Here is a 144,179-nt window from a genome sequence, read left to right as displayed (position 1 = left end):
GAGAGAAGATGGCAAGCAGAAAAGGTCTTAATCCAAACTCAGAAGTGAGACTAGGAATTCTGTGCAATTGCCCGCCACATCTCGTCTTTAGCTGGAGGATTTTGTATGGCCATAGGAAAAACCCTCTAAACGAATGAGTTCTGCAAACCTCTGTGAGTCAATAGGTGCATGGAAGTCTGAATCTTTTAAACTTTATGGACTTCGTTGCAAAATCTGGGTCAGCCTTTTGAGGAAAATTTGGTTGGTGTTGCAACAATGTTGCAATTCTTAGTCGTGTAAACTGCTGGAAAGATGATGTCCTCACTGAGTGCCAGCCTGGAAATACTATGGAAAAATCCTGATTGAAAATGACAGCTATTTGCAAAATGTTGATTAATATTAGTAGTTCTGCAAAAGTGTTGCAATTTTGCATAACGGAACAACGTGCAAGGAGATCAGCTAATCACTGAGTACCAGTACTAGAACCAAAGTTCTCGTTTGAAAAAATGTGCAAAACGAAATAATCCAATTACCTGACAAACGTACGTCGTCCAGCTGTCTGTGCAACCAGAGGCTGGCGAGTTTTAGTGTGTTCTGGTTGGTAAATAGATACATAAATATTGGTACCAGTCGACTTGAAGAACAAAGAAGTCTAGAACGTTAACATTTTTTCTCCATTAGTCTGGGAAATTCCACCAACAGCTTTTCCAGAAAATTTGGGAAAGGACAAAAATACTATCCAATGGGAATCCAAACAAGTTGACTTACTGCACGAATATGAGGGGGCAAGCCAACAGCCCAGGGAAGTACTTGCAGCCTTTCCAAAACTTCCAAAACTCAGTGAAGGCAGAACAGGAATCTTCCTGAATTAACGCTGGAGGACTATGCACAGTTATAACAAACACCGGAGAAGTTAACACACGTTGCAAGAATAATTGAGTTCGGAGATCCACGGGTAAACTACCCTAAGGAGACGTCATCATCGAATGACGAATGCCAACCTGGACATATCATTTGAAATCCTCCGCTGAAATGGTTTAAAGTTAAACAAAAGTTACGATCATGGGACAGATGTGTGAAAAATGAGAATCAGCCACGAGCGAGCGAGTTGGCGAGCTTTACTGCATGTTTGTTGGTGAAAAAGGGAGATAAGTTGAATTCCATCCGGCCAGAAGCGGTTGGAATCGGTTGGTATGAAAGGTCATGGGCTTGTGTTTCCCCTTCTACACTCTCTCCAGTGCTGGAGTTCGCACTTAAACAATTACTCTTGGGGTGCTATGATGTCTATTATGAAGTCGCTTATCCTCCAAAGACCCCTCAAACGTTGGGGTGGACGCCACGTTCCGCGAAGTAAAAGCCAAAACATCGAAAAAAGTCCGCATCGTATGAAACTGAGACGAGTGGCGTAGTCATCCTGAAACCTCGGTAAAGAAATCCAGCCATGCGTTTCCTAAAATGTTCCTGTCTGACCTGAGTAGCGATACCTCATTGACAACTTTCGTCGTGTCAGTGTGCATGTACTCTTTTTCTGAGAAGGTCGTTTGAGGGTGAGTAGACCATTACAGCTACGCGGTGGTGTATAAATAGGTCAACCATTGTGAACCTTGTCCCAAAATCTGGGTCAACCGTTTTACGTCACTAGAGAAAAAAGTTCGGTGGGTTTTGCAACATTGTCGCAAATCTCAGTTGGAAGCTAGTGGAAGAATGACGTCATCATCGAATGGCAGTCTGGAAATACCATATGAACCCCGTCACCCTCCGCCCACCCGTTCAAAAGGATTGAAATTAAATAAAAGTTACAGGCATTGGGCAAATGGCTGAAAACCATTTCATTGCAGATATGTAGCACCTTGAAAGGACATAAAGGCATGCCAAACCATAAAGCTCCAGTACTGGAGACATAATGGGGAATTCCCAGTTGGAAAACACTGGGTGGAAGGGAATAATCTAATAACATGTCAAACATACATGGTCAGACTTTCTGATCAGCCAATGGTTGGCGAGTTTTACTGAGTGTTGGTTGAAGGAAACATGGGTATGAGTCGGTTGCAACGGGCTTAGTACCGTTTAACTTTAATATCAAGGAAGACAGGGTTTCAGCCGTCGAGATTTGACAGTTATTTCACTGAAGTAACCAATGGGAATCCGGGGAAATCCACCTATTGCTATTCTAGAAATTTCCCTGGTCGGAATGGAGAAAAAACACCAACCAGTGGGATTGCAAAGAAATTTACTTGCTGGAATAATATAAAGGGGCGGACCAGCACATCATCAGCGAAGCACTTGCAGCTTTTCTGTCAACATGATCACTTATCCTGAATCCTGTTCGGAGTTTAGGTAAACGCTACCTGCATAAGAAACCAGGACCTGAGCTCACAGCGACCGATTTGGTCAGCGGTTCTATGGCTTTGCACTGCGCTTGCACGTTAATCACCTCGCCATGGATGCGCCTTCGAAGGAATAGACGTACGTGTTTTCCCTCCGTTTCAATGCTAAGTTACATGGTCCGAGTTTGAAAAGTACAAAATTGTAGACGCTAGTTTTTAGTAAGATTAATATAACAGATCAATAAAATAACATTGCGTTAATCTGATCAAATTTTTAAAAAAAATGTTTTGACATTCGATTCAAAACTGAGAGGAAAAGCACTGGATATCCATTGTGGTGTATTTGTTTTCATACGGCTCGGTTGAAAAGTGTGTGGGATTGTGGTAGAAAGGCATATGTTGCACCACCCTCTTTCACAACCACCCCAACTTTTGACCCTCCACGGGTAGCCCGCTTCCTACGCCACTGAAAAAGAACGATGTTGGGTTGCAGTATCGTACGAAGCTTTGAATAAGGTACATTTTACATAATATCAGATATGAGAGGACATTTGTATGCACCGGGCGTCAGGGCTGGGTCCGTTCGGCCAGTGTTGGCGGATGTAAATTCGGAGTCAGACAGAGTGCAAGATTTTGCCAAACGCTTTTCCCACATGCATTATAGTGCTTATACTCAAGAAATCATATTAGTGGAATTCTGATACGACTTCCACGGACGTTTGCGCATAGCTGTACATATTATAGACGGTAGACCCAAACTGATGGTTTTGTTTTTCCCTCGGGACTTTCCACTCGGCATTGAGTCACGTGACCTACCGCGCTATTTTAAGCTCGGTCATTCGATAGTTTACTTAACTTGCCAAAGGTGGGTGGTTTACCTGGGGCTCTCCAACCATGAAATGACCGCCATCGTGTGATTGAAAAAATAAATACCCAAAAAAAAAATACCAAAAACATTTGTTAAAAAAACTTTTATTAAATAACAGTGAACAAATTCTTGGAAATCACAATTGCGCCCTCTGGTTGATATTAAATAAAAAAAACTCAATATTTAAATATATAATAGTCGAAAACAGCACGGAAAATGTCAAACTTTTTGACCTGTTAGTCTTTCAAATCAAGCTTTAGATGGAGAAAATGAGCATGCGCATAACAGAATGACCTTACGTTACCCCTGACAGGAAGTGTCCCGTATTACCGGCCTGAAGGGGTTTAAGCAAGGCCGTCTATTTCACGATCATCCTTTAAACTTTCCTCGTCCCACAATCCCTGACGTTTTCGTCATGACACGTTGGGGTTTTTTTTACCCCTTGGCACGACGAAACACGTACCGACAGACACAGACGTCCTGCACTCTGACCGACGCTGAACCGATACCACTGCTGCGGAAGATTGGGCTGATTTTTATAGGGAAGTTCAGAACGCCTAACAATGCTGACTTGGCCCTGCAGGGTCTTTTCACAGTGCATCATTTCAAATACATATTCATACAAAAACATAAAACATTTACATTCTATCAGTTAATAGAAAGGGGCCCATAGGTTCGCTGATTTTATAGAGACGAAAATAAAACGTATCATCGGAAAATCTGACCACGAAAACACAGATGTATGAATTGTCTAAACAAAATGCACGGAAACATATTTAGCGTTTTGTTATTAAATGCAAAATAACAAAGATTATTTTCTTCATATTTAATCTTGTTACGTTACTGTAAAGTTTAACTTTTTAAAAATAACTATATTTATACATGTCAATTTCATCCAGGCGGCCTTGGTCGACAAAAGGATGAGAACTTATGTACACGTGAATGGAAAGTGTCTTTCATATCCATTATCAAGTTGTTTTTGCAATGCCCTGTGGTTTGTCTCTGTATTTGCTAGATTCATAGTCCTTGTGGGTTGCCCAGCCAGGGATAAGACTGGGGACAGGGATGGCACGTGTACATATTATGCCAACCATTATAATTCTGTCGCTTCTGCCTTAAGCTCCGCCTTTGAGAGCCAGCAGACCGTCTAGGATTCAGTCTTGCGGAGTCCAGATATCCGAGATCAACCTTCTCTGCTCTGAGCTCCAAAAACCCAGTGTCGTCACCTGTTAAGTTGTTGGCTGTTTGGTTACTCGCTGTCTGATTGCCCGTTGTCTGGTTCCCCGTTGTCTGATTGCCAGCTATTTGGTTTCCTAACTCAAAGTCGTCCATTTCAAAGTTGCTGGTCTGGTTACCAGCAGTCTGATTTCCGGCAGTCTGGTTTCCAGCGGTCTGATTTCCGGCGATTTGGTTCTCTAGGTATAAACTGTTAAGTACAAGACTGTCGAAAATTAAACCAGCAAGTGTCTGATTTCCGGTAGTCTGGTTTCCAGCAGTTTGGTTACCGTTGCTTGGATTGCCAACAGTTTGGTTGCCGTTGTCTGGATTGCCAACGGTTTGGTTGCTGTTGTTTGGATTGCCAACGGTTTGATTGCCAACGGTTTGATTGCCAACGGTTTGATTGCCAACGGTTTGATTGCCGTTGTTTGGGTTCCCAGCGGTTTGGTTGCCGTTGTTTTGATTTCCATCAGTTTGGTTACTGTTGTTTGGATTGCTAATAGTTTGGTTGCCGTTATTTGGATTGCCAATTGTTTGGTTACCGTTGTTGGGGTTGCCAACTGTTTGGTTACTGTTGTCTGGGCTGCCAATAGTTTGGTTGCCGTTGTTTGGGTTGCCAACGGTTTGATTCCCTGTCGTTTGGTTGACATTGGTTTGGTTTAATGTTTGACTACCGAACATTTCACTCTCGACCTTCAGCTCCGAGGCGGCACTTCTTTTCTTTCTGTTCACCAGATTAGCGCCGCCGTCATAAAGACAGAAATTAGCCTGAGATGCGTCACAGGGCGACGCATTTGGCCTGATTGAACAGAAAAAGCTGCCGAGCTGAGTGACAGGTGTGGGGTTCCTCATCCACTCGATAACCTGCCATGCCGTAACAAAGTACACGTCACCTCTCTGCGTGACGTCAGTGATGAATCTGTCAAGGGCACGGAAATGAGCTGGGTTTTGCAGAAATGGTCCGTGTAGGAATATTCCGAAGGGTGCGCGGTTGGAGGTGTAGTGCCGGTCTAGATTTTGGATGAAGTAGGTATAGACTTCGTTCTCTGTCATGCCCGGTGTACATTCGTCCTCCATAGAGCACCATTGTCCAGCGGGCGTCTGGGTGGCGACGAGAGGAATCTCCCAGACACCTGGGTAGGACTGGGTCGGGCACGGTGGAATGACACATTCGTCTGTGGGCGGATAGTCCATTGTGTACGGCCAGGTGGGGCTGATGAAGGCAGACTGACTGTGGATGCGGGACCCTACGGAAGCATCATACACAAAGTTGTCCGCTAAGAGCTCGCTGATCATCTGAAACTGAGCGTCCCCTCCTATAGCAAGATATGGTGCCCGCATCCCGCGGATCTCGGACTTCGGAATGTTTGTCCAGGATGAGATGATCTGACGCTGACCCTCGATTTCCGCCGTCCACTCGGCAGTGGAGGCCCAGGTCCACCACCCTTGAGGCAACCGGTGGCTTATTGAATGGCTGGCTATCTCGTGTCCGTCGTTATATAACGACTGAACCATTTGGTAGTTGGAGTAATCGTGGGTAACATAGAACGTCCCGCTGGCAGGGCAACCGTCGGGGTTTACCTTGTTCCTGTAGATCGCCTGATAATTGGAAAAGTGCTCCTGGGTTACGGCATCGTCAAAGGTCAACATCACTAACTGAGGTGTACTGGTCAAGGGTAGGCCTCCTGGGATGTCCCCTCCCTTACAGAAGCAGTTGGGCGGGCGGCAGTTCTGGACCGTGCATGCCTGACCGTGGACAGTGAACGGGAGGGTTATCAGGGCGGCTAAGCTGAGCATCACCACAGAGACTTGAACACGGACCGACGTGGCGTCCGTTTTCTGCGCATTGCCTGACATCGTGTATTGTTGAAATGCGATCTTTGAGCAGGTTATTGCACTGTAGGACGTGAAAACCCAATATGGCATACAGTTTGTCAACCGACAACGGAGTGCACAACAGCTCACAAATGCACAAGTACAAGGTTGTGCCTACAGATGCTCCGCAGCACGGCTCTCTCTGTATTTATCACAGCCAATGGATTACAGAGAGGGGAAAATTCTGAAGGAAATGGTCTAACCTTAAGCCAAACTGTGTGGTCAGTTTCACTGGACACTTCCCTATACGGCTGACCCCTGCGTAAAATCCAGCTAAAGCCAGGTTTTTCTCATCCCACCGAAAATACTTATTTACGACGTACCCCGACACGGATTACAAAGTAATCCTGTTACAAAATAACGCTAGTCAGCAGATTTCTCACACAGCCTATGTTGTAAATAGTATCTTGTCAGAGTTTCATGCCAATATTCCAGTTGATGTTATTATGCGTATATCACAGCACAGCTTATCTATATACCCCACGAGGAACTTCTCTTCTATTTACGTAGACGCTATTATCTATCAGTGAACAATACATTCCTGTTACCAGAGCCAATCGGCCACAGGTTTACTGCAGATTTTACTATCATTATATGTGTTGTCTAGCGTTTGTGTTTTCCGCTTGTTTTTCTCTGTTATCATAATAAACTAAGATGACTGGAAATAAAACTTGATTAAAACGTGCAAATGGTTCATTGTGCTGACGAACCTTTGCTGGCAAATGTTCACAAGTAAAATAGGCCTACGGTCTTAACGTGTTCAGATATTTTCAACTGGACGCTGTTTGGTGTTATTCAATAAAAAAATTCTCTTACGAGAGTTAATAATCTGCGACAGTTTTAGCTGGCTTGCTCATGTATATATATTCGGTATTTGTATATCTGTATACAATTTTGCTCATATCATTTTATAATGTTAATCAGATATATCTGAGCGAATACATGGGTAGCATTTCTGTGTATCCACTCAGTGTTTGATTTTACAGTTAACAGGCTTGGAGATCCTTTACTATGAATGAGCTGGGGTGATATTTATATCCAATATATTACATCGACTTGCTCGGATTACAGGCACAGCAGTCTAGTGTCCGATGAAAATAATGTTTGCCTCACTGTGTAAATGGCAGGACTGTATTGATTCCAGAGCTAGTGGTAGAATACATGACATCATTATTGTCTAATTTCAATAGGCAATTTTCCCAATTATCGACAGTCGACTTCATTAAAAGATAACACTATAAAACTGTTCTACTGGACAATGTATACATGTATTATTTACTGACGTTGCGGCGACAACCTATCGGCTTCACAAAGTAAGGTGTTAAACAAAAAGAATTCCTATTTATACTGAAGTTACATACAAACACAAAGTGAACAAACCAGTATGTACAAGTGGTGAACACAGATCACGTTCACGGTTAAAGTATACAATGGGTCTGTACAATTTTAAACAATGAGACAACTGGAGCTGGTATATAGTGACAGAATTTGTATATATTAGGCCTACAGTTTTACATGAGTAAACAAATTTTACCATGTTGAGGTACATTTACAAAAGCTAATTAACATTTCAACACTGTGTCCCAGGTGTGTGATAAGTTAAATCACTATTTAACTTTAATAAGTTAGTTAAGTTAAACAAGAGTCCTCCATTACAGTTGAGAGTGGGATTTCTAACCTTTACGAAAATGGCTTCCTTAACCCCTCTCTCAAACCAGTGGGGCCCCGTGGATAAAATATTTACGTTATCCCCATTAAAACTGTGACCCGAATTCCATATATGTTGAAACACAGCAGAATCATAGCCACTAGATACCGGTTTTTGGTGTTGTTTAACATGGTTACCTAGTGACTACTGTGTTTCACCAATATATGTGTCCCTACATGTCTTTTCCCCATATTTTATTTCATAAACCACACCAGATGTTTTGTCTTTGATGGGCTCGTCCTTAGGTCGAACAAGAGATGTTCTCAGTTTCTGATAAGGCTGTTTTTATAGAATGTTGCACCAAAATTCTTCTGATGTTTTCTGATAAACGTTTTACATAGGGTAGAGTTGTAGTACTATACTACTTGTTTGTATGTCAGTGGGCATCTTGTGGAGATTAGTTTTCAGGGCATTGTGAATGGCCCAGTTTTGATATCCACGGGCTTTCAGTGCTTTTGTTATGTGGGTGTTCTCGACCTGTAAAGCAGTGTCATTGCTTGTTATTGTTTTACCCCTTTTAAAGAGTGTTTTAACTACACTTAGTTTTTGATTAAGTGGGTGGTGTGACTGGAAGTCCAAATAAAGGTCTCTATGTGTAGGCTTTCGGTATATAGTTACCTCAAGTGTCCGCTCCTTATTAACTGAAACTAAGGTGTCTACAAAGGAAATTTGATGATTTGTCATTATCTCCACAGTAAACCGTATATTTCTATCAATACTGTTTAAATGAGTGAAAAAATCTGGTAAAGCCTCTGTTTTGATCATCGACGCTATCAACCGCTGTATCCACCTTCTAAAGAGGCACCAGTTATACTGAAAGAAGTATTTTGTTCACATTTTGTCTAGTAAATCAGGCTTTGGAATTTCTTGGTAGTGTTTCCCTTGTTCAGCTTTAGAAGTCTAGATGTTCTACTGCCCATGATTTACTCCCCTGTTTTATAACATAGCAACCAATTGGAGTTTTGACTGCAAACTTTATGAGTCATGCCTATGCACTGATGACAGCGCAAATTATATTTTGTATACCATCGTAAAATGCAACACTTGACCTGACACAGATGAATGCTCGATTATTTGCCAGTTTTATCTCTGGATGGCTAATCACAATGGTAATATTTTCATTGTTGTACCAGTGTCACGAATCAACATCAGCGCGATAGATATGGCTTGGAAAGTGGACAACAATCAAAAAGGTTTTTACAATGACACGAATTTCCCTTACCGCCTGAAAACGAACAACGCATTAATGCACGTCATTTGGATAGGACCTAGCTGTCCAGTATAAAAGCGATAATGTTATAATATTGATTTTGATGTCAATACTATGTATAATGATATGTTGAAAACTGCTAACTTCATGTTGACGATGATAGCCAATGATGAAGACGAATTATAATAATGATGATTGTAAAAATGATGGGGAAATGGATGGCGGTGACCATTGTAATCTTTGGGATGTTTGGGAGGTATCATTTTTTTTTGGGGGGGGGGGGGGGAGGGAGACGTGCCAGTCCTTCCACCATATCGTCTCTTACGCCATACAAAAATGAGAGTGTCACAGGGTAGAATTTTGTGACTGCGGTCTGTCGGCGGTTACTTAAGATACATCTAACTACTGAGACCCGTAATATACCCTTAATTAATACTCTGTACTTTGCCTCTGCCCCCGGAAGTTTTACGTCGAAGTGAAAGTCAGTGACATAACTCACTGATCCATACATAGCCGGAAGTTTGATTAGACATAATCCGAAGTCACTGACTTCTTCTGTACAGTAATGCTTAATCCCAGGTCATTGACCGTTTCTCTTTGGTATAGGGTAGTCGAATGAAGGGAGCGACTCATAAGTTAATAGAGAAGGCAACTGTGTGGTTAGATGGACCATGTACACCCGACTTTGGTAAGTACTCAACATGAATATTTTCCCAACTTTTTTAAGACTTCTAAGCACGCATTTGCTCAGAAGCGATATGAATATCAACTTGCACTAAACAGAACTGAGGACGAGCGGCCTAGTCGTTAGTGTGCTAGCGCAGTGCAATGACCCTCTCACAAATGTGACCGCTGTGAGTTCAAATCTAGCTCATGCTGGTTTCCTCTCCCGTCGTACGTGGGGAGGTCTTCCAGCAACCTGCGGATGGTTGTGAGTTTCAGCTGGGCTCCTCCCGGTTTCCTCCTGCCATAATGCTGCTTGGCCGCCGTCGTACAAGAGAAACATTCTTGAGGACGGCGTTAAACTCCAGTCAAATAAATAAATAAACTAAATAGAGCTGATCAGATAAAATACGCCGAGTGTTTAGAACCTCCGGCAGTTTGTTTCACAGTTGTCATAGTTGTGTATTTCCGGTTAGAGGCGCTTATTAGGCTACATCAGCATGATTAGTTACAATCAATACAAAAGATAGCGGCATGGGGGAGTAAAACCTACAGCAGCGACGACAGCGATAACAGCGTTATAGTTGTCAAAATGTCACACGTAACCGGTGAAATCAGGCCTGACCAATTTACGTTTGTTCTAGGCCTCAGGCAATACGATTTATAGTTGTCAGAGTTTTATTCTAATTCTATTAGCCTGGGTCTAGGAGCGGTATAAACTCCTGAGACTGAGATACATCTATTTGTATACGACCTGGAAATTACCACAGACTACGAGTTTCATATTTGAATTTGATATAACTGAGGTGTACAGCATAGGATGTCATGCCTAGAATGTTGACTGCTTTGCTTGCGTCAATGAAAACTACTCACTGGTCTCTTTCACAAGTTACCTGTTTATTTACTGTTAATATATTATTTTTTGCCTGCGCTATTCCTTCGGGAACTGGTTTGGAAATGTGTAATTATCGACTTGGAACTCGTTAAAGGGGTACAGGAATGTGTGAGCTAATGCTTAGATTGCACAGTTTTTGCGCGTGGCGTAATGTTAGACTGAAATAAAACATGGCGCGTACGGTTGCGTATTAATTATGTCTTAAAGTGCAATGTGATGCGTGTATAACTATTTGGGCATCAATTTCTTGTAACAAGAACAGATAACTCTTACGGTTCGGATGACTTTTCTCTCAAGTTCTCTCCCTTTCGTGAATTCAAAGTATCTTTCATTTTTACAGTCTTGACATGAAGTATGAATGTTGGACATTTCCAATTTTAACAAGCAGTTTATTTTAATCATACAGAATACACATGGTAACGACAAAAAAGCTTTAACACGAATATTATTTCTCCGTTATTGATTTCTTTTATTGTTCACTGATTTATAGTTGGCTGTGATAAAAGAGATGTTAAACTAAGCTCAGCATTGTTTAATATCACTTGCATGTCTTACGAAGACAGTTGAGGATCTCTGGCCATAACAGTATATACTTCCTACCTGCACTAGCAAGTCTAAAGGTCATGATGACATCACCGTTTCATCACATGTGATACTTACATGAACAGTTGAATTTCAACATTAGTGTAGGCCTACTAAATAATGCTTGGAGATTAAAATTCCGTTACGAATAGATTGCTGATATGTAGAAAATCTCTTCCAAACATCATTGACAGCTTTCGACCGTCTTTCTTCTGCATGTATAACCAGATGTATATACAGGCTATAATTCGGGAATGGAAGCTAATGCTTTTGCTGGAAAAGGTGTCAATTGTTGTGCAAGACTTGGTGTTAATTGTTGTTCTATTAATTGAGTCAGTGGTTCCACGGGCGTAAATTTCTGTGTGATGTTCATGGTTTGATTTTATCGTTCCGGAATTGCTGTTGATAGCTACTGGAGGATTAGTGACAAAGGTTGTACGGAAATAGCACAAAATTATTTTACAGGATATGATCATTCGAGGGTAATGGTGTTCATTTTTTACGGGAAATACTATTAATAGCTGCACGAGAGGTGGAGCATCAATTCAGGTGTTGGTGGTGAGGGGTGGGTGGTTGTTTGGGGCGGTGGTGATAGGAGTGGGGTGTTGTGTTAAGCTAATCCCCTTGTTTCCAGTAAGTTCATTGATGACGTCATTTCTGAAAAGTTCCTAACATTATCACAAAGTATGTATGAAATAGAGAGGTTATTAACTTAGAGACATATGAATTATGTCATAAAAAGGCGTTTGTAAGTGACTCATACATCTTGAGTATGATATCAGATACAAATAAAGGCTTTGTTGTCTTTTGCCAGGCCATTAGACAACCTTCTTAGAAAGGTCAGTGGATTTGAGTTTTCTGGTGCAAACGTCTCGGCGGCCACAGGTTGGGGATAAGGACGATCGGAGACAATTACACCAGGGGGCATATGTCTATATATACGTGGGTTTATCACGAATGGGCGGATGATTTTAACACCGTGACAATACTGCACTTTTTATGAACAGTGACTCGGAATGCACAAGTACAGGCTATGCCGACGAAGCTGTCTGTATGCTTATCTACATGTGTCTTTCTTAAAATACACTTTGAATATAATCTGAGATAATACATATATTACTGGCATTTCGTTCCCCAGAATGTAAATGTGTGTTCAACTTATACGTTAGCGGGAGTCAGTGCAACAAAAAAACCCTCATGTAGATCTATGGTGTGGTTCAACCCTTTGCATCTACTTATTTCATTTATTTGGGTGTTGTTTAACTCCGTACTGAAGAACTTGTCACTTATATACATGATGGCAACTAGTTTCATACGTGGAAGGAAACCGGAGTGCCTTACTTGCGAACTTACGTAGGTATGAGGTAAATATATATAGGCCGCATTGGTGCAGAAAAGATATTTTCATACGAACGTTAAACTGTTCAAACAGCCTCGCGAGTATCCTCACCAAGACGCTATGATCAGTTGGGGCGGGTTTTATTGCCTTGCTGTCTTGGAAGTTTACCAGAGACTTGGCCAAGGGCGGTTTAAACATGGACACGTCGTACCAACTTGAACACCTGCATGGTATATTCTTGGGTACAAGTTAAAGTCCGATCCGGGGTCCTCGCAGGGTGAGACAGTTAAAGCTGTCACTGTTAGTCCCTTGACCAATGGGGGTCACTATTACGAATCCAGCGCTCGCTGCTTCGGACGTGGCTTTAAGTCTGAAGTGCGGTGACTTAGTGTTGGCTGTCAGGCTTTCAGCGCCCGCAAGCCTGACCGGAGTCATAACAGTGGAAATCCCTTTAATACGATGTTAAACATTAATCAAAAAATAAATCAAATACAAGCTGAATAAAATAAATAATTTTTAAATATCCTCGTTACATAAATCGAAGGCGTTGTATTTGTCGCCAAATATTATATATTATTCAGTCATATTCCAAATTCACGAAACAAAATTTTAACGCTTTAACTTTTTTTGCCACATAGGCAATATTTCAGCCATGTCGTGACGGGAGCATATCTAAAACATGAGGCAGCAGAGAATGGTGTGAAGCGATGAACAGGCAAGTATTTAAATGTCTTTGAAACTGCATCGGGACCGGTAGATCCAGGATCAATCCTTGGTCGAGTCACACCTAAGACTTTAAAAGAGGAAGTTGTAACTTCCTCGCTTGGCGTTCAGCATGAAGGGGATAGTGCAACGACTGGTTGACCCGTATCAGTACAATGGCTCGGGCGGGGCGGCTTACTTGCCTTCGGTAAGTCGTCTCAGTGATGCAGCACTAAATAAAAGAGCGGTGGAAATCCGTCCTGCAACAAGGAGGCACATTACACGTGCATGCACCCTAATGATTCCTTCGTCGTCATATGACTGAAAAATTGTTGAGTACGACGTTAAACCCCAAGCACTCACTCACTCACTTGAAACTGCAAAACATAGATTCTGGATGATGCTGTCACCTCCTCGACCTATAAATGGTCAAAAGTCCAAAATCGGGTGTAAGATTCCAGTACGCTTTTTGTTTCCTTTTTCAGACATTTTGATAAGTGTATATATTTAATACGCACGGCTATCATGGTGACTATATACGATATTTCAGTAAAAAAACACCAGCGGTTGACCGCTAACCGCAAAGAAAACAAAATCAGCCGTATGTTTTCTGCATATCCTGCACTTAGCGGTAGATAGAGGCTTTTAACCATTGATGATCTGGGTGTGGACAATGTCACACTTGTGTTTACTACACATGAGACATCCGACGAAGTTTGTTTATTCTGACATGTTTACTGGTTTCCACATCCAAACATACGGCCTTCGCTATGTCAGCTCAGGTGTTAAGCCCGTTCTGCTTTCAAATCAGCACGGAACAATTGAGCTACATATACATGGCAGATTTACTTTTTGTATCGATAAAATAAAACATCATCCATATACTTAGATTTCTACACACTGGTTTTACTTTTATACACAGGCTTTCATGTACAGCAACGATAAACGTAAAGATGAATGAAAACAAATAATTAACAGCATATGATTATGCATTAGCAGGCTTCACCGTTTTCCATATGTTGATGTTCAACAAAGCTGGAACGTTGTAAATTCTGTTTACAGTGATGTTCATTATCTTTTTTACATTGAAAAACTCACAGCTATTTGAATATCTTATCGGTATATGTTTTGTGTATAAAAGCTGCACTTGTGTCAGTAATAACACTTTGAAATACTCGATCCTAGTATGAGCATACACATGGAAATTTCTGTACATAAAGTAATAATTTACACAATTCATGATATTCAAACAAATACATTTTCAAAACTTGCTGGCGGGAAAGTCATTGAATTTGTTGACCCATTGCCCCTTTGCCAATATGCTGGCGTTGATTTGTCCCCGGGCTACTGGTACCCGTCGATATTATAGAGCCAGGGGTACGTGGGTGGGCACTCAGACTTGCATGAGTGGAGACGATGCTCTGTGTAAGACTGCCGTTTACTTCGAGACTTCTTCACTTCATCTTTTACGTGATCTCTTTTATGCAAATTTTGGCGTAAAAGGTTTTTCAAGCTTACCGTAGAGTTTTGTTTGTGGTGCGCACGCTCGTATTGTCGGAGTCTTTCTCTGTACGTTTTGCTGCTGTGGTCCCTGGAAACCGATTGCTGCCGGGGGCCGGAAGTGTGTGTGCCATTGGCGGATGTGGCATCTCTGCGCCTGCGCTTTGAACCGGTCAGATATCCATTAATGTCGTACTCGCAGACGTTCATGGTATCCTGTTCGCAAGTCCAGGCGTTCTCCCGAATTGGACAGAAAAAGTTACCGATGTCAGACTGAGGGGTTGGGTACATCATCCAGTTGATGACCTGCCAGGCTGTGGCGAAATAAACGTCTCCCTTCTGCGTGATATCGTTAATGAATCGGTTTAGGGCGTTGAAATTTGACCAGTTTTCTAGCCACTGCCCGTGTAGGTATATGCCAAATGGTGCTCTATTGGAATAATAATGACGATTAAAGTTCTTCTCCAGGTACAGATATACTTCGTCTTCGGAATAGCTCCAGGTGCAGTCGTCCGCCATTGAACAGGCCTCCCCGTTCAGACCCTCATAATCTACGATAGGGACCTCCCAGACACCAGGCAGGGTCCACCATGGGCATGGCTCGATGCCACACTCATCTCCCGGGGGATAGTCCATGGTGTATGGCCAGCTGGGTGGGGGGTAGGGCCATTGGCGGTGACGGTAGGAAAGCAGAGAGGAGTCGTACAGGAAGTTGTCTTCTCGCAGATCACTGATCATCTGGAACTGGGCGTTGCCACCGACTTGGAGGTATGGGGCTCTCATACCTCGGATCTGCCATTTTGGAATGTAAGCCCATTCGGCTATCATCTGCCTCTGGCCCTCGATTTCTGCCTTCCAGTCATCATAAGTGGCCCATTCCCACCAAGCTGCCGGTTGTCTGTGACTAATGGAGTGACTAGCGATTTCGTGGCCCGCCTTGTACAGTTCTTGGACCATCTGATAATCGGTGTATTCGTGAGACACGTAAAAAGTGGACAGAACCGGACACCCCCCAGGATTATATTTGTCGTCCAGAAGTTTACGGAAGTTGTAATAGTTAGCGTCGTTAACAGCGTCATCAAACGTTAGCATAACCATCTGGGGAGTGTTAGAAGGATCGAAACCTCCGGGAATGTCATCTGATTTGCAGCGGCAGTTTGGTGGATGACAATTCTCATAGGAGCAGAATTCCCCTTGACTGAGACAGAATGCCCACATGAGACATAGGCCAATCACCAGCAACCATGTTGTCATTTTCGTTCGTCGAACTGTATGACTGAAAGTGTTAATCGTCTAATATTTTTCACAAAGCTCACCTCTTCCAAAATGATTCACCAATGAGAAAAAACTTTGATGGGATAAATATAGATATTGCAAATTAAGAATAAGTGCGGACCACAACCTTGTCAAGGCGCTGCTGTCCTCTAGGCTATTGTTCCGTCGGCCTTGGAGGGCTCGGCTCTATACAGTTGCTACTCGCCTCAAAGGTTTTGTTCTACCTTTACACCTCGAACAAATTGCCAGCATTTTATATGCAGGTGGAAATGTTTCGGCGCTGCTCGGATTCACGGTTTGGGCACGTTTGACAAACATTCTCTGATCCCAGTTGTCTTAACTTCGTAAGCACCAAACAGTTCGCTAATATTTCACAGAGCCCTAATCGGTGTAAAGAGTGTGTTGGTTAATGTGGCCGGGGATAAGTCGCCCCCTCCCAAGCGCGGCACGTCTGCACCACCATCGGCCCCCAGTGCGGGACGGGCGATACTTTCTCATACTTCATCCCGAAGCGTTACATTCTTCATGCTTGTTAATGATAGGATGGGACAATAATTCTGACTACCGCTAAGCCCGGGGACGTGACCGTGGCGGAAAACCAGAGAGTTCATGAATTACCTCGGACTAGCGCGCTTTACGGAAAGCAGACGATAGCCAAGGAAAGGGTAACTCGTGTCGTGACTTTAAACTTGTTCTGACATGGGCGTATTCGTCTTATATAATCACACCGTTAATATATAAATGAAAGATATCACAGAATTTTGGAAATTAAATTGAAATAAAATGATCGTAGGTACCTTTCCCGTCAATATCTTTCGCATATCATATCAGGCTCACCCACGAACTAGATAATAACAAAACCTATTTCAAAATATTTAAGTTCAGTGTACTTGTTAACCTCATAAGAAGTGACTTTTAGGATTAGCACATGGCATAAAATACAAGCCTATCAGAATGAAGCCGACCAATACACCCTGACACATCACGCGAAATCAAAAATGCGAGCAGATAAGTTAAGAGCCTTTACTTCGTACAAGAGGCTGGCAGACATAGTTCCAGTTACGGAGAGCCGGTGATGAGAGCCAAACCACCGGGTGAACTTGCTTGTTAGTACAAATCCTCAAAAATTAGCTCTTTATTAACCAGCGTCCGTGACAGTCATTACACACATGGATTTAATAACAAAAATTACTACACACATGTATTCATGATCTGCTCTTATCCACTTATATCTAATTGAGATTTTGGCAATTTGGGGAATCTGATTAATCGTTGTAAGTGTTTTTTTTTTTTTTTTTTGATTGTGCATTGCCGAGCTGAACCGACACTCCAATCTCTAGGCTTTGTATCCAGCAGTTCTGACTTTTATGATTCAAATACCTGTACGGTTATCTACCCATTCAATGACAACATACGGAAAGTGTTGTACCAACTTTTTCCATGAAGGGTAACAAACTAAGCTATACACAAGCGGAGTCTGTGCACATACGTCTATTCTTATATAATTATCTCAAGTTTTTCCATAACAAACATGCTTCCTGTCAAATTGTGCATTACAAACAATTTTTATAGATGCCATGACATTCTCGTCTCATATAAAATAAGTAAAAGTTCTCTAAAAAGAAAACACCTAACTTGCACATGGTGGTGACTCAAGATGCTGAGATGGACGTCCATTTTGACCTGGTCTCGTGGCTAGATACGCTTCTGTGGCTTATTTTATAATTATTTCATGATGTTCCGACCTCTCACCTTTTGTAACCTCGTGGGAAAGTTAATTATTCTTCTCTGAACTACATCAGATTTGTGCGAACATACAGCCATGCGTTTCTTCCTTGGTAACCTGTATTCAGAGCAAGGCAGTCTGGTAACCAAAGCAGAATGCATTCAGGCATTGAAATTCAGTTAGGTCATAGTGCAGTTTAGGATTTTCCAGTGACATCTAACATTTTATTTATTTATTTAGCTTATCTTCGGCTGATTTTCAGGTTTTCAGGTAGAGGCAAGCTGGGAGTAAACCACTGATCAGTCAACGAAATTGATATTTGCTAGAGGACGTGTAAGTGGCTACTACTCAAGCATTAACGTGAAGAGTTAGAATGAAACTACAAACTGATAGAAATTGGCAAGGGTTCGGGTTTCACAAGGTGTCCATTTGTCAACTGTGTCAACTGTGTCACGCTGTCACGATGTGTCACTGAGGCCTGAGTTCTGGCCCATTTGCACTACTTTCATGTGAGTGTATATTAATGTGTCAGTAATACTAGACTAATGGTGTATAATAAACGGCTGTTAACACCACTGCAACTTTTACCTAAATCCGCTTAAGCTACATAGTGCTAGGGCATGCATACCTTGCATAGATTAGCATTTAAAAAAGGCATATAGAAATCAAACCCTGTTTCACCGGCTACGTTTGCAGCGATAACATTCCCTTTGCTCTGGTGTTACTTGTAATGCTGTAGTATGTTATTTTATGCATTTATAAACTTCACAAGCCTTTCCCAAACAAATAGTTTCGCTATGAAACTCCGTATGCCATAGCATTTTGAAACTATCAAAAATAAACTCATATTTGGAGTATACCGGAGTCACGAACCAGGAGGTAACCACCGCACTCGGTAACTACATGACACGCCTCCTGACTTAAAGCCACAAACGAGAGTTTCGAGCGGCTTCGCTGGGGCAAGGGCTAATCGGCGGTGCTGAAGAGTTTCATGCCTTGTACTCCATATAACAGACATATCTTATAGCACGTACAAAGCAATTTAGACTACGTACACTACTGTGCTGTAACGTTTACAGCTTTATAAAGATGTACGGCTGCTATGAGTGAGTGAGTGAGTGCTTGGGATGTAACGTCGTACTGAACAATTTTTCAGTCATATGACGACGAAGGAATACTTAGACTGCATGTAATGTGCCTCCTTGTTGCAGGACGGATTTCCTCCGCACTTTTATCTAGTGCTGCTTCACTGAGACACCTTACCGAAGGCAAGTAAGCCGTCCCGCCCGAGCCATTATACTGATATGGATCAACCAGTCGTTGCACTATCCCCTTCATGCTGAACGCCAACGGCTATTGTGTGTTGTAGCACTAATATCTACCGAAGCCGGGCTGAACTTGTATATGTATAATGTGAAATTTATTATTCGTCACAACAGTACATCAACCGCCACATTTAGTCATGTAAACAGAAGATCAAAACTTTCATTTATTATCCCCTACAAAGTGAGTGATGAGTTTATGGGGCGTCACTTTTGGTCTACCCCCTTTTTAACAGCATCCATAATCAAGCCGTTTCGCTCTCAGAAGACGACCTGCCCATACCAAATAATATCTAGTGTTCGAACCTAGGTCCCGTTGGTTTTGATGCGGCCTCACATCATGAGGTTTGTCAGGTACCTGGAAAGGCGAGTCCGTTTCTTGCTATACTTCCACGACTGTGCCATGCACCCATAAGCCCTATTGCTATAATATGTAAATGAAAAGCAGTCAATTAAACTGAATTTCTCCGACTTTTACTCGCTACCGTGTGTTTTTCGTTCTTGTACGCGCTGTAATTTTGTATACATTGTTCTTTTTTCTCTGAAATGGAGTAAATAATTGGTTTGAAATGGATTACTGCTGTCATGGCTGCGTCTATGCAAATGTAAGAGTAGAGGCTTGATTACAGTGAACATATACTGTGCCTAATGAGATGGCAGTCACAATAGAGCATCACCCAGGCTTTGGCTTTTCTCTCACATGTATTTTTTTTGTATCGTGCAGAATTAATTATTTTCTGTTCAGCTGTGGTACAGGGATCGTAAATATCATCAACGTTTTTCTGATCAGATGTTCACACCAAAGTACGATCATATAGTTGAAACATCAGTTGGATTAAAATACTTGTAGGGCTGTGTCCCACTGATTCTCTCACTTTTCGTCACACACAATACGATAGACTTTGGTTGGTTTGGAAATGTGGTCGAGTTATAACTCCACCTTACAAAATAAATATACATATATTTACTTTTTATTATACATTTAATCTTTTTTTGGTATAATAGCTGAAAATTTTTTACAGTGAAACATATATAAAGTGACTTTTATAATTTTAAGTTTTCTCAGTTTCAGATTAGGCTTGTATACATTTAAGCGTTATCTCCCGTAAGTGTACACTTTTTGGCACTTGTAATGTTATCAGTCATCATGATAATCTTTCTTGTCTAGTGGAAATTGAAGGTAACAAAATATTGTGCTTCATTACAGAAAAAATCTTCCGCTGCTTTACTCCGGTATGTTCACGGCATAGTGCGAATGCATTATTAATCCCCGATGTCTTTGATGTCGGTGATACAGTTATGTTAGTGCATACAACGGGGACCGGTCAGCCGGACACAGGATATCATATTAGAGGATGTCACCGGGTCGACCCTGACATTTACCGGGGCCTCTGACGTGACGTCCCCGGGCAGTGGACGGAGATAAACCAGGTGAGCTGGCCAGTTGGGTCCAGTTTGTCGTACGCTGCTTTAGTTTTAATTAAACATTTACGGTTTCTGTACATTCACTTGTCCTTTTTCTCATCAACGTAAATAACGCAGGTATTCAAGTTGAACTTTAGAGTATGTAAATTGACATATACCTTTATCTTTTATATCATTTATTTGATGACTGATAAATAAAATGTTGTATTAAAAGAAAAACCTTTACGTTTGTGACATTTATACCACTGGTGCAAAGCACTGGTACATTTCACCGGTATTTACGTAAGGTATTTCTGTGTAGCTACGATCTCGCTTTTTCGGCTATGGCTTTAAGTAAAGATGTTTGTCGGGTACTTGCCGAAGGTATGTGGTTTAATTCGGGCACAGTATGAATGAAGACGGAAGAGCGAAGTCCTATTAAGCAACTGGACGACTTTGGTGCATGTATTTGATGTAAAGATATAAACAACTGGATCCGGATTTGAAGAGCTTGGATCTATGCGTCGAAACATACATTCGTATACAGCCGTCAGCCAAAATGGACGTTCCAGGTCTGTAATCGCAAAGGCCAATTCTCAAAACCACGTTAAACACAACCCCCACAGAACTAAGAAAGCATATGTAGTACGAAATTAGGACGGATTCATTTAAAGAGGAAGAGGAACAGTTTCCAATGATGATGGAAAGATGAATGAATGAATTCAGTATACACATATTACAGGACATATACCGGAATCCAGCCATCAAATACCTTCGTCAGTCTACATGTCAATAAAGACACTGTCTTGTAAAAACATCTTATTTTGTTTGAGATGGCTGTTCGAGCGCAAGTTGTTGAGAGGCACTGGTTCAACCCCAGTCTCGGGAAAGGATAACCGAGGTCCAGTGGCCTATAGGGGCTACACTGTTCTCGGGGGCTAGATGGCAACAGGCATTGAACATCGGCCACCGGAATTCGTAAGAAAAAAAATCCGTTCACCCTTGCTCAACTCCAATAAGACATACACTTTCATCTTGTTAATCTGGATAATATCTGTGGGTCACATGTGGAAAAGTTCAAAAGCTACTTGCCAAAAGCCGAACGTTTTCTCCGGGAATAGCTGTTCCCTACACCCATACAACTGTCGGTTGTTGTAATAGTGATATATCCTTGAGTACAGCGCTGAAATACCAGTCAGATAAATACAACAAAATATTGTGCTTGACACATTGATCGAGATTACGTTAAAGTAGCACCCCCTTAAATAATGAAATGGATATTATAGATTATAGGTTTGACAAGTTGTTCCACAGTCTTTTACTTTAACTGACTAACCTGAAAGCTCCGAGCGGAAGTAAGGACGATATATGTTCAGAGAGGCATTATGGGTTGGATAGTGATGAACAGAGGAATCAGTATTAAAGAAATGTCGAGATTTTTCTGGAACAATATTTTGATGGTGAACAGATTTATGAACGAAAATATGAGTCATTATGATAGCTGATTTCGGGAAGAGTCCTGCCATTTAATTTGTCAAATAATGGTCCTCTATAAACATACCTACCCGAGATTACGCGAATAGCTCACTTCTGGAGAGTTAATCACGGTTGCAGATGGCACCTGAAAATGTTACGCTATGGCAGATTGCGGTAAGTTACATACGATAATATAAGAGAATTATACAGAAGGAACAAGACTTTTTATTTAGAAAGATTTTTATAGGGTGAATTATTCCAGTGTTTCGAGAGTTTTTTGAGAGTTTATTAAGATGCGTTTGCCAGTTCAAATGGTTATTGAATTAGACCCCTAGGAATTTAAAACTGGTAACTTTTCGATTATATTTGAAGACACAGTTCCATTTTTAGAAAACAACATGACTCAAAAATGCTTGTTGTGAACTCTGCTCTCTGGTGCATTTGTCCACTTTTGCTTAAGCCCGCGTAATCCAGGTGACTAAAATTGAACTAAAAATTAATTATTCATTTTTAGTATTCTGAAATTAATGTTTACGGCTGTTACGTACACTTGTTGATCTTTTCATTCTTTAGCCTACAGACAGGCTACAGTTTAAACTCCTGCTCTTTAGGCATGACACTTCTGCACACAGTCTCACACCCAAGGTAATCCCACAACAGATACTAGCAGACAGGTTGTTAGGGTGTTGGGCTCTGCACTAACCACTCACACTGTGTTCAATCCCAGGAGTAAATGTGGCGGAATGTAATTAGACTGGCTAGTTGTCCGTTTTCATGCCGTTATGTCTTGTCCAGGACAAATACTTGGTGGGTTTCTGGAGCAAACCGGAGTGAAAAAATCTTCACGTACACTCAGATCAGGTTGACTGAGTACATGCAGGTACACAAAAACAGGTACACAAAATCAGGTACACAAAAATCAGGTTAACTGTTCAGGTGCATCAAATCCAAGTATACTTCCCCCCACTGGTCTTACAAGTCTGAGAGAAAAAATCTCGAGTACGTCATAATACCTCAATGAAAAATAATTAAAGAAACAAAGAAATAAATTCAGCTCAAATCAAGTTATATAGGCCTAAACTTGGCCCCAGTTTCACAAACCGCTCGTAATCGTTAGCTGCCCTGGCAGTTACGTGGACGAAACGTTGTATACTTTGGCCTTGTATTCATTCTTTGAGGAGCTTGTGGAGTTGAGCCATAGACCCCTGTATATAGTGTAACCGAACTTGGTAAACCTGAACACCAAGGACTTGAGAATTCTACAAGGCCAAGCATTTATTTATATATGTATTTGAGTGGTGTTTCACCTATACCACAACGGTCTGCATTATCGCGGGAGAAAACGGAACTGAGCCTGGGGCAAACCCTAAATCATCCGCAGGTTGGCATCAGGCTTTCCCACGTACGACTAGAGAGGAAACGCCGTTGAATAAGTAAGATATTCTTGCACGCAGGGTTAAACTCCAAAAGAGAGGAAACAGCACACGCCATTTGTCTCGTGGCAGCAAGTTTGAAAGGTAAGGCTGATCAATTAATCCGCAATGGACATAGCAAATCACAAGTCATGAAGATGAATTAATAATAGCAAAGCAGAATTTATTTCGAACGCAGTAAAACAAGCGCACAGATACGTTCATCTCCAAAAAAGGACAAAATTAACAGCGTCGAACCAGAAGGACTGATTCTTAAGCTCATACATGGGTATTCTCTGCCGACTTCAAATAAAACTCAAACAAACATTTTACAAACTGTGGGGTCTGCTTATCCACCCGTTTACCAGTAGTGAAGGTTGTAAGGGGGAGGAACCCTAGGAGTAGGGGGAGTTGGCCGTCTATTATTATTCTTATTGTTGTTTTTGTTGTTCTTATTCTTGTTCTTATTCTTATTCTTGTTCTTGTTCTTGTTCTTGTTCTTGTTTTTGTTTTTGTTCTTGTTTTTATTTGGGCGTCTTACAGGAGGTCGAGGTCGAGGTGAGGGACGTGCGGGAGGTTGAGGCCATGGGTCTGGGGTAATGGCTGGTTCTGGTGTCCAAGGGTCTGGGTTACTGGGTGGTGGTCGTCTCGATGGCTGGTTATTGCCTGGTGGTCGTCTCGATGGTGAGTTATTGCCTGGTGGTCGTCTCGATGGTGCTGGGGGATTGGCTGGTGGTTGGTTAGGGTCTGGCTGGTCAAATTTGTCTTGAATAAAATCCTCCAGGTTGTTGCTGGCTGCGGCATCACACTTTCCTTTGGCCAGTGATTGCATGAAGGTTATTATCCTGTACATCAAAGAACGATTTTATGGCTAAATCATAATTTTATACCTGAATCATAATGAAATACAACTGTTTCTTGTGATCAAGATGATATCCATTTTGTTGTGCCTATGCTTTTATATAGCATCCATGCCGGCTTCCTCTCGGGCCGTAAGTGGGAAGGTCTGACAGCAACCTGCGGATGGTTGAGGGTTTTCTCCGGGCTCTGCCCGGTTTCCTCCCACCATAATGCTGGCCGCCGTCGTATAAGTGAAATATTTTTGAGTACGGCGTAAAACACCAATCAAATAAATAAATAGAATTATATAGCATCTTATGAGTATTATACTCAAGCAAAGTTTAAAGAACTACACACAAACGGACTTTCCAGGACTTTGGAACCCGGTGTTCCAAAACCCTCACTCTTTTAATGCTATTGTATGTTAAATGTGATGACAACCGGCATTTTGAGTAATTAGGCCTATAGACCTGTGACGTCTTTTGCCTAATTCTACATAAGCTATGATTCCAGGGGATATTCTACTATTTAAGCATTTACATGAACTTTAAGAACAATACCCTAACTGAGAAAAATTGACAAGAGGTCGTATTTCGTCGGTTACGTGTAATGATTTGCAAGCTATCACACTGCCATTGCGTCCCTCGTTTCACTCTCTGTCCTCCACATAAACCCTGAATCCACAGCCTACAGACCATTCTTCAGGGTACTTAATTGACAGTTTAAAAGTAAGTACATGTATACTTACGCCTCAGATTCGGGAGTGGTACATTCTTCATAAATTTGCCAGTAAACTTCTAAGTCCTGATCGTTCTTAATGAGGTCACAGAGAAGACCTTGCTGGAAGAGACAGCTCAGATGAGAACCAGCCGTGCCGAACCACGAGAGCTGCGCAACAGACTCAATTTTGGAGCAAGTTCCGGCAGACGTTCCGTAGAAGGGAATCAAAGCTTTGATCTGGCAGGCTTTGACTAAGGTGGCGTACTCCTTTCCCTGCAAGTTAACATAAGTCATCGAATGATGTAAATTCATAAATGTCTCTCATAAATTTAATTTCCAACACTGGAACAACTATTTTGAGACCAACAAGAAAAACTCTAAATGCCCAGGCACACTGCTCGATTTACCAACCGAGCTACCAAGTCAGATGGAAACGGATAGATTATTAGAGTTTCACTCAAGACAGTGTTTTCACTGGTCTCTAGGTTGTTGTTTCACTTTCAGAAAGTAAATCTTTCTTGATGTATTAACATGAGTGCATTAACAGCCATAAATACGTATTCTTTCAGTCAGTCTACTTTAAGGCAAAAATATTTTACAACATCCCAACTGTCGCTGAAAATTCTATCCCTTTTTTCAGCTCGCCTGTGTACAGGTGATAATGAAATGGAACAAGTACTCACGGTACTGGAGAGGGAGTTGTAGTTAGCATCAGTGGCCACGCAGTAACGGTTCAGCAACTCCGTGACGCTGGCATCGCAGTTCTGACGATGAGCGATCCACCCAAAGAACTTACACATGTTGCAGTCGCCAGCGTCCACACATTGAGGAGTAACCAGACCTGGGTGTGAAGAAACAACGGTGTTAAAACGCTGGGTGCTTCCACGCGCTCAACATGTTGGTGAAACGAATGGTAAAACGAACATCAAACCTAACCATAGCAACACTGGATTTTGTTACAAAAGAAATTACGTTTGACAGACTACAGAAAAAGGTTTCGAAAACCAAATCTAGAAAATGTTAGCCTTTCAGGGATGGAGCCCTTAATATATCCTAGGTCTAGGTTCAACAAATGCTAAATTCCCTTTGAATCACTGCACAGCAAAGGTGTTTTTTCCAAAGAACACTTAAGATAAACATAGGAGCGATATGATCAGTGTACTGCAGTCCGTGTCATGGTATAAGAATGTAACTACCATGGCAACTTAATAGCGTCAACATTGGCTATTATCGTAGTTATGTTGGCTGTTTTGTGATCAAGACTATTGATCCTACCGGTATGCTAAATATAGCTTGGAGCAATAAATCAAAGACTCCTCTCACCATTTAACCTTTGTCTTAGGTTTCCTTCCCTATTGCAAAGCATTATACAGAAGGTACAAGGGTAGTTATGAGGACCTTGGTACAAGGGTAGTTATGAGGACCTTGGTACAATGGTAGTTATGAAGACCTTGGTACAAGGGTAGTTATGAGGACCTTAGGCTGTTTTAAGACATGGGTGCCAGTTTTGTAGCATAGATGCAAGTTCTGTTAGGACGCTTAATCATTGAGACGAGCGTCAGACTTCTCCGTCCTAACATCGTCGTAACAGGCTGTCTTACCAAAGCCCATTGGCTTGTTCTTGAGACGACTTAGCCTTAACAATGGGAACTTTCATTATTCCGGCAAAGAACTTTGACGCGAGCCAGAAAGTACTGTGCCTTAAAAATTACCGGGTTACAAACATATTTGATGATATTTTGGAATCATTAAATTATACTTAACTAAATTTCATGTCTTCCACTTTTTGGCATTTCCTCAAAACTAGGAAATAGACATGGAAAAGAGAAGTACCATGCAGTGATGAACTTTCATGATCAGCAGAGATCGGTTTAACGAAGCGTGCTTCGCTATAAGTAAGCCTTTACCTAGTATTAAGATTTGAGGCGCAATTAGCCAAGGGCTACTTAACACTGAAAACGTTTCATGAAACTGACCCAATGTTAGACTTACTTGGATCTGGTCCCCGCTCCCCAGCAGTCCATAGAGGGTCCAAGGTCGTTGCATTACAAAAGGTCACCGCCAGGAGGAGACCGGCCAATGAGGCCACCCCAGTCATATGCATCTTATCACAGGGGTGTCTTCTTTCGCTAATACTCGAACAGAATCAAGAATCAAGGGGAAAAGAGGCAGATAGTTGCTTGGGCAACCCTATTTAAATGGTTTTCGGGGAAGGCTTGTGGGTTAGGCGGTGGTAATCATTATCACGACACTTTGCCAGATCACGTCCGAATGTCCTCATTAACTCGTCTCTGTCAGCCTGATATAAATGGGCACTGACGAACTTTAGTTTACAAACAATCCACAGAAACGCAAACTTAATTAGCTTTTTTTCGCTAAAAGTCATCAACACGCATTGCTACCTTCGTGTTCTAGCCTCCATTTGGTCTAGAACCGTGACGCAATGCTCTTCGAAGGCATGTCAAGTCGACATTTATACCGGGGGTAATGAATTCATAGGGAGCCCGCGTTTGTATACACGTGAAGTCGGTCGGGTGGACATGCAGCTGTTTTTAGATTTTTTTTTTTCAATGAGACGACGAAACCTTTTTCGCAGTATTTCCGGGCACGTTCATGAAGCGGACCAATGAAACCACAACAGGCCATTCTTTAACGACTAACCATAAGGTTTCGCAAAGTCTGAGGGATATATGTTATTGATTACAATGTATTGTATCTGGGTTATAATATAAAACTATTCCAAAATAAAAATCATATTATACTTTTCGATGTTATGTGATTGTAATTACTGTAGATGTTCCCATCAAAAATCGAAACGAAATTTAGCAGGAGGGTTTTGTAACGAGTACAAAGCTGTGCGATGGAAAATCGTCGAATCAAGAGAATATTTTCAAAGTTTGTAACATCATTTCTTAATTAAATGAAAATATCTTTAATTAGAAAACAGGTTTTGGCAGTATAAACTTATGCCACCAAATGATTACGTACGCACTGGAATAGTTAGCTATAAATCATAATGGGATACTATAATGAGATAGACAACGAAGTCCAGAATGCAGTAAACCACATGGATTTCTGCTGTAAGTTACGCTGCTGTACTGTGGCGTATTAGCCCTGGGCCACAGGATCACGAAGCAATCTTAGATTTAAGTCAAAACTTCAACCATTAAATTTGGTGCGTTCCTTTCCCTTACACTTCCCTTCAATTGATACAGGGAACATGTATGTGAAATCAGTTGATACAGAGAATATGTATGTGTGATCAGTTGATAGATGGAATATGTATGTGTGATCAGTTGATAGAGGGAATATGTATGTGATCAGTTGATAGATGGAATATGTATGTGTGATCAGTTGATACAGGGAAAATGTGTGTGTTTAACTAATAGAACAAAGGTATACGTCACTAACTGACACAGGCTTCTATCCTTTTGAACAGATGATGCAACCTTACTCTTCGCCATTATCCAGGTATTAAAGATGTTCGTCGTTTGTAGCATACAGTTACCACCTTGGCTGTTATACCAAGCCTGCATGATTGGTTAAGTGTGTGGACGATACAGCTTGTACCGGGTCTAGGTACGAACGGCCAACATATACTGCCCAGTGTAATGAATACCATCAGCCCACAGCAGTGTGACATTTGCGGGATAGGTAAACACTGGGAGGCCTGCACGATCTAGGCGCTGGTGATTGGCTGTAAGATTCATTTGCATATCCGTGACGTATGACTAGCTAGATTCTGATGACAACAGGCCTGCCTTGACATCTGGGAAGTACTTCCTTGAACGTGGACGTAATATAAATACAAATGTAAACCCCAATATAGTAGTTGATATGTCAGTCACTTTATCCTAGTATCAACATTAAGAATGAACATTGGTACCAATGCTACTATGTCGGTAATAATTTTAAGATAGATATTAAACTTGGTATAAATTGAGGGAGCAAATCTGAGTACAGTAGTCCATATTTTAGTCAATTTATTGGTCCCTACATCAAGAATAAACATTGTAATCGATACTGTGTCATAATAATTTCAGTCAGATTTGAAAACTTGGTATAAAGTGAGAAGGCAAGTCTGAATATAGTTGTCTATATTATGGTCAGTGTATGAGACCCATCATCAGGAATAAACACTGGTACCAATGTTACTTATAATAATTTCAGTCAGATTTGAAAACTTGGTATAAAAGTGAGAAGGCAAGTCTGAATATAGTAGTCTATATTATGGTCAGTCTATGAAACCTAGCATCAGGAATAAGCACTGGTACCAATGTTTCTTATAATAATTTCAGTCAGATTTGAAAACTGGGTATAAAAGTGAGAAGGCAAGTCTGAATATAGTAGTCTATATTATGGTCAGTGTATGAGACTCAGCATCAGGAATAAACGCTGGTACCAATGTTACTTATAATAATTTCAGTCAGATTTGAAAACTTGGTATAAAGTGAGAAGGCAAGTCTGAATATAGTTGTCTATATTATGGTCAGTGTATGAGACCCAGCATCAGGAATAAACACTGGTACCAATGTTACTTATAATAATTTCAGTCAGATTTGAAAACTTGGTATAAAAGTGAGAAGGCAAGTCTGAATATAGTAGTCTATATTATGGTCAGTGTATGAGACCCAGCATCAGGAATAAACACTGGTACCAATGTTACTTATAATAATTTCAGTCAGATTTGAAAACTTGGTATAAAAGTGAGAAGGCAAGTCTGAATATAGTAGTCTGTATTATGGTCAGTGTATGAGATCCAGCATCAGGAATAAACACTGGTACCAATGTTACTTATAATAATTTCAGTCAGATTTGAAAACTTGGTATAAAAGTGAGAAGGCAAGTCTGAATATAGTAGTCTGTATTATGGTCAGTGTATGAGACCCAGCATCAGGAATAAACACTGGTACCAATGTTACGTATAATAATTTCAATCAGATTTGAAAACTTGGTATAAAAGTGAGAAGGCAAGTCTGAATATAGTAGTCTGTATTATGGTCAGTGTATGAGACCCAGCATCAGGAATAAACACTGGTACCAATGTTACGTATAATAATTTCAATCAGATTTGAAAACTTGGTATAAAGTGAAAGGGCATGCTTGAGATATTCATGCTGTTAGCTTGAAAAATAAAAAATCACAGCGTGAAAGTAAGTCAAGGAGATAGATATAGAGGTTGACAAAAGACTTAACACTTGCATATATATTAACTGTATAAGAGCGGAAGAATTGTTTATAGCTACTTCACTATATATTGTTAAATTAGATTTGAAATAATTTTTTTGTAAATATATTTTTTGGTTAGTTTCCAAATACTAGTGTCCTTAAATCACTTATATGACTTTGGTCCGGTTCATGTGTGGAAGATAAGGAATGTACCTCTCTATGGTAGGCCTGTACTTTCGCAAAATTTCGTGCGTTTCGTACCAAGAAAGCCAGAGATAACACAAACTTTGAAATGATATAAAAATGTAACGAGTCTTTCACGAAACACGATACACACGGACGTCACTTTTTCAGATACATTTCCTATCTTAACACGGTAAATATGTCAGTGTATGAAAGAAGCCGGAAAAGGGGTAGGTGGTTTTGAAAAGATGAGCTGCATGTAGTTGGAGGTTTTTATCTAAATGTATGTGCATTGTGAACTTATCTGTGTGAAAGTAAAGTCTTCAAATACATTCATAAGTAACAGTCCAGAGTGTCTGGTAGGCATTCGTAATGAAGCTCCCTGTTACAAGGACCCAGTTTTCACGAAGCTCTCTTAACGTTACGAGCTCGCAACTACCATGAAGACGTAATGCCTACACTACTGGTTTCAGTGGTAGTTAAGTGAACGCAACGCTAAGAGTGCTTCGTGAAAATCGATCCCTGGCCTATTTATATATATTTATGTGCAAACTTTATTTAAAACTTTGCTGGCTCTCAGTATGCCGGGATGGGTTAAATACCAGTAAGTTGTGAGAATTGGTCCTCTGCATGGTGTCTTCAACATGCCGTTCCAATGAGGCAGCCTTATGAATATGTCGGTCTTATAAGAACAGCCTCAAGCGTGCACAGGGATACACCGAAATAATATCGAAAGTGAAAGCAAACACTGAAATACTTGTAGCTAGATGGCCTTTATACCGGTATGTTAGTAATGAACTATACGAGAGTCAGATTAAATTTTGGATTGCATTCAGACACCCGAACCACTGTAATGTATATATGACGTCATAAGTTTCCTTCAGTGGACGAGTTGAGTATGTTACTCATGTATAATAAATCACGTGACTATTGCCATTTCAAACATATTGCATATATATTTCACTCAGCTGTCAAAGTGATACTAACTCCATTATCAGAGTGGCAGCTGTACATGACCAAACTTGGTATTTACATATATAGCCCGTGTAGGCGATGGGCCCAGTAGCCTAGATGTTGTAAGCTGTGATCCACCCTCTTGGTACCTGCATGGCTGTTATGTGTTTGGGCATGGATTAAACGGGACAACCTGAAGAATTTTTTAGGGCATGTATGGTGCGGATACTCGATACGGCTTATATGTCTAAGTATGCAGATTCGCTTGACTACACCACTGCAAATTTTCACGACTCCTTCAAAAGATACACAAGTCCTGGACAAGTGCTTTTCTAAATGCAGTAAGCACGAAACGCTATAGAGGACACGAAACGAGTACAGCAAACCATTCTTTGTTTTTGGTTTACTGCCATGTATGGCCTATTGTAAAGGAAAATCATTCTCATACTATGATTAAAACATACACTAATTCTCCAACCTTTTCAACAACCTCTGCAGCCAATATCTTGAAACATTCTGACAGACCCATGGGGTGTAGAGAAATAATATGCACAGTTTTATGAAGGTTGCATCTTCAGTGACCCAAACAAATCGTTTTAGCGTAATTTTCATAATAATTGTATGCATAATTTCCACTTAAAAAATGCTTTAGAGGTTGAAACTTTACAGTATTATTAATAATATAATATTAGTGGGTATTATAATAACGAGTGTACAACATTTCCGTCTTAGTTTCATACACTTTGACCTCTCTAGAACGGTATTGTGTACCATAAAATTTAAAACACTGCATGCTTCTATGACTCTCTTAAGTAGTTACATAAACCATTTTTTGTTTTACAACGTGCCAACGAATAAAACAAAGGAAACAAAAGCACACATAAATTTTTTGAAATGCCATTTAGAAGCTCGATTGATGAGCACAGGGCAATGTAGATCCCACGGATAATAGGCCGTTTAATCTGTATATGCCGGCAAATCTGATGTCCAACCGGCTTGCATGTTATCAACAGCACTTTGAATTCATCACCAAAATTACATAAATAATAAAATAAAGTCACTAGGCTTTAACAATATAACAGTATGTTGGCATAAATTTTCTTTAATATGCATCTAATTCCTTCTTTTTCCGCTTCACCCTTTAAGCCTGGACATACATAAAAATTTGAAATCAAATAATACATAAATAACAAAAATATACTTTGCATTTAATTGAAGCGTGTTTACTTCATTTGTGCATGCACTGTGTTTTGTAACAGTAAAGAAAATAAGGTTTGATGATGTATTTGATATACTTGTATTACGTTTCGATAATAATGATATTAGAACTTTCCGTCACATTTTGTTTCAGCCGTCGCATGACTTAATATATAACTAGTATACATAAATTTTCAAATAACAAATCTTGTCGAATTTTATTTAAATTTTCTACATGAGGCTACCATTCAGTTAGTTACATGTAAGAATGATGTTTTACGCCATAATCAGCAGTATTTCACTTACACAACGCCAGTCGGCTTCTTATAATGAATTACCGGAGAAAACGACTGGCCTGGCTAGATGCTTGACAAACCTCACCACAAAAGGCCACTCCTGAAAGTGACAAGCAATTAAATTAGAGGAAAGTTGGTGATGCCGATTCAGTGTGAACCTGTTAATTCCGTCGGTCAGTGAACATATTATAACTTGCTTTTCTTTTTTACTTAATGTGTGAATAATTGTTTAGATTATAACACGTCCTGCAGTTACTATTAAACGGGGATATAAAGGGGAAAAAAGACGTAAAGACCAAATGAATCAGACTTGGTTTTATTTGTAGTGGATATTTTTTAACACAAAAAATAAGCTCAGATTTGTGAAATCAGCTGATGTAAACAGTGACAAAAAAGTGAACAAATGTCGGTGTTTTTAAATAACTAGTTACTGGCCCTTAGCATAGTTTTGTCTAATTAAATGTTTGAGGGATGATACGACATTTAACTAAGATGAACAATGGCTTAAGACGGGAGTTTGTATCTTCGAGCGAACGGGGACATCTTCCCATGCAGGGCCAAAGCACCTCGGAGACACTTGTAAAGGCTATATATCAGTGGAATTCCTTTGTCTGTCTCACCTCCCTTCATGAAGTCTTGTGATAAAGTTGTGTGACTCCTGAACTATAAATGACAGACATTCTCCCAGAAAAGGCAAACGGGAGCCGGTCGCGCGTCTTCAGACATGCTCAGGCATTTCCATGGACGCGGTATCCTCGTCATTTCGTTATTCTATCTCATTTGGATTACCTGCGTTTGTGGGGAGTGGAGAAAATCCATCCACGGTGAGCAGACAGTGTGGGTCTGGGAGAATATACCCGATCATGCAAAGAACGACACTCTTCAAGATGCTTCTCAAGAAAAGCTGGCGGATGCTATTCCAGAAAGTCAGTTTTCGTCATCGCAACGGTTATCCCAAAAGGAACTGCTTAATCGCCCGAAACGTGGGTCGTGGGTCACAGCAAAACGCATGAGTACGACCCGGAGGCCTAACCGCCCGAACACAACAAGACCACCCTGGTACACTCGTCCTACCACCCAGAGAAGGCCCCCAAGCAGAAGGCCGACTCGACCATTACCCGATCCATGGCACGTAAGCACACCCAGGCCCACGAGACAAACGTGGAGAACCACCAGGAATCCCCAGAGGCCTCCGATAACACGTGAACCTTGGAATACAAACCGACCAACCACAAGAAGACCTTTCCAGACACGACCCCCTGGATGTCGCCCAGGGCAAAACGGATGTCGGTCTCCTCAAACACAAAGACCGTGGAGAACCACAAGAAATCCCCAAAGGCCACCGGCAACATCACGTGACCCGTGGTACACAAACCGACCAACCACAAGAAGACCTTTCCAGACACGACCGCCTGGATGTCGCCCAGGGCAAAATGGATGTCGGCCTCCTCAAACACAAAGACCGTGGAGAACCACAAGAAATCCCCAAAGACCACCGGCAACATCACGTGACCCTTGGTACACAAACCGACCAACCACAAGAAGACCTTTCCAGACACGACCCCCTGGATGTCGCCCAGGGCAAAATGGATGTCGGCCTCCTCAAACACAAAGACCGTGGAGAACCACAAGAAATCCCCAAAGACCACCGGCAACATCACGTGATCCTTGGAATACAAACCGACCAACCACAAGAAGACCTTTCCAGACACGACCTCCTGGATGTCGCCCAGGGCAAACTGGATGTCGGCCTCCTCAAACACAAAGACCGTGGAGAACCACAAGAAATCCCCAAAGACCACCGGCAACATCACGTGACCCGTGGTACACAAACCGACCAACCACAAGAAGACCTTTCCAGACACGACCTCCTGGATGTCGCCCAGGGCAAACTGGATGTCGGCCTCCTCAAACACAAAGACCGTGGAGAACCACAAGAAATCCCCAAAGACCACCGGCAACATCACGTGACCCTTGGAATACAAACCGACCAACCACAAGAAGACCTTTTCAGACACGACCTCCTGGATGTCGCCCAGGGCAAACTGGATGTCGGCCTCCTCAAACACAAAGACCGTGGAGAACCACAAGAAATCCCCAAAGACCACCGGCAACATCACGTGACCCTTGGTACACAAACCGACCAACCACAAGAAGGCCTTTCCAGACAAAGCCTCCTGAATGTAGACCAGGGCCCTCTTCACCGAACGGATGTCGGCCTCCACAAACACAAAGGCCACCCTTTCAAACGAGGCCACCGTATCAGACAAGACCCCCGGGGTGCCCCCCAGGTGGTGGGCAATCTGGTGGCTGTCGACCGTCAGTTACACGAAGGCCTCCATATCAGACACGACCTCCGTATAGGACGCAAAGACCATCCTTTCCGACAAGACCCCCGAGATGCCCACCAGGGGGTGGGCAATCTGGTGGCTGTCGACCATCTGCTACTCGAAAGCCTCCATATCAGACACAACCCCCGTATGGGACGCAAAGACCACCATCTCAGACGCGCCGTCCCTATAGAACACAAAGGCCACCTTTTCAAACTAGGCCACCATATCAGACAAGACCCCCGGGATGCCCACCAGGGGGTGGGCAATCTGGTGGCTGTCGACCATCTGCTACTCGAAAGCCTCCATATCAGACACAACCCCCGTATAGGACGCAAAGACCACCATCTCAGACGCGCCGTCCCTATAGAACACAAAGACCACCCTTTCAAACTAGGCCACCATATCAGACAAGACCCCCGAGATGCCCTCCAGGAGGTGGGCAATCTGGTGGCTGTCGACCGTCTGCTACTCGAAGGCCTCCATATCAGACACGACCTCCGTATAGGACGCAAAGACCACCGTTTCCGACAAGACCCCCAAGATGCCCACCAGGAAGTGGGCAATCTGGTGGCTGTCAACCGTCTGCTACTCGAAAGCCTCCATATCAGACGCGACCCCCGTATAGGACGCAAAGACCACCATCTCAGACGCGCCGTCCATATATAACACGAAGACCACCCTTTCAAACTAGGCCACCATATCAGACAAGACCCCCAAGATGTCCTCCAGGAGGTGGGCAATCTGGTGGCTGTCGACCGTCAGTTACACGAAGGCCTCCATATCAGACGCGACCCCCGCATAGGACGCAAAGACCACCATCTCAGACGCGACGTCCCTTTATAACACGAAGACCACCCTTTCAAACGAGGCCACCATATCAGACAAGACCCCCGAGATGTCCACCAGGAGGTGGGCAATCTGGTGGCTGTCGACCGTCCACGAGACCTCCTTGGAAACTTCCCTCTCGCTCCCCTCCGGGTCAACCCCAGGGATGTAGGCCAGGGTTACGGAGACCCCCAGGAGGATGTGGCCACGGTCAGCCCTGGCAGCCACCACGACAGCCCTGGGGAACCAGCAGTAAGTGTTGCATTAAGCAATGAATCATTGCCCGCCTAAAACATGTCAGTCAACTTAAGCGATGTACTATTTCTTTGCTGTAATACATCTAAGGTTCTGTGTAGTTGTGCTCCTATAAGTAAAGATATAGTTCACAAGCACTGCATAGACGGACGTGTTTTTACTCAGTTTGGGGTCAACTTGTTTGGGCAAGTAATGTTTCTCGTTGTCAGATACCGGTATGGATTTCTTGAGACAAAGACGTCCGTTAAGCTTTACTGCCCTGTTTCGGTAATAACTTTAACATAAGACCATCGAAAAAATGAAGAATACATCATCTGTATGTTTGAAACGGGCAAACTTCAACCGCATCATGACGACACAGAAGGGGATTTGTTTGTTACAGAGAAGAGCTAGAAGGAAGTTTTGATGGAGTCTTGCTAATCGGGCAAATTATATTTTTGACGGTGTATTTCGTGAGTATCTATGGGGGAAATTCGTATACCAGCCCTCAACCAAAATGGACGCTCTCAGTCAATAATGAAAAGACCAATTTCCAAAACAACATTCAGCACGAACCGCCATAGACGTACACTATAAGAAAGAATACACGATGCAAATTGTTGTGTTAAGTACTATTTTTTACGGTGTAGTATGCTTCACTATGTATAGTATTTTTGATGTGAAGAGATTTTATGCGTTTTGTTGACAGACTGTGCCAGCCAGATTCAAGCCCCCGATTGCCAGTTTTATGAATGCCTAAACAAAAACAACCCGTGTCCCGGGATGGAAGGCGCTGCTGTGGATGTAGGACGGTTTTACTGTCAGCGTGCAAATCATAGCCTTACAGCCTATTCCGACAAGGTAACGTATACAGTACAATATAGTCAGCTAAAGCGTTCTTACCGTTGCTGCCGATCTGTCGTAGTAAGTAAGGTTGCGGGATCGAATCTAGCTCTCGCTGCGGCTTTAAGTCAGATTTCTTAGATACGGGAAAGGACGTTGGTTTACTCCAGTTGCTTCCACCTATAAATCTGATCAACGCCGTGTAAGAGGAAAATTATTGAGTAAAGAACAAAGAAATTATTATTTCTAGTCGGAAAACGTAATGCAATATACACCCCTATTAACCCTCCTAAAACCCTTAGTAAAAATAACCACAATACGCATATGATAACAAGTAAATATCTTTTTAATGTATACATGGCAAAAAGATTAAATATGCATGGACGCAAATATGATTAAGATGTGTTAGTTTAGTAAGAAATGGCTGACCAAAATGATCTACAGTGTAGCACAATTTTTGAATTACAGCTTATACCAATATTTCTCAAATACTGTGTATTACAGGCCACAAAAAATAGTAATTCAATCTGTATACTAAATATTTCTTCAGATAAATGATTTGTAAACACATTTTTTTTTAGCACTAACTAAATTCTGTATTCATCCACAGGGTCGAGAATACATTCAGAAAGTCCGTGAGTGTCAGATCAGTGCTATAGCGCGCGGTTTGACAACTTGCTCGCTGACAGAGCTGCAGGGTATTAGTGCTGTGGCGGGAGGCAGGGCTAAGGACAACTGCTTTTGGCAAAATGGTCAATTCTGCCAAGTCATCGGCAACAAAACCGACTGTCAAGTTTTGTACAGCAGCGTCCAAGGAATAAATTACTCAAGTTATTGGTAAGCATTTCGTTTACTTTCACACTGCGTAAAATAATGTCCTGCTCAATTCATTGGCTTATGTTACCAGTCGGTTCCCGGTTTCCACCCACCATAATGCTGACCGCCGTCGTATAAGTGAAATATTCTTGAGTACGGCGTAAAACACCAATCAAATAAATAAATAAATAAATATGTCACCAGCTTTTACGCTTTGCTGTTATGATCGCTCTATATCGAGCTTCCGTTCTTGCAACACTCATGGTCTGTAAGTTTCATTGCCCTACCTAGGCCTGTGAAGCTTTGTCCAAACTTAACTGCTACCACTAACAGCAGTAAGCGGTAAGAACGACCGAGACCGGAAGAAGGAGATAGAACCACCCTAACCACAATGCTCAAAAGCAAGGGATAGGTTTCTCTTTGATTCTTCAGTTCATTTATCTTGACTGAGAAACAGACCAGTGTGGTTGTGTTACATTTATTGATTTACTTGATTGGTGTTTTACGCCGCACTCAAGAATATTTCACTTATACGACGGCGGCCAGCATTATGGTGGATGGAAACCTGGCAGAGCCCGGGTGAAATCCACGACCATCCGCAGCTTGTTGAAGACCTTCCCACTTACAACCGGAGAGGAAGCCAGCATGAGCTGGACTTGAACTCACAGCGACCGCAATGGTGAGAGACTCCTGGGTCATTACACTGTGGGTTGTGTTACAAATGATACAAAGTAAAGCACAAAGTTTAGATACTAAAAATTGTCAAACTTTAGTGGATTGTTGAAGTTTTTGCAACTGTAACCATACAATTCCACCTCTGAACGTTACACATTGAAGCGCAAACTAATCCATCTCTGTCAAAATACATTACTTTCGGACTTTAGGACAGACGTGAGGAGATTTAAATAGACACTTAATTATTCCTGGTTTTAGCTATCACTAAAAGGAGTGTTTAAATAGCACCGCTAATGACAAAGATGACATAATCGACACTTATGACCTTGTACACGTTAATACATAAACGTATACCCATTACTGCTCGCATCCAGAATTACACGGGCACCTCAACGCGCAATTTTATTTTCTAACGGTGACAGTTACTTCCTTTGCACCTCGCTGACTTAGTTTATTATCAATATCTACACAAACAGCAATGTGAACTGAACCAAAAGCTTGCAGTGTGGACTCGATGACATTTGAAAGCTAACTACACTTAACCATAAAGCCTATACGGACAAATGGTATTTTCTACCTCAGGCCTATTTTCTCCTGTCCGCTGAAAAGGCAAAGTTTCAATTCTGCACGCACATTTCTCCTTTGAACCGGAGTTTTAGTTAGACACAAAAAGGGGTTCATATAATCAATCACCTTATTATTCAATCAGTTTTGATCCTTTCTTCATATCATTATGTACGGTAATTAATAGTCGTGTTTTCTTACTTCTTGGTTTTTCTTGCTACTTGTTGTATATTTCCAGGAGAGACATTTTATTGAAAAAGATGCATATTCCCGGACTGCAGTCTCATTCGATTCAGTATTTTCATTCGGCTTGAGATAAATTGTTTAATCTTCCTCAAAATAGAAGAATTTCAAAATATGATATATGCTTCTTATGTTTCCAGCATATACAGATCTATGTCTAATCTGGTGAAAGAATGCAATGCCACACAACAGGCTTCCTTCAACAGTAACTTCAAGACAAATTTTGATACAGAGCTGGAGAAAGCGGACGTGGATACTGACAGCTACAGGCAGAATTACGACAAAAACTTCACATAATAAAAATAAAAATAAAGAAATAACCATAATCCAGTTTTGTATAAGTAGGAAAAGTTTTGGGAATGAATCTTTTGAGCTGTAAATGGAGATATTGCTGGTAATTAAATTAACAATGAAAGAATAGATATAAGTGGAAATCGTTTCAAATAATTCTTTTATTTTAAATAATTCTTGTGGGAATATTTATACTGTTGAGTTTATAAATTCAAACAGGGACCGGTATCATGAAACTCACTTAGGTAAATAAGCCGCTAATTAGCTTGACAACGTATGTTGTGGAGATATAAAGTGCACTTAGCCAGCGGCAACTTAACACTAAGTAAGCTTCATGAAACCGGCCCCAGCTTAACACTTTCCCAGTTCTTGTGTAGGGATGTTACGCAAACAAACAGTCAATAAACGTTAAATATTCTAATGTTCATGTTCTGTATTTATACTCGAGAATAAAAAAATATACATGTAACCTCGAAGAAATATTTCGACATACATTTATCACATCGTCAGGAAATACCTGTCACACAATATATTTACCAAATTGAGAAATTTGACTGTCCTCGGAGATATGTTTATACTCTATTACATGGAAGTAACAAGTTGGTCATGTAGCTAACATCTTATTATGGTAATATGTGATACGTGTGTATATGCAATCTCAATAAACTGGCTAACATGCTGTTACGGATACCAACAGAATGTGTGCTGAGTACTGTAATGTCACTGGTCAGTAGTGGCTATTTTGCATTATAGGCATTAGTCTGCAAGCAAGAGATTCGATGTAATAAATAAATAAATAAAAAATTAAATAAAAATCATGAACTGTTTCACTTTACGATGCCCGGCGGTATATAAAGATGAAGTCAGGAAGAACAACTAGAAAATGTTACGTGAAGAAGCTGGAAATGATTACGGTACTTTAATGACGTTCAAGTTTCAAAAATGATTCTTAAAAAAAAAAGCAGAATCCAGACGTGTTCCAACGTAAAATAAATGAAATTTAATTACAAATAGTTTTTTGTTTCAAAAATTAAATGGTCTAGTTTTGGCAATTTATTAGTTGTTTGTTTCATTTTCAAAATAGTTTGATCCGGAAGGGAATACGGCGATTTCCAATATGAATTGACTGATTGAGTTCTTGGCTGGTTTCCACTGTGGACTGAAAAGTTGTTCATCTAATTCATTTATTTCCATTATTGATGATTGATTGGTTAACTGAAAGTTCTTAATGCATTTACTGGTTGACTGGTTGATTTTTCTTACGTCTTGACTAGTTTACTGATTGTCCCTAATGAGTTGATCAGTTGACTGATTGATTGATAGATTTTAATAAGAGTGACTACATTGTTTGTTCAATAGCAGACTGAATAAACCAGTGTAAAGGAAAGCTATCGTCATCTTTTTAGCATCTTGAATATCATTTAAATCTGCAAATCTGTATTCTCAAGAGCTATATATACGCTTACTGGCAAGACAAGATCCTCTAGTAAATTTCATTATAAAACCTTACAAGGAAAGGGGCTTCTATGGCTTAAAGGAGAAGAAAATTTAAATATCAATCAAATACCATTGAGAAGAGTATGCATTTCCGCGCAGGTGCATGCCATAACAAAATTCTAATGTGTACCTCATGGTGATAAATTATAAATAAAGTCTGTGCCAACATCCGCTGTGGGCGACTCCATTTTGCCTAAGAACTAGTCCTGAAGTCTTCTGTGTTAGGAGGAGAATTGCCGTCTGAAACCACCGAAGTGCAGTTCGTACATCTCCGGTAGAACTCTTCTTCCCAGAAGATAGCGAACAGGACAGTTCATTTTCCGCTTGACGATCGGGAAACCGGAATGTTGGACGTAGGCTCCGAGTTTACACGAACAAGCCGGCAGTTTTAACGACTCTCACTGGCTGAGAGGCAACACACCCCCGCATAAATTACAGGGTGTTAAAGATGGAGGACGCGATGGACTTAGCGATTTATTTCAGCTTTGGCGTATTCAGGCTTTACGTGTATGGCGAGGAAAAATCGCAAAAATATGCAGCGGGCACCACCAGATAGAAAAAAATGTGTTCTTTTCAGCCTATAGTGTCATGTTTTTAAGTTTTCTTTTCCTTTAAACTTCGTTATCTTCGCAGCTAATATGGTCACAGAGAGACTCGAATCTCTCGTTTGTTTAGTTGAATGAGGTTTGAGATCGCTTTCAACGTTATTTGGGTCACATAACCAAGGTCTCGCCTTGTAGCATGCAAAACCCAATAGATGACATCCTGTTATAGTCTAATAGATATCATCGTTAGAATTAATAGAATATGTGTGTTACATTTAACAAAATAATCTGCTACTATAACAGAATACATTTTCGCATCACTCAGACAACAGACTTTCTGTTAAAGTTAACAGATTAATTTTTTGAGTGTAAAGGGGGTGATTTACACCAGCCAGTCCAGTTTTCTCAACCCATAAACCTGAAGGCCATCATACAAGGGAACCATTTTGAAATATAGTGTTTAGCACCTATCAAATAATAAATAAATCCATCTATTGCTCAATTTTTTTCTCTTAACTTACAAAATGAATACCTCTCCTCGTGAACAAGGGTATATGACATGGTTCCTGGCGTTTTTTTTTAAGAAATCAGTTTTAACTGCTCTGGGTTTATAAGAGGCGGTGAGTTTATATTTATTTATTTATTTGATTGGAGTTTTACGCCGTACTCAAGAATATATCACTAATACGAAGGCGGCCAGCATTATAGTGGGAGGAAACCGGACAGAAACCCACGACTATCCACAGGTTGCTGACAGACCTTTCTTCGTATGGCCGGAGAGAAAGCCAGCATGAGCTGGACTTGAACTCACAGCGACCGCATTGGTGGGATGCTCCTGGGTGGTGAGTTTATATAATACTGATGTGAACTGTTAAGTCTTAAACATAACAGATATACATGTACTGTGTATTAGAATATTTAAAAGTTATAGTTTAAAATTAAGGCTACCCCAAAACAGGTCTTTAGATGCAGAGTGAATCTAACAGCGTTTTGCGTAATGCCGAAAAAATCTTTATTTTGAAAGTTTAAAAACTGATTAAGAAATAGCCCTTTGAGCGAGCGTCAGCTCAGAAACAATGACATTCATATTTACAAACCTTTCAAAGCTGCCAAGGCATTTCTCTGTGGCAGTTGAATAGACTACTATATGTGTAGAATAATAACCAGGACTCCGTTTTACAACGCATGTCGCAAGTCAAGCGCATTTACCATGATAACGCATCTCGTTACGCCATGCGCATTTTGCGACTACTTCGCAAAATGCGCATGGCTTAACGTTCATGACACCATATATAGTAGAGATATACGTGACCAGGGTAAATGCGTTGCAACAGCTTTGTAAGACAGGCCCCAGAGTTGATTCATTTCAGACCAGATTCCATATTAAGATGCTCACTGGTAACGTACGCTTTCATGTATGTACTTTTTCCATGAGTAAATATATAATAATGTCATGAATTCCAGTTAACTGCAGAATTTTACATAAAAAAATTATCAGGTTCAAACTGCTTTCTTAGAAGCAACACATTTCTCGCGAATCAAAAACTGATGTACATGCAAGCCTTCGGAGATCTAAACGTTCGGAGATCATAGCTGTTCCTGAAGATAGCACGTCGTTTTAAACTGCAGTTTACATTGTTGAGTACCGCTTTGGTGGCCTAATGGTTAGAGTGTCCGCCTCGAAGTCGGGATCAGCCCCGGATCGGGTTATACCGAAGACGTTAAAAATGGTACACCAATCAAATAAACAAATAAATATACTGTAGTTTGAATAAGATAAAATCCAGAGCGTTCGAAAGTGTGTGATGACTGTAAAACAACTCCACAGAGATGAGCAAAACGGCCTGCAATGTTTCTTCCGCAACAGCAACCCTTTTTTCGAGCATTTCCTCAGACGGAAAAGCTGGTGGTGCGCACGAGACGGACATACGAGCGCGCGAGATCAACGGTGAAGTCTGGTAAAGTCCGGTGTAGCATGAAGGGAGGGCACGGTCCTTCCCATTTCCCAATTCTCTAACCCGGCAGTGAGAATCACGGTCAGATCCCAACAAGGCAACACCACAAAATGACGTCTCGGCCTTTCTGTGTGATTACCAGCATCCCCAGTCTCACACGATAACGACATGTCGGCGTTCAGCTCCGTCAGCCTCTGATCAGGTGCGTAACAGCGAATACACCGGAAACTGGTCAAGTTGCACATTCCAGATAAAACCTTCCTGGCAGCACACATCGCCCCAGTCTCCCAAGGTTCTCATTACACAGCAAAATTGCAATCGTGCATAGTAAAATAACATCATGCTAAAAAACACATCAGCGCATTGAAAACACTAAAGGCCCAGAAGAGTCCATCGGAGTAACAGCACTGGTATTTCATTATTTTTCTTGTTTTTTTTTTGTCTATATTACCTTTATTTTGTTTTTAAATATAATTAAGACATAACTAAAATAAACTGATATATCCCTGTGAATCTTGGCTCAGTAATTTAGTGAGTTGCTTTGTATACGAAGAACTGACTATAAAGGCATTTTATTAGCTATGATAATATTGACGGAGAGTTGTGAACTCTCAGAGCATTCCTCATCCGTGCAATAAAACCGCGGCCAAATTGACCCAAGCCAGAGTCTGGAAATGTCAAGTGATTAGAGAGATTAAAAAGCGGAGCACAAAGAGAACTGTACATCCTTTCACGGAGCGGAAACTATGCCCGACACCTCCCTGATATATATAACACATTCCCAACCCTCAGATACCAGCAGTTTTGGAGAGGGGAGTCACCATCGGTTGAAATTATGGAACATCGATATTTAATTTTACTTGCTTCATGTTTAATCCTGGTTTTCACATTTCATAATTGCCAGTGTCAGGACGAGAAAGATAAAAAAGCTGACAAGAACCCTAAGGCAAATATTACAGCGAAAGCTGCGAGCTGGAGGAAGAAGCAAGTCACTGCGTGGAAATGGCAAGGTGGCAAAAGATGCCAGGGTGGTGGTTCTGGCTGCAGGCAACCCATAGGTGGTTGCCAAGGTGGCAATTGTAGGCCGCAGATCGGTGGATGCGTGGGTGGACAATGCGGTGGGGGTGGCGGAACCTGGGGTGGTGGATGTGTTGGTGGTCAATGCGGAGGAGGTGGAATTTACCCTGGAGGCGGTGGTTGTGTCGGCACACAATGTGGCGGTGGCGGTGGCGGTGGAATTTACCCCGGTGGCGGTGGATGTGTCGGTGGCCAATGCGGCGGTGGCGGTGGCGGAATTTACCCTGGAGGCGGCGGTTGTATCGGCAACCAATGCGGGGGTGGTGGTGGAATTTACCCCGGCGGCGGTGGTTGTGTCGGCACCCAATGCGGCGGTGGCGGTGGCGGTGGCGGCGGAATTTACCCAGGCGGTGTAGGCTGTACAGGGGGACAGTCCGGCTGTATACCTAACTACGGCGTTGGCTACTCAGGAAATCCTTGGCAAAACTATAATCGTACGTACAATTCTTTTACGCGTTTTGGCTCATGCTGACTTTTTCGTCTAAGGCGTCGCAGATGACCGGTCAGGTCGAGAGTTCGAATCCAGTTCAAGCTTATGTGTCCATCTGCAAAGTGACGCACTGTCACAAGTTCTAATGCTGTCTTAGTCGATTATTATCAGTAGCATTATCCCTGTATTTTCAAAGCCAGGAGGTTAAAAAAAGACATATTTGTTCTGCTTGTGACATCAGACATGCCAGAAATATTGCGTCGCGCTTGAAACATGGGAAAAACCCTAATTTTAAAGTTTGTGTGGAAAACTATTCATATTGGTATATCTCAAAAATAATATTTGGTATAACTATACAGTTCCCTTAAACGGCAGGTATTTTCAATTATCGTGTACATTCTTAAGATGTTGGGCTATAAATTTTACGGGGTCTCTCTAAAAAATCCCTTACTGAGCCTGATCACAGGTTGTACTATGTCCACATTTCAGCGGACGACATTTGCACTCTCTGGCACCGGTTTAATTCCCTGGCATTTATGAAATATTTGTAACCTTTTAGGGGATCTGTGGCAAATCATACATACGAAACTAGCGAGGTTTGATTTGTAAGAAGTACAACAACATTTTCTACAACGTATGTGTCTGTATACTTACACACTATATTCATGGAGGTCTCCCAGCAACTTGTGAATGGTCGTGGGTTTGCCCTGGGCTCTGTTCGGTTTCCTCCCAGCACAATGCTGTGGTGTAATATAATATTATAAAATAAATTTATTATATAATAAATTAACAAATAAATAATATTCATGGGTGAAAATTGGTATACAAACATCATATTCCTGTAAAAAATGCAAACCTGCAGATGTATCCTGTAAAGCGGTCAGACAAGATGAAGTAGATGTAGCAGATATACTTCTTGTGGATTTCGTGGTAATGAAAATTATTAGTATACGTGAAAAATAATGGCATGTAAATATCGTAGGGTTTGATACGTTTATTTTGTTCGGAAAAACACTAAAATAGTTTGGAAAAAATGCAAAACAAGCTACATTCATTCCAAGAGCTCTTTTTGTTTCCAAGAACATACAAAACTGATAATGAAGCATTTTAACGCTATACAAATATAGGATATTGATTCCTTCTCTTTTAGTCAAATATTAATATTCACTTAAGACAGCCGGAGCACGAGCGCTTCATAGTTCAGAAGGTAATATTGTTTAATGTACACTGAGCTTTGGGTTTACTTCAGGTGTTGGTCAGGTATTGGTTACCCGACAAAGTACCAGTACGACTGTTTCCCCTACAAGGATGGGCTCTGTCGAGTGTTCTTAAAATAAAATGAAATTAAATGAAACAAATACATTTTACGTCATGATTATTTTACGTTTAATTTCATAACTTTTCTCACGAATTGGTTTTTTTTCGCTGTCAATTTCTCTCACTACTATTAACGTTATGAAACTGTTACTAAAATATTCCCCCCCACCCCCCATAAATGTAGTATAATCCACCAATTATGCTGTGATAACACCGCATATCTGTAATGTATTTTAGTTCCGGTATACACAAATGCAGTATACTCACGAATACTTGTACGTGTTGATTTTTCTTTGTTTCCACAGAATGGGGCAATCAACAGAATTGTTACAACAACATTCAGCAAGGAAACTGTAACTTTTACAACTGCTACAACCAACAGTACCAGTGCCCATCATCTCAGAATTACTGCCTGGGGTACGGACAGCCGTACTGCCAGAGAACTAACCAGTGGTACAACTCCTACAACCAAGTGGTAAGGGCTAGACTCGTACCTTGTAGTCGAATTTAAGTAATTCAACGTCAGCATAAGACCCCATGTTTCTGCATGTGCCAAAAAACTCAACATAAAAATAACATATATGCTGCATGAATATAGAGCTTCCTTAAATGGTATACCAAAAGACAATTTGTCCATGAAACAATAACTTATTTCAAACAAGCGTTTTGTTTTCTTCTTAGCTCAGTTTTGTCATTTTACCGAAGTTCACTAAATAAAAGTATCAAGCCTACAGCTGTGAGACAGGTAGTAGCATAACTATTGTAAACCTTTGAACAAGAACAGGATGAATGGCTTTAACGCTACATTAATTGGTAGTACTACAGCCATATTGTGAATCGGACATATCAGAAACAGGAATCCGCTGTAAACCCTTTCGTATTAACTGTATACGTTTAACACATCAAAACATATTCGCGTCCATCTGCTTGTACCGAAAGCTTAACATGTCCATTTCCTTGCACCGACAGCATTGTGTGTCCATCTCCTTGTATTGACAGGGGGCCTCCGTGGCTCAGTTGGTTCGCGCGCTAGCGCAGCGTAATGACCCAGAAGTCTCTCACCAATACGGTCACTTTGAGTTCAAGTCTAGGTCATGCTGGCTTCCTCTCCGACCGTACGTGGGAAGGTCTTCCAGCAACCTGCGAATGGTCGTGGGTTTCCCCCGGGCTCTGCCCGGTTTCCACCCACCATAATGCTGGCCGCCGTCGTATAAGTGAAATATTCTTGAGTACGACGTAAAACACCAATCAAATAAATGAACTGTACTGACAGCATTAGATGTCCATCTCCTTGAACGGACAGCATTGCATGTCTATCTCCTTGTACCGTCAACATTGTATGTTCATCTCCTTGTACCGACAGCACTGAACGTCCATTTCCTTGTACCTTCAACATTGTACGTCCATCTCCTTTTATCGCCAGCATTGCATGTCCATTCCCTTATACCGTCAGCATTATATGTTGATCTCCTTGTACCGTCAGCATCAGTACTCCGTTTCCCCAAATCATGTGTTCATTCTATCATTTTCAGGGTCAGAACTACATCAATAACGTTCGTCGGTGTCACATGGGATCTCTGTTACCCAGCGGGGGTTCCTGCTCCCAGATAAACCAGCAGGGATACGGTGCACTTATCGGTCTAGGGGGACAGAACTCTTGTTACTGGCAGAATGGTCAGTTCTGTAACGTGATCAGCAGCCCACAGAATTGCCAGGCTATGTACAACAACTATCAAGGCACAGGCTACACAGATTACTGGTGAGTTCAGACACAAACATGAGTTCAGTGCTCAAACAGGGTTCACCCTTTTTTTTGAACTTTAAAATCAAGAATTTTTGCAGATCTCTTCGAGAAGAATACATATATTAGCCTTTCACCAGATAAGCAATCATTAACCATGATTAGGCATTGAGCTGTAATCAATCAATTAATCAATGAAGGAAAGCCCACCCCGTTGCCAACTTCTACGAATTTCAGTCAAACATCTTTAGCTATTGCACGTTGTTTTTTTTTTGTTTTTTTTTTCAATAAAATTTAGGAAATTCAAGAGCTTTTCAAAGCCTTGAATGGCTTTCAGTTTCCAGAACTTTTGGTTTTATTTAAAGGAGCTCTGTATACGTCATAAAATTCATATCAGACTGGCAGTATTATAGGCGAAATATAGGCTAATGCGCTTAACGTAGATGCGCCAAGCAGTTCTCCATGCCACTCTTTCTATGGGTCGGTCCTTCGGTCAGTTAGTCGATCCAGCTTTTGGCCTCCTATCCTATCTTATTACTTAGTCATTCAACGAGGATCTCCGAGTACAAGACGACACGAAACTTGTTGTCGACACGAAACACGAGTTTTGGCAAGCGAGCCATACCTGTAGCTATTCTTTTGCTAGCTTACTGCGACCTTTATAGGCCCACTCGTATTGTATGAGAACAACGCTCACAGTTACTTTTCTGCAACCGCTAACACTCAACAGATCGCTAGTGGAGACTCGCTTCGTGTGAAGCTGGTTCAAGCTGTTTGCGTCATCTCACAGCTGTTGCGAATTTGCGCTTGTTTTTTCTAATCATGACCATCCCAGTACTAACGTATTCTTATTTATTCATTTGTTTGTTTACAGCCATTTCCATGAATGTTTCACATTTAAAGTCGAATATTCACGACCCTGTGTTTCCTTCTCTTGTGTTCTCACAACCTCTCTGAAATCTTATGTTTGTCTATTCCCAGCATCTATCGATCCTTGAACAACCTGGCCGGCCAGTGTGGAGGTCAGCAACAACAATACTTCCAGCAATATTACGGCAACCCGTACATGCAGAACCTTCAGCAGTCTGGCGTGAACTACGGCGCCTACAACACGCACTATAACCAGAACTATGGCCAGAGTTCCTGGAAGAAGTAAATCATTTGTAACACCATATCATTTTATCAAACTTTTACCATGAAGTCTATGTGGATTGGTGGCCTTTTTGACTTTAGTTTTGCCTGCAAGAATATCGACAGAGTTTTAGGGATGAACTGTACAGATTTTTTTCAACTTTAGCAATACCAAGTCCAACGTTACCGTAAAAGTAAATTATTGGAGAGAAAATGAAGTAAAACAGTGAAATAGAGACAGGCAACGCAAAGGAGTGTCGTAGAGAAATATCCATGCCACAAAGCAGAGTCAGACAGACTGATGGTTGTATTATTCCACGTCAGCCATGCTAACCACATCTTTATATGGGTTATATTGTATATTAACCGCCATGAACTGTTAATAAAAATGCCTGATTATTTGACATTATCATAAAGGAAATAAAATGTACATGTACGTCAACAGGACTTTTTTCTTTGGTATTCTTAGCAAGGTTTTTTTTTTATAGCGTAATCATAATGATTTCTACATGGGATGAACCTGTACTGTAGTAAATCAGTGAAGAGAACTACCATACGTAATCAGAATGATTTGTACCTTGAATTTGTCTGGTGGTGTAGTGAAAGAGTGAAGGGCACTGCCATACGTAATCAGAATGATTTGTACGCGAGATGAACCTGGAACTGTAGTGGATGAGTGAAAAGAACTAAGATTATGTAATCAGACTGATTTTATAAGTTGGATGGACCTGGTACTGTAGTGAAAGAGTGAAAAGAACTAGCATACGTAACAAGAATAATTTATACCTTGGATGGGCCTGGTACTGTGGTGAATGAGTAAAGAGAACTACCAAAGGTAATCAGAATGATTTGTGCACTGAACGGACCTGGTATTGAAGTGAAAGAGTAAAAAGAACTACCACATGTAATTAGAATGATTTGTACATTGGATGAACCTGATAATGTAGTGAAATATTGAAGAGAACTTCTATAACTAATCAAAATGATTTGTACCGTGGATGGGCCTAGCACTGTAGAGAAAGTATGGAGAGAACTACCATACGTAATCAGAATGATTTGTATCGTGGATGGGCCTAGCACTGTAGTGAAAGTATGGAGAGAACTACCATCCTTAATCAGAATGATTTGTACCGTGGATGGGCCTAGCACTGTAGTGAAAGTATGGAGAGAACTACCATACGTAATCAGCATGATTTGTATCGTGGATGGGCTTAGCACTGTAGAGAAAGTATGGAGAGAACTACCATACGTAATCAGAATGATTTGTATCGTGGATGGGCCTAGCACTGTAGAGAAAGTATGGAGAGAACTACCATACGTAATCAGAATGATTTGTACGTTTAATGGTCCTGGTACTGCAGTGAAAGATTGAATGATTGAAAGATTATTGCTTAACGCCAACCTGCAATTTTTTCAGCCATATCGTGGCGATATTGAAAGATTGAACTGAACTACCACACACAATCAAAGTGGTTTGTACTTTGGATGAGCCTGGTACTGTAGTGAAAGCGTGAAGAGAACTACCGTATATAATCAGAATGATTTGTACGTTGGATGGGCCTGGTACTGTAGTGAAAGCGTAAACAGAGCTATTGTACGTTATCAATATGATTCGCACATTGGATGAGCCTGTTACTGTGGTTAAATAGTGATTAGAGCTACTATTGTATATCTTGATTTAGACAATATCAAAAAATTACACAGAGATCACTACTAGTTGGATGTGGAGCACCTTACCCCCGGGCTAGATTATGGAAGGCCACTTGTAGCCAAAACCTAAAGCGGCTGTCTTGTTTAAATTCCCAGCAGTTGACAAGTACAAGTCATTATTTGTCGCCACACGATGCGTCATGGCCTTTCACCAGCACATCACCGGTAGTTCTCACAATGCTTCAGGTGTTCTTGGTCAACCAAAACATGAGTTCTGAGATTGGAAGTTACAACTTTGTGGTAACGTCCCTTTTGGTTGTGATGGTTGTAACAAGGGCACGTGTTTACAATAATTATAATATTATCCATAATGATTGACTTTTTTTACCGCTAATGGTTAGAGTATTCGCCTCGAAGCCGGGAGACCATGGGACCAAACCCGACTTTAAAAATAGTACTAGCAGCTGTCTCGCTTGGTACTTAGCACTGCGAGGTTAGAGCAAAGGAAACACGACTAATTGGCCCGGTGTCAGTATAATGTGAATAGGTGGGGTGTCATGTCTGGTGTGTTCGGCATGACACTTCAGTGGTGGCAGCACCTTGGCGGCATGGACTCGCCCTGCCACGAGAAGATAATATATATACACACACCTAATGACTCCTCGTCATCATATGACTGAAAAGTATGACGGTAAACCTCAAACATACATACATAATGACTTTTATTCTCTAAAATATTTAGTTCAATGGATTTTTAAGACAGTTCAGTAAATAAAAGTGATCTCTTTTGTGGATAATTTCAATACTGTATATTCAACCATGTTAAAATGCACTGATTATATAGACATTAAGTGTTGTAAGACAATGACAGAACACAACTGACCTCAACAAAACGTTGAAACGTTAAATTCAGAATTTTTGTACTACATCTTAATAATGATAAAGGATGTCTGGTTTCACAGACAAAACTCAAATACTTCATGCTCACCTTCAAAAAACAGAACCAAGACTTCTAAATAAATGGGCACAGATGTCTAGTTGCATCATGTAAGAAATATAAGAGGTATCATCATACGTTTGTCCGGGAAGAGGTCATTAATGAAATAAGCGATCAAGGCACTTACTGCGCTTAATACATTTCAGATAAAAAATAAAATATCCTTAGACTAGTACGAAACTCTCCAGTGCAGAAAGTATACAATGGGAAAGTATAAAAGACAGATTATCATTGTGTCATAGCAGTATACGATGCTCGCTGACACAATGACACAAAGATGTGAAGCAATGAGACATCGGCCGAAGAAATTACACAATGACACTCATTTTATGTTATGTCATTGTACTATTGCTTCAAATCATCATACCATCTCTTTGTTTTATCACCTCATCACTCTGCAACACTGTCCAATCACTTGTACCACTGAGGCTGTTATGAGCACAGGTCTTCTGGTGTTACTGTAGCCATTGTGACTTCCTAGGTGGGACACCAATCAGCAGGTTGTGCTTGGTGGTACACGTGACTGGCTGTAGTGAGCACAGGTCTTCTGGTGTTACTGTAGTCATTGTGACTTCTTAGGTGGGACACCCATCAGCAGGTTGTGCTTGGTGGTACACGTGACTGGCTGTAATGAGCACAGGTGTTCTAGTGTTACTGTAGTCATCATGACTTCCCAGGTGGGACTCCAGTTAGCAGGTTGTACACATGACTGGGTGTTCTAGTGTTACTGTTGTCATCGTGACTTCCCAGGTGGGACACCAATCAGCAGGTTGTTCTTGGTGGTACATGTGACTGGCTGGAGTGAGCACAGGTGTTCTAGTGTTACTGTTGTCATCGTGACTTCCCAGGTGGGACACCAATCAGCAGGTTGTTCTTGGTGGTACATGTGACTGGCTGGAGTGAGTACAGGTGTTCTAGTGTTACTGTTGTCATCGTGACTTCCTAAGTGGGACACCAGTTAGCACATTGTTTCTGGTGGTACTGGTACACATGACTGGCTGGAGTGAGCACAGGTGTTCTAGTGTTACTGTTGTCATCGTGACTTCCCAGGTGGGACACCAATCAGCAGGTTGTTCTTGGTGGTACATGTGACTGGCTGGAGTGAGTACAGGTGTTCTAGTGTTACTGTTGTCATCGTGACTTCCTAAGTGGGACACCAGTTAGCACATTGTTTCTGGTGGTACTGGTACACATGACTGGCTGGAGTGAGCACAGGTGTTCTAGTGTTACTGTTGTCATCGTGACTTCCCAGGTGGGACACCAATCAGCAGGTTGTTCTTGGTTGTACATGTGACTGGCTGGAGTGAGTACAGGTGTTCTAGTGTTACTGTTGTCATCGTGACTTCCCAGGTGGGACACCAGTTAGCAAATTGTTTCTGGTGGTACTGGTACACATGACTGGCTGGAGTGAGCACAGGCGTTCTAGTGTTACTGTTGTCATCGTGACTTCCCAGGTGGGACACCAATCAGCAGGTTGTTCTTGGTGGTACATGTGACTGGCTGGAGTGAGCACAGGGTTACGGAGTAGCCGTGTTGCTGGAAGAGAAGTCCTCTGTCTGTGTCCACCAGGTTACTACAGTGCTTTCCTGTAATGATGAATTATTTATTTATTCTGACATACCTCCAAAGACTTTAACACTAAAACAATGGTGAGCAAAGTATGTTCAAACTGACAATCTACACACAGTTGCCATCCTTGTCATGGACACTGGGATGGTTCCATTTCACTGATAAAATAAAGGCCCTGGGTTGTGCTGTCAGAATGTCTGTTTTTCTTCTAAATTTGACAGCTCACATTTCCAAAGACAAAGACAAAATGAATTTAAATATAATTAGTCAGGCAGTTAAGTTTAAAGGTGAATTATTTACCATCACCATGTGGTGTTTTCTTTCTAGGCCACTTTTAGTTAAAGTTGGCGTAAGAGCCCAAAACGAAGTCAAGAAAAAGTTCAGCATCGAAATATCCGAGCAATCACGTGCAAATCAGCGATCTGAACAGAAATCAAATTGTTTACTTACTTTTACTATGTTGTGTTGTCAATGTCCTTATATTTCATTAGCAATTTATTTCAACTACATCACACTTAATTGATAAAATAAGTAAACAGTCATCCGGAAGAAGTAGAGACAGGAGTACATTCAGGTATACAACTGTAAATGACATCTGATAATATAGTTCAGACAGGAGGTGAAATGCAGTTCATGAAAGAGATCTTATTGTCCCCATTTCTACATGTATAGGCCAGTCATAACATGTTTAAGTTTTGTCTTTTTTCTATATTGAATACTTACATTACATTGTTTTTTATAGTGAAACACTAACTGAAATTCAATATAATTTCACACAAATGTCTTCTTTCAGACAAACGGTTTTCTGCCGTCATAAAGCAGGTCATTGTCGTAGTCAAACAACCTTCAGTACAGCGTAACACTCTCATCAAATGAGTAAATAAATCAAATACATCCATTATATAATCAGTATAAATAATATACATCTATTTCATTTTCTAACCAACTTGTTTTCATCTCCTACTTCCTGTTTCTTTTTTTGTGTTTAATTTCAGGGGCCATATACATTGCAGATTTTGAAATCAAAAAACAAATAATTATATATAACAAGTAGTTATAACTTAAATAATAAAATCTTTCTGAAGTGTATATATGTATCTCTGGTTTATGGCACATGGTCAGCGTGGTCAGAGGTTGCAATGTTCTCACTATAAACTTTTTTGTCAAATGCATATATTTTTCACATGCAGCGAATTTATGTGGTACCTCTTGTTAAATTCTTTTTTAACTAATTACGCAATTTTTTTTATGCTGTACATAAAAATTTCTCACTTACATGGTGTCGATCAATTTTATGGTTAAATGAAACCAGATATATAGAACCTGGAGAAATCAATTCACCACGCTCCCCAGATAGCCGACCTGTCACTTTGTACTGTGAATTATATCTTTAAAGCCGTTACCTACCAATCCAGTCTATTAGAAAGACTTTTTCACAATTTGCAGCACATTCTTCAATTTCATTCACTGTTTCTAAAAATGAATATTAATGTTCAAATTAAGGATATCACAGTTTCCTGTCTGAGCTACATACCTGGGCAGGAATCATTGTTGATGTATAAGGCTATAAGCCAGAAAAGAGTACCAGCCACACAAGTTTAAGACACAAGACCACCCAGATTGATCTATACAGGAAGTGTTAGCTTAACATGGGTGTTACTGGTATGAGCTAACAGCCTGCAACAAATCATTATTTCAAAGCAAAGGATCTATGTTTTTACTCCATTTATATCATACATGCCATACATTCATTACAAATCTAGCATCACATTTCAGTGACTTCTCTACCTCTCCGATCGCATGTGGGAAGGCAACCCTTGCTTGGTCGTGGGTTTCCCCGGGGCTTTCCCTGGTTTCTAGCCATATAAAGGGAAATATTCTTGAGTACGGCATAAAGCATCAATCAAATAAATAAATCAATGACTTCTCAAATTATTATTTTTCCGCCTGTCAGCCCCATTTTACTTGTCCATGCTGTAGGAGGGTGTGAGGTGGATGGGAAAGTCAATTATAAGTGAAAGACTCTTCGCTTGATAACAGCCTCTGTTCTCTAAACACAAACAGTGTTTTAAGAACATACAAATTAGAGACTGGAGAAATGCACTACATGCAACAACATAAATACATATTTGACAAATTCTTTGTTTATTATTTCAGCTACTGTAAATGTAGATAATATTTTACTTACTAATTTGCCTAAAACTGTACAGATGTATATGTAGGTCTACACAATGCAATCAGTCTTAGGCTTTGCCTATTTCATATTAAGGTGTATTATAAGCTTTGGTTTACACAGTGAAAATTCGTTGATATTAAAAAAAAAAAAAAAACAGCATCTTGTCACAATCCCCCCCCCCACATAAATCAGGTACTTCTAGTATTACCAAAAGGGCACTACCATTAGTACCAAAATTGCTAGACACTCTTGCCCCTCTGAAGCACCTTTCATCACACAAAAAACCAAACTGATCCGTACTCAGATCTCATTCAAAGGAAAGATAACTCTGAGAAGAATTATACTGGAAATGAATGTTCACTGTCTTAGCCTCTGAAGCAACAGATTTCTAATTTTTTTGTGATTTTTATGTGAAGAATCAAAAAAGAAAACAAGCAAAAGCTAGCCATGTTGTACACCTATAATTATACAAGATGTCTTTTACCCAAGGCGAAGGCAGAATCCCAGTAAATCCCCTTAATACATTGTATCACTGAAACTGGTTGTGCAAAAAGGTTATTCAAGTAGCTGAGAGGGAGGCGGATACTGAAATCTACTGAAGGCTATACACTTCACATGCTGAACTGCTCAAGAGTCCATCTAGATATTTTTAGTCAAACTAGTCAACTAGGCAGCGCCAAGTATTTGTTTATGTACTGCGTTAGGTGTATTATCACTCACTTAAAAAAGGCAAAAAAAAAAATAGTTGTCCTTACTTTTAATCCATGTTAAGTGGTAAGTGCCAAAATTACTATTTTCAATCCTTAAGCAATCAATTCTAAAATGAGCTCAATACCACCCAACCCAAATCTATAACCTGAACAGACTTACCTTGTTCTTCTAGTTCAATGCCAACTTCAGTTTGATCAGCAGCATGGCCCAAAATAATGTACTCCTGTTAATGGAAAGGATCAGACTTAACAGTGTATGCTTTTTGTGAGGACTACAATACATGCAAACACGTACACACATCGTTGAGGACGGAGCATCTCTGAACACTTAACTTTGCTCTGTGCTGAGCCTCTCTTTATGCTTACCAGTGCTGTGAGCTGAGCCTCTCATGATACTCACCTTTGCTGTGAGTTGAACCTCTCTTGATGCTCACCTTTGCTGTGAGTTGAGCCTCTTTGAACACTCACCTTTGCTGTGAGCTGAGCCTCTTTTGATGCTCACCTTTGCTGTGAGCTGAGCCTCTTTGAACACTTACCTCTGCTGTGAGTTGAGCCTTTCTTGATGCTCATCTTTGCTGTGAGCTGAGCCTCTCTTCATGCTCACCTTTGCTGTGAGCTGAGCTGCTTTGAACACTTACTTCTATGGTGAGTTGAGCCTCTCTTGATGCTTACCTTTGCTGTGAGCTGAGCCTCTCTGAAAGCTTACCTTTGCTGTGAGCCCAGCCTCTCTGAACCTGTCACTCCTGGGGTAAGTGATGTTGTGGGTGTTCTGGACTTTCCCATAACAACACGGGCAGACGACGAAGGCAGCCTGATTGTCCAGACACTTCTGTAGCACCATGTCAGTAGCCACGCCACAGCCATGTAGACACACACCTATGTCAAACTGTCCGTTAAAATAATCCATGTTACACTGGAAACAATCACAAAAAGGCTGTCACTACAGGGCAGAGAGTGAGATATAAGGAATTTAAAAAAAAAAAAAACAACTGACTTTCTCTGGGCAGTTAAAAGTTATATCACATCAAGGAAGCAATCAAAGATTGAAAAGGTGAATGTCACCGTCTGTAAATATTTAGAATATGCTAATCCACCACTGACTGGAATAATGCATCTAACACTAAATGTAGACAATGTGCATATCCACCATTACCCAGAATACTGCACCTTACACTAAATGTGGACAATGTGCATATCCACCATTACATGGAATAAATGCAGCTTATATTAAATATGGACAATGTACCTATCCACCATTACCTGGAATAATGAAGCTTATACTAAATGTGGACAATGTGCCTACCCACCATTACATGGAATAATGCAGCTTACACTAAATGCAGACAATGTGCCTATCCACCATTACCTGGAATAATGCAGCTTATACTAAATGCAGACAATGTGCATATCCACCATTATCTGGAATAATGCAGCTTACACTAAATGTGGACAATGTGCCTATCCACCATTACTGGAATAATGCAGCTTATACTAAATGTGGACAATGTGCCTATCCACCATTACCTGGAATAATGCAGCTTACACATACCTGGAATAATATGACATTGTTCAATCTAAGGTCATCAACCCCTCTTCTTTGCTCTCATGACAGGACTCTTCTTTATTCTCGATGAGATACACCTAAAATATTATAGATAGTGACACTGATTGTTTAAACATCTTTCTTCTTGTAACCATACTTTGGTAATACTGATGTGTCCTTGTAACAGACTGGTCTCAATGCCGAGATTTTACATAGCTGCCTCACTGGAACACCATGCTGGTGACAACAGACATCAAACCAAATGAAAGTTTCACATGTCATTTGTACTGTTTCAACAGTATACTTACAGTGACTTACACATGGAATCAATTACAAACCTATTCGGGGAGCCTCTGTGGCTGAGGTGGTTAGCATGCCAGCTTGCGCAATGATCCAGGAGCCTCTCGCCAATGTGGTCATGTGAGTTGAAGTCTAGCCCTTGCTGGCTTCCTCTCCGTCGTATGTGGGGAGGTCTGTCAGCAACCTGTGGATTGTCGTGGGGTTCCCCCGGGCTCTGCCACATTTCCTGCCAACATAATGCTGACCGCTGCCGTATACATGAAATACTCTTGAGTATGGTGTAAAACACCATCAGATAAATAAATCAAATAAAACAAACCTATTTGAATGTGTAAAGCAAATGGTGAACTTACTTGGCACAATCTGGTAGCAAGTAGGCAATGACAATACCCAAATGACCCTGAAATGGCAAATCAGAGTACATTACAGCTCAAGTGAGAATTCCATCATAAACAAAAGAGTGATATCATTTTATCATATAATCCAACACACTTTACAATATGCAAATGTACTGAGAAGGGTACCTTACAAAATGGCTGTCTTCACAGTGGAATAGGTATACTGTTGTGGAGTATACTGCACAATAATTCACGTTCATTTTCATCAATGTGATAGCATCACTTTATCAGTTTTAGGATTTCACTCTATTGTGTAGCATTATAACTTGTCACAGCTTTTAAAAATCAAACTAAAGTGACCTGATACACACAAAGACAAGCGATCAAAACTACTGTAAAGGCTGATCTAGACGAAGGGGAACAACTCTAATGGTGAGCTTCCAAAATATTACTTAACCATACTGACAGTCTTACACATAACATTACTTTTCACTGAGATATACTTACTCCAGAACACCACATATACAATGTTAGCCAGGTTTATTGTTGAAATATAATAGATACAGCCCCTTGAAAACCACCATATATATTTAAGAACCAAACACATTTCTGGTTGAAATTAACAGGCAAAGTGTCCCTGAGCAATGAGACTGCATGATTTTGTTGCAGTGGTAGCTCAAACTGGTAAACCAAACAGTCAGCATTTGGATTCAAAATGTCAAAATACATGTAACAGTTTACATAGATGTCAAGAATTGTAACAAAGGAAAACAAGCCACAAGTGTTACCCCTCCAGAACAAAAGTCTACGATCACATGACCTGGCTGAGCAATCTTCACCACAGCACTGACAAGATTCTCCAGCTGTTCACATTTACTTTGAACCTTGGACTTGGGTAAACTGTCTGAAAAATAAAATAAACTAACATTTTATTTTTGATTTGTTCATCCTGCTCTGGAAGGAAACTGAAATTGTAATGTCAGTTAAAGAAATATTGAAAAAGAAGCATACATTTGGTTGGATTATTCTTTACAAATTTAAGTAAATTAGATCAGAAAGCAATTTCCAATGAAAAAAAAAAAACGGTAAAATGCGTAACATTAAAGTGTCCAGACGATTATGATGCTTCCTATCCTGGCCTGACATCTGGAATATGGTATGGCTTGTCCGTGCATGCCCTGCTTATTACTCTACCTGAGGTTACTGAAGTACAAAAAAATGCATGACCTGTCAGGGAAAGGGAGCTGTGTTCTGATAAGGGTTAAGCCCTTGTCGGTGACAAGCCGGTAAGCCAGAGCTTAAAATCCCTCCATACTATATCCCAGGTGAGGCTACAATAATGCATACTGAGATAAAGAGGATACAAACAGCTTCTAACTGTGACTGACTTGGCTCTTAAGATCACAACAGAAAGAGTTTTGGGTATGAGATGCATACCGTTAAATGGATAAACCTCTTTTGGGAAGGCTAACCAGTCAAGATGAATGTCCTCACCACAGGGGTGTTCTCCTACCCTGGGGCTGATGTTAGCAGACTGAAAACGGAATACAAGACAGATGCATCAGATTAAACCATGGCTCTATCATTTTGTCATGGAAACATGGGGATTCAAAGATTTTATGCTAATTTCTTATTAAAAAAAGTTCTGTGATAAATGAAAACAGTGCAGGCTATAATTAAAATTTTGACAAATTCCAGTTTTCTGTTGTTCAGAAATACACATAAGAATATTCATATATTAGAAGAGACATGTTTCAGACACTTTTTGAAATTGCCCTGTAGCTTGTGTTTTTTTTCTGATGCTTATTACCTGGACTTTTTGAAGCGCATTTGCCACGTCGGGTTTGAGTGGTCTACAGTGTCCTTTACTGTGGTGGCTGTGAATGCAAAATTTCAAGTTTATTAACTAGTCTGTTGACAAAGCTACAATGACCAGTAATACATACATATACATATATATAATGTTGAGCAGCAACATACATTTAATTATTTACGTGATTGTTGATTGTAACTGTTGTTCATTGTGGCTAACATGGCGACATGTCAAAAACATATCTTCCCATGCCACCATCAAGTTAGGCTACAATTTCTTTGTGCAAGAGGCCCCAACATGGTACCCCAAAATATTTCAGTTGTATTCATTCTATTGGTGTTTCACATCATACTCAATAATACTTCACTTATATGACAGAAACCAGTATTATGGTGAGACAAAACCAGGCCGGGGAAATCCATGACCATTCACAGGTGGCTGCCAGGCCTTTCCATGTACGGTTGAGGAGGAAGTCAACATGCCCTGAGCTTGAACTCGCAGCCACCGCACTGGTGAGAGGCTCCTGGGCTATTGTACTATGACACACTAACCACTTCAGCCATGGAGGCCCCAATTTCAACTGTAGACCTTCTATATACAGTACATGAGAGTAAATGTGGTGGATTTTAGTATGACCCTTTATGTAGGCATCCAGCACAACACTGGCATTCTTTCAGAATCTTGGAGATGTGCCCTACACAAAGCCACCAGCCTAGCCCTTACAGTGCCAGCCACTGTAGCAAGCCATTATCTCACTACTAGCACACCCCTAGCAGGCTTACAGCTTTCACTTGGTTTATGCTATCAACATTTTTAATATTGACAAACTTAAATTTTTGTTCACTTTTAAACCGTAGAAGTATTCTTGAATTATCTAACAGTGCAACATATGAGTGGCAGAACTATTTGGGCATTTGAAGATCAAAACAATCATGAGCCAGCGAAAGACCATTAAACACTTTCTAGAAAAATATCAATTTTTTCAACTTTACATTCTACCGTGGCCTTTTCCGACCATATTGGGACTAGTGATGTCCCATCAGGTTTTTGGTGCTTAACACACATACACTGCTGAATTTCATCAACACAATGCATATAAATACAGATCTATAAATGCATTTGCCGAATGAACCTTGAAATGTAACTGTTTCCAGCAAAAAATATGGCTTTATATATGCTTTTATATGTATGCTTGGGGTTTTAAGTGGTCATATAATATAGACATGACATGACTAATACCCTCTGGGTCACTATACAGACCACTGTAGAATCTGATGTTTTAAAACCACTGTACTAAGTTGAAAAAAAAAACAATAAATGGAATACATGTGTATATACGTCTTTGTGTTTTCTTTGCTTTTCAACACCTTTCCACTGCTTGGTTGAACAGGGCTGTGTGTCCTACTTCCTAGGGGCAAAGACCATACTCCTAAACCTACCTGCTGCCTGAAACCTCACCTCAAAGTAGTCTCCATGTCTAAGGTGTTTGTGTCATCTGACAAGACAACAGTCATTTCTTTGACCAGAATGGAGTTTGATTGGTGAGATACATGTAGGACAGCCATCCCACAATCCTCTGCTACTGCCCTCACTCTTGGCAGGGAGGTCATGTGACTGTACCACTGAAGGATAGCTGGACAGCATTTCTGGACAGAGAAGCCTGATGACTGAACGGAAACCTGTTTGTGAAGACCCAAGTCAGCAAGGATATGTGATCAAATTTTATTTTAATTTCATTATTTTAACAAATAAAGTCAAAACCATTCTATAATATTGAGATGAAAGAAAGCACCATTTAAACAATGGAAAAATGACATGACTGAATTTCTGATTCCGAGGCAGTGGGTGGAGGTGGGGAGGGTTGATTGCTGAGTCAGTCATCTGTCATTAGCAAAATCTAATTATTTTCAGCCAGGTCAAGACATTTATGGTGTTTAGACAGCATAGTAATTATGTTCAGTTGCATCCTAGCCAAACACCACTAAAATGATTTTCAATACATACGGCAGCAACAAGGTTCAATCGTTAGACCCCAAGCTAGAAAATGAAAGCTGAAAGGATTGCTTTTCAAATGAAAAGGCAGAGTGGTGATTTCCTTCGCCTAAATTTTAACATTTTGCCAAACAATAAAAGGGTCAGGGAGTACATTTTTATTGTCAGGGTGTATCACTCTTCCAAACAGGCAGACGCAAAGATGTAATGTGAAATTGTGTCAGAAAAGAGCGAACTAACTGAATTCACAAGAATATGGTAGTTAGGGGTATGATTGCTTAAATTAAGAGAGCAAAGAGAAACAAATATGTTAAGGTAAGCTCACCAGGAAGAAATGAATGAAGACAAAGAGAAGAAGGTCTGCCAGAGTAAGTTTTATCCCTTCTACATAACAGTGATCCAAGTGAACATCAGCTGCCTCCAGGCTGTGGATGAACCGAACAAGGTGAGACAAGACATCTGATTGGTTCCCTGATGTGTCTACATGTAGACTGACATCCTTCTCACAAGACTGGGCAGCTGGGTGTTGGATTCCAATGGAGGCTTCTTCTGAATCTATTGAGAGCCCATTTGTAACAAGTGTATCCAGGGCTTTTATTGTTTTTGTGATGGTTGTATCACTGTCTGGGCATGGGGGGCTGCCATCACAGCTGTTTTTTGCCTGCAGTTCACAGTTTTGGCCACGTCCGCTTTCTTCACTCCTTTCTGAATCATCAACAGCTCCCAACACCACGTTGTTTCCAGCAGCAGTCTTCAGCAATTCAAGTCTCTCCTTACGTTTTCCTTTCCGTTTTTTCTTATGTTTCTTCTTTCCAGGAATCACCGTATCAATTCCTTCAAACTTTTTCAAAATCTGGAACTTTGTCACACAATGTTCCTTCCAAATGTCTTGCTGTAATATCTTCATCACATGATCTGTCATGTTTTCACATTCTAATTTACCTTGCAGTAAATGACTTAGACTGGATTTCGTAAATCTCTTACGAAGAGCAGAAAGAACCTCTCCTTTCTTTTTGTCATCATTATGCAGTAGCACGGGTGTTCTCAAGTGCTTCTCCAGTCGTTCTATCTCAGATGGGAACACGAGGCTCTCACAACTCCTTGCCTCACTGCTATACCTGGGAAAAATTTTGTACCATTTCAAAATATTTCTCAAATCACTGTAAGCAAATGACTGCTTAAACAAAATGGCCTCAACAAGGGCTGGTTGGACACCATCTTTCCTATTTCTGACTACCGCCTTACTCGTATTTATCAAGCACCTAAGACATAAGTGATACACAGCGAGTGTTTAAATAGCCAAACTGAGTAGGGGGAAGACCTCAACTTGTGCTTGTTACACTGAGCAGCAGTAAAGAATCAATGTATAAAATTTTGAGCTTCCTAGAGATTTTAACCATAGCTGTTGTGGTTGACTTTTTTCTACTTAAATCTGAAGGCGTATTGTGAAGATGAACCCTGGTCTTACTCATGACCTGACTTGGGCATGAACTGTGGGTCTCCTGCTTACCACAGGTTTTTCTGATCATGTAATGTATACAAACAATTGGGGTTTATGTACTTCAGAGTTTTCTGTACACCACAAACAGCTCCTGGGATCTCCACCTCACACAATCTTGTCCAACTTGATACCTGCAATGTAAATCATTCATTTACTTTTGGACTGGTCGGTCACAAACCTGAAGCTGAGACAAAAATTTCTCAACATATTTATCTGATTAATGGTAACTGGATACCTCCAAGTTAAATCATTTATAATGTTTATTCTCATGAATAGTGATCAGGTAAATACTTAAATGTTCATTCATTGATTTAATTATTCATTAATCAAATGATTAATCAAAGACTACCTCAAAGACTTTCTCTCACCTCCGCGCAAGATTTGAGGGTTCCTCCACGAAAACCCTGAAAAAGTCAGAAAACGCATCAAATATGTACATTTATTTTATTGGTTTCATAGGCCATACTCAAGAACATTTCAGTTATATGAACATGGCCAGTATTATGGTGAAGGGAAACCATGCAGGGCCCATGGGAAACACATGACCATCTGCAGGTTGCTGGCAGAACTAACCACTAATCACTAGGCCACCAAGGCCCCTCATGAATCATGTCAAACACAATCACTGATCTACTAAAACCATTCTCTTTATCATGAACCAAGGAATTAATTGGAGTATGTTGTCTCCCTCAAAATGAATCCAATAGAACTATTTAGAATCATCATGATCATGAGGTGACAAGAATGTGAATGAAATGAATATGATAATTAAACAACTTGATTCTTGATAGAATTCTAGAACCCTCAACCGTTTTTGTATTATGCTCAAATGAATAGAAAGTGATCAAAGCCTATAAATCTCATGTTAGATTTATTTATCTGTTTATTTATTTATTTCATTGTTTTACGCCATGCTCAAGAATATTTCACTTATGCAACAGGGGCCAGCCCTGGGGGAAACCCACAACCATCCGCAGGTCTTTGGCAGACCCATGTTTGGCTGGAGAGGGAGTCACCACGAGCTGGACTTGAACTCACAGCAACCGCATTGGTGAGAGGCTCCTGGGTCATTAGGCTGCACTAGCAGGCTAACCAAGTGAGCCACGGAGGGCCTCTCATGTTAGTGTCACTCACACTATGACAAGTGTATTTATAAAACAGGGCATTACTCTTGTTGACAAAAAATGCCACACTCCAGGTGCTAAAGAACACGTTCTCCTGATAATTTTATTTTTAATTCCTTCCTTGGTGAAACCATTGTGACATCATGACACCACAGAAAGGGTAAACATATGTAACCAGTCTGTGGCAGATAATTTGCAACTTCATATTCCATTCCCAGCGAAGGAAATTGTTGCGTCCTGACACCAAGGAAAGAACATACATGTATGTTTGTACTAGCCAGTGTGTAGCAGACGATTTTGTTACCACCTGGAAACAGTGATCATTTCACAGTGAGAAATGTGTCTTTGACAAAGCTTACAAACAGATCACTAGCCATGAATGTTACACTATTCAAAACTTTTTGCTGATTAACTACCAACAGCTGCATTTGCAATCAGTTTGATACTCATTCGAACTTAAATTAATAACCATGTAGGCTGGTAAACCTCCTGTTTAGAAGCAAAGGTTTGGTCTGGTGTGGGTCACATCGGCCATGCGTTATTTAGAATAAAGCAACTAGGATATTATAACTTAGTATGGGGGTTATTCTTATTTAATTTCTTTTCTTCCACATTAAAATTTTTGAGTGAGGTTTAAGAATGGAAATAATTTTCCTTCTATGGGTGTCTGGCAGCAGTTTTACAGTCAGTAAGGTGGATGAGGTTAAACATTTTTCAGGTTTCTTGCTACACCTTTGACCTAAAATAATAACCTCGTCCATCTTACAGACCGTAAAAGCGCTGCTTGTCACCCACAGTAAAAACATTATTTCTGAATTTTATGCCATATTTGAGAAAGAACATGAACAAAGCCCAGAGGAAACCATCAAACCTTACAAAGCACACATACACAATGAGAGGCACATGTAGCTTTTTGTGCGGAGGATACCAGTTTTGCCCGGTAAACAATTTATTTGATTGATGTTTTGCGACGTACTAAAGAATATTTCTACCACGATTTATATTTTTACGACAGCGGCCAGCATTATGGTGGGAGGAAACCGAGCAGAGCCCGGGGGAAACCCACGACCATCCACAGGTTGCTGACACAGGTCGAAGAACAAATAACATGCTACCACCACATTCATTATTCATTGTATGGATATGGTGCTAACTTCTACATGTATATTGCCAGCATGTTATTCAAGATTCAAATGATGTGCTAGCACCATATTCGAGCTGGCACTTCAATGAAGAACTGAATAACGAGAGGTATGAGCTCAACACAGTGCTAAATTCTGTACGTCCAGCAGGTCATTTAAGATCTGAATGTCAAATTTGGTGGTGATACGTTACGCGAATAATGAATATGGTGTTCACTTGTATAATGCCACCTTGTTATTTGAGATTCAAATAAGGAATGTGGTGCTAGCAAGTTATTCAAATAATAAATAATGAAAAACGAATCTGGTGCTTACTCCTGTCCACTTACAGGTATTTATTTATTTATTTATTTATTTGATTGGTGTTTTACGCCGTACTCAAGAATATTTCACTTACACGACGGCGGCCAGCACTATGGGGGGAGAAAACCAGGCAGAGCCCGGGGAAACCCACGACCATCTGCAGGTTGCTGGCAGACCTTCCCAAGTACGGCCGGCGCTTACATGTATGTTTCTCACATATATGCACATCCATACTAGTAGAAGACAGACAAATGCAGTCTTCAGAGATTGTTATTAAATTGCACAAATGGTTCCTTTTTTTTTAATGCCGTGAGGTGGCACTCATATGCAGCAGGAACCCCCTTGATCCATAGTTATGTCAAAAATAGATTCTAATGCCACAGATTTCAATACTTACCAAGATTTCATCAAAGTGTTCTGTAGGTGAACTTTGATGAGCTTGGAGGGCAATATATCGTACAGAAGAGCACAATCCCGATCGTATCGTATTATCTGTATGTCCCTTTACTACAGGTAGTCTACAACTGGCCACATCTGACGGAAGACCCATGGCATTTGTGTTTGTCAATGAAGAGCGTTCAGAAATGCAGCATTCAGAGACAATGATGTCACAGTTGTCAGAGGGTCCCTCCGTTTTGACTAGAATAAGGTTGTAATTTCTCAACTTACAGTACCGCACCACGAACATCACAGCACACGAGTACATAGTCAAACAGAGCTGACCTATGCCTGGTCTTTGCCAGCCTTCCAGGTAAATATCTAGCATTTTGACTCATGCGGATCACTAAAACACAGAAGTTTTTTTTTAAACTAATGAAAATGCTCAATTATTTTATTCATAAACATTGATAATCATTTCATGATAAAAGTATTTTCAACAGTAATATTACAATAATGATCTTCAATTCGTTTTTGACAGTATGAAACATCAATCAAATAAATAAATCAGTTTGTTTTGGACAAATAGGCAAGTGCACGGTGTGAACAATTATTATTAGCAGGGTCAAATTACATAGAATTATTTTTATTTGTTTATATTTCTGGCTGGTGTTTTAAACCACAATCCTGAATATTTCACCTATACAATGGCTGTCAGTATTAAGGGGGCAGGAAGCTGGGCAGAGTTCAGGAGAACAATTGTTTTAACATTCAGCTAAAGTAACATCAAAATTCCTGTGGTAAGGTTCAAGAGTTCTGCTGTCAGTGTGTGTGGGGAGGGGGAGGGGGAGGGGACATGGTATTCCAGGAGTGACACTATGGCTGAGGGGAGACACTGGCTGAGGGGTGATGTTGTGGCCGAGGGGTGATCTTGTGGTTGAGGGGTGACACTGTACCTGAGGGGTGACACTGTGACTGAGTTATGACACTGTGGCTGAGAGGTGAAACTGATTGAGAGGTGATGCTATGGCTGAGAAGCGATACTGCGGCTGAAGGGTGACAATGGCTGGGGGGTGACACTGCTGCTTAGGGGTAATGTTGCAGCCGAGGTGTAACATTTGGGCAGAGGGGCAACATTGCAGCTAAGGGGTGACATTGTGGCTGATGGGTGATACTGTAACTAAGGGGTGACACTGTGTCAAAAGGGTGACAATGTGTCAAAAGGGTGAGATTCTTTCAAAAGGGCGACAGTGTGTATGAGATGAGACACTGTGATTGAGGGGAGACACTACAGCTGAGGAGTGTCATTTTGGCTGAGGGGCAACACTGTGGCTGAGAGCATGTGACACTGGCTGAGGGGTGACACTGTGGCTAATGGGCGACACTGTGGTTAAGGGGTGACATTGTGCCTAAGGGGCAAAACTGTGGCTGATGGGTGACACTGTAGCTGAGGGGTGACACTGTAGCTGAGAACTGATCCTGTGACGGAAGGGTCACATTGCAACTAGGGGCGACATTACGGCTGTGGAGTGATGTTGACTGAGGGACGACACCGTGTCAAAAGTGCGACATTTTGGCCAAGGGGTGAAACTTTGGCCAAGGGGTTACCCTGCGGCTGAGGGGTGACACTGTGACTGAGAAGGGATACTGTGGCTGAAAGGCGACAATGGTGGAGGGGTGATACTGGCTGAGGGGTGACACTGCTGCTGCTGTCAAATGGGTGAGATTCTTTCAAAAGGGTGACAGTGTGTCTGAGGTGAGACACTGTGATTGAGGGGAGACACTGTGGCCAAGGGGTAATAATGTGGCTGAGAGGTGATACTGCGGCTGAGGAGTGACATTTTGGCTGAGGGGCATGTAACACTGGCTGAGGGGTGACACTGTGGCTAATGGGCTACACTGTGGTTAAGGGATGACTTTGTGCCTAAGGGGCAAAACTGTGGATGAGGGGTGACACTGTGGCTGAGGGATGATCGGCTGAGGGGTGACACTGTGGCTGAGGGGTGATTGGCTGAGGGGTGACACTGTGGCTGAGGGGTGATTGGCTGAGGGGTGACACTGTGGCTGGGGGTAGGTGACAGGCTGAGGGGTGACGCTGTGGCTGAGGGGTGATCGGCTGAGGAGTGACAGTGTAGCTGAGGGGTGATTGGCTGAGGGGTGACACTGTGGCTAGGGGTAGGTGACAGGCTGAGGGGTGACGCTGTGGCTGAGAAGGAACACTGGCTGAGGGGTGACACTGTAGCTGAGGGGCGACACTGTGGCTGAGGGGTGATTGGCTGAGGGGTGACACTGTGGCTAGGGGTAGGTGACAGGCTGAGGGGTGACGCTGTGGCTGAGAAGGAACACTGGCTGAGGGATGACACTGTAGCTGAGGGGCGACACTGTGGCTGAGGGGTGATCGGCTGAGGGTGACACTGTAGCTGAGGGGCGACACTATGGCTGAGGGGTGATTGGCTGAGGGGTGACACTGTGGCTGGGGGTAGGTGACAGGCTGAGGGGTGACGCTGTGGCTGAGAAGGAACACTGGCTGAGGGTTGACACTGTAGCTGAGGGGCGACACTGTGGCTAAGGGGTGATTGGCTGAGGGGTGACACTGTGGCTAGGGGTAGGTGACAGGCTGAGGGGTGACGCTGTGGCTGAGAAGGAACACTGGCTGAGGGGTGACACTGTAGATGAGGGGCGACACTGTGGCTGAGGGGTGATCGGCTGAGGGTGACACTGTGGCTGGGGGGGTAAGTGACAGGCTGAGGGGTGACGCTGTGGCTGAGAAGGAACACTGGCTGAGGAATGACAATACAGTTCAGCACAGACAACGTGACATCATGTAACAGTGGTGACACCCACTGTTTTTATTGGGTGTAGGACTGTACCGAAGCATTTATATTTTAACTTATACAATGTCGGTCATGTTTTTGGGTTGAAAAATGCAGTGTTTAAGGTGTCACACGGTTCCAGCAAATGACTGACATGTGACAATGTGACAGTTAACTTGGTCACACTTTTACTGTGACACTGAGAAGCCATGTTGTGACATAGGGGCACCAGTCTTTTCCACACAATGCTTAAAATTTGGACAACAAATATCATACAACTACTGCACCTCTGGATTTCTCATCCTTGGATATTTTGTTTGCTTGCTCAATGTTTGCTTGGAGGGTTTAACAGGGTATAGTGTTACCATGTTTCGTTTTGTAACTGACAAGCCTCAACTTTCATAACGTTAACCCGTGATTATTCTACCTGTCAACGGCATTTTGTATGTGATGGCAGTGTCAGTTCAAAAAACATGTACTAATAAAGTTGCATATACATGTAGCTGCTACAACTAACTCTAGCTCAGATGATAAAATATGTTTTGTTTAAAATCATCACTATTATGACAACAAATGACACGAACATCAACAAACACTTATACTGTCATGATGTATGCAAATGGCAACTGCAGGTGTGTGACTCAAATTGTGTAAAGCACTACTGATCAACTTGGTAGTGTTGTAACACTGATGGTACATTTAACCATTGTTGAGGTTGAGGTTGTGGGGGGGGGGGGGAGGGGAGGGGGGATGTACATAGCGAGGCAGTTCGCAGTGAGGATGGAGTGGGCACTGTTCCTGCAATGTAAGAGGGAGGGTACTATGACTGTGACATCTTCATTGGACAATACAACTGTATTTCACTAAAAGCTATGGTGGCACATAATTTGAGGCATGACACATGTGCAGACACTTAAATACGAGCGCTTCCGTTGACAGCATGCATATACATAGCACCCGCCACAAATACAAGTACTTTTAAAATTTGTTTTGTAGTGGTGCTGTCGAGGTCATTTTCTGCCTTGCTTGTGGCCCTGTCCTCGACCACTTGAAGACTGCATTATAACGGGAGGGGGTGTGGGAGACAGCGTTCGCACAGCAACTAAGCACATGTGCTCTGATGTTGTTCGACTGCGGGCATAGAAACAAAAACGGGTCAAAGGTTACGTCGGGCCAACACGGTCTTTAACAAGGCGGTGCGCCCGACAAGACTGCAAATATAAATGCCCCCAATATATATGCTCCACCCCCTATTCTCTTATCCCTTTCGATTTCACATGTGCTAAATATTGATGGATCATAACCTTAATGCAAATCTCGGTCAGTCCTCCGCCGCCTTCCTCCGCCCAGCATGGGGACTGTCTAGGGCGACTGGGTGAAAGCTTTTCAACGCAGGGGAGGATTCAGTGAATTTAAATAAACTCTTTCAGTTTTAAAGTAATTTACACCTTTCACGATAATGCATTTATGATTTCAGTTCATTTGAAAAATATTACACATCTTCACCAACGTCCCACTGGGAAAGCACTTTTCCCTTCAACTTAAATGTAACGGAATAACTGTCGTATCTCTCTAGCCCATCACCCCTCGCACTGAAATGGAGCTTTCTCCCGACACTCTGTCGCCACTCTTGATGACGTCAGCCTCTGGACGAACTTATTTCGAGGCCTTCGTACATCCGGGATGTGATTTACTTATCGTACAAAACATAATCCGTACACAATTTCTCTCTCTTTTTACTTCAAGTGTAAATATAACAACTAAAGAGCAAAGAAACTGTAAAACATATTGAGTTAAGATGTGCAACTACTGCGAAAGTATGAAGAATGCTTCTAAACCAGACGTCTGTAAAAGTCTTTTCCTGTTCCGTGCGCAGTGATAGGCTCATCAATGTTTCGAGTTATGCGGCTTCCCGTCTGCCTGTCGCCAGTTTTACAATACTGGAGAAATTTTCAGCCCCTGGCTCAACGCCGAAATTGAGAGGAAAATAATTTTTATCCTCTTTCCCGCCTCAAAATCTACCTCAAGGATTATCAGACACGTCGAAAGGTGAAGTTTGATCGAAGAACTGAACTATACTCTTCGAGACAGGTATTTTTTCTTTTTAATGCAGCTTACCAGTTCATTGATTTCCTCGTTGTAACTTTTGTCAAACTGACCAAGTAGTGATGTTTAGATGAGGGGGTCGGTTGCAAGTCTCCAAGGGCGTTAAGAAAACCAAGTCGTGGGAATATCTTTCGGTCTAACTGTGAAATTCACAACTGATTTTTTCTGTATGTCGCCTGGGATCGGATGTGCAGACTTACTTACTGATGCGCATGTGGCAAGGATGATGCTGTAGGCTGGATGCTGCAAATGTTCACATGAGCAACAACAACACAATATTAAACATGCCCCGAGCACAGTCATTCCCACGTGCATATTTTTCTATAACCATGTGGTTAATTATCACCTTTGGAATAATTGTGATGTGTGTAGAAAGTGAATAGTTCGTCATCCGGTTTAACATGATAAATTGAGAGAATCGGGTGCCGCTATTGCAAACTTATTTTGATGTATCTGGTTTAAGTATTAAAGTTCAGTTGTTTATCATGTTTTTGAATATCAGACATTTGCATTGAAACATTTAAAGTTGGAATGCTTGATTTACAATTATAGCCCTGGGCTCAGTTTTTCGAAAGTGTATTAGCTAATAGTGATATTAAGTCATGTTTTATATTTGCAGTGTTACCCAAACTCAGTTGCCAATTCAGTTCTCCAAATTCAATGTATTATAGCAGTAGTTTTGGTTCATATATAATACATTGGCACACAATTTTTGTAGGCTAAGTTCAAAATTGAAGACTTGGCTTAAAGTGAAATCTGGAATTTAGTCTTAAAACAGCTTAAAACAACCGGGCCCTGGATGACTATGCTTCGCTCCACAGATAAAAAAAATTTGCATCACAAATCCCCAATGTTCAGTCTCACCGTGGACATTCCATATTGTGGTATCATTTGATTGACATCCTTGTTTCAGCCTGTATACTCGCCATTTAGACATTTTTGTTTCTGCAGCGATGTGATTGAAAGTTCACAGGTCTATATGTAAGTGGCCAGCGCTCCAGTTATGTCTTAGTGTTCCAACATATATTCTTAGTAAGCCCATATATTGTTTGGTCATTGGCCTACCTTGTTAGAAAGAAACCTGAAGATAAAGAATAAAATTCGGCTTGACGTTGTCCTCCACTTCCTCCATGTTTGGCCTCATTTCAACATCTGTATGGCTACTTTCAGAAACTGTCAAATTATATAGCCACATACCCAACACCAAATAGAGCGTCAACTGTTGCTCTATACTGGATTGTCATATTAAAACATCAATCATATTAAAACATCAATCATATAAATAAATAAAAAAAATAAAGAATTCAGTGCAAGTCAAAATCAGAAGTAAGGATAAAGGTATGTGTATCACCGCTTGCTGTCTAGTTGTGTGCCATGGATTACGGTAGATGTAACACGGACTGAAAATGGCTGTGTAGATTACTTCTGCAAGTACTGCAACTGTATGTGTAGATACGAAGAATGTCTGGTAAGTCAGCTAAGTTAAAAGTATCACTGAGGGTCCAGTGTCTTTGAAATACAAATATTTGACTTTATTTTATTTATTTTTTTTACAACAGTACATTGTGCAATAAATTAAAAAAATTCTTAGACTGAAAACCAAGTAACATTTGATACAGAATCCCCTCAGATTTATACTTTAAATGGCAGCAGTCAATTATTATTCGAAGCTCAAATGATAAATTCTAAGCATTTGAAAGGGAGATCCTTGAAGATTGGTATTTTCAATTTTTTTGGATGGGTAGAAAAAGATCATCTATCTGCCTATGTGACATAGAAAAAAAACCTATTATATAAACAGTAAAACGATGATTTAGTTTTTAAAAAGCAGTGAGATTCAGAAAGTCACAGTGAAGAACTTGGAATGATTAATTTCTGGGGTTGAAGTTTAGTTTTCATAAAAATGAAATGTTACATATTTATGGTTTTAGTGTCAGCCTTCCACCCTTCCAATCTCTGAGGATATCAGACAAGTTTTGATAAACTGAGATGGCCACTCCCTCAATAAACTGTACTAAAATGGGGACCTTTAGGTGTGTGGTGGTGGAGGGATGCAGTACACTTAAACACTCTGTTATTTATTGCATTCTTAAGTGAAAACCAGTGAACAGTGAATATTTGCAGGTTTCAGCACAGAATCTGGGTGTAGCAAACATTGCTATATGTGGACTTTTTGAGGTGCAGTTCAGTAGCATGTCTTTAATAAACATTAAAATACATCTAAAATCGGTAATGTTTTGCAACCAACATGTGGGCTGTGGCAAGTTGAGCATTGGGTGTACTGTCAGTGTGGACAGTCGTAGACCATTTAGTTTGGGTATACTGCCAAGTATTTAAGTTTTGATATTTGAGAGGTTCATTTATTTTGAGCAGACAGTGTGTGTTATGATGAAAATCTAAATTATGAAAAGGTTTCTATGGAAACCCATTCACATTTCACAGAAGATCGACAAGTATTGAGATTTACATTCATTGGAGGCAGATGTTGCTGTAGCAGTTAGGTAACTGTAGCTACTTGTACACCTGTTTGTAATTAGTCATATTATTGCACGTGCAGGGTTTTAAAGTTTATTTGATCAAGTGACACTGGAGAATCCTATGTTAGTATCCTATGCAATGCACTGCAGTTGGTTTTCTAAATTGCCTAAATTTCTTTTTTTTTTTGGTTTCCTGTGTTTGCAAAGTTTGTTTTTGACGTGCATTGATGAAGTTGATATTTAGGCCTTTGTAGATATCATTGCTTGGAAATAGTTACTGCATATTAAATACAATCTAGTTGAGAGTTGCAAGCTTTGAAATTTCAAATATAGCATCTTTTCAGAGCTATTAATGCATTGGGAATGGGGGCCTCATGTAATCATGGTTGCCATGGCAACAATTGACTGGTTGAAAAAAGTAGGCAGCTTTGTGCTAGAAGCAATATGGCTATCTGATGAGACTGGGTACATGTGTGGTGGGCAGTGAATGATTGCTATGAGTGCCACAAAACTAGGAAGTAAAAGGCCAGATGAGTCATGCGTTGCATGTCTCTGCACCCTAAAAGCTGTTTCTATGCTTCCTAAATGCACATCTGTATGCAGATGTGCTTAGTACAGCAGGAAGCAACAGCAAGAAATACATGTAAATTTGAGAATCCTAAAAGTGTCCACTAAAATTTTGAAGCAGAGGATGTAGAATATTCATGTAGCATTGTGTACAGTTATTGATCCAAACTCTCTTGTTTTTTGCCTGTAATTTGAAGCGATTTTATTTTTTTGCATTGTCCCATTCTAAAAATATTAAGTTGAATTAAGCTACATGTCTTACGTTACAGGCCATCAGATGAATGAGCAAGCACACTGATGATATCTTTTGAAAGAGTCTTGAGAACACACCACAGGATATCATATTTGAATGCCTACATGTAAATCTTGCTTGGAGTTTAAATTTGGATTTCAAATTTACACAAAACAATAGAAGATGCTAATGTGAACATCTTGTATTGTGTTGAATTCTGCTCCAGCTGTCTTCATGTGTTGTTTGTATCGTGTCATAGAATAGTGGTACATGAGTACTTAACGGGCCAGGGTTTTGTGAGTTGTTTCGTTGAATTTCCGTAATTTGTTTTTTTTTTTTTCAGAGTCTGGAGGATTGACTCCCTTGGAGAGATGTCCTCTCCTATATCTAGTCTCAACAGCCTCTTCTCCTTTACAAGCCCGGCTGTCAAACGGCTTCTGGGTTGGAAGCAGGGAGATGAGGAAGAAAAATGGGCAGAAAAGGCTGTGGACTCCCTTGTCAAGAAATTAAAGAAGAAAAAAGGGGCTCTTGAAGATCTTGAGAAGGCCTTAAGCTGCCCTGGACAGTCCAGTAAATGTGTGACGATCCCTCGCTCACTTGATGGGCGATTGCAGGTGTCCCACAGAAAGGGGTTGCCCCATGTTATCTACTGCAGAGTGTGGAGATGGCCAGACCTACAGAGCCATCATGAACTTAAGCCACTAGAGTGCTGTGAATATCCATTTAGTGCTAAACAGAAAGAAGTTTGCATCAATCCATACCATTACAAGCGGGTTGAAAGTCCAGGTAAGCTTTGGAAACCATTTTTTTTAAACCATTACTGTGAGGTACTTAATTTTCAGGCGGAACGTATTTTAGGTGATTTCGTGGTCAATAATTTATTGCGAAATATAATTCCAGCTTAAAAAAATTTCATTCTTAAATCATATATTACAGGTATAATAGGAGGCCTATTGATGAAGTGAAATCTTTCCTGAGCTGGCAGGAGTTGGGATCAGAAAAGCCCTTCGGACCAGCTAAATTTTAACAGCGGGGGAGTGGGGGGGGAATTAGGCACTAAATATATACAGACTCTGATGATTGGGCTTTATGGGTATAAAACAAAGTCGGAGTTCAATTTGTCTTTAGTTTAATCAGTCTTCGGTATGCCGGTAAAGAGAAAGAAAAGTAGATACAAACACGTGTTGACTTTCAATGAATGTCACTTTCATATACGCTATCCCATTGGCTTTGTCTCTCCTGTAGACCAATGAGTGAGATTCTAACAAATTACAACAATGCAATGGTTGTTCGACAGCTGTGGCAAGGTTAGCTGTTTCTGGCAGGCTACAAAGGATGATTGAAACTGAAAAAAAACAAACTAGTTGTGATGCTTAACTGTGTTAATTAGGAATGAATAACTAGGGTTGAAATACTGGTTGTTGACTAAAATTCCTTATCAAAAGTGTGAAAACAAGTGATACCTCTTAGATTGCTGCTCATGGTAGTTGCAAGAGTAATCTTACAAGATAGATAATGATAATCCATGCCCCATTGTTTTAATCTCTGATCCAGGTTACGATGATCAGCGACACAACAGGAAGCAAAGGAGGATTAAAGCCACCCTTGATAATGCTTGTTTGACATGCTTGAGTAATTTCGGCCATTTTATAACTAGGAAAATTACACAGTTTTAACATTTTTTTCAGTATTCTTGTCTTGATTAAATATGCGAAAATTAATCCCTGTGAACCCATTTTTCAGTAAATCGGCAAAAATCTGTTCCAGCAAATAATAAGTACTTTAAAGTATATATTTACATGTATTATGTATTTTTTGTGGCATTCCTTCAGTGAGATCATCAGTGAACATGTATGACATTGTATGTTCACATCTCATTTGTGGCCTGATAGATTTGTGTAAAGCACTCATCTTAAAGCCTTATTGTCTCAGAAGAATTCATTAATTTGCTAGAACACAAAGACATGATTAATCAAAAGTGATAATAATGAACTTGTTAAGTGATCATACTCAGTTTAGCTTCAAGTCAGGTTTAGGGTTAGAGTTGGGCTTGTTTCCATAAAAGCACAGTTGGTTGTTAATCCTAAAGAAAGTATATATCTAGTCATTTTTGTAATCCTGATTGTGCATGCAAAAATATGGATTTACTGCTAAGTACTGGTTATTTCTTTGATGGGATTCATGTTGGTAAGGATCATGGCTGTACTGTTTGTGATGTTCTAACAGTTAAAATTAATACCAGTGTGGGAAATATCAGGAATGAGAAAGATGAAATGACACTCCAGCTATCTGGGGTCTGGGTAAATCTTTATTGAAAAATGAAGATTGTTACAAAAGAGATGCATGCATGTCTATTCTTAACAGCTCTTACAGGTACATCCAGTAAGAGGTTTGACAATTGAATATGCAACAAAATAAACCCTGAATTATGTGCTTTCAATGACAAAAGTACTGGTTATGTTTTGAAGAAGCTCTACTATGGCGCTCCAATGCAGGTGCAGTGATTTATCTGTATTGCATTCGGTATTGATAGTCTACATGTAGACCATTCGAAACAGTTAGGAGTAGTTATTAAAACAGTTAAAGGTCTGTGTCTTTTGTTATGAATCAAAAGATACACATGAAACTGTAAAAGATATACATGTATCTTTAAAAAGGATAGTATAAACATGTTGCAAAAATTTTTCCGCTTCTGAGAATCCCTTGTACAAAATTCCATGAGCTATTTTGTTAGGGAAAGTGTTGTTCTGTATATATTTGTAGATTTTTGGGTAAAACTGCGTTGGTTATTTATGTGCATAATACAATTAAGTATTCATGTCTGTAGACGTATGTGGCTGTATTTATTGGAGTTTATTGTGCTCAAGGTCAGAGATATACCAGGTCTTTGTGTTTTTCGTTTTTGTGCAGGTGTATGATATATGTATTTTGAGAGCAGGGGTTCCCATATAAATGACGGGTTTCTACTTTTCAGTGGTTAGGTGTGACATCTGGAAATGGACGACATCTGTTGACTATTCGAAGTTAAAAGAGGCACAGGTTGAGGAGACTTCAGTTCAGTTAAATTAAATGTTGAGGTCTATTTTCAACAATTTGTGATATTTACCTGCCTCAACGTTTAATCGTTGAACAAAAACCCTGTTGGTCGATTCCGAAAGGCAATTTGCGGACTGAAGTTGGCCGTTAAATCCACTCCAAAACTGCGGCACACACCGATTTCTGGTGTGGATGAGAAAAGATGGGTCTTTTAGATCACTCCTGCAAGTTTCAATCAATTTTCAGACTAATAATATGCAGAAAATGTCTTCAGAATGTAATGTACATGTGCGATGCATACAGTGCATCCAAAATCTGGATTGTATCTGGGGCAATGGGCAGAAAACACGGAAAATGAAGCTGATGCTTACATGATAGCTGCAAACGTTGACTGGAACCTTAATTTTGACTGGAAAATTAATTTTTTTCGCTCAAATAACTGGGGAAATTGTTCTTTTTATTCTACATCCATGATGACTGATGAATTCATCACTAAAGTTTTCATTTAACACTGGCTGCGCGGTCATGTTATGTTGATTTCCATATCTTTTGGCGCGTGCTTTAGAGATTTTAATACACCCGGCTTGCCATGACAGCACAAAGTTACTTTGACGAGCGAGTAGTTAACGGTCAACTTTGTTCTGCAAAGTGCCTTGTGGAATGGATCTAGAAGGTTCTTTTAATTTAACGATTAAAGATTAAGGCAGGTATATATCACAAATTGTGGAACTCAACATTTAATTTAATTCAACTAAGGAGGCTTGAGTTCACTATACTAATTGGGAATGTTCAAAATGTAACCATATATAATGATATATGATACAATATTGATTTGCTGTTTTTAGAAGTTTAGAATTTTAGGGATGTACTGCTAGAGCACACTCTGTCAGTTGGTTAAATGAGTGAAAAGCATTTATATAATTACAAATCTCTCAAAATTGATGTGCATCAGCAGGGAGCCCATCTTGTGACTCTAGGATTTTTTACCTTCTTGCCTAGAAAATGCTTGCTACTACTGTGACATACACATACTCCATGGACATCATGATTCGCTCGAGGGCCCACTCCTTGTAGTTTAACACATCATACACTAATCTTTTTTGGTGGAAGACCTGACAAGGGAGGCCATTTCATGGATACCTAGACTCATTGAGTGCTTGTTATACCCCTCAACGAAGTTGGGGGAATATACTGGAATTACCCTGTCTGTCTGCCTGTTCGTCCATTCATTCATCCATCCATTGACATTATTTTGTTTGTGCTTTCCTCCCAAACCGCTGCGCCACTTTTGATCGACCTTATCATACATCTTGCCTATCATCTCAACTTATGCATGCTCAAGTTTAATGGCAATCAGGTAATTAGTTTCAAAATTATCCCCATTTAAGATGTTGCATAATAGTGCTTTTCCATGTGTTCAGATTTTGTCCATGCAAGTCTTGGGGAAAATACTATCATATTATAGATCTATTATTGGATGAAAAAATGTACAGAAAGTATATATGGCCGGTGCCTCAGTCGTAAATCACACCTTTGTTTTTAGACTAGTTAGAATGAGGAAATCTGTGCAGCTGTGGAAACATGTGGTGTGTGTACATGTACAAGTGTAAATGTCTGGCTCAGCCTACATGTTGTGTATGCTGTCTCTGGTCTGGCCTGCCAGTCTGATATGAGGATTTGGACCTGGGCCCTATAAGTATTCCTGTCAGGTCTGCAGGTGTTAAACTCATTGAGACTTTTGGGCAGTGTTCTGTTCAGGCAGACTCTGACTGCCCCATTTACAAACACCACCTGCACACAAGTACATGTAGGCTGATCTCTGTAAGCCTTCATTTGTGCAGGTGTGAAGATCGTAGAGATTTCTGTATTTACAAAAACATTTTACAAGTCTTTTTCAGCCAAGTATAGTGGCCCGTACTGTGTAATAGTACCACATGTACAAGTAACTGGGATTGCATGTATTACTTATATGTCTTACGTAAGCACATTTAAAAGCTTGAATTACACAAAGCCTACTGTGTTAGTGACATTCTTGTTAAAGTAAGAAAATCGAGGGTGACATGTACATGAGTGTTGGTTTCAATTTGTGCGAAATCATGTGGATACATTCCCTCTTCTAAAGTGTGATCAAAGTTATTGCGATGTACAGGAACATGCTTTTAATACAACTTTCATGTACATGTAGCCTGGAAATTTGACGAAGAGACTGTGAAATGTTAGACGTTTCAGTGCTGCATGTATGTATCCAGCTTGTCACTTTCCTTTTTGAGAATGTCTTTCGACTTTCTTTATGAGAATGTCTTTGTCATTTTTTAACATACATATACATGGATGGAATTGTGGAATTGAACATGGAAACTATCATGTCTGGTTTGATGGCTTGTATAACAACATTCAGAATGTTGTGGGAGGGAAGGGGAGTGGGGTATCCAATGTTGTACATGTATTACAGAATCTTTAACTTTATATGTAATAACTGCATAGTTTTCTAGGAAGCTGTGATTTGAACATTAAAATACCTTAAAAGTAAATCCAGGGGAAAAAATATTCAGTTGCCACTCTCCAGTTGCAACCCTATGAAACATTTTGGCGAGTAGCTCGTGTTGTCTCAGTCACCATTCTGGCGAATAAAATCTCTGTAATGTTTGTATATTTTTCATGAAATTCAAGCAGTGATATAAAACTTGCCCGAATTTGGATTTTAAACAACAGCACAACCCAGCATGAACCATAGATATCAAGTTGGGCAAGTGGTGTCTAAGCTCCTATGGCATGGCAGACCATTAATATGTCACATTCCTCTGATAGTTCATTGTAAAACACATGCTGATATGACATTCGCATTTGAATCCCGGGCAGCAGAGAGGCATTTTGTTAGCACAAGAATCCATGTGGTACCGATGAATCCCGCTTACCTAATACTATATGAACCGCCGAAACAGAAGAGTGTCGAAAATAGTTTCGTTGTGGCACGTGGCTTTTAACTTTTTTGGATCATACTGGGGGGGTGTGAATGAAGTGAAAATTGATTCATTTTTCTTTGTATTCATCACAATGAAAACAAAAACTAGCACAGTGGTGATAGAAATGCTTTTATGGAAGGTATTTGTTGTTTACTGCAGGTTTAAAAACTGAACTCAGTGGGTTGCTGATCGCCTAACAAGACAGAACTAATTTGTTGCCAGGTCTCACAATGATGCATGGCTTCACAAAATGTACAGTCTTTGCAGTGAATAATTAAAATATCTGCACCATTTTCCTTCCCCTAAAGCATCGTCTGACAGGCTGTTAGTGGTTGAGTACCTTGTTTTGAATTCCAGCCTTCTGTGTGTAGTACAGCAACAACACTCATAGTAAGCGCCCCTGGTAGTTTTGTGCAGATGTCAACAAAATGAACACCGATTGTGTATAGAGTAAGGAATGTTTAAAGAGTATTCTACTATGCAAACAAGATGATGTTCAAATTATTGGCATCTATATTATCTACTGTGTAGAATTGGACATATTCAGCTTATTGTCTGACAAGGCAAAAGAAATTTTGGCACCTAGTCTTGTGACTTGGCCCTTGGACAGTTTCAGACCAGGGACCATTTGACCCCTAAGCAGGTTTTCTTATGTTTTCCCCCTGAAACCATTAAAATAGCATTCAGGAATCCTGTTCAGAGGTAACAGTTAAATAGCACATTTGTCAGCACTTGTACAGTTGTATTAAAGTTTGCCACTGCTCATCAGGTTGAACCTCATTGTAATTTTTTGACTCTGATGCGCTTGGATAAGAGCACTGACAGGTTAGATCAAACTGGCATGTGCATGCCCCGTTACTGTGGACTGTATTTTTTTACCCATTAGGATTCCATTATATTTGTTCTTTGTAAGGCACTTATTATTTTAAGTAAGAATGCATGTACCATCAAGCATTGGAGTATATCAGAAATCTGTCCAGTTGTAACATTTAGTTTTAACATTTCTTTCATAGTACTGCCTCCAGTTCTGGTCCCAAGGTACAGCGAGTTTCCAGCAGGACACAATCCCTCAAGTGGGCTGGCTCCGTTTCAACAAATGACTGAACCCTCCATGCCGCATAATGTGACGTATCCCACCAATTTTCAGCAACACTCGCCGGCCAGCTCTGGACCAAGTAGCCCATTTGGATTACCAGGTAAATGTGTAGAGGCACTCCAACAAACCCAGCCTTTCAATTTGCTTAGTATCCTATTATCCTCTAATGTGACAATGAGTGTATTATATGTGGATATCATTGATTTTAATTTAAGGAGTTAAAGGGAATTTCTTTTTGGCATGAAGTGTGATATTGTTAATTAAAATCCCATGATATTAAAATTTGTAGTAGTGAAGTGAACCTTGAAATGCTGAAATTGGCGGCATTTTATCCAGTAAGTTTCAATGTTTAAGCAGTGTTTTTTTGGATCTTTCGTGTATTATACGTGACAAGGCTGATGTGAACTTTGGTCTCTATAATAAGGCACTGTGTCACATGTTGCTTATTGGCAGAAGGTTGTGTGGCTGTTCCCAGGCCTGGATGAATGTGAGGTCCACATGGTAGATTAGTGCTATAAGGATCTGCTCTCGCTTCTCAGGTGTGATAGTCAGAAGGCCAGGATTAATTAGGGTCACCACTTTCCCTCTGCTAATGCGGCCTGTTTGTTTGCTCAAGTGTTTGTGCGTGTGAAGTCCCAGTCTTGTATCCAATTTAAAGAGCTATTTGCAGATGCTGCTGACAAGCCCAGTAAACAACTCCTGTTCAAAGTGTAGAATAGCATGTTTCATTTTGTAAACCCTCATGGTCTGTATTTCTGGACAGATTTTGACTTTAAGATTTCAAACAGTTGGGAAAAATTAAGAAAACATGCCCTAGAGTCAGATGTTTTCCAGGTTCATCCTAAGTGAGTTGTGGAGTGCCTGCAATGTATCGAAAAGACAACTTTGCGCAATATATTATTTATACTAGTGCTTACATAAGTACATTTATAATGGAAATGAGACTCGACTTTTCTCAGGAGAACTTTTCCGTCATGAATCTAAGTGCCGCTACGTACTTGCACCATTAAAGTTATTGGTTTGGAATGTATTATTGTGCAAAAATTTATTTAAATAAAGTACATATTGATGCATTAAAAACATAATGAGTTTGGCAACCTTTCAATATTCTATGAAGTACTTGTATCTCTGACATTTTAATTGCCTGAAAATAATGTGCATAGTTATCTTGTGATGCTACATAAGGTTTTATGCGAGATGAAATGGAAGTAAACTGTCTAGTAAAGATCTGTTGATGTACTTCTATGTATCAAATATAGTATACCCGTATATAATGTACTACATTCGTATACTTTTCATATTTGGCAAATTGTTCTTAAATTTGTAAGATGTTATCAAACTGCAGTGTATTGGTGAAGATGCATGTCTAAGACTTAAACCCCTGATCAAACAGTGTTTTGCATTGACAGAGGCGAGTAATGTGTGCCATGTTTTTAGAGGGGAAAAAGAGAAGATACACTCTGACATTGTAACTTTTTACAAGTACTGCTGTGTGGAATTTTTTTTCCAGTATTTATCATAAGTATGAGTATGTATTTACATGCACTTCACATTCCAGACATCAACAATTCATGAATACATTCTGGTTTACACTTCACTGTCTTCATCACTGTGTTTTGGAAATTCGTTGTTTATACATGTGAGTGTTGATTGCTTATATGTATTGTTGGTTTGACCATTTCAACACGTTCTGTTTTGATCTGGCAGCAGACACCCCTCCCCCAGCATACCAAGCACATGATGACAACCCTAGTAATAACATCAGCATGGGTCAGGGAAGTGGAGGTGGTGCTACTCATCATCAAGCCATGGACACGACAATGCCTTCTCCTACAGGTAGGTCTCTTATTGCGTTTCTGTTATTGCATAGTTTTTGTCTGTGAACCCAGGAAACAAAAACAAAAGTGGCCCTACTATGTTTTTCTTTTAAATTTGAAGAGTTCTATATTTAATTTTGTGTCTTGTTTTTGCGTCTTCCTTAGTTTTGAAAACATTTAAAAAAACAATTGCCTTTTCAGAATGTGCTATTCCTCTGCGTAAAACAGCCAGTGAGTATGACTGTCTTGAGTGTGCATGTACATCCTGTAGCTAGTAGGTTGCTCACCTCTGACTAAAACTGTAACACATGGTACACACCACATTAACATCTTAAACTTCTATCCTCACCCTCTACATCAGTAAACACTTTTCTTTTCTACCTTTTTAAATCTGTGAATATGGACCTTTATAATGGGCTGGAAACCTTTTTCTGCCACATTTTCTTCATGGATTGTTTATACTTCTTTCTGTTTACCTTCTATTTATTTTGTATGGTTTCTCATTCTTTCAAATCACACTTAGTATCTGGTGATGGTTTAACTTAGTACTTAGATGGTTTGGTAATTGTGCAGTACATCATTATTCTTTCTTTTTTTATATATATATAAATTCCAAACTTTATCAAACTGTAGTCTGGTGAAGGGGCTCTGTTGGTAATTACTTTTGTGTTGTAAGAGAAATCATGAACACATGTGCCATGTCACATATTACACCATGCATTGTTGGTCATCCTGTTTGTGCTACGTAGTGGTTAATTATAACATAAGCCAAATATCAGTTTATTGAACACAAGCCTTTGCAAGTTCCAAATTATATATCTAAAGCAAATGTGATTTTGGGATTGTGAGTCCAGACATGAGTGGAGTGTATGCCAGTTTCACTGCTGTAATTTGTTATTCTTTGTATTTTTCACATGATGCATGTCTCAGCATTTTGTCAGAGATTTATCCTATCTGAACGTCTCCAATAATTGTGCCAGTTCTGATTTTGTCAAGCTCTGAAGTTGCTAAATATAGTACATAGCATATGTCACATGTACATAGTAGTGGAAAAGAAACTTTATTCTTTTTGTGCTGTTATTACTTGTTTTTTTTTTCGTTTAACTTTTTAATACCATTCTTTTATTTACTGCCACAGCAAATTCAGATTTCATGCTCATGAAGAACATACAATACTGACCTTCTGTGCTGCTGAACTCACCAGGTGTTAAATTGTATTTGTATATGGGAGGTAACTGTGTAATTTAGTTTTCTGAGCAGTGCACTTGTAATATGAAACATTTGCCTTGTTTTGTAAATACTGCAATAATTTGGAAAAAAATTGTTCTGGAAAATATCTGATGTAGAAGTGAAAGGTATCAACTTGTGTGATATTTTCAGACGTGCAACCAATTACCTATCAAGAACCTCAGTATTGGTGTTCCATTGTGTACTATGAGCTGAACAATCGAGTTGGACAAGCATTCAATGCTTCCCACACAAGTATTGTCGTTGATGGTTTCACTGACCCTTCAAACAACGCTGAACGCTTCTGTCTCGGGCTACTCTCCAATGTCAACAGAAATTCAACTATTGAAAATACACGGCGACATATTGGAAAAGGTCAGATATATGTGATGATTGCTTTTCATTGAGCATTGTGTAAAACTGACTGAGTGGGTCAGAGTCGCTATACAGACCAAGGGCAATTGTCATTACATTTAGACAACTTTAATCGAGCTTCTAGAACTTGGTGGTACTTGTAAAAGAAAATGTTTTTCTTATTAGATGCCACTGACTCGGGGTTTTCATTTAGAATTGGAGAAGGAGGCCAGAGTTCGAAAGTAGGCGGTTGAATTGAAAGTAATTATGTCACAATCACTATTGATTTAAATATTGTGAATATTCAAAGTAGGCGGTTACAGGAACGTAATTAGACAGTTGTCTGCAGCCTGTTACTTGCCCTTTTTGAACATCCTGCTGACTTGTTGCTACCACAAAGGCTGAACCCTGTTTCTTTATGGATAAAATATACATGGATTTTTGGATTTTTCCAAATCCATTTTGTCATTAACCTAATATTTTGTCCCAAACATTGCGTGTCTAGAGATAAATATATCTCAGGAAATATTTCTTTTGACGCTGAAACTTACATTTTAACAGTTCGATGATATCTTACCTGGTATTCAAACGTCAAAACACCTAACATCAGTAGAACTCAGAATCAGGCAGTTGAGCAAGTTAGGACATGGACAGAATTCAAGGGTATTTATCATAAAGCCTGGTGTGGGCAGTTAACAGATTTTCTTGTTTTTATAGTTGTGATGCTTGAATGTGAGATCTGAATTTTAATTTATTTTTTTGACAGGTGTCCACCTGTACTATGTGGGAGGTGAGGTGTATGCTGAATGTCTGAGTGATACCAGCATATTTGTTCAGAGCAGAAATTGTAATTATCATCATGGCTTCCACCCAACCACAGTTTGTAAGATTCCACCAGGCTGTAGTCTCAAGATCTTCAACAACCAGGAGTTTGCTGCCCTTCTCAGCCAGTCTGTAAACCACGGCTTTGAGGCGGTGTATGAGCTGACCAAAATGTGCACAATTCGCATGAGTTTTGTGAAGGGCTGGGGAGCCGAGTACCACAGACAAGATGTGACTAGCACACCGTGTTGGATTGAGATTCACCTGAACGGTCCTTTACAGTGGCTGGACAAAGTCCTGACACAGATGGGCTCCCCTCATAACCCCATATCATCTGTGTCCTGAAGAACATTACTCCAACTATTTAATAGAGTTTTATGTATTAAAACATACGGTATATGTGTTTGTCAATGTGGCACACATTTAATATCACATCTCTTGGATACTGTTATCAAATGACTGTTGCTGCCAAGTTTTACTGTCATGGAATGAACGAGACCCTCAGCTTTCGATCTTGCCATCTACATGTAGGTTTGGAAAGACGCTTTTCATTTAACCTGAGGTGAAAGGAACCTTTATGCATTCCACTGACCAAGCGAAGTAGAACTTGAGGACTCTTGAATATGCAAACCAGCCCACCCAACCCAACGAGCAATACCATCCTTTACATCTGACAGGTGCGCACAGACCAGCTCTGTGTGGAAATGACATTGTTTATGAAGCATATGTTTAGTCAGCTCAGCTGAGACTATAAATATAGACATGATCCAATCTCCATTATTTTGTGCATCTGACATATTTTGGTCACAAGTAGCAACTTTGTGTATGTCTGATTTTGATCTAAAACTGAAAGTTCAAATGTAATGCTCTCTTCATGATGTTTTTAACATGCATTTTTATTTTGTGTGTATCATAATTTCACAAGGGAATGAATATTTGTGCTTTTATTCCCTGGTGCCATTGACATTAACAAAGGCTTTTGGATCAGTCTTAATAGATTTTCAGACTGGCAGCTGTTCACATTTATGTGTAGAAATTTGATTTTTTTTGCCACAGAGGGCAGAAAAAAGACAACTCTAATCAGCGGAAATTCAGGTACAAGTCCATTCAGATTTTGTATAGGAATATTTGTTAAAGAAGGTGCATGTTAGTTACCCAGGATCTTTGCCTAATCAGATGCAAAGCTCTTCAGTGGTTGTGTTTATTTTGGCAGATCTAATCAAGCATGGAGCCTCAATTGACAGGCTCTATAGTATGTTTTTTTTTCATATTTCCCTCTCCTAGTTTTCTAAAATGAATTGTCTTTGTGTCATCAAAGTTCAATTTAACAGATTGAAATTATGTTTCATGTTCTTTCTACCAGATTTTATATAAAGTTTATATGAAAAGTTTTGTTGTTTAGTGTATATAGTGTAAATACGTTCAGCTGTGTGCTTCTGTGACTAGTGTTTGTGCTTTGTTAGTCTTAATGAAAGCGCATACCCAGTTCTTAATCACATCTTTAGCTTATGGGCTTAATAAGTCAAGAAAGCATCAGTAAGCATTTTGTATTGGCTTAGAAACTGTGATTTTGTAAGATCTTACCAACCTGCCAGGCACAGTTCTCACAGTGTGCTGCAAATACAGAAATATATCATTGTTATATGTTCTGGTGGCCAGTGATTAAATTTAATGCCATATGTTTGTAGGACCTTCATAATTTTTTATTACTGTAGAGTTGTTCATGTTGAAATACGCCTTCATGATTTGTTCTGTGGTCAACAAAATTGTACAGGTTTCATACACTTGTATGCAGGTGTAAATTTTACAAAATACATTATTTGTGTTTGACCACATTTCAAACATCATTGTGAATTATGAGAATGTTAAGTGACAAAAATACATAAACAGAATTAAAGTAAACGCAGAATGAAATGTAAGTGACCTGAAATGTGAGATTTATTGCAAGCTGCAGCCATTTAAAGATGTTGAATGAGAATAACATGTTGCATTTCTGTCTTAAGCTGAGAGTAATAATTTGAAATGCCTTTTTAACATGCTTAACTTTGCTGGTCTAGTGAGAATGGAAATCAGTGTTGGTCAACAGCATAATATAACACCTATTATAATCATTGCATAGTCTAACAAGTAGTTTTAGGCTAGTGCCAGATGCTAACTGACCAGCCAACACCCTGGTCAATCTTTTTGCCTCCGGGTTTGACCATCTGCAATCCCTCCATACAAGTATAAGAATCTCCAGACCTTGCACTTGTTAAATGGAACACCCAGTGTCTGCAAACAGAGCAAAAGAAACCCCCATCTACTCCTTGATTTGCCAAATCAAATTGAGTTGTCATAATATTTTGATTGCTGGGAAGTATTTAGGATTTCAGGGAAAACTATTGTATGTGAATGTAACCTCTGTGTACTTTTGTGTGGGTATCTTTGATGTCAACATATAGTGCTTGTTGCTACTTGGTTTAACAAATACATATATCTGTGGTGTTGAACAAGTGCTTGCTTTTCGTCTAATCTCTCTGTTTCATCCTCCCACTGACAAGACAACATTCATCTTTGTATAAATCTTGCCAGTAACCAGTATTTGTTGTGTGACATTACATGTGTTAAGCATGTCTAAACTGAGAGGTGCTATTGTGGGTGTTTCTCATGTATATATACATATATTACCATCGTTCTACGCCGCATGCCATGGCTACAGCTTTGCTATTCTTAGTTTCTCACTGTCATTTTGTAAGCGAGGAAATGTGTTCTGGCATTGATTATTGCAATGTACTGTAACCCTTTTGTTGATTAGGAATTCTCAGTTAAAGACAGTACTGACTGCATGTATTTTTATCTGTCATAACAATATCATTGCTAGTAAATTGAAGATAACTCAATTTATAACCTTCAGTATTTCGTAAGAAGTCTGCTTAGAAGCCCTTTTACAAACTACATGTATAACTTGCGTAGATGCTGGACATATGCCACCTGGACATAAAGAAAAGAAGAAAAAAATATATAATGCATCTATTGTTTCATAAGCAAAGCTGGAGTGTTCTCATCTCTTTCCTTTCAGAACATCACTCAATAATTTTTGCTTGCAGATTTTGTGTAACAACATTTTCGTTAATAAAATGTTCAAATATTCGGCAAATGCAGTTGTGTTGGTCTTATCTTCTGTTTCCATCACATGTGGTCTTTGACAAGGTAGTTCATTTCAGTAGAAGTCCTGTGGGTGCATCAGGTGATACAACCAGATGAATAGAAATGCTAAACCTTTTGATCATGGTGATGAATTATGACAATACTCTGGTCGTCTTACACTGGCATTTTCAGTAATCAGTGTGTTATTTATACATAACAAAGCATTTGCAAATACAAAGAGGTATCCTGATAAGCCACAATTCAGAATATGCTTCAGTCCATTTATTTGTTAAAGGCCATCTATCAGAACCCAGAGGCGTCAATACCCTGTAAGCTGCATGTATCTGCCAGCAATCTGCAGATAGTCTTGGGATTCACCCAGGCTCTGCCCAGTTTCCTCCCACCATATAAGTGAAATATTCTTGAGTACGGCGTGAAACAACAATCAAATAAATAAATAAATGCATGGCTGTTGTAGTAAAAGGCACAATTATATATGCATGTGTACTGTTTTAACATTGTAAAATCATACAGCAATTCATGTATGCCCATACTGGTACCACAGTACACCCATCATGAATGGGGTATCCTACACGCTGCGCTGACAACCAAACACTATCTTGCCAATGTCAGTGTGCAGCCAGGATGGGCATAGGATATTCGGCTAGGATAAATTCGAAATGAGGCACTACAAAGTGGGGCACTCACTTGCAAGACAATGTTTTTCCCAAGGCAATATTTTCTCCTTCAAAAGTATTCGACTGGACTGTCTGTGACTATATAAAGGACCTAACCCTGGGACAACATTGGCTGAAAAAAAAGTTGGTGAGTGCACACTGTGCATTAAATTTGTCTAAATTCTATTCACACTGTACTCTAGTGGAACCACCTTCAAGGCTTATTTCATATAGTAGATCTTGGTTGCCTTAATTAACCTTTGCCCGACTTACCTGAAAATGGACAGGGATTGTACTCTCGGTGTTAGAAAACGATGCCCAATTTGACCTCGTATGTTCCTTATTGTTTACGATTTATGACCTTGGTGACCTTGACTTTTGGAGGACTGACCTGATAATCCATCGGATTCATCTTCTACGTAATTGAAAGCTGTATATACCTGAAAACTAGTTGGGTTTTGCCTCTTGGTGATAGAAAGTTGTGCATATACTTTTGTTTAATCCCCTTCACAGCTGTGGTCTTTGCCAACATATTTGGCTTATTATATTACATAATTGACTGGTGGCCTTGACCTTAAATCTGGCCCAGTGACCTGAAAAAGAATCTGTGGTTTGTGTTGAAGGACATTTCGTTTTTCTTCGCCACCAAGGCAAAACAATAAAATAAAATAAATAAACAAATACGGGGAAATAAATAAATAAAACTCTTCACCTGCTAGGCGATGACAGTGTGTAGCTTTCTTTGAGAGTTTGCAATAACGTGCAGAATTAGTTTATTTATTCATGACTCCTTTATTTTATGTAGGCAGGCCAGCTGCTAACTTTAATGTGTATGTATATGGTCAGTCTAACATACATACGCACAATGGCGGTACAGCGAGGCATTTCATTTTACTCTCCCCACCACCACTTTGTTAGTGCGTAATAAGAGTGATGCTTGTGTGTTATTAAATTGCTAAAACGATTATTATACATAGATCAGAGAGCATGTGATGAAATATATTCGTCCATGCAACAACACTATGGGATCTGGTCAAAATGGCCTGTAGCAAAACGCCTTGTACCTAAACACCCTCTACATAAAGTTAGTAAACGTCTGGGCTCCTAAACACCCTCTACATAAAGTTAGTAAAAGTCTGGGCTCCAACGCGTGGGCAGTTGATGGTCTACAACAACAACACTGGTCAGTCAGCGTGCGCCGTGTATTCGTCCCTATACAACTAGGTATTTTTGGTAGTACGTGACAAATATCAGGCCAAACCGTGTAATCTTTATCTGAAATATCAATTCCACAACAGATAGCTGTATTCATTTCTCTATCCAAAAACAATCATATTTATACGCAACCAGTTTAAAAACATGAAAGTGCAGAAATAATTTTAAAACGTGTAGTTTACAATAGCAACATTTAGCAACATTTATAGGCCATACATATATAGGACACATATAGAATCCATACAATATTATTGAAGGCATACATCGAAGCTCATGTCGATAGCTTGAACATATATTATATATAGAGGGCGGTTACGTAGAGGGCGTTCTGACAAATTCTACAGATGAGCACCACCGTACAGTTATTGCACGGTGGTAGATGAGAGGCAGTCGTCGAAGTGACGGCTTTTTGTAAGATACTCAATCCTATTTCATGGTACATTTGCTATTTTATACATTTATGCGTAAAGTCAAAGCACTTCCGTCTCCCAAGTAATTAGAAAGGACATTCAGCACTTCGTTTATCACAAAGTTTGTAACAACATGGATTATTATTACATCATAGAACCGCTTGAATGCACTCACTTCTACGGACGTCGGCGATCTTTGACGAAGCACTGTGGTGCATTCTGGGTAAACTTGCAGCGTGCCAGGCATCTTCCCGGCATAACGATGGCGTTTTTTATTTGAGAACAGTTTTCTCACATTATCGCTCCTCATAAGTCTAGTTTCTTAGCACGAGACGATACAACAGATTCAGCGGGGTACGGTGCAGAGTATAAGGTAATTTCACACATTATGGATCGCTGGAAAGGTTGCAGACATGTGGTTTAATGGGGAAATAACCAAGTCGAGAAAATGCAGATTTCAAAATGGCGAAGTCACGCGGTTACTTGCCCTTGTTCAAGGGGGACAATTTTCTTGGGTTAGATCCTAACTTTTACATGATTATCCCTCCTAATTTTGTGGATCTCTGTTTTGTGTTCATCATAGAATTTGCTAATTGTAGTTTTAAGGAGAGTATACTTGGTATTTAGGTGATAATTGCACGCTAATGAAACAAAGAAAATGGCGCCTGTTTGGATTTCCACTCAACACGGGCCTAAGTAACTATGCATAGGGAGGGCACCTTGCCATGCCTAAAATTGATCCAAGAGTTTTCCCAATAAAGCCTGCAGTCAGTGTGGTTTATTTTTGGGTGGGCGTTCATATTTGCACAGGAACTCGCTTTTAATAAAGTATGGAGGGATTTTTATGCTCTTGTTTTGATGAAAGAGAGGCACTTTTGGGCGTTGAATGCTTCTCCCTGACCTACATAAATTTATAATATCTACACCAGTAACACTTGTAATTCAATTAGTATGACCATTTCCTTCTCAAACTCATGTCACTTTGAATGCTTGTTTTTATCTTTTGTTTTTATCTGCTCCATTTCACTTAAAATAACCTAATGTGAAGGGATACAGTAATGCCTTACCCTTGCTTAATGGTATTGTGGGAAAGCAAATTTTTGGTATTTGTATTATGCCGTTGAAACCTACAACATACTTTGTTTCCCTTGCAAAGATAAAAAACGGTTTGCAAAGAAGCTATTGTCATTTTTCATTATCATTACTTTGTGATAATCACACCAAAAATGAAATAATGAGCTGTTGAATCAAGGAACTCAAACCAGTTAACGCTCTCCACGTTTGGAATTCAAATTTTGTCCCTGCCAATTCATCTTAAAGAGAATGTTTGCTGGGATGCAATATTCATGGCCCATCAACCTGCTGAAGATGGAATTCCAAACATGGCGGACGTTGGTTCAAAAGTTTGAACTGATTATGGCTTAGAAATATTTACGTATCGGGCATTTTAGGTAATTGGTGGATACAAAACATAAGGTAGGGTTCAAGCTGTTATCTTTAGTGAATTGTCCGTGGCTGAGAAGCTAAGCATTGCATTAGTAGGACAAGCTTAGCTTTGGGCTAGGAAAAAATACAAGCTGACTAAAAGACAAAGAAGTGGAAATATGTAATAGTTTAGCGAAACAGATACGCTTGTTTGTATTCAACTTTGGTTGTTGATTCAGCAATAGCTGTGCGCCACTGTCTGTTAAAAATGTGTACTTCACACCCTCAAGTCTAGCTGGCTGATTGCCTCCCTTGACATTAGGGTGTGCTAATCACAGACTGAATCACAGAATGTACAGACTGCTTGATCAGTAACAAACAAGGGAATATTTGTAATTTTTTTCCAGGACAGCTGAACATTACACAGTCAATGTGGACCTGTCAAACTTCCAACAGCAGGACGTCTTGATATCAAATGTTCCTTTCCCAGCTTGTGATGATATCACATTAAAGACAGTATGACGTTGCAATAGAAACTGATACATTGTAACGTTGTAACGTTATGCTACAGTCCATTCTTGACCTAACAATGGGTCAAGGTCCTGCTTCACACTAGACTAGCGCCACCTCACGAAAAAAAAAAATGTTTGCTGCCTCCACCTTATTGGCCAACATGTTTTTAGTTCCCAGAATTGGATTCGTGATCATGCAGAAACAGTGAGCAGTGGCTGAACAGTCTGCATATACTACATAGCAAGTTAAGCTATGATATTTGTGAGATTTTTTGTGAGCATCAGCCGACTTTCAGAACAAAAAATATCACAGCTTGAGAGAAAGGTACAATGGCTTGTTCACTAAATAGCTGTAGTTCCTTTTCCCACATATATGCGTTAAATAGCCATAACCCCAGATTTTCAAAAGTGTTTGTCATTCAGAAAATTTTATGTGCATGCTCATGTTAAAGCATTAGATCAATTTCAAAAAGCAGTTGGATTCCTGCATAAGTTTTGTGTGGTTTAATTTATTCTGACTGGTCATGGGGTCACTCCTTCAAATGTCTGATTTGAATAAAATTGAGTGTGCATATTTATTTTGTGACCTCTTGGATCATATGTAGTTAGGAATTTCAATTCTCTGAATAAGCTTGTTTTTGTCCTGTTGTTTAATTGTAGAAGTCTCGCTCTGTTTCAGTGTAAAAATGGAGGATCCTGGAAGTTCCGTAGAAGTTGACCAGTCTGATTCTACCTATGTAGAGGGCACTGATGAGATCATTGTCCAGCAGCTGCCAGATGGCAGTTTCATGACCGCTGATGGACAGCGCATTGTCTTCTCTAAAGATGACGTCGGTACAATTCAGTCTGGTGAGGGGGACGCATCAGAAACAGTCATGGTTCAGGAGGGTGGTGCCTTAGCACACATCACTGTGGACGAATCTGGTCAACCCACCTCTGATCAATCTCTGACCAGTGTGGCTGGACTAGAGCTGTACAGTGGCCAGGATGGTAATGTTCAGTATGTCACGGCTGATGGCAGTCAGATCACCGTACCGATAACTGACATTGCCCAGTTTAATGCAATAGCTGCACAGGCAACCGATGTGAACGGTCAAGTAATACAGGATGGAAATGTGGCCAATATTGTGACTGCAGATTCTATGGGGCAACCTCAAGTCGTGGTTACTGAACAGGTGCAGATAGTTCAGCCGAGTGGTAGCGCACCTCTTGTCTCAACTGCTGATGTGATGACATTGCCGCAGACTACAGGTGGTCCCACAGTCACCATCCAGGAAGCTGTGGGCTCCCCAACTATCACAACCACAGTCTCGTCCTCACCTTCCAAGACAGCACGGCCCATGAGGAGTTTGCTACGACCAAACAACCCGCCCTTGTCCAGTGTTGGAGAGACGACAGTGGCCAAAGCCGTGCAACCAGTACAGACATCTACACCAAGAGAGGCAGAAGTAACTACCAGCTCTGAAGATTTGGTGCAACAGCCCATATCAGCGAGCAGTACGCAACAAACTGTCACCATCCAAGGTAAGTAATGGTGGGGTGCAGTCATTAATGTGTCAAGTGCAGTTCTACTCATGCTGTTATAATCTCAACACCATAGTAACAGTCATTTGAAAGACCATTCTGTTGTTCCTGTAAACTTGTCTTGATGGGATACTAGTGACATGATTATATGAAGCATTTAAAAGAGAACAGTAATGAGGCAATAAATGTATATTAAACATAATAGTAATATGGTACACTCATTTTTCTTTCCAAAAGAAGACGGCCAGACGGAGACTTTCACAGCCCAAACATTTATTGTTCAGGGATCAGATGTACAGGAAGTATCGGCCAGTTCAGCAGAAGAGAGCCAGCCATTGAAACTCGTATTAGAAGGTACAGAGGAGGCAGAGAATGTTCCAGTTACCACCAAAGTAGAGCAGGCAGATAGCACTCAGAGCACATCAGCTGTGCTACCCTCAACATCTGTAGAAGCAGACACTGTTAGTCAAGTTGAGGCTAGTGGTAGTTCAGCAGTCAGTAGCATTGGAAGCATTCAGCAGCAGGCGGCTGACATGTTGGCCGAAGTTTCATCTTTGTTACAGACAACTGAACAGCAGACAATTCAGCCAATAGCCCAGTTAAGAGAAGAGGAAATGGAAGTGGCTGAATCACAGCCAGAAGGGCAAGAGGCAGAAGTGCCATCTCTTCAGCCAGCGCAGAGCACTGTGGAAATGGAAGAGGAATCGATGGAGGTTAGTCAGCCAAGAGACGAACCAGACCAAACCGTACCGTCACCTCAGCTCTCTGCCCAAACTACTGAAGTCAAGGTTAATGGCTCGAATATAAATGTAGCTGCAGCTGCAACAACTGTGACGGAAACAGCAGTGACATCGGAGTCTGTAGCAGAGGAAGAAGTTGCTAAGTCAACGCCTCGCAGAAGAGGACGTCCCGCTAAAGTCGCAACTCCTGCAGAACCTAAAGAAGCCGAGAAAGAGACTGAAGAGAAGAGTACACCAACTCCAAAAAGAGGACGAGGTAGGCCAGCAAAGGTGCAGAAAGATGAAGTGCAAGAAGCAGACTCAACAACCAAGAAGTCCAAAGTGGAAGAAGCGCCAAAATCTGCTGGGCGGGGAAGACCAAGGAAAGAATCAAAGGAAGAGGATGAGACTGCGGCTGAGAAGACTGGAGAAGCAACACCTTCAAGGCTGACCAGAAGATCCTTAGCTAGAGGCACTCCAAAAGAAGTAGAAGAAACGCCACCGGCCAAAGAGGCAGCTGGTAAAAAGGTAGCAAAGCAAGCTGGTGATTCAGAGTTGGCTGTGGAAGGCAGTAGAAGAAGATCACAAAGGGCAAAAGCAGCTGTTGTGGAAGAGGAAGCGGTTGAAAGTGTGGAGGAATCTCCTGCTGATGATGGTGAGAAACGTAAACGTAGAGGTAGACCCCCAAAGACGACTATAAAAACAGAACCAACTGAGGAGGAAAGTACACCAAGGAGGGGTCGAGGAAGGAAGAAAAAGGAGGAGGAAGTTGAAGAAGAAGAAGAGATAGAATCTCCCCAAAAAGCCACAAAAGGAAAAAAGCGTAAGGAGGTTGACCAAGGCACGTCTGAGCAGGGAACTGGTACTGCTGATCAGGGATCTGGTGAAGACGAGGTTGAACTTGATGAAGCAGCTACTCCAAGAAAACGCGCTAAGGTGTCTGGAAATGCTCAAACAAAGGATCAAGGTAGCGAAACAACACCCAAGCTGAAGACTCGTTCACAGGGATATGATGGGATGGACTTTGATATTGATGAGCCTGAACTGTCAAATGTTGAAACCCCAACCAAGGAAGTTACTACATCAGGTGAACCTGAACCTCCTGTGCTTACAGCATTTGCAGTGGACAGCTTCAAATCTCCGGACACCTCTGGCGTAAATGTAACAGGGCAAGATGTGTACAGTATTGATCAAATTGACGATGACATTCCTCAGTCAGCAAAGAAAGCCCAAGCAGTTACCATGACACCTAAGGAGGCTCCCCCATTTGTAGAAGTAGAAACTGTTTGGGAATCCAGTAACAAAAGATCTGTTTTAACCCAAACTGACCCCAAATTAAAGAAGAAGAAATTTGGTCCTCTCAACCTTGATGATGGCACATCTGCAAAACTGGATGATGATGAAGATCGTAAACGTCGCAAGAGGAGGGATGATGATGTTGGTGGATTGTTCCAAGATGTTGATGCCAGGAAACGCAGCGTAAAGAGAAACACAGAGGAGGCTTTGAAATGTCCTTTCTGTGAGAAAGCATTTATTGGTCTGGTAAAACATATTAAAAGTAAACATAATGAGGAAACAGATTATGAAGAAGAAATTAGAAATGCCAAGTGGAGGGAGAGAATCATGAAGGTTTCCACACAGGGAGCTCAAGAAGATGGAGAAACTTGCCAGGATTGTGGGAAGGTGACTAAAAATATGAAGCGTCATCTGGAGTCTCATCAGCAGAACCGCATGCAAATTCCATGCCCCATCTGTGGCAAGGTCGTGCTGAAGACTGGCATGAGCTCTCACATGAGGACCGTACATTCGGGACGAAGACCTTACAAGTGTCCTCACTGTGATTATGACTCGGCATTCCGTGGGAACTTAAACACTCACATCAAGGGGATGCATCTACACACCCGCCAGTACCTGTGTAACACATGCAGTGCAGCTTTCAAGACCTTGGGTGCCCTGATTGGTCACACCAAGAGGGTCCACGAGAACTGGAAGTCTCCGAATCAGAAGATCTTCATCTGCTCCGTTTGTGAGAAGCGTTTCACCAAGAAGTATCACGTTGATCGCCACATGCTTATCCACACCGGAGAAAAGCCTCACAAGTGTGCCGACTGTGGGAGATGCTTCAACAACAAATCCAACTTGATGTCTCACATTCAGCTTGTCCACAAACGCCTGTCGCCGTATCAGTGTGATCTGTGCAAGGAAACTTTCAAGAGAAAGAAACTGCTTCTTGAGCATATCGGCAAAGAGCACGTCGCTCATGGAGAACATGTGGTGTTCAAGACCCCAATGGATGAGCTTTCTGACAGCGATTCAGAAGAGGAAGGTGAAGAATTGGAGGAGGGTGAACTTGACCCCAAAGCTGCATTGGAGACAGAGAGTATTCAGGTGACGGTCACCCCAGATCAGGCTCAGGCCATTGAAGCAGAGGCAGCTGGGCAGGTAGAACAGCCCCAGACCATTGCCATACAGCAGCTGGAGCCTGGAATGTACGGAGGCCAAGAAGTCCAGATGGCGACCGTGGTCACCACTGAAGGTGAAGCTACTCACACTTTACCACAGGGCCAAACTATCACCACGCTGCAGACAGAGGGAGGCCAGGAGACCATCATCATCGTACACACGGCTGATGATGGCGAGGTGACCCATGCTATAGTGGAACAGAACCCTCAGCCAGGTACAAGCGGAGATGTCACAACCCTTGCTACTGCTGCTGAGCTCTTCACCCAGATGCAATCTTAAGTGACTCCTGTCGGGAGTGTCAAGTCTCTGATGTTATCAGTTGTTGAATATTGTCAGTGCATAAAGTGCTGATATGACTTGAATCTGCACCGAGTAGGTTACTTTTTCTTTTAGTTTCCTTGTGAAATGAACAAATATTCCAAGAAACACTTGGAATTGGTTCTGATGGATGCTTGCGTACGTTTAATCTTGACATTGGTCTAACTATTGTTAGGCACTTGAGATACAGTCATGCTCACTGTAAAGTTAAATTTTGACTCCCAAAGGAGTGAAGGGATGATACATTGCTTGTGTGCAGACGAAAGAGAATTGTAATAATCATGACATGATGAATTTTTTTTATTTTCTTGGTGTACATGATAAACGTGCATATTTTGCATATGTTGAAAGTGTGTGTTCTTCATGTAATGTGACGCCAATGTAACATTCATGGTAAGGCTTGTTAAGATTTGCTTTTTTTGTTTAGTGAGTGCTGACATGCGTGGTGAAGTTGTTCTGTTATGGAGATTTTTATTCACCTTCATGGTGGAACACTTGGTCATTCCTTATGTAAGGCATGTTTTCTTTAGAGCTTGGTGAAGACATAGCCTCACTATTGTTCTGATGAAAGACTGGGTACTGCGTACCTAACAGGGGTGAATGTACCTGTGTAGGGTTTATATATGAGTCCTTGTAATAACTCACTGCACTGTATAGTTTGAGTTGGCAGACAATTTTTTGGACTCCTATTATTTTTAAGGCTACAAAAGTATTACAGTGACCAGCTTTTAATTAGGAGATTTTGCTTCATAACCACAATTTTGAATACCGACTTGCACTCGCGGAATTTTTCATTTTACAGAAACTTCAGTCAGAACTTTCTTCCCGAGATCACCTCTAAGTACTTCACAACAAACAGCACATTTGTGAGAAATCAGAACTCATCTTACCATATACGTGTGTGTGAACTTAGTTTTCATTATGTGTAGACAGTAGAGTTATGTAGATTTTTTTGTTTGCATTTATTTAGTCCTCTGTTTTCTCTGTGTCGGTCTACTTGTATGTTGTAGATTTAAACTGTGTTGCCATGGTAGTGTGTAGTTGTCTGGATAAAGGCTCCTGATGATGAATTAGTTACTGAATTACAAAGTGTTTACCACAGATTAACTGTGGAATCATTCAAGTTTACTGAGTCAGTGGCACATCAGTTATCTGTTCTGCTTGTATTGTTTTGAACATTATACTGTCTCCAGCAGACCATGGCACTTAGACCGACCCCTCATACCTTAGCGTAGTTTTGTTGTTGAGGGTTAAAAATGCAGAAATGAACAACATATATTGATAAACCATTGTTTGACAATGCTGCAATCACTCTTTTCACTCTTGTCAAATATGCTTCAGTTCACTGATAACACGTTCATAAGTGACTGCCTTGCAACATACTTATCAGATCTTGTGCATGTTGCCTTGCGAAATATAGTTATCCATACTTTTTGAAGGCCATATGAAATCTTAATTACAACAGTTTTGCACAGTATTGCTCATAAACTGCTTTTCATATTTTCATGTAACCCATTTACAATGCTGTTATTGTAATCAGTATTTACTTGGCTTAATTACAAAGTACACCCCTCACTATGTATCTTCTTGCTATTTGGTCCAAATAAATGTTAATGAGTGAATGTGGTCTTGGTGGTTTCCTACACTGATAACAAAGCTGTCTTTAACTTGTGGTATTACTCCTGTACTTAAAACCAAAATTTCACTTTCATCACGAGGCCTAAACTCAACTCAAATCCCACAATTTTTCTACAGGTTGTGCATTGGATTGGCCTATTTGTTTCATTGGAGTTTGACGCCATATTCAGATATTTTGCCTGCATGATAGCTGTCTGGCTCACAGGTGAAGGAACCTGGCTAACCTTACCAGTAACCAGACCACCCTCCTGACTCGGCTCAAGCTACTTAACTGATTTTCTGCATTGTGCTTTCCTCCACAATCAGGAATTTTCCAACTTAATGAAAAATAAAGGCAGAGGAAACTTTTCCCACTCTTATGTTTTATCCCAGACATTTTTCTGACACAAGTAGGTACTGGATTCCAACCTGCTACCAAAGTTTATTATCATGTTTTGCTGATTTAATGGTAAACTTAGCATAATGTAAAAGCATAGAAACACAAATGTGGAACTGCATTTTATGATATACCAACAAAATGCTATTTTCAACTTCAGAGTATGTTATTATTAAGATACTACTTCTGGTAATTGATTTTAATATTCAGTTCTCTCAGAGACCAAAATTAACACAGCTGAAATGTTGAAATGTCATTGTTTTTCTGTGTAGCACTTGGGAGATACACTGGCAGTGAGGAGAAGGATTTATTTGATTTGGGTTTAACATTGTGCTCAAGACTTTTTCTCTTCTATTACGATGGCCAGGATTATGGGTGGAGAAAACATGAGTAAACCATTGATCTATGATGGTACCTGACAAACTGACCTAAAATTGCAGCCAAAACAGTCAAGAGGTGGATTTGAACCCAGGACTTCATTGGTCAAGGGCCTGAATGTCTCAGACAGCCAGCGGGACCTGTGCAGTCAAGTAAAGTGTACTACAACTAGCCAGTTTACAACGATTATGAGAGAAATCTGGTGAGAAGTTATCAACAAAATCCCTATTCAACAACTTCATGGATGATTTATTTTGCCTATGTAAGTATCACAGTTCACAAGCGTTGACACGACTGATCACACAAGTGCCATACTTGCAGTCATGACGACCAGAAAACACTGGCATACATATACATAAAGCCTACTTGCCTCCAAAAGTGCACTGTTATGGCAAATAAAGGTCATAAAGTATTACTTTTGATGTTCAAGCATACATCTTTCTAGTAGGGTTTCAAGCTACATCAAAGACAAACCTCTCAACACCTTTCCAAGATCAATAGAATTCTCAGAATCCTGCACAAAGCAGCAGTCATGGACAAAATATTAGGCAAAATAAATATACAGCTTTTACTTTGTCACATGTAGAAAGACACTCGTATGAAATGACCATTTCACCTCATGCATACAATTATATACTTTTACATATTCAAAACAACAAATGTACCTATGGCCTTTAACTTAAACCAGATTTTGTCAAGACCTATGGCCTAAAAACATCCTAAAATGACAAAAATTCTAAAGACGAGAACATCAAAATATGGGATATTGGTACCAATGTAGACGATTTGCAAGTTACTATCGTATCTAAAATATATGTATATAGAAAAATTATTATTAAAAAACTTTAACAGATTAAAAATACATGTGTAATTTGTAAACAACAACACGTGATCTAGCACACTAATTAAGTTCACATTTACTAACAAAATAAAACTTCAAATATCGACACTGGACGGAAATCTGATATGAAAATACTTCCCATAACCATGCATGATAACATACTGAAAAATTCCTGTTGAAGAGATCCGTTGCATTGGGATAAACTGTTAAAAATCCTATCAGACTTAATACAAGAAGCACAAGCCCTCAGTAAGGAGAAATAATTACTAAGTCTGCATTCAAATTCTAGTCCGCCTTTTTGTAACTTTTCCCTGAAACCATTATACCGAAATAAAATGCCATTAGGTCATGTTAACTCATCAATTAAGTCTATGAAAAACTGATCTAGATACCTTTGTCTAACAAAATGCCCTGAATGAATGCTTTGTAAAATAAAAAAGCCCTCAATGCATGTATTCTGTGTGCCAATGGGTGTTAATTCATTTATTTACTTGATTATTGCTTAGTGAAGAAAGTTTTGCTTAGACAGTTTTATGGCAGTTGGTTTTATGGTGGAGGAAACCCATACTGAGCTGCATAAACCACCGACGGTAAGTTACTGACAATTTTTAACGTGACAAATATGCAGATCACCTCGGTGGGAGACATGTTAGAATGCACAAACAGAAATACTCCATTGATCACTGTCCCTAAGGCCTTGTAAGCAGTGAGAGTTAGGGGAATCTATAAATTCCCTGTCCATAGCGGGATTTGAACCTGCACCTCACGTCAAACCAATTAAAGGGCAAACGGTCTTAAACCACTACACTAGAGCCCACTCCCCCACATTGGACTGTCCTGTACTGTTTCACATTTAAATCTTGAAAACACTTCTTTTTAAATAAAGTGTGTTTAGAAGCCTCATAACTTAAAAGGATAATAAGTTTTACAGAATTCTGAGTCTGCAGGGTAAGGAAGGAGCTGTCAGAAGTACATTGCTATGTTTTCATGATAGCAGCCAATTCACATTCTAACAGTTACATTTTTGACCATCTGTTACTGTTTCCCATATGTTAGCTATGCTAATTCTAAATTAAGAGATGTTCACAAATTTGAAAGCCATTTCAAATGAAAATAGGCTACCGTAGATACACACCAAATTATTTACATGCTATATCTCCATTCACTGGTTTAAAAGGCTGACTGACAGAACACACACATCTGCTTTACATCATTTGCACAAGTTGCCTTAGTAATGTGAGTATGACGTTCTATCAAACTTTTCCTTGATACACACTAATGCAAGGATAAAATTTTTCTCAAAGCTACTGACTACACAGACTAACATCAAGGAAGGCGTTTTTTCAAGCGGAAGCTAGCAAGAACATCCTGGTGAAGCATAATAGGCACTAGCACGACTTCATGATGTCTTAGCGTGGATTGTACGGACAGCGTCATCGTAGAAGGTTTCTGACAGCCAGTACATGTTCTCCTCCTTGATGGGACTCAACCTGTCAAAGAGAAAGTCGTGACTGTCAGGACATGGACAGATCTTAGCAGAAGAGATTTATTTAGGTATAAAACAAGAAAACATAATTACTGTATTACTTGAATCAACGACACTGAGTGAGCAAGTTAGAATTTATCACCTGTATGGCTGTGGTCAGTGTTATGGCTGGTGGAGACAACCTGTTTGCCTTGATATTTTACCAGCCTTTGGCAAGGTGCTGATGAATGCTCCCACATTTAACATTTAACCACAAAGTATAGTGAATTTCGTAGTATCACCCAGTCCAACAGAACAGCGAGAGTGGAAAAATGTACAAATATGCTTGTACTGTAATTCTTCAACCTTTTCACGTGCAATGGTGTTTATTCAAGCAAATTCTGAGGGCACGCTTTCGTGTAGACTGATAAATTTCATACTTTTTGCGAAGCCCTGAAACGGGCTAAATCTAACCAATGTAGTTTTGTCTCCAAAATCAAATTGAAAATGTGTATAAATTGCACTGAAAGTTACACTGTCATATGCGAAAAGGTTGAGGAATTAGGGTATTTCCCCGTCCAATGCCTGCAAGGCAAGCATCTTATTCATTAAACAGGATACTTACACTGTGTTATCATAAAAGCGAACTGTAAAATGATCGCCGTGAACTGCTTCAATCCGGCCCGGCTTGTAGATACATCTTCTGGGGTTAGCCAGTGCTAGCACACGGTCACCAACATAAAGGCGATAGCGTTTTGTGAAATCACCAAAAATAAACATACTTTTCTGTACCCATCTATCTGAACCTTGGATCACGAACTGACTGCTGTCACCCAGCTTTTCAAGGATTTTTCCTGAAGTGGAACATTTGCAATGTTACAACAAATTCTGTACAATTATCCATGAGCTAATCTAGAAATTTAGAAACTAAACAAATTAGTTATCAATTTTCCAATGCTGGATATCCACATGTTCTGTGCAGTGATTAAATTTTTCACACTTAAATGTTGTCTTCTGCTTCTAAATTGAAATAACTTAGACTTTCACGTCACATTAATATTTTAATCATGAAAAAAAGTGTGTGAATCTTTTGAAGGTCTATTGTCATATCTGCCCTAAAATTTGCTCTGAAAAGTGCATTTTTAAAGGCAAATAATGGTCGTCAAATATCACATTTGATACTGATTCCCAAACAAACCTTAAATACCATTCTTAGAACAAAACATCTACCTTAGGCACGGATGAAATTTTCGGTCATATAAAGTAATTCCATAGTGCAAGTACTGGAGCATAAAAAAATAGTGATGTTTATAATCACTATAATCATTTCTTTTTAAACAAATGTTTATCACAAACAAAATGAAGTAAAATAAATAAATACCAACTTTGTAAAGTTAAGGGAGGAGTCACTGTATAAGTGTTTTGTCTAAACATGATGCATCCACATTCAGACTAACTCTGTACACTCACCTTCCTCATACAGAGTCACTGTATAAGTGTTTTGTCTAAACATGAAGCATCCACATTCAGACTAACTCTGTACACTCACCTTCCTCATACAGAGTCACTGTATAAGTGTTTTGTCTAAACATGAAGCATCCACATTCAGACTAACTCTGTACACTCACCTTCCTCATACAGAGTCACTGTATAAGTGTTTTGTCTAAACATGAAGCATCCACAGTCAGACTAACTCTGTACACTCACCTTCCTCATACAGAGTCACTGTATGTGTTTTGTCTAAACATGAAGCATCCACATTCAGACTAACTCTGTACACTCACCTTCCTCATACAGAGTCACTGTATGTGTTTTGTCTAAACATGATGCATCCACATTCAGACTAACTCTGTACACTCACCTTCCTCATACAGAGTCACTGTATAAGTGTTTTGTCTAAACATGAAGCATCCACATTCAGACTAACTCTGTGCACTCACCTTCCTCATACAGAGTCACTGTATAAGTGTTTTGTCTAAACATGAAGCATCCACATTCAGACTAACTCTGTGCACTCACCTTCCTCATACAGAGTCACTGTATAAGTGTTTTGTCTAAACATGATGCATCCACATTCAGACTAACTCTGTACACTCACCTTCCTCATACAGAGTCACTGTATGTGTTTTGTTTAAACATGATGCATCCACATTCAGACTAACTCTGTACACTCACCTTCCTCATACAGTCACTGTATAAGTGTTTTGTCTAAACATGAAGCATCCACATTCAGACTAACTCTGTACACTCACCTTCCTCATACAGTCACTGTATAAGTGTTTTGTCTAAACATGAAGCATCCACATTCAGACTAACTCTGTACACTCACCTTCCTCATACAGAGTCACTGTATGTGTTTTGTTTAAACATGATGCATCCACATTCAGACTAACTCTGTACACTCACCTTCCTCATACAGAGTCACTGTATGTGTTTTGTTTAAACATGATGCATCCACAGTCAGACTAACTTCATACACTCATCTTCCTCATACAGAGTCACTGTATAAGTGTTTTGTCTAAACATGAAGCATCCACATTCAGACTAACTCTGTACACTCACCTTCCTCATACAGAGTCACTGTATAAGTGTTTTGTCTAAACATGAAGCATCCACAGTCAGACTAACTCTGTACACTCACCTTCCTCATACAGAGTCACTTTATAAGTGTTTTGTCTAAACATGAAGCATCCACAGTCAGACTAACTCTGTACACTCACCTTCCTCATACAGTCACTGTATAAGTGCTTTGTTTAAACATGATGCATCCACATTCAGACTAACTCTGTGCACTCACCTTCCTCATACAGAGTCACTGTATAAGTGTTTTGTCTAAACATGAAGCATCCACAGTCAGACTAACTCTGTACACTCACCTTCCTCATACAGAGTCACTGTATAAGTGTTTTGTCTAAACATGATGCATCCACATTCAGACTAACTCTGTACACTCACCTTCCTCATACAGAGTCACTGTATAAGTGTTTTGTCTAAACACGAAGCATCCACATTCAGACTAACTCTGTACACTCACCTTCTTCATACAGCCCAGTGTTATCATTTCGGGCAATCACAACTTTGTTGATCTTAGAATCCTCCTGTTTTTTAATGTAGTTCACGTCTGTCGTGAACTTCTCTGGAGGCAGGTAGTAGACGTTCTCAAGGTCTACTTTGGCCTGTACCCCATCATAGAACTGCAGGGACACAGCGCTGTCTGTGGCGGCCTCCAGGAGAGTGGCAGGGGCATAGCTGAAGGAAAACTCGGGGTGCAGGGCCACCACTTTTGATGAAGTCTGCAACATGTGAAAGTCAGATGTAAAACTTGATCACTATTTAGCTTCATTCTGAAGTTTCGCACAGCTGTGAAACAAGATTTCTAACTTACCTTTAACTCTGAGTGGAATGACAAAACTTTGCCAGAGTTCTGAAAAATAAGATAATCTGTCTGTTAAAATATGAACTTCACAGATTAAATGGTGAATGTTTTCAATGTTTCAAATAACTGACTAAACAACATTTCTGTTTTTTCTGAAGTGTATAGAAAATCTCACTTCACAGCAATAAGATTATTTTGTCAGCAATTTAAATTTCCTTCAAAAAGTCAAAAAAAAAAAAAAAAACACCTGTGAAAAAGATATGCCTATAGCTATTCCTTTAAATTTTGCCCTTTAACTGACTGCAGTTGGCAGCCACTTTAATGGGTGGAGGAAACGAGAGTGCCAGCCATAACCTACTGACCTTTGGCATTTTACTCATGAGCATTCCCACATGTGACGTACAGATATGGTGAATATATCGTGGTGAAAAGCAAGTACTCTTCAATAAATGCTGGACTGCACAAACAGCCATACGACATACTCCTTACAGCGCATGCGCCATTCTCTACCTTTCGCTTCACACCTTTGGAGCCTGTTAGATGCATATAGGCTTGTTTAGGCTTAACCTCATCACGTGTCTCCTCCCACAGGAGTAATTAATCATCAATCTTCAATAAAATTGTTTCAGGTTTTGTTAGAACCATGTTGTACATACACTAGAAAAAAAGAATGCACGTGTATAAAGTATTATTAGAGACAAAGGTTGAGATGGGTTGTTTGTATTTTCTGACTTCAATTCCTGCCTCATCACTGTGACCACAGTGACCTCGGCGTTGTTCAACATATCTCTACAAAATTTGCTATCAGTGGCAGTGGTTTAAAGCGAAAGCCAGACAGCGACGCATGTGATGTAAGGAACAAGGACATATGATTGTTGTTGAGCTTTTCATACCACTACTTGAGGCCACCTAGAACACTGAAAACAGGACAAACTACACATTCCCTGTGCAAGTCCATTTATCAACTCACTCCTTATTTATCCTAGCACTTGAAAATCAACCACTAGACTACAGACACCTTCTGACTAAAAGGAAGCTGAGTGAAATTGCCTGCTAGCTGGTTGGAGCATACCATACTTCACATGACAACGTGCGAGTACCTTGTCCATGGTCGTCTGTTTCCACAAATCAGAGTCTGTGATGATGTCCTCTCTCCATACTATCTCCTCAGCGCCCCCACAGTCCTTGATCACGTAAGAGTAGTCCCCCTCAGGGCGCACAAGGGTACCTACCAAAAGAATCAAGAAATTAGTCCCTTAAAGATCTATTCACACCAGACGCAACAATCCGGACCATACACTGTCTTTCTCTCTTTGTTTATAGAACTTTGTGATGCTTTCATTTATATTTCATAAAATATGACAGTGTGTGACATTTTCTGCCAGATGAATGGGTAAGGACTATTACTACAGCATGGCCTTCTAATATCAAAGGGAGACAATCCTGGTAATCTAGAGAAAAACATGGTCAATCACATGAATAAAATGCCCAGTGGTTAGGCCTTGGCTAAAATAAAAAAATAAATAAATACAATAAAAGTGATCAAATTTCCGTAAGACTGGTCACACATAAGCTTTGAGTTTAATCTTACACAATCAAATGTTTACTATGGCAAGGGAGGTAAACTCAAGATTCCCACAAACATAGGCCACTTTCAAAACAATAATACTCACATAATGGTATGAGATTTATGACGAAAGTCACTAAAAGGTAAGAGGTAAGCTCTCCGTCACGGTATCACTTATGGAAATGTCATTTTAATACATTTAACACTGCAAGCAGCCTTGACATTTTATTCTCACGAGCGTGTGGGGCTTACCTAGGTAGTACCAGCCATCATCCTGCCATCTTGCCAGTACCTCCTCTCCCACTGTGGTAAGACGGGGCAGGGAATGACGCAAGGCCAGGATAGGCTGTGACATCTCATCATCCTTTGTACCTGGAACCTCATAACCTGCAGGCTCTTTCTGTTTCTGTGCAGGAAAAATTGTGATATTCAGATTATTTTTGATATTTTGGCACTTACTTATTCATTTATTATTAGTTTAATATGCATTTTACACCATAACTCAGAATAATTTATTTACACAGCAGCAGTCAGATTTATGGGTTTATTCATTTATTTACTTGGTGGCTGTTCAACACCACATTCAAGAAGTTTTCACTTACAGCTGTATATAAAACAGCGGTCAGTTTTATGGGGTGGAGGATTAAAAAATCATATGGGATAACACAAGTGTATAAAATAACAACACAAGTCAAATAATGGTTAGTTGTTTCAACAGTTCAGCAGTTAGTTTACTTCCACTCTTCACATAAATGAATCATGCAATCACTGATACACATCAAGCATGCACAGAGTAGCAGGCCATATTCTCTTTCCTTCTCTTAATTAAAGAGGCACCAAATGTTTAATTAAGCTCATGCTGGCTTCCTCTCCAGGCCTTCCTCTCCAGGCCTGCAGGTAACTTGTGGATGTTGGTGGGTCTCCTGCCATGATAAAGCTGGCTGCTCTTGTATACGTGAAATATTCTTCAGCACAGCCTGAAACTCCAATCAAATAAATAAATAAATAAACGATTTATAAAGTCACCCCTTGTTTCAGGGTCACTCAGTACTCCCCACCTTGTCTGTTTCAATAATCTTCTCCAGCAAACTAATTTTTTTCTTGAGTCGCACCAGTTTGGTATTCTGGTCCCTCAGTTCCTGGGAGGATAAAGTACACAGTGAATGAAATGAACATAATTTACATTTAGCAGATCAAATACATTACAAGACTGGTCAAAACAGAAAAACAGAAAAAAAAAAAATGGTGGGTGCATACAGATTTACAAAATGGCTGCACATGTGAACTTTTCTGGGTGCACTGGCTCAAGTTGGGTGCAGTACTTTTCACAAGAGTATCCTTTCAATACTGTAATTCACCTAAAGTTTGGTTTGTAAAAATACACCTTCAGAAGCACATAAAATCCTTAAACTGACAGTTTTGAAGCCAACACTTAAGCTTTAAGATATTAATCATCCATTGTACTTCACAGAAAACAACCTCTTAAATGGCCCTATAATAAGGTGGATGAATCAATCAGAATCAAGCAAAATGTGTCACCACAAAAGATGAACTTAAGGTGAATTGCAGCATGTCCCCTACCAGTTTCAGCCATCAGAATAATAGCTACATTTATGATGTAGTTTGTTAAAATGCATGAAACCACTCAAACTTGGTCTGTAACTTGTTTCACTACAGCCATGTACCAGTTTTAATTAAGAATAACTGAGAAACAGCCAAGTAGTCTAGAAACTGGCCAAAAATTACCATAAGTGAACAAATGAAACAGTCCGAAACTCAAAATCGCTCTTTAGTTTGTCATGCTGAAGCGATATGTCAGGTTTCAATTCAATATGAAAAAAAAAGCTGGAAAATGTTTCACTTTGTTAAAAGACTAATACAACAAGTAACTTTCTTTCATAATGATATGAAATATGAGAGAGGGATAAGCATGTTTTCAGTGAAAGGAAAACTGAACTACAAAAAAAATATGCATGCAGGACAAAAAATCTGCAGAGGCCTCAGATCAAGAGGGCAGATCAAGACCAACAGTTAGTATTTCAAATGAATTACAGGTATTCCTACCCTTTCGTGTTCTTGAATCAAACCGTCCTGATCTTCTATTCTGTTGAGAAGATCATCTATATTCTCTCTTGGACTCAGCTCTGTAGAGAAAAAAATTATGATACTGTTCCTTTGTATCATTAATATAAATATCCATGGTGTTCAATTCTGAATATTTTATTGATTGGAGGTTAACACCATATTCAAGACTTTTTCACCTCTATGATGGTGGTCAGGTTTATATGGGTGAAGGAAACAGTCGACCTTCCACAGCCAGATGTACCTAACAAACCTCGTGACTTTAAGCTGAAGACGGAACAGCAAGAGCTGTATTTAAACAAAGGACGCCATTAGTCACAGGCCTGATAGTCTCGCAATGAGCCAGAAATTTAACTAACTTAGCGAGTTTCACTGATCAAACCTCTTGTGACTGAAGCTCTGAAAATGGTCACTTCAGTCCCCCCCCCTCTCCAACACACAGTCACACTGTTTTCAAATGCAGTCAATTTTGTTAGGCAAACCCCTATATCACGGACTAATCTGAGACTCACAACCCACCACCCCCACCCCTCCTCCATTTTGGAAATGGTTCTTCTGGCCATATGCAAAACAATGTTTTACCCACCATTATTTTCGAGGTCAGAACCTGTCCCTGTATCAGCTGTCTGCTTGATTTTATCACTGCAGCACAAACATAAAACATTGTTATTAGGTATATGGCTCACCAAAGAAAATAGCCAATATTGTCTAGTAATCTTTAACACTGCATGAGGCGACTTGATAGTTTACTTTTAATAAAAGCAAATCATTTTATAAACACTGTTTCCTTGGACTTTCAATTCCCATATAAATACAAAGTATGTATCTAATTACCTGAGCCTGAATGACGGACCGTACATTACTGAGTAGTTCTGGATGGTACCATAAGGTTCAAAGTATCAAAGGTCCTATCCAAGAAAACTGTGTAATGCTAGCAGGGAGTGCTCTTTACTGTCTAGTACGGCCCAATGAAGTCATGAACCTGCTGTGCAGTGCCACCTCAGGCACATTAAAACTGTGCAGTACGGTACGAGAACCTTCCTATTCAGTACCATGCAATACTGTAAACTATGACGATCTTCAGCCAGTGGTGGGCTTCAAACGAACAAGCCACATGTCTCTGGGCCTTGTATTCACCTATGAAACACCTGCTGGGGATTGCCCAGAATGGTATTTCTGGAGGTCGGCTGAATACCCCAAGATCTATGCAGCCCTACATGGGGCTGTCCACACAAATGATTTACATTCCTTTATTTCTTTTTTCTTGACATCTGTTCAGTACTGCTTTGGGAAAATTTGGCTGCTTACACTTCTCCATCAAATTTACGTCTGCCAGGTTATGGCTGGAGGTAGAGATAGCGATACTATTATAATTTTCCATCAAGTCATCTCACCGAGGTACATCCTGGGAAAGCATGGTTTTCTGTGCAAAACTGTTACCCTCAGGTTAGCCTTGTGGCATTTATAATTCAACATGGGATCAATGACATTGCATCATACTAAACTAGCCTGAGTGTTCCATGTGAGTATTGAACACTTACCTGTCCTCTGTGATTTTAAGCCGGATATAACGACAGCACAACTCAAATCTAGCTTTTGTCACTTTCACCATGTAGCTCCTCATTGTGCTAACCTGTCATAAGAAAAATAGAGCTATTAGATGTATACCAATGTATCTCCACCAGTCATATTTATATCATTATCACACAATAACGGCCTTACATATGATCCTATCTTGCTATAGTCACATCCACATGCAGAAGCCACTCCCTACACGGATCTATGAACTAGATATGAAAGATCATCTATTCTCAGTCTGTGGTAGTCCAATCAAATTCTAATTTTTGTGCCTTCAGAAGTGAAGTCAGCTCTTTAACTGATTCTGATTGGTACTGAGGTTTGGCCTGTCTAAACAGATGAGCTGGAGGTATGTGTTACTTCTGATGTTGTACTTACAGGAAGAAGACAGTTATTAAAAGTCTAAAAAAAGTGAGATATATGAGATTCTGCATAATCCATAAATACATGATACTGTAATTCTTCAACTTTTCCGCATTTTTGCAAGGTGTTTGTTCAAGCATATTCTTAAGACATTATTCTGAGTAGACTGATAAAATAATACTTTTTGTGAAGAAACTGGCCAATACAATTAATGCAGTTTGGTCTCCAAACTCAAATTAAAAATGTTCATAAACTGCACTGAAAGTTGCTTTTTCATATGCGAAACAGTTCAGAAATTAGGGTAGCCTAACGAAAACATTAAATTTTAAAACTTTGTATCATGATTTGCTCAAGTGAAACTGAAAATCATCCTTCAATACTTAATAACATAAGAAAAATATTGAACTTAAAAACTTTGTACCATTATTTCTTCCACTTTATTTCTTTGCTTAAAAACACCTAAGCTAAAACTGTAACAGATCTGTTCATAAATAACTTACTTTCCTCTCTTACATTTTTACCTCAATAAAAACTGATTTTGTGGAATGATGTCAACCACATGCTTACTCTTAGATTGTTGTAGGTTAGAATGGTGTACAACTTTGCACTGTTGGCTATCTGGCGTGGGGTGACTTGTACATGCTTACTCTTTGATTGTTGTAGATTAGAATGGTGTAGAACTTTGCACTGTTGGCTATCTGGCGTGGGGTGACTTGTACATGCTTACTCTTTGATTGTTGTAGGTTAGAATGGTGTACAACTTTGCACTGTCGGCTATCTGGCATGGGGTGACTTATACATGCTTACTCTTTGATTGTTGTTGGTTAGAATGGTGTAGAACTTTGCACTGTTGGCTATCTGGCGTGGGGGGACTTGTACATGCTTACCCTTTGATTGTTGTAGGTTAGAATGGTGTAGAACTTTGCACTGTCGGCTATCTGGCGCGGGGGGACTTGTACATGCTTACCCTTTCACTGTTGTTGGTTAGAATGGTGTAGAACTTTGCACTGTTGGCTATCTGGCGTGGGGGGACTTGTACATGCTTACCCTTTCACTGTTGTTGGTTAGAATGGTGTAGAACTTTGCACTGTTGGCTATCTGGCGTGGGGGGACTTGTACATGCTTAGTCTTTGATTGTTGTAAGTTAGGATGGTGTAGAACTTTGCACTGTTGGCTATCTGGAGTGGGGGGACTTGTACATGCTTAGTCTTTGATTGTCGTAGGTTAGAATGGTGTAGAACTTTGCACTGTTGGCTATCTGGAGTGGGGGGACTTGTACATGCTTAGTCTTTGATTGTTGTTGGTTAGGATGGTGTAGAACTTTGCACTGTCGGCTATCTGGCGTGGGGGGACTTGTACATGCTTACCCTTTGATTGTCGTTGGTTAGGATGGTGTAGAACTTTGCACTGTTGGCTATCTGGCGTGGGGGACTTGTACATGCTTACCGTTTGATTGTTATAAATTAGAATGGTGTAGAACTTTGCACTGTCGGCTATCTGGCGTGGGGGACTTGTACATGCTTACTCTTTGATTGTTGTTGGTTAGAATGGCGTAGAACTTTGCACTGTCGGCTATCTGGCGTGGGGGACTTGTACATGCTTACTCTTTGATTGTTATAAACTAGAATGGTGTAGAACTTTGCACTGTTGGCTATCTGGCATGGGGTGACTTGTACATGCTTACCCTTTGATTGTCGTAAGTTAGAATGGTGTACAACTTTGCACTGTTGGCTATCTGGCGTGGGGTGACTTGTACATGCTTACCCTTTGATTATTGTAAATTAAAATGGTTGTAGAACTTTGCACTGTCGGCTATCTGGCGTGGGGGGACATGTACATGCTTACCCCTTTGATTGTTGTTGGTTAGGATGGTTGTAGAGTCTTGCACTGTCGGCTATCTGGCGTGGGGGGGACTTGTACATGCTTACCCTTTGATTGTTGTTGGTTAAGATGGTTGTAGAACTTTGCACTGTCGGGCTATCTGTCCTGGAGGGGCTTGTCCATGCTTACCCTTTGATTGTTGTTGGGTTAGGATGGTGTAGAACTTTGCACTGTTGGCTATATGGCGTGGAGGGACTTGTCCATGTTTACCCTTTAATTGTTGTTGGTTAGGATGGTGTAGAACTTTGCACTGTCGGCTATCTGGCCTGGAGGGACTTGTCCATGTTTACCCTTTGATTGTTGTTGGTTAGGATGGTGTAGAACATTGCACTGTTGGCTATCTGGTGTGGGGGGACTTGTCCATGCTTACCGTTTGATCGTTCTTGGTTACAATGGTTGTACAACTGGCTATCAGGCATGGGGTGACTTGTACATGCTTACCCTTTGATTGTTGTTGGTTAGAACGGTGTAGAACTTTGCACTGTTGGCTATCTGGCATGGGGGGACTTGTACATGCTTACCCTTTGATTGTTGTAGGTTAGATGGTGTAGAACTTTGCACTGTTGGCTATCTGGCATGGGGGACTTGTACATGCTTACCCTTTGATTGTTGTAGGTTAGGATGGTGTAGAACTTTGCACTGTTGGCTATCTGGCGTGGGGGGACTTGTACATGCTTACCCTTTGATTGTTGTTGGTTAAGATGGTGTAGAACTTTGCACTGTTGGCTATCTGGCATGGGGGACTTGTACATGCTTACCCTTTGACTGTTGTTGGTTGGAATGGTGTAGAACTTTGCACTGTTGGCTATCTGGCATGGGGGACTTGTACATGCTTACCCTTTGATTGTTGTAGGTTAGGATGGTGCTAAAACTTTGCACTGTCGGCTATCTGGCGTGGGGTGACTTGTACATGCTTACCCTTTGATTGTTGTAAGTTAGAATGGTGTAGAACTTTGCACTGTTGGCTATCTGGCGCGGGGGGCTTGTACATGCTTACCCTTTGATTGTTGTAGGTTAGGATGGTGTAGAACTTTGCACTGTCGGCTATCCGGCGTGGGGTGACTTGTACTATCCCGGGGATGTACACTTCATCCTCAGTCTCAGTGTTAACAACACGGACTAGTACGTAGTCCCCTATCTGCAAGATTGAGGTATAGCTTTATGACGGATGTGAAGACACTGTGATTTCTTGCTACAGGTAAACAGATCTTGAACATAAACACTTAACTATAGTTTATAAAAAAAAAATAATAAAAAAATATATACATTTATTAATATTTCATAATCCATAACATTTTGAGGTATTATCTGTACTGATTATGTGGCCAGCACATTAGGGAAGGGAGCCTCAAGTACCTGGGACTAATACAATAATACAAAATTAAATATATGTTATGTCAGTCCCAGATGGTAGACAATGCTACAGGAAACTTGAATTTCAGTTTAGAGTGAACAGCAAAATGCCAGTACAAAATCAGCTATAATTTCATGAATATTTCACCAATTACTAGTAATCCCCCTACCCTGCATTTACCACAAATCACATATAACTTCACATGGATTTTCACCAATTTAGTCCACCTGGATGATAATTTGGTGAAAAATCCCAACAACTTATCTTTTGAACATTCACTGTGCCTTACCCTAAGAATGGGACATGGTAAAGCCCCTGATGTAGGGATGATGTGTCGCAAGAGTACCGTCTCTTCAGACATGTTGTCAAACTCTACCACAGCTCGTCTGTACCCATCACGCTTTATCACCATTCCTATCGAAAACAATCATTACACATAACTGCTTTAACCACACAAATACAGTGCACGACTGTATGATGTGCTAATAAAAGAACTATCACAAGTGCATGTTAATGTAACCAAACAATACTGTAGTATATCAAGATTCATATACATTTCCTTAACTTTATCCAAAAATTCTACTTACAAGACAGCACCTGGCTAAAACATATTTCAATCGTAAACCGGATACTCAAGCTTTGTTCCTGTGATACTTTATTATTTTAATGAGATTTCACCGAAAAACATGTAGAAAAAAATGACTACACTGCAAAGCTGGCTAGTGTGAATCGAGGCAGCCATCTTAAAAATTTTATCCAATCAAACATGTTGCTATCATACTGCACTGCTGTAATGTAGCCTTTACCCATTCACTCCATGAACTACTGCATAAGACATCATTTTGAGATCATTTACCCAACAATTTATTTACATGTTGCTGAAGGGCCATTTTCACAGTGTTGTGGGACAGGTCTGTATCATGTACGGACCACCACAGATGTAAAATCAGTTGATTTAGAAGTCATGTAATATTCAACGACAACATCACATCTTATGTCAGACAGCAGCATACCATCTCAGCCCAAACTGCATTCATCTCCCCAGTAGAACTTAGGCCTACTTAGACATGCTGTTCAAATTATACAAAATACATTTTTTTGTCTTTCAAGTTAGCCTTTAGTCGACACGCAGTTGCTAAATAACAAATATCAGTCAGTGAAATATTCATTACGGATGCCGAAGTTTTAAATATGGGTATAATCTTATGATATGATTTTTTCTGAAGAATTTTAATTTTGCCCTTCGTCTTGATTGTGATCAAGGGATGTTTTTTTCTGTTTTTTTTCTTCCAATGAAATAGAGTAAAATAACTGAAATGCCATATTTCTCTGACGTCCACGATAACTAGGTTAGCCCTACTCTCATCTTAGATTTATTTATTTATTTGATTGGTGTTTTACACCGTACTCAAGAATAGTAGTCAGGTTTATGAGTGAGGAAGCCCATATACAAAGTATACAGAGTAAACAGTTGACCTGTACCAGGTGCCTTACAAACCACATAATCCAGTTTCCTCCCACAATAATGTTGGGGTGCCGTCGTATAAGTAAAACATATTCTTGAGTATGGCATAAAACACCAATATAATCACCAAATAAATGCAAACAACATGACATAGAGCCAGATCCAGAACCAATGAGAGTTACTGTAAATGTGGTAAGTCTTCGACCTTTTGGACCTTTAAATCAATTTTTTTCAGTGGAATTTATGCATACTATTACTGGTATGAAAATGATGCTGAAATGATTTACTTGTGTCACTAAAGATACAAGTTTCATAAACTGTGCAAATTATTTCTCTATACCGACAGTTCTCTCAGAATGTTTCAAAATACTGGTTAGAGGTTTGGGAAGAATTAAGGTAGGTTCAAATGTGTACCTACGGATGGTCGCAAGTTTCCCCCTGACTCTGTCTGGTTTCCTCCCACCATAATGCTGGTTGCCGATATATAACTGAAATATTCTTGACTACGCCGTAAAGCACCAATTAAATAAATAAATTAATAAACAGATTCAAATGTGCGACCACATTGGCCAAGAGCCTAACAGTTGGCCAACAGTCAAACTGCCTGAGTACATGAGAGCCCCTGGTCCATGAATTCATACCGAATTACAAGTTTTGTCAGTTTCAACCCTGTTAGTCTCTCCCATCGTAAGCTACATGAACATACTCACCAGGGTAGTAGTGTCCATCAGCCTCTTTACGTGCTATCACCTTCTGTCCACTCATCCCACCTAAACCCTTTCTTCTGCTCTGACTCTCACTTTTCTCTCTTTTCTTCATCATAGCGGAATCTCTCAGGCCCTGTCATTTATAAGATAAAAGAATAATTGATCATTAAAGTGTTCTCTGCTTACTGCAGAATGCTGACTGAAAAGAATTGCATTTTCAGAGACAAATAAGGGATCATAAAAAAATTGCTTTTGCTGATGAAAGTCATACTTTGTTCAGTATGATATCATTTTAGCACCCAAACAACTCTGAAACCATATTTCTCAGATAATTAAAACTGTTGGAAATTTGCCCGAAAAGAAAAGCATAGGTGCTGCTTGGCGACAACAAAAACTGAAAAGAACTTCCACATGTGACCAGTATGGCGTCATCGTAAATCAATGTTGGTCCCTGTTGTACGAAAATGTATTAACTAATACTGGAATTAAGCCATACTTTATATTTAAGTAAGGTTTTGATTCAGCACGGGACCGGTAGATGCAGGATCAATCCTTGATCGAGTCACACCTAAGACTTGAAAAGAGAAAGTTGTAACTTCCTCGCTTGGCGTTCAGCATGAAGGGGATAGTGCAACAACTGGTTGACCCGTATCAGTATAATGGCTTGGGCGGGGCAGCTTACTTGCCTTAGGTAAGTCGTCTCAGTGAAGCAGCACTAAATAAAAGAGCGGTGGAAATCCGTCCTGCAATAAGGAGGCACATTACAGGTACATGCACCCTAAGGATTCCTTCGTCGTCATATGACTGAAAAATTGTTGAGTACGACGTTAAACCCCAAGCACTCACTCACTCACTCACTTTGATTCAGCAGTTCAGCAGAGGTACTTCATATTTAATATACTGGTATGGAATCATTTCTGGACTAAATGCAAAATTTAAGACTTGGCCTCAAAGCTGGTCTTAAAACAGTCTTTAACAACTGTACCCAGTTGCTTACTTTATTGTTCACTAACATTCTGACTTTGCTATTGTGTAACTTGTTTGAAAATAGCATTACACTAATTATCCTACTTTTAATTAAGGCAGGTTTTCATGCGAAAAGTAACCTGTGGATTTTTTTTTTCTGATGCACTCTACATGTGTGATAATGATTACGTACATTAGCACATAACTAGAGCATTACCTGATGTTCAAGTTCCTTGGCCAGCACAGATGCTACCCTGGCTTCTTCCTCATACACATCACGTTCACCTTTCTCCTGGTCATCCACATCTTTATCACTGTCAAGCTTCTCCGTTTCTTTTTTATCTTCATCTTTATAATCTTTGTCATCTGCATCATCCCTCTCCTCTGAATCATGTCCCCTTGTTGTTGTTGTTTTGGGATGCGACTGTTTCTCTTGATGCTCTGTAGCAACTCGTTGCAGGTCACGTGACTGCTGTAAAAACTTCTCACCACGGATTATCTCCCCTTCTAATAAGGCTATGTCCTTGGAAGTCACTGGCCAATTTAACTCCTTCAAAATTTTCATCAGTTTTATCTTGTTGTTGGCAAATGACACTGGTTCTATGCTTTCAAACCTTTAAATACATGAAACAAATTCATGTGGACAAAACTCAAAAGTCAGTTAATGAATTAAATGTTCTGTGAATCATCTATAACAGTAACTATCAATTGAACTGTCATTAGACATAAAAAAACAAAATGAAGTTGCGCCAAGCAAACCCAGTTGGTTATGCAGCTCATTGCAACACAAAGATTAGGTAACTTATTATCCAGCATGCGGCTTTGGAGACAAGGAAATTAAAAAAAAAAGCAAATATAAACTTATGACCTGATAAAATATGATAAAGGCCATTTGCACTGGCCACAATCTGATATGCATGTGTGAGACCTGCCAGAGAATCCATTCATGAAGACCCCCTGCATTTAGCACATCATTTTGAATTTACTCTTACCTAAGCAAGTCAAACATCATAGCTGCTGACCACAATCTGGCATGGCCTTGAGAAGCTGCAGTAAATCTATTTATAGAATTTCAATGATTTTTTTTTTTCAAAACATAACACAAACTTGGATGTCACCCTAAACGAATAATTTACAGCACAATGTTGTACTCACTCTGCCTTCACTTCATCTGGCAAGGCATCCCACACAAGCTGATCAAGTTTTCTGAAAATGTAAATAAAACAGAATAACATAATTAACATTATTATTAAGCAATGTGAAGAATGGAAAACCAATGTTACCACACAACGTAAAAATATTACTGAATCTTGTCCTTCACAATCATTACGTCCATTTGTTCAACCCCTCTGCGAATCATACTTTACACAGCATTCATAAAATTCATTGATATTACAAGAAGGAAGGTAAATATTTTGGCCAGATAACTTAACTTCAATGACTTGTAGGTAGTAGGAGCAAAGTGTTGAATTTTGGCATGTTGAAAAATGATCATATTACATGTGATATGTGAGTAGATTGTTGTCCATATACTTCACAACAACATAAACATGTCATGACAGGCAGGACTGATTTCATGACATCTGGAGGCAACTAAATATTACATGTACAGTGAGTAGATTGTTGTCCATATACTTCACAACAACATAAACATGTCATGACAGGCAGGGCTGATTTCATGACATCTGGAGACAACAAAATATTACATGTACAGTGAGTAGATTGCTGTCCATATACTTCACAGCAACATAAACATGTCATGACAGGCAGGACTGATTTTATGACATCTGGAGACAACAAAATATTACATGTACAGTGAGTAGATTGTTGTCCATATACTTCACAGCAACATAAACATGTCATGACAGGCAGGGCTGATTTCATGACATCTGGGGACAATTAAGTCACCCCAAAACCCACATTGTGATGACAACTTTGTTTTGAAATGTTTTCAGGTTTTTTTTTTTTAAAGTACGGTACAGTGTATGATGAAAATTTCAAGTTACTGCATAACACTGAGCAAATGACCAGAAATAAGTGAGACATTTGCAAGTCAAGGGTTCTATATGTATTCGCAGACATCAGGGCTAAAAATCCAGGTAAATATTGTTTATTTATTTGACTGGCCGTACTCAAGAATATTTCACTTATACAACAGGGGTCAGCATTATGGGCGGGAAGAAATCAGGAAGAACCCGAGGGGAACCCACGACTGTCCGCAGGTTGCTGTCAGACCTTCCCATGCACGGCCGCAGTAGAAGCCAGCATGAGCTGGACTTGAACTCACAGTGACCCCCTTGGTGAAAGGCTCCTGGGTCACTGCGCTGCGCTGGCATGCTAACCACCTTGACTACGGAGACCCCTCCAGGCAAATACAATGCATACAGAAGCAAAGTCTTACCGTTCATACAGGTTGATGCTCTGTTCTAGTTTCTCCTCATAAGCTCCCAGATTAACACCTGTTGGGCTGATCAGTTGGATCTGCTTGGTATCTCGACCAGAAACATGAGCTAGGGGCAGAACCTGACATGAGGAAGACAATCAGCAATCAAGATACAGAACACACACAAAACAGGCCTTCAACAGACAAAATTGCTGAGACTGTCCACATTTTCCCAAATATTAGATGATTTTTCAGTTTTATTGTTATTTGCTCCTCAAACACTGAATCAAGATTCATTATATCCATTTTTTGGTCATGAATTTCTGAATGTACCTTTATTGTTCTATTTTTTAGAACAGATATTAATAGTTCCTCTCCCAGTTTTGGGGGAAAAAAAGACATTAATATGTTTTTCATTAGGTTGTCTAACCACATGAAAAAAGGAAACTAAATATTTCTACTATACTTACATGTATACTGGCTAAAAAAGAGCAGACCAGGTATCCCAAAAACTCTCGGGTACACAGATTGTTGAAAAGCTTAGGATTGAATGTGATAACATTCGAACACACTCACATTGTTAAAGACCTTAGCCAGAACATGCTTGTCCAGAATGGGCACATATTTGGCTTTATGTGGGACAATTGTAGGGGCCAAGGCGTCCAGCATGGTCAGCTTTTTGGCAGTCAGGCCATGTTTGCCCAGCCACTGCTTGACCGTCAAGTCCTGGTCACTGGTCAGACTGCAAGCACGTAAACAGAGACATGTACTCATAATTGAACATTTATTCCCTAAATGTAAACAAATGCATCATTTATGTTTTTTTTATGTCTACCTTTATAATATTATTTATTTCTTCATCATCCAACATAGTGTTTACTTTTGATTTATTTATTTATTCATTTATTTGATTGATGTTTTACGCCATACTCAAGAATATTTCACTTATACGGTTGCTGCAGGTTGCTGGCAGACCTTCCCACGTACGGCCGGAGAGGTGTTTATATTTGTTTTTTTTCCCAGCATATATGTATCTACAGGTATATCACACAAATACATATACACTATACCTCCTCTACACTCGATATACACATCTACATGTATGGTCGTTTGTTCATCATGTTTGCATAAGTGGTCACATTACCTTCATCATGTTACATGTATGTTCATCATGTTTGTATTAGTAGTTACATTACCTTCATCATTTTACATATAGGTTCATCATGTTTGTATTAGTAGTTACATTATCTTCATTATGTCACATGTATGTTCATCATGTTTGTATTAGTAGTTACATTATCTTCATTATGTCACATGTATGTTCATCATGTTTGTATTAGTAGTTACATTATCTTCATCATGTCACATGCATGTTCATCATGTTTGTATTAGTAGTTACATTACCTTCATCATGTTACATGTATGTTCATCAGATCTTACATCTTCATTATATAACTTATGATATGTTTTACAGTTATAAAATCACAAATCTTAAAAATACATCATATCAATCAATCAGATAATGGCAAGCTGGTACTTTTCAAAAAGCATTAAAACTCACTTGTTTTTTTTGCGTTGTCGCTTTTTTCGCTTTTTAGACTCGTCTTTATGAATAACTAAAAAGACAAAACAAAAACCAAACATAAATAATATAGTCACTGGGTAAAGATTCTAAAGGAAAAGCAAACTAATTCCTCAACCTTATGAAAAGAGCATATGAAAGAGCAATTTTCCGTCCCATTTTTCCTTTTTTGAATTTGATTTATGGAGACAGAACTACATTGGTGGGATTGGCCCATTTCAGAGCCTCACAAAAAGTATAATTTTATCAGTCTACATGGAATAACGCCCTCAAAATTTGCTTGAATAAACACCTTGCAAACATGCAAATAGCCTGAAGTCTATAATGATAACTTATTTGTTGTCTAGGCCTTTTTTCAAATTTTTTCCACAATTTCTCTTTGGAAATGAAACACATGAGAAGTAGAAAAGGAAGAACGGTTTGGTAGCATGTTACTAATAGACCACATAGGGAATTTTACCGGGATTAGTAAAATTGTAAAAATTTGCGAAAGCGCAATCGGTAGCCATTGGAAATAATACTTATATCAATAAAAAAGGGTCTTTGTAGTTTGAAATAAACCTACATACAGACACATCTTGTCATATTTACACATTACATTTTGTAATTATGGCCTCCCAAAATAATCATTACCTAAATTTACCTGCTTCAATTTATAAAGATGCATTAAGCAGATTTAAATTTCCACTGTGAGAAGAGAAAAGGGTCGAGAAATAAAAGCAGAGATATATCTAAAGCTGGATATATGAGTACAGCTCCACAAACCAGATTGTCTACCGGCTGAGTAGTAAAGACAAGACAGTGGTAAATTAAAATAAATATAGTGTAGCCTGGCTGTTGCTTTATCAAAAGATTTATATCCATGCATCAGGACCAATTTTTCCCCCAGAATTTTAAGACACATGAAAATATCATGTTCACCTTTGATTCATTATACACACAGATTACAACATATTTACATTCATGATCATTCAGAGCCCACCTTACATAAAACTGAAAAAAAAAACCCTTTGAAATTAAGAAACCCAGACTGAAAGTGTGAACATTTTGACACCAGTTAAAGACAAACAGGATATTACAATCTACAAGCAATAGGGGAGTTACAGGTTCGAACTGTTTTGTCGTTAAAGGTAAATCAGTTCTACATTATTGTGCGACTTGTGAAAAAGGTGAGGCAACTCTTGTTGATGTGAATTTATGGATCACCTTTCTCACCACGTTCTGGAGACTCAAATAACGCCCCTTTTCTTCATGAACTCCTTAAGTTTAAAAACACCCAGCTCCTCAATATTCTCTAGCCTTCATCATTTCTAAATAACATTCTTTGAAACATTTTTCGGAGGCCCTTGTTATAACGACCTTTAGAGTAGAGTAGAGTAGGACCTTTTTTTATCTTCAGCGATAAAAGAGTTCGAACTCGAAACACACCTATTAAAACTTTCTGGTAAAATGAATATAAACAGATTGTAATACTGAAAGCATGCTACACATCACTAGCAAATCAAAGCCAGTTGTACACGAATTGGTTATATATGAAAAGATTAGTTGGCATTTTCAAAGGCATGGTTATGATAGGATTGGTCTATATATGCCAAATTCATCTACAATTGGTTACATCTCACCAGTTAGGCCTCTATTTTCTAGGATATCTTTAAACCTTTTGTATCCATCTGGAACTTGAAACATTATGCAACACTGTAAAATTTTTCTTCTTTGTAAAGTGTGCAAATAAATACATTAGTTCAGAGTGCAGAGTTCAGATTATGTGTGTATATTCTACCACTTCTAATTTGTCATCACACGGTAAACCTAGAAGGAGCACAACAATGATTTGCCACAGAACTCCAGGCTTCTACTTTATAATGGCTAGAATTATTACCCCATATTAATTTGTACTTTGTCATTCTCAGTCTGACAACTTAAGACGTCAATTCAGCTGATAATGAATGAAAGAGAAGAGACAAAAGCAACAGATCTCTTCAAAAAGCCAAGGATTCAAATCCATACTATGATATAATTCTCTATGACTATATCATAAGGCTTAATTGTGTACAAATAATTAAAGAGTTTTTTTTTTGTCCACCAGCGTGTAGTAGCTGTTCCAGAAAGTTCAAGAACAAGACTAAACTAAATTTAATATTAGCTAATAATAATTTCAGCTTATGTGCCTTAACTTCTAGAATCAAAGGAATTTCACCTACAGTTTGGTGTGTAAAAATGCACTTTCAAGAGCATGTAAAGGTCTTTAAATGATATTTCTGATACTTTTCTGATAAGAAATTAATCATATTTCATAAAAAGAACTCTTCAGTGGCTCTGTACAGGTGGATGAATCAATCAGAATCAAATAAAAGGTGTCATTTTAAACATGCTAAACTTTGGGTGAAATTCTTCTCATCTACTAATGTGTAATATTAGCCTTGCCATCTATGTTCTAGAAGTAACCTTACCCACTATACTCTAGTCTAAGCCTTACCATCTAGATCTAGTGAGCGCGTCTGTCTGTTTGTCTGTCGGTCCAGCACGTCTTTGGTCTCAGGGAGGAGCCAAGCATCAGGAGTGAAGCGGCCACTACTGCTTAGTGTGCGTAATAAGCTTGTCCGTGTGTGAGCTGTGGGATCAACAAAAATATCTACTGTAACTCAAAAAAGCTGATTACAGTAAAAAATAAATTAATTAGTAACATAGGAAATTGCGCACAACTGTATTTACAATAACATAAAATTTCCCTTTTCCCTCTGTTATGTGATTGTACAACTTTACATATCACGCATATTACTTTATTAACTAGTGAAATTTTTTCACCATTTTATGAGCTTAACGCAAATTCTTACTTCAGAAATATGACCTGAGAGCTAGATGTGGCTGGCAAAATTTCAAAACTGACATGATTTCAGGAAGTCACCTAGAAAACCTTATACAGACATCAAAACAGGAATACACAGACTGTAAAAAAATGCTGCACAAGTGTGTAAAAGGAACATCTAACTGATGTTAGCACCATTCAGACATTAGCACCCTAATTCTTCAACCTTTTCATCCTCTGTTACCAACATTTTTTCAAACATTCTGTGAGAACTATGGATTGCGCAGAAATAGTTTACACAGCTACATAAAGCTTGCATCCACTATGACACAAACAAATAATTTTGGCATCATTCTGACAAAAATTGCATGCATAAATTCCACTTAAAAAATGTGCTTTAGAGGTTGAAAAGGTTGAAGATTTACAGAGCATGAATAAGGACACATGAACTCTACACACCATACACACCATAAACATTCAAGTACCAGAATTCATGAACACTGTCATATTTTACCAGTCCATTTGTCACACATTCTCATTTGTGATGTCTTAAAGGTGAACAATCATGTTCCTATATTTTCTTGTGTCAATCAATCAGTTCACCATGAAAAGCTTGAAAAATTCTAGAGCTCGCCCTTTTTAAAAAGCTTGTACATGGCTGTGTCCATCATATTTCCTACCGTGATATATGTCCTCACAATATGTTGTCTTGTAGGAGACAATGTCAGGTTTACCAAATCAGACCACAGGAGGTCATTAAGAAAATTACTCTTCAAATACTGTTTACCCATACTGAGTAGCGCATAAAAGTTGGTCAGTTACTTAACTTTTTAGGAGATCCATTTCTATATACTAAATATACAACAGTATTTAAGGGTTAACCATAATGTTGCATGTATGTGTGCAGTGTTTTAGTTAAGTTAAAGAAGATACGAATACATGATCATGTCTGTATCATGTCAAGAGTTTGATCATAAAAAAACTCCAATATGCCATATCAGTACATGGTCATCCAATTCAACAATTACAATGGAAACACCACGTCTGATATGACATAAAAGTTGATCATTTGAGTATCCTTATCTCCCCAGTTAATTAAAATCTGCATTTGACTGCAGTACTGGTTCATCCAGTTTGAATTGAGGAATGTAGCAATCAGAAGAGAATACAGTGTACATGAAAATCCATTACTGCATTAGGTAACTGAATGGGAATAATTATGAAAATAATAACCCAGCTGTAGTTAAACTTAAGCATGCACACGTTTAGATGATAGGGGAGATGGACGCTAAGTTTCACACAAACAGGTTCAATACTTAAGCAAAACTTGCATAAACAAAATCTGAATATATGGAAAAGCATTATTACACAAAGTCCTAAATTGAAGTAATTATGAAAATAATTACCTGATTGCCATTAAACTTATAACATGCTCAAGTTAAGATGATTATCAGGATGTATGGTAAATATCATAAAAAACTAGCGCAGCAGTTTGAAAAGGAGATGTATGGACAAATAGTTAACCGAATGCTATTAAACTTTAGTATGCACACGTTCAGATGATAGGCAAAATGTATGGTAAATTTCATAAAAATCAGCGCAGTAGTTTGGGAGGAAATGTATGGACAAAATTACGTCTATTGACAAGGTGATTCTAGCATACCCCACCCTGACTTCGCTGAGGGGGTATACTAATGAATAAACAATGAATCCTGCTATATACAGCATAACACAATGAACAAACAATCTTATAATATGAAATGATGAATAGCAGACACAAAATTAATCACATTCACTGGAAAGTTAGCAATGTGCTGGAAATACCAATACATTCACATTGATCAGTAACAAGATTGTCAATTTGTGACTGTGCTCACACAAACAGTTTCACAGTACAAAAAATAAGCGCTTGACAGCTCTTATCATTTTGACACTGTTAAATGAAAAACAGGTACAACGTGCAGGTCTGTGCCAGTGATGGTGAATACCTGCTTTGTTTGGGCGTCTGCTTGTTGACTGACTCAACTCTGGGGAGGTCATAATAAATAATAAATGAATACAGTACAGGTGAATACTAAGGTGGGGATGCCATAATGAAATAATTTGAATACAAGTACCTATAATGAATACAAGTGAATAAAAGAGTGAGAAGGCCCTAGTGAAATAATGTGAATACATGTAATGAAAACAAATAAATAACAATGTGGGACGGCAGGGCCGTGACATGTGAATGAATACAAATCACTGAAAATGTGGGGAAGTCATATCATAACGAAACAGGTGACGTCGCTATGAAGAGTTTGAAAAGATGCTGAGGCACTGTATGACCTACTTTTTGAAAGCCATATTACCAACATGATGCTATACTAAACCATCTTAAAAAAACTCCAACAATGCTGACAACATCTTGTTTAGCTAGGGTGATGACATCCTCTGCAAACCCTACATAAACAAGAAACACATTTCTAATTCCATGTAAATGCCATTGTAAACCAAGATCAGAACTATCAGTTCTTTGGCACTGCACTACCAAGACTAACACTAGTGAATGGTCTCCCCTTGGTGCACAGGGTGAGTAAAACACTTACTGGCAGTGGGTGGTCTGCGTGAGAATTTGACAGAGTACATACGGGGGCTCTGTGAGGGGGATGGCTGCTGATACGTGCCCAGGGCAGAGGAGGATCTGCTGGGAGGTGCAGGACTTAGCTGGCTCTCTCTGGGAGAGGTGGGGCTCAGCTGGCTTCCTCTAGGAGGGGTGGGGCTTATCCGGCTTTCCCTGGGAGGGGCACTTCTGGGACGTGCAGACAAACGCTCATGAGCAAACTCACTTCCAGACACTGTGCAAGATTTCCTCAGTTGACCAATTGTCCTGTTCCTATAAAACATGATACTTTTGATATTTCATATCCATTTTTATAAATCTACATACACATGTGTCAAATAACAGATTAAACAACAAGTTAGCATTAATTAATTGACATGCATTTTTAGAAAACAAAGAATGAAGCAGAAATCATATAAACCAGTATAGACCTTCCTTTATTTGTTTGAATTTCCTTGTTTTTAGCATGCACTCTGATTTTTGGGAACACCATGCCATGATGGCCATGGATTCCGACAAAGTGTTACTCTCCCTTGATGGACATCATCAATTTCCTAGTACTTTATCAGTCTTGCAAGCATCCCTTTTTTTAATGCTTCTTATGTGCCAAAGCACATACAAACACATGCCCATTTCCCAGCAATTCAGAAAGCATAATTGGAAGAGGCAATAAATAACAGTCAGTCCATGAAGTTGTATACTGTATTACACCTAAAGTTTGGTATATAAAAAAGCACTTTCAGAAATACATAAGGGCCTTAAAATAGTTCATTTTGTGCCCACATTTAAAAAATTGAACGAACTTCAAAAACAAAAAAAAAAAAGCCTTATAATGGATTATGATGGATGAATCAATCAGAATGAAGCAAAATGTGTTATCTGAAAATTTTAGACCAAATACAGTACTTGAAAAAACAATACCCCTCTAAGCTAGTAAGTTGTCTGGGCTAAAAACGTGAATATTGCACTTCTTAATGCTATAGTATATACCTGTCAAAATTAAAATCAAATGTAGGTGTAAACAACATTCACATGTTTTTAATCGTATCCAATGAGATTAGGTGCAAACTATCCACCAAATCCTTAAATTTACTAAATTCTATATGTACTACATGATTACTAAAGCAAGGCATACTTTGACTTCCTCAGTTCATCCGTATCTTGTTTCCAGGCCAGGGACAAGCACTGGTCTCTCAACTCAGCTACCTTCTCCAAGTTCTTCAGACCTTCACTGTACTCCTCTTTTAACATGCGAATGTCCTCGGACTGAAAAAAATAATCTTATAAATAATAATACCTTCTTCTGTCACAATGTCACAAATAGTAAATTGTTTATACTGAGTACGCGATAAGCCATATTCTTACTTTCTCTTTTACTTATATTTCATTTTAAATTGTATTTCTTTATTGTTTGTCTTGTTCAATTAATATATGTAGTTTAGTCTGAATGAGTTTGACCACACATAAATATTAAGGAAATTCATGTAGTTGTCACCACCAAAGTATTAGTTAGACACACTTGACACCTAGCTTAAACTCAACAAGCACTTTGGCTCAAGGTTCAGGGGCATTTTTAACCTCCGTGTAGTTTAGGCCATGGAGACGGGGGTATTTTGGGGGGGAGATGGGACAAGTGGCAAAAACCAAAAAAAGATGCACCTCATGTGAATAATAAAACTCAAAACAGGTCAACACATCCATAATGTGTAAATTCAGTTCTAACAAATACAGGCCTTTCCTGCAGAACTGTTTGGGGTAACTGTATATGCACGCAGATACAACAGCTGTGGGATTTACAGATAGCCATCCACCATTTCTAAGTCGACCATTATTCGAACCCGGGACATACAGTATAGGAAGAATAAAACATCTACTTCCTGATTCACCTCATATCTGTTGGGTACATCCATATCAATGCCAGTCTCATTGAAATAGTGGAAGCGCCCCCTGGTGACAGAAGCCAGCTCACAAAGGAACTGATTGGCTGTGACATCGTTGCAGTTGAAGGAGATAGTGTGGATGGGAATTCGGTTCTGCATTTGGACCTGAGCGATCACAGACTTTGGAGGCTAGATGGCACAGACAATGACACAACTCAGTAACAATTTTCCTGCATTTCAACACAATGTTTTTAATACATACAGCAACTGTTAACAGTTACGTTTTTCACTTTGCCATAATGTTTGTGATCTTTAAATTTTCTTAGCTCACATAAAGCATGTTGATAAGAATACCATTATGGCTTCTTACTTGCTACAAAATATTCATCTATAAGCTCTTCTGCTATCTTCTAAAAAATGATCTACAGAATAATACAGGCTTACAACGCTCAAAAAACCAATCATCATAATCTTTAATACTTCTCAGTTAGGAAACTTTTAAAATCCGACGATAAAGAAAGCCTAGTGAGATGCATGCACACCATGTCTTAAATCAACGTAGCCTAATTATTTCTTGTGAAAGTAGTAAAACTTGTGTGTTTATCCAGTTATTTCTGCAAACTGCATATTGGATCCGACTGGTCCGACTCACCTGGTCTGGTCTTCCATCTGTCAGCAGGTATATCGCGTGGGTCTGGTTATCAGACAGGGCTATTTGTAGGGCATTGTACGTGTTAGTTGACCCCTGACACGTCAGCCCCTGTATCCATGACCACGCAGATTGCAGGTTCCTCTCTGTGACATCCATCAGCCGATCTCGCCATGGGGATGCACGGGAGTTGAAACTCACCAAGTTAAACTTCATCTTGTGACGTAGTTGCTCCTGTTCGAAGGCACAATAAGGTGATGTAATGAAATAATACCCAGTCTTTGAGTTTCATTATTACAGCAGCAATATCGTCATCTTGCAACTGACGTCACCACGTCAAGATGCGGATGGGCTACTTGTCTATCTTTCAATATACCAGTATTCTTGTTTAAACAATAATTATTTTTGCCATATTTGACACCTAAACCCATCCAAGAACAAAATTTAGAAATTATTATCTTTCACTAATTATCCTGATAAATTAGCTTCCTATAGTTTTATACCACCCCTTGTTAAAATTGACAGGCTGAACCTATCATGCTCGAAAGCAACAATGTCAAGTCGCAAAGAGATGCCACTCTGTTGTTGCAACATTTTATCTTGAAATACCTGCATTTCGATCAGGTAAAACAATGCCGAATTTATTACCGGTATATAAAATAAAGGTTATGCATATGTATGCGACCGCAAAATGTTTTTAAAAGTCTAAGATGACTTCACTGCTACATATACATGACAGATTCAGGAATCTTTTAACCCCACCAATTAACCCTATATCCGAGACCAATCTACTAAGTTTCCATACCACTGTAAGCCAACAGTATCTACTGACATCTTAACAAATAGCTGCCCTGCTCATTTTTTTTGCACTTAACACTTTTACCAAAATTTCCCAGTTGGTAACCAAGTTATGCGGGAGGGTAGAAGGTTTTAAGAATCATGGTACATTGTATCTTAAATGCAGCTGTCCTCCCACCATAATGCTGGTCGCCGTCATAATAAATTAAATGCAGCTGACACATGAATATTACTACACATTAGAGATGTACCTGTAAGAGCAGAAATAGCTTATCCTTGACAAACTGCAGGTGAGGGACCATAGAGCTGGAAGTGTCAATCAAGATGTAGATCTGCTCCTCTAACACTGTCCCAAACAGTTCACGGCTACCCTGGCTTAGCCAGTCAATTCTGGGGAAGAAAGAAACCACAACAGGACCTCAGTACTGGAGGGCTCTCTGAGTATAATGATAAATTCAGACAAGAGTAATTAGCTTTAGTATTTATATAAAGGTGAAATTTCAAAACTGCAAAGTAAAAGGTAAAAGTGATCATGTGCAATATATCATACATATATATGGGCCATGTATAACTTTTATTCCGTACATGGGATGGTCTGTCAGCAACCTGCAGATGATCGTGGGTTTTCCCCGGGCTCTGCTCGGTTTCCTCCCACCACATGCTGGCCAATATTATTATATCAACAACCACGTTATCAAATAATAAACTTTGATCCTTGCCATATTTCACATTATTCAAACAAAACCATTGGTAACAATAATAACAAAATGATTTTTGAATAGTGATATTTGAATATCATCAAATATCATGCAGAATGAGTCTGATAACATGGATTTCCCTATATACTCTTTTCCATGTACATAAATGTATGCTAAATTTATATGTGTCACGTTTGTAAATACATTTAAACAATCATGTGTTATATTTCAACAAAAGAAAACTAACATCAATATTAACTGTAAACAAGTAGTTATATAAAACAAAACCCTAGATGTGACAACTAACATATGCAACGCCAACTTTGCAACAGTGTGGCAGAAACATGCACGTCTGACAAGTTTCCTCATCAACGACAGATTCTGAATTTTGCAATGTATATTCACAGATGTGTGAACAATTCCAACAAACTATGTGAACAAAGTAACCCATCCAAAACATATATCCCTTCCCAACAATGATGACATTTTTAAAGAAAACTTTAAGTTCACATGCTCTAGTAGAGAATGATATTTCCAGAAACAAGGATGTTAACTCAATGTACGTTGTCAACTTATACGGGTACAAACATAATAAAATGAAGAAATATAAAGAGAAAGACATTACAGTATCCTGTATCCCTGACATTCCCAACGCTCTCAGGATCCACATATATAATGAAGAGTCATAATGGTTGGTAACACGGAGAGCTCAGCAGTACAGAAGATGTTTTGAGGACTAGCTAGTAAACACTGTACATGTACAGATACACCTCCATGTCACTCCCACCCCACAAACATAACTTGGGGATGACACAACAAAGTGAACATAGTCTACTGGCAGACATGGTCATGCTGTAATTCTGCAGGCAGTAATGTGCTTACGGCTTATGCTGTGTACTTAAGTGAAGGCTAATGGATTTATAAACTATCTACATGTGGGCAGATCTTCCCAATGCAGTGACCTATAACACTGCAAAGTCTTATGTAAACATACAGGTGCATAATGTACAACTTTTTATTTATCAACAAATGCATGGACTCTCTTTTACCTAGCAAATGTATAAGGTAAAATAAGTAGAAAGGCAATCAAAGTGAAGGGCAATCAAAGTAAAGTCAAATCTCATATTTTCAACTGCAGAATTAATCTATTTACAAAGCCAGACATTTATAATAGTATCTATTTATTTACTGGATTTATGTTTTATGCCCTACTTAAGAACATTTCACTTGAACAATGGCGACCAGCATTATGGTGGGAGGAAACCAGGCAGAGCTCCGGGGAAAGCCACAACCGTATGCAGATTTTTCACAGAAATTCCCACACACAGCTGGAGAAGAATACAGCATGAACTGGACTTGAACTCATGGCAGCCGCAATGGTGGAGGGCTCCTGGGTAAGTGTACTGTGCTAACATACTAACCACTAGGCAAGCCAGGACCCTAATTTATAATAGTAAGAAACTGCCATAAATGAACATCATGCATGATCAATACACCACATCTGCTTAACATTGCACAGTCACTTATTCCCAAAAGACTTTGTTTCATCCTGTATCATCTTTGGTAGACCATCTTTCCCCAAACAATAACTAAATTCCTCATTAACTCTAACATAATCAACATTTTCTATTTCCTTTTTTTTTTTTTTTCAATTCATTGGCTATCACCGAATTTGAAAACCAAGATATATGTATTTTTATTACATCAAAGAAAGCAACCATTTCTTCCATTTTTGTTTTTCAATAATATATATTTCCAGAGGGTAAAAATCTGTACCTTTGTTGAATTTTGTGCAAAGCAATTCTCATCTTTTGCTCATAGCTGCGATGAATCTCTGGTGAGACCTGAACGTGAACCAGAAAACCATCCTTCCACTTCACTACGGGGAATCGATCACAGTAATGGGCATTGATCAACTTCTCATGACTCACCTGAAACCAATCCAAATCATTTAACTGTTCTGGTTTTATATTCCATGTCCATAGCACATGTAGCATTTCACACCAACACAAAATGTAAGGATTTCTCACAGAAAGCAAAATTGGGCAAAATGTTCAAGCTGTCATGGAAATGGTCTTTCTTCAATAATTTGCACAGTTTTCCAGAGTACAGAGCCCCAGTATGTTTTCCAAATAAGATGTCCTTACCTAAACACCATTCTAAGTATCATTTTCCACAGGAACATCATTTTAGGTTCTATTTCATGATGCTACATCTGTGAGTAGAGAGATTTATCATCTTTAATTTTTTGACTGGCATTTTACACTGTGGTCAAGAATTTTCTCTTCTGCCATGGCAGTTAAATTTATGGGTGAATGAAACTATCTTAGTCAGCAGTGAGAAGAGAAAAAATAATGTATTACAGGATCGTTTCAGTGTTGTTTTCAATTTTCATATTTTATCATGTATCCATAATACTGATCTCTACTAAAATTTCAAGCCCAAACCAGAACTATCTCATGTCCTGAGTTATAAGAAGGGCTTTAAACCGCAGTCAAATCATGTGTGTTTACAGATACATCGTGATGTAAATGTTACAGGAACTGTAAGTCCTCCCTTACCGCATCTGTCTGACCACCATGGCAGGGCTTCTCCAGCACATTCACCACCCCATCCTGGTGTTTGAAGACTACCCCACCCAGGATGTCAAACAGACCCAACTTCTGAGCCCCCAGGCCATAGGTTTTCAGCCAAGCTGCTGAACTCTGGTACTCCTCTCGACTCTCTAGTTTAAATTCCTGCTTGGAGATTTTTGATTCTGATGATTAAAAAAAAATAAAAAAGTGATAATATAAAATATCTTGAACAATTCTAAATATCTTGAACAGTTATTTCTAAACCAGTACTTTTAGCATTCAATAGCAGGTGACTTTGCTCTTCACTGGAGGGCCTGTAAACAAAATCAAGGGGAACAACTCAAGCCATCATCTGTACAAGCGAATGTAACGATATAAATAAAAACAATACACTGTATATTAAATATAGGGGAGGATTTACATTGGTCTGTAGTACTTTGCAAAGTGATATCAATTACAGAAAATCATGCAAAATTAAATATATCTGTTACCATGATCAATGCTATAAAAGCTTTCAATTTCTTTTATTTTACTCAAGAACATTTATAATACAGAGCTCTAGTAAATAGGAAAAAGTAAATGGGGAGTGAACATTTGATGTCCACCAGCTATTACAATTGTACTAAACAATCTGAAGCCTGCAGTGATGTTAATAATCTAGAACATTTGGAATCTAACAGAAGCACATGTGGAGCTAAACAGAGAAAAAAGGTGGCATGCTACACAAACAAGAATATTGCCTTCCTGGGTAAAAGATCAGTTCACCAAAAAGCAAAATTAACACAGTTCTAAACTATCAACTTTGTCATTTTATATATAAAATATATAAATGTGATATACTGAATGCTGGAAAACAGCATTTTCTTGTAAGCTTGATGATAATCATCTACTTGTTGAATTGAAAGATACCCAGTTCCAAAATTATTGACTGAGGTATGAGCTGAGAGGAATATGCATGGAGTGATTTTGTTGCTGTGGTAGCACTAAAGATAATGCAACATTTTGAAATAAATCCTAGAATGTACAAAAAATCAATGCATAAACATCTTTCATTTAAAGAGAAAGAGAAAAGTTTCAATGATAATGAGAATAATGATATGGAGTATGAACCAGTTAATCAACTGATGACTAATGACAAGATGACAGAGGATCTTCCCTCTTTTCAGAGGAACTCTCAGAAAAAATAAGTCATAGATACTATAAACTCCCATCTAAAAAGCCATTCAAAGATGAGTAAAACAATTAATTTCTATCACAGGAAGGGACAAAGATCATGCACGCCCACAGGTTTTTCAAATACTCATGCAGTAAGAGAAAGCTTGTACTTAAAACTTACGTCTGGGCAGAAATTCAACATGACTCTTCTCTATTTATTAATAAAAAATGAAACAATATGTAAATTATAATTTAACATCTACACATGCAAATTACTTTCTTAACACATACTCAAAGCCACCACTATGCAAAACCATCTTTAAAGCAACAAAATCTGCAGTCACCAAAATAATTTAAACCCATAATTCTTTTGATAAGCAATTATTTGACTATTTCCAGTGTAATCATGTTATCTTCATTTCTACTCAGTGAATTACTCTTGAAAACAAACAAAGCTTACTGTACCCAAATTTTACAAATCAATACAAATTCCCTTTAACACCTATTTGAAAAAACCTTTGTTTTTTTTTCACTGAATTAAATGTTGTGAAATGTTTGGTTTTGTAAGGTGGGGCAACACATTGACATTGTATTTTGCCAATGATGTCCCTAACTTTATAGCCTTAGAAACAAATGTTTTTTCTTGTCAGATCCACTTCTTCATCCACTGGTACACATTACATGACTAAAGTTCACAAACATTTTACATAATCCTGTCAGAACATAAAGATTGTGTGGCATCACTGAAATTATACCTTACAAATATGGCTTACAAAACCTTTAAACTTAAAATTCAGTATAATCAGTATTTTCAAAAACAGTTTTAAATGGTCCTCCTCCTGATGTTTACTTCATCTTTATGTTTTTATTCCCTTTCAAAGTATTTAATTACCATAACAATAAAGTTACACACCTAATGTAAGTTTTGGTTCAGGGAGCCCTTGAAGGACAGCTTGAACCTGCTCTAGGTTATTACGGGCTGTTTCCAGTTCCTCAAAGATCAGCAAAACATCATCTCTGACACCAGCCCCGGGAGGGACCCCACCGTACGCCTTCCTCTTCAGCACGATGTTAGCACGACTGTTTTTGGGATTTACTGGCATTCCCTCATAGATATCCATCTCCATTGTGATAGCATAAGCGTGGAACCTTTTTCAGGTAAAGATTAAGAGCAGAAGGAGAATACCCTATCTGTAAATGCACCTTGTAAAGGACTTGCAACAGATTCATAGGCAGGGGCCATTGTCACAAAACTTTTTGTTGTAAAAGACGTTGCATAGGTAACAGGGCTGTGCGTCAACGTTATTTACGAGAAAAAATACAACAAAATTGACTTCCGAAGATTTGTGAAAAGAGTCCCCAGGCGGCCAGATGTTTTTCAGTTTAAATTTAAAATGTTGTATCAGTTTACTGTTAACAAAGGATTTCAAAAAGATAATGCTAACACAGTTACAAGAACACTTTACACAATGTCTGTCTTTCATCAGTGACTAAGTCACTGATTTAGCCTGAAAGTTCTATCGATCTTCGAAAGATGTTTCTGAGAAAGTAAGGTTATATTCTACTGGAAAAATGTAAGTTTAAGCACCAAAGGTAATACATGTGAGGTATGTGATGATATAATGATGTTTGCCTATACAGTTGCATTTTTTCAGGCAAATTTTTAGGAGCAAATGCAGTAAAATCTGGATACTGTTTAGTAATGAGTTAAGCATACTTTCCCCCTGTGAACTTGCTCAGGTCCTTCAGATAACGGATCGTGTCAGAATCTGTACAGTTGTAGGAAATCACATGTACCGGGGTCTTCACTTGTAGTTTGGATATCTACAAAACATAAAATTAAATACCGATTCTACATAAGATACATGTACAGAGTGTCTGTACGACAAGATGCGACCAATTATATTGTAACGTAAGTCCAAGTTCATGAATGCAACGCTCCAACATGCTGATCCTGCAATCCTTGTCCATTCAGCCTCGGTGACAATCAGGCATTTGACTGTAATTATGTTAAATGTTTGATGAAGACCACTTGTCTGCATATACTGTATGTCATATGTGGTTTGTATTATATGGCAAGTTGTCAGTAACTCTTTAACAGCTGGCTTATCCCAGGAAATTTGTTTCGTCCATTCAGTAACTTGAAATTCTGGAGTATGGTGTTAAACAAAATAACCAGTTAACTAAATAAATCAACAATTGAAATTCTTGAGTATGGAGTGAACAATAATCAAGTAAATATTTATTTATTTATTTATTTGATTGGTGTTTTACGTCGTACTCAAGAACATTTCACTTATATGACGGCGGCCAGCATTATGGTGGGTGGAAACCGGCCTAGCCCGGGGAAAACCCAGGACCATCCACAGGTTGCTGGCAGACCTTCCCACGTACGACCGGAGAGGAACTCAGCATGAGCTGGGCTTGAACTCACAGCGACCGCATTGGGGAGAGACTCCTGGGTCATTACGCTGCGCTAGCGCGCTGACCAACTGAGCCACGGGGGCCCCCCATAAAGTAAATAAATCAATATGATGATTGCTGATTTTCAGTACAAATACATGCTGCCTCCAGAAGGGTACAAAAAATTATATCCGTTTACAGATGCTGAGAAAACTGTTGACAGAATACCTCTAACCAGTAGTGGAAAAATGTTATAACTTTACAGTACTAAAATACAGCTATTGTATTCAGCTCTTCATGAAACCATATACAGTTTCATTTTCCATATTACATGGTTACAAATCAATGTTACCTTTTCCTTCAGGATTTCCCTGGATCCATCCACTGCAGCACCTTCTGTGAATAAGTATACAGCCTCAGCCTGTGCAAAATAGATACACAGAAACTGTGTTTATAAACATATAAACCATGTGATAACTTAATTAACTAAACAAACACCTCATACAAAAGGCACATACCTCTAAGACCATCAAGTCAGCCCAAAAATGATGTTCAAACAGCAAGCCTATAGAAGCAGGACATGTAGAGCTATTCACATTTATTTAAAAAATTACGATGTTATTTACGTGGCAGTTTTGTACTGCACTAAGCACTTGTTCCTTGTGGTATCTGCCTGCAATTCTGCATTATTTGTACATGTGTAACATATGGAATGACGGCTGTCAGAGGAACGCCATACTGAGCCTTAGGCAAAATCCCTGCACCTGGCCAGCTATATCAATTGACTAAATTACATTTAGGCTTAAAAATAATGATATCAATGATTAAGGGATGATGCTATTTCTGTACAATTAAAGACGGTAGACACATCCTTACAAGTAAATTTATATGTACATACATTCCTATCCTGAAGGGCCTTCACTACAGCTTCACAGGTGGCAGTTTTTGAAATTGGGGCTAACCGATTTAAGCCCCATAACCACTGTACAGCACCCTCAATTGTATCATGAGTGACAGGGAGACAATCCTTGTTGTACATTTCAATATCTTCCACTGCTCTGAAAAAAAAATGAAGGTAAAAGTTTTGCACCACTGCACTCAGCTGTTTTGTTTCAACTCATTGACAGCAATTAAGTTTAATATATTAAAAACCATGTACATGCATCCTACAGAAATAGGGGGGAGCTATTACAAACAGATAGACTTCGATAGTTACAAGCAATACCCACTGGATGTGGTGATAAGCTGACAAACTTTAGAGATGTGATTTTGTACTGACAAGGAGGGTGTTGTCATCCTCATATCCTTTGTATAAATTACATTAAACACACTCAATCTGCTCATCAGCAATGGTACATGTAAGTTTCTGTATTTAAATCTGTTGTTTTACGGGCAGAAAAATCTTTCTTCAGATGAGATTTTGAAAATGAATCATCTAATTTAGGGAAAATTTGGCCTATCCCAGCTATTTTCCTGTGGAAGACACATTTATAGTGTTGACGCGCCTGTTCAACACAAACTAAAGCTGATGTCCTCTCACTTTACATTTTCTACAGAACATTTAATACGTAGCTGGTTTAGAAACAACACCACATTCTCTCCAGCCTACCTAATGATGTTAAACTTGGTGAGCTCCTTAACCTGCTCTTTCAGCACCCTCTCCAGGGCTGACCGGTACTGGTCAAACTGTTGTGGGGACATGTTCCTGATGTCAATCACGATCACTGGACACTTCTCTGTAATCACACCAAAGATACGCCGACTCTCTGAGGTCAACCAGTCCAGTCTCCGCTTGTACAACATGATCGCCTGTATCAGTCTGGCTTCTAACATCTTCATGAGGCCTTTATCAGCAGTGATCTGAAGTTGACAAACACACTGATAACTAGAAGGTAATCTGAGAGAGAAACCTCTGCCACAGATAAATGTACAAATTCCCACACTACAGACAAAGGGACAACACTCTGAATTCTATATTCTCTTTTAATTGTAAGAATTATTTCATAAATTCCTGGGTTCAGATCCCCATCCAGATAATCATCTTTATCTTTTGGCAAAATGACAACTTGTACACAAAATTTCATCCAAATCCCTGCATAACTTTTTCCACAAAGTTGTCAACAGACAACCAACACAAAAAACATGACCTCCTTACCGGAGGAAATTATTAACATCTTTAAGAGATTTTACAATGCTTTTACAGTATCAGGCTCAAGTTTTTTACTGGCAAGCCGCTATCCCACTACTTATATAGAGTTGCTTTAGAGGTCTGTGGATGTGCTGACCAGCCAACTGTGACTTTGTACAACCAGACCACTGCTAGTACAGTTGCTCAACAGGGTCAAATTGCAAGCAGACTACTGGTACAGTAATGTCACTGAAATGACTTTAGGGAAAACTTAGCCTTGCTTGTGCTGATGAAGAAAACCAAAGGAGTAATGTCACCTGAGAAAGGTATTCCTGCAGGTATCATGTTTACTGCTTATTAAGGAATGAAATCTTCCACTATAATTTTGTAACATGTGTAATATTTCAAGCATTTTCTTCCACTGAACTGCATGGTCACACAAAACAGGTTTTTATATAAATGTATTGGTATTTATCTATTTTGCAAAGTTAAGTTATCGTCTGAAGCATGCAGATAATTTTTAGCTGTTGCAGTTACATCATACTACATAAAATGTGTCCTGCCTTACATTAAATGTTTTTCCATCAGGTCTGAAGATGCGATTGAGAGGGTATTGGCATATCGAGAAGAAACTGGTCTCTTCAAGACCCCATCAAAATCTGCAATAGACAAAACATTTCAAAGCATAATTAATATCAATAATCATTATACAGTGAAAATAAGAATAAGCTTTATAATAAGCAGAAAGCCTAAACACTGAATGGCAAAAACATTGTTTTCATGGTATTAAATATAAGCGTCAAGTCCGACATTCCTATACCATTCGTAGTCCGTAAAGGGTGTTCCAAGTTGATAATTGCAAGATCCATTTCCACAACAACGTTTAACACTAACTCCCAATGACAAAGGTATGTAAGAAATTATACAAATAAGAAATAAAGCCGGTAACACACAAGAGAGAAGCGGTCATCAGTTTTCAATGATGCCAGGCAGACAATGAATATTCCAGGCATGAATTCAATATCAAAGTTCAAATTCGTAGTCCGTGAATGAGTTCCATGTCAAATAACAGCTAAACAAGTATCTTAGTCGCGCTTTAATTGCATAAATGCAACCACAATATTTATTATGCTCCTCAAATCATGGATGATAGTGATTTTCCGCAACTACTAGTAGAAATATTCAGCCGATAACACAACTACACTGTAGTACATATAATAACACATGTACAAACAAAAACAGTCTGTAGCCATGACATAAACTACATGTTTACATACAATAACTAAACTCTATCAACATTGAAACAGCAAGTTCCAAAACTGAAAAATTTAAACCTAGCAGGATTGTGCAATGAAAACTGTGTATGGTACATGTAAATGTAAGCAATTCAAAGTTCCATACAGTACAAATACAGAGCAGTTGACAAATTTGAGAGTTCACTTGAAACATTCAACAACATTACCCACACAGAACACATAAATATAAGCACTTCAAAGTTCCATCAGGTATAACTGTAGACCAGTTTACAAATTTGACACTTTAGTTCAAACATTAGCATCATTACCCACATGTCTTACCATCACTGTGTTTAAATCCAATTGTCGAGAGCAAACTATTAAAATCTAAGCGATTTTTCTTCAGGCCAAAAGTGGAAAGCCATTTTGTTGAGGTGATAAGTGCGGACACATCTGGATCCCAGTCCCTTGAGGGCGTGTCCTTGAGGTTCACATCGGCGTTACACACTGGTACCTCAGGACCTGAGTCTTCACTCTTCTGAACATCACATCTGTGTCCTGGACATCAAACCTGACACCTACATGGAGGAGTTAACAGAGGAATAAGCATAAACAAAGTGCTGGGATTATCATGTGCGATGTGAAACTCACGATATTCATGTAATGCACAACCTATTACTTAATTACCCTAAATGACCATAAATTTCATCCATGGCTAACTTGCCCATTTTTCCTGATTCTGATAGTTCTATTGAGTTTAGAAAGGTGTTTTGAGGTTTGCTTGGAACATGGGATGATATTCTACCGGAAATTGTAAGTCTCAGCACCAAAAACAACATTTTGTGACATTTATTTGCCTCTAAAAATACACTTTTGTGCGTGCAATTACAGTTCATTTAGGGCATCATGTGCCACATAGAATGGGGAAACAATGTGACATAAATGTATATAAACTAATTCAAGGAGCACTGGGAACATATCTTGTAGGGTGATGAGTTGGGAGTCTTAATACTTCAAGCTGTTATTAACATTACATCAAATCTTTCCCACAAAACTATAATTGCAACCACCTCTGCAAACAATATTTTGAAATATTCTGAGAGAACTATGGAGTATATAATTTGCAGAGTTTTATGAAGCTTGCATGTGAAATGACACAAACAAATCACTTCTAGCCTCATATTCATGATAATTGTATTCATAAAATCCACTGAAAAAAAGTGCTTCAATGGTTAAAAAGGTTGAAGATTTACAGTATGTACTTTGCAGCTGTAAAGTCTTCACTCAAGTAATGCCACTAATTACATCAGTAGGCTATACATGTATGAAAGATATTTCTTATTTTAATTCTCCTTTTCCCTATATCACAAGCATGCAATATTAGTACTCCTGAACATTTCACAATAGCAGAGCACTGATTCATATAATATTTAGAAGACAACCCTGGGTTTAGCATTTGTCTGTTGTGTAATTCTAGTAAACTACAATATTTTCACGAACTACTGAGAGGTCTGCCCAGCTAAAACTCTTGCAAAGTCTGCAGATTAAGCCACACCCATTCTTAGAGCCAGTGGTTTGTCAATTATCATAATTTAAATTGGTAATTACTTTCATTTTCACACTTTGGCTTTATATGTATGTTACTAGCCATGCAACTGATGACAACAGCACAAAGGGGATATCTCTGTATAGACTGCAGATAAACAGACTATTTGTCGATCATTTCATAGCCTAGTACTTTTTTCTGCCTGTCGTGATCGAACCAGTGACATGTACTACGTAACATAATTATATGGTAATCTTAACGATAATCTAAACACAATACAAACAACAGCACTTCAGCAAACACGCAATTAAAAATATTACCATTTGTATATGCATTCTTCAGCTGGTAAGAACGCAACATTTCCGTATCTGCTGACATCGCAAAACGACTCTGGGCCGCCCAGCCCACCAAATGCAAGTTGTTGTTGTACAGCAGAGAATCTGCTAACACTTCTCTCTTTTTTACAGCATTTTAAAAGGAATTGGATGTGATAAGTGCACATTAGTTAATAAATGTCGCGATCCCTTTCACAATAGCGGGGCTTTGGTATAATTTTCCCTTTCAATCAAATCAAATTAAATGGACGAACAACGATTTTCAACCACCTGTCCCGGAGCCGCCATGTTGTGTTTACAGCTAGTTGCCAAGAAAATACCCGTCAGCCAATGAGCGTGCCAACAGAAGTTGGCGCAGCAGGGAGCCGGTGTCAGTTTCGCTTTGAAGAGCATGTCATGTTATTTAGCACTGGTTCACGCTTGGATTTGTCCCTTCTGAAAAAAAAATTAGCTGATCATTTTATTTTATTGTGTCTATGTCACTTCTGAATTGTTTTGAGAACACATGTACCTATATCACAATTATATATCAACAATTTTACATACATTACTGTTTAAAGCGCACATTAAGAAT

At 39.6% G+C, this 144,179-nt stretch overlaps 7 protein-coding genes across 10 annotated transcripts; 3 read left to right on the top strand and 4 right to left on the bottom strand.

Moving 5' to 3' along the window:
• Positions 1 to 23,640: 23,640 nt before the first annotated feature.
• LOC135473994 (uncharacterized) lies at positions 23,641 to 27,219 on the bottom strand. The gene is made up of 4 exons (XM_064753971.1): positions 27,034 to 27,219; positions 25,725 to 25,882; positions 25,070 to 25,314; positions 23,641 to 24,326 (listed from the first exon to the last, which is right to left on the bottom strand). The coding sequence occupies exons 1-4, from the start codon at positions 27,143 to 27,145 to the stop codon at positions 23,843 to 23,845; spliced, it is 999 nt and encodes a 332-aa protein (XP_064610041.1). The 5' UTR covers positions 27,146 to 27,219; the 3' UTR covers positions 23,641 to 23,842.
• An 8,672-nt stretch (positions 27,220 to 35,891) lies between these two features.
• Positions 35,892 to 49,382, top strand: LOC135473495 (loricrin-like). Its single transcript, XM_064753346.1, has 6 exons — positions 35,892 to 35,905; positions 36,055 to 36,250; positions 44,566 to 45,172; positions 46,791 to 46,960; positions 48,018 to 48,244; positions 49,208 to 49,382. Exons 1-6 carry the CDS (start codon positions 35,892 to 35,894, stop codon positions 49,380 to 49,382), a joined length of 1,389 nt encoding a protein of 462 aa, XP_064609416.1.
• Positions 49,383 to 51,779: 2,397 nt separating this feature from the next.
• Positions 51,780 to 71,061, bottom strand: LOC135473494 (glutathione S-transferase C-terminal domain-containing protein-like). The gene is given in 16 exon segments (XM_064753345.1): positions 51,780 to 53,590; positions 56,620 to 56,683; positions 57,166 to 57,372; positions 58,009 to 58,047; positions 58,050 to 58,100; positions 58,236 to 58,239; positions 58,656 to 58,702; positions 59,429 to 59,544; positions 60,078 to 60,174; positions 60,451 to 60,517; positions 61,912 to 62,132; positions 62,771 to 63,563; positions 64,007 to 64,077; positions 64,315 to 64,350; positions 66,913 to 67,299; positions 71,011 to 71,061. Coding segments are annotated over 15 exon segments (2,331 nt in total). The 5' UTR covers positions 67,282 to 67,299; positions 71,011 to 71,061; the 3' UTR covers positions 51,780 to 53,441.
• On the bottom strand, positions 68,780 to 69,917 carry LOC135473493 (uncharacterized). The gene is made up of 2 exons (XM_064753344.1): positions 69,861 to 69,917; positions 68,780 to 69,673 (listed from the first exon to the last, which is right to left on the bottom strand). The coding sequence occupies exons 1-2, from the start codon at positions 69,915 to 69,917 to the stop codon at positions 68,780 to 68,782; spliced, it is 951 nt and encodes a 316-aa protein (XP_064609414.1).
• A 384-nt stretch (positions 71,062 to 71,445) lies between the features above and the next one.
• LOC135473871 (mothers against decapentaplegic homolog 5-like) lies at positions 71,446 to 89,532 on the top strand. Of its 3 annotated transcripts, none has more exons than XM_064753794.1 (7): positions 71,446 to 71,797; positions 75,432 to 75,874; positions 82,101 to 82,283; positions 83,894 to 84,019; positions 84,202 to 84,231; positions 85,381 to 85,602; positions 86,348 to 89,532. In XM_064753794.1, the coding sequence occupies exons 2-7, from the start codon at positions 75,460 to 75,462 to the stop codon at positions 86,746 to 86,748; spliced, it is 1,377 nt and encodes a 458-aa protein (XP_064609864.1). In that variant the 5' UTR covers positions 71,446 to 71,797; positions 75,432 to 75,459; the 3' UTR covers positions 86,749 to 89,532. The 3 variants fall into 3 exon arrangements, with proteins under 3 accessions (XP_064609864.1, XP_064609863.1, XP_064609866.1); XM_064753793.1 differs by having other exon boundaries at positions 71,448 to 71,797; positions 83,891 to 84,019; XM_064753796.1 differs by lacking the exon at positions 84,202 to 84,231 and having other exon boundaries at positions 71,449 to 71,797; positions 83,891 to 84,019.
• A 2,541-nt stretch (positions 89,533 to 92,073) lies between these two features.
• On the top strand, positions 92,074 to 100,407 carry LOC135472987 (titin-like). Of its 2 annotated transcripts, none has more exons than XM_064752746.1 (3): positions 92,074 to 92,204; positions 94,448 to 95,292; positions 95,533 to 100,407. In XM_064752746.1, exons 2-3 carry the CDS (start codon positions 94,455 to 94,457, stop codon positions 98,751 to 98,753), a joined length of 4,059 nt encoding a protein of 1,352 aa, XP_064608816.1. In that variant the 5' UTR covers positions 92,074 to 92,204; positions 94,448 to 94,454; the 3' UTR covers positions 98,754 to 100,407. The 2 variants fall into 2 exon arrangements, with proteins under 2 accessions (XP_064608816.1, XP_064608815.1); XM_064752745.1 differs by having other exon boundaries at positions 95,530 to 100,407.
• Positions 100,408 to 101,412: 1,005 nt separating this feature from the next.
• On the bottom strand, positions 101,413 to 143,648 carry LOC135473492 (von Willebrand factor A domain-containing protein 3B-like). Its single transcript, XM_064753343.1, is given in 36 exon segments — positions 101,413 to 103,515; positions 104,116 to 104,344; positions 106,525 to 106,783; positions 106,876 to 106,914; positions 107,967 to 108,094; positions 108,686 to 108,839; positions 109,492 to 109,572; positions 110,498 to 110,577; positions 111,102 to 111,157; positions 112,057 to 112,148; positions 115,335 to 115,475; positions 115,981 to 116,105; positions 117,867 to 117,996; positions 119,047 to 119,443; positions 119,985 to 120,035; positions 121,231 to 121,352; positions 121,789 to 121,954; positions 122,774 to 122,828; positions 124,417 to 124,470; positions 125,271 to 125,405; positions 128,189 to 128,475; positions 129,338 to 129,468; positions 130,089 to 130,271; positions 130,735 to 130,965; positions 131,781 to 131,919; positions 134,004 to 134,158; positions 134,789 to 134,985; positions 136,872 to 137,107; positions 137,676 to 137,782; positions 138,714 to 138,782; positions 139,260 to 139,419; positions 139,971 to 140,221; positions 141,058 to 141,095; positions 141,098 to 141,148; positions 142,067 to 142,282; positions 143,591 to 143,648. Coding segments are annotated over 36 exon segments (5,094 nt in total). The 3' UTR covers positions 101,413 to 103,424.
• Between the last annotated feature and the right edge of the window lie 531 nt (positions 143,649 to 144,179).

Source organism: Liolophura sinensis, chromosome 8 (assembly GCF_032854445.1).
Source record: "Liolophura sinensis isolate JHLJ2023 chromosome 8, CUHK_Ljap_v2, whole genome shotgun sequence".
Classification (NCBI taxonomy): Eukaryota; Metazoa; Mollusca; class Polyplacophora; order Chitonida; family Chitonidae; genus Liolophura; species Liolophura sinensis.
This window is presented reverse-complemented; position numbering and strand designations above follow the sequence as displayed.

Excerpts from the sequence above, each read along its gene's own strand:
- LOC135473994 (XM_064753971.1), bottom strand. The coding sequence starts at position 27,145 with ATGCATATGACTGGGGTGGCCTCATTGGCCGGTCTCCTCCTGGCGGTG. Across the intron at positions 25,883-27,033 it reads GGAGCGGGGACCAGATCCAA|GTCTGGTTACTCCTCAATGT; the intron begins GTAAGTCTAACA and ends CTTCACACCCAG. Across the intron at positions 24,327-25,069 it reads ACCACTCCCGAATCTGAGGC|GATAATAACCTTCATGCAAT; the intron begins GTAAGTATACAT and ends TTTGATGTACAG.
- LOC135473495 (XM_064753346.1), top strand. Across the intron at positions 45,173-46,790 it reads TCCTTGGCAAAACTATAATC|AATGGGGCAATCAACAGAAT; the intron begins GTACGTACAATT and ends TTGTTTCCACAG. Across the intron at positions 46,961-48,017 it reads ACAACTCCTACAACCAAGTG|GGTCAGAACTACATCAATAA; the intron begins GTAAGGGCTAGA and ends TATCATTTTCAG.
- LOC135473493 (XM_064753344.1), bottom strand. The coding sequence starts at position 69,917 with ATGGCTTCTCAGTGTCACAGTAAAAGTGTGACCAAGTTAACTGTCACA. Across the intron at positions 69,674-69,860 it reads TAACTGTCACATTGTCACAT|CCAGTGTTCCTTCTCAGCCA; the intron begins GTCAGTCATTTG and ends GTCATTCCTCAG.
- LOC135473871 (XM_064753793.1), top strand. The coding sequence starts at position 75,460 with ATGTCCTCTCCTATATCTAGTCTCAACAGCCTCTTCTCCTTTACAAGC. Across the intron at positions 75,875-82,100 it reads CAAGCGGGTTGAAAGTCCAG|TACTGCCTCCAGTTCTGGTC; the intron begins GTAAGCTTTGGA and ends TTTCTTTCATAG. Across the intron at positions 82,284-83,890 it reads TAGCCCATTTGGATTACCAG|CAGACACCCCTCCCCCAGCA; the intron begins GTAAATGTGTAG and ends TTGATCTGGCAG.
- LOC135472987 (XM_064752745.1), top strand. The coding sequence starts at position 94,455 with ATGGAGGATCCTGGAAGTTCCGTAGAAGTTGACCAGTCTGATTCTACC. Across the intron at positions 95,293-95,529 it reads ACAAACTGTCACCATCCAAG|AAGACGGCCAGACGGAGACT; the intron begins GTAAGTAATGGT and ends TCTTTCCAAAAG.